The sequence below is a fragment of the Pezoporus flaviventris genome, unplaced genomic scaffold, assembly GCF_033815535.1.
Source record: "Pezoporus flaviventris isolate CSIRO_AGI_PZ_B2104156 unplaced genomic scaffold, CSIRO_AGI_Pfla_v1 ptg000107l, whole genome shotgun sequence".
NCBI classification, from domain to species: domain Eukaryota; kingdom Metazoa; phylum Chordata; class Aves; order Psittaciformes; family Psittacidae; genus Pezoporus; species Pezoporus flaviventris.
In genome coordinates this window covers 607,668-729,563 of record NW_026892655.1, presented here as the reverse complement: position 1 = coordinate 729,563, position 121,896 = coordinate 607,668, and the positions used below count along the sequence as shown (strand labels likewise).

Genomic DNA, 121,896 nt, shown 5'->3' with positions numbered 1-121,896 from the left:
GTTCCCTCTGAGCCCCGCAGCCAGGCTCCCCTGTAACCCACAGCAGCGGTGCTGGGAGCTGCTGGCTCTGGCTTAAGGGGCCCAATGGGCAGGACCATGCATATCCTGCACTGCCTGCACTCAGGGCAAGGCCGGTGCTGGCTGGAAGTTGCATGTCAAGGGGGCGGATGCAGTGTGGGAGGGGACGTGTGCCGTGAGGAGGTTTCCACACCCAAGGGGCCAGAATCAGAGAATCAGCCATTTCCCTCCTCCCAGCCTGACCCTCTTTATTTGCCTTTGGGGCTGCCAGTCCCTGCACAGATCAGTCCACAGCCAGCCTCTGGAGTCGCCCAGAGCCTCCCATGTCCCTTCAGCTGCTGCTGGGCCTGATGAATCCTAGGAAGTGTCCTGAGAGCGGGGGAGAAGGGAGCTGCTCCCCCCCACAGGGGTGCTGCAGAGGCTCCACATCACTTTCTCCATAGAGAGAAACCCGCAGCCATAACTGAGGTATTGTGCGTCCCACACCACGCGTGCTCCGACTGCAGTCCTGCCAGCGGAAGACTTGTCAGTTGAATGCCTCCTTGCTTTAATCCCTGAGATAGCTGAAGGATGCTGTTTTCATCTGATAGCATTTATGGGCTCTTATAATGAGTTTTGGCTTGCTGAGATAAATTAATGTGCTCAACCAGAGGTGTAAACTTCATTAATGGCAGCAGTGAGATCAGCGTTATTCTAGTATAGGATGTAAACAGGCTGGACACATGAAAGGGGATTTGGCTGTTGGGTTGGTTTTTTTCTCTCTCTTCCTTTTAACATTCCTAATTGCTGTTGATTTGTATCTTTTCTGCTGTGTGTGTGTGTTCAAACTCCACTGCTTTGCCACCTCTTCATCTTGCAGTGGAAACCATCAAATAACACACCATCGGGACTGAATGATGTAACTGCTGAGTGTGAACAGCAACACGCTGCAGTTCTGCCTGGCACGTTTCTAGCTCTTTCACATATTTGACAAGTCAGACAAAAAGACACAAGATCTGATGAGAAATTAGTGTGTCCCTTATTCCTGTCCCAGGTTTTTGGCTTACCAGTGGAAATAGGATGTTGCAGTGGTTGTCAAGGACCAGACTTTGAGACTCTGTGCAAGCATGAGAACAAGATGTCACAGGCTCCAGGTTTCAGGCTGTGGGTCCTTCAGTAAAGGTTGTCTTCCCCTAGTCCATTTCCCTATTACAGCTCCTGAGGATGTTTTCTAGTTCCTTTGTATAGGAAATCACACAAACATAACACAATAAAGCCAATTCCTAATGGCCATTAGGATCCCGGAGAGCACGGCTCAGCGAGGGAGGGTCTAGCCCCTGGAGAAGCGTTTTCAGGAGCAGACATGCGAGAGCCATCTGTCGCCTCACCAGCCGCGGTGACAGCCACAGCACGTCTCCCTCTGCATCCCACTCGGAACGTTCACACCGTGACTGAAGGCTGCCGGGATGCAGCAAGAGGAGCCTGCCAAAAGGTGCATTGCGCCAAACGGAGCGCAGGGCTCGGCACTCACAGTGCCCCAAGTGGCTCCAAGCAAAAGGCGCTCGCAGCTGCTTTCCCTCCGCGAGGAAAGCCCCATGTGGCTGGCAGATTTACAGAGGTCTGCAGTGTTATGTATTGTATAGATCAGGGTGATAGATGTTAATAGAACTGAATGCATATGTATTGAGAGCAGCCCTGAGGAGGAGTTGGGGGTGATGGGTGATGAGACGCTCCCTGGCTCCAGCGTGTGCTTGAGCCCAGAACCCCCCCGTGTGCTGGACTGGACCCCCAGAGTGTGAGCAGCAGCTCGGGGAGGGGATCCTGCCCCTCTGCTGCGTTCTGGGGAGCCCCCCCTGCAGTCCTGATGCAGCTCTGGGGCAACAGCACAAAGGGGACGTGGAGGGGCTGGAGCGAGTCCAGAGGCCACAGAGCTGCTGCGAGGGTTGGAGCAGCTCTGCTCTGGAGCCAGGCTGAGAGAGGCTGGGAACGGCTTTAAGGTAGAAGAGGGGAGACTGAGATGAGCTCTCAGGCAGAAGCTCTTCCCTGTGAGGGTGCTGAGGCGCTGGCACAGGGTGCCCAGAGAAGCTGTGGCTGCCCCATCCCTGGCAGTGTTCAAGGCCAGGTTGGACACAGGGGCTTGGAGCAAGCTGCTCCAGTGGAAGGGGTCCCTGCCCGTGGCAGGGGTTGGAGCTGGGTGAGCTTTGAGCTCCCTTTCAACACAAACCAGTCTGGGTTTCTATGATTCACTACAGAGAGTTTCCTGCTTCCTCTGAAGCAGGGTCACAATAATCTGTTGGTTGGAAGCAAAACACCAATTCCTTTTGAGAAGCACAGTGAAAAGCTTTCCCAAGAAAGGGTGTTGTCCAGGGGAGCAGCTTGTTCCAGGTGACAGTGATGGCCACCAGGCACTCCTTTACCCACAGTCGCAAGCACAATGAACTTTTCTTGCTGTTTCTCGGCAGAAGAGCTGGGTGACACACACACACACAGACAAGAAGGCGAAAAACCCTACAGGGCTTTACAAAACATGACACAGTGCAGCACAAGCTTCTTTCCCTGGGGAGGGTGGAAGGAAACAAGCATGTGACAGTTACTCATCGCATTGCTTAAGGCAAGGCTGGGAGGCACAGAGATGCGGCAGCAACACGCACGGAAGGCGGAATCGACTGACAATAGTTTCCTGGCCCATATAATGCAGGAGTCAGACTGGGTGAGCTACACTACCATGATCCCAGGGCAGCCTTAGCCCTCTGTCATGTCTGGTCTTGTCTTAGGTCTTGTCTGGTATGTGATGATAGGATGGATGTGGGGGGCCTGAGTTCTCGTTTGACCAGCTGGATGTGCTCAGGACACACCTCCAGCCCCGCCTGCACTTGGCCCCAAGACACGGGGCAGTTCCACCAAGTGCACACTGGCCCATGTTGATGTGTCCCAGCAGAAAGCAAAGCAGTGCTGGAAGACACAGGGTGCCTCCATGGCCCAGTGCCCTGCCCCGTGTCCGCGGGCGCTCCTCATCCCGGCTCCAGGCGCAGCACCAGTATTTATACATGAAAAGAGACTGTGATTTCCACAGAAACAAACTGCCCCCTCAGTCCATTAATAGACCCAGTTTTCACTGCCAAAACATTTCAGTTTCCGTTCCGTAAGACTTGCTTGGTTTTCTTTGTTTTCGCTGCATTTTGTGACAGCTTGTTTCTGGCAAATGAAAGTTTGCTATTATGGTAAATCTTCCTGCAGCGTGGCCAGCAAAGCAGCAGCAGTAACTACAGGAGCCTTTGCTTTCTCAATGATTCGACTTCCAATGGCTGGCTCTGATTTCCAGCCGCACTGCCGGGACCTGGGGGGATGGAAGGCACAAGGTGCTGCTCCCCGTGCACAGAGCCGTGAGGGGGGCCCCGGCTGGTGCAGCCTCCACACGGACCCTGCCAGCATCAGGGGAGAGCGGGACAAAATGCCGGCAGTTCCCGTTCCGCCGAGCCCCCTTCCTTGCGCAGTGCCACGGGGGGACGGGGCGGCTCCCGCGCAGGAACCGGAGCGATCGCGGCCCCTCGGTGTCCGCTGTGCCCGCGCCGGACCCTCCCGCAGCCGTCGGCAGCGCGGGGCCGGGGGGGGGGGGGGGGGAGCCGGGGCCGGTGCGCGAAGCTCGGGGCCTCCGCGGTGCTGCGGGAGGTGCCGGACGCGGGGAGCCCCCTCGGGGCAGTGCCCGACCCCCGGCTCTGGCCCCTGCTCCGAGCCTGGGAGGGGGGGGCTTGGAGGGCGGAGAGCGGGGGGGGGGGGGGGGGGGGGAGGCGGCGCATCCCTGCCCAGCGCCGGCTCCGCTCCGCGCCTGGTTGGTGCTGCCGGGTCCGGGGGCGCGGCCAGGCCGGGGCCGTCCCGGTAAAGCGGCGGCGCGGGCGGCGCGGTCCCGCACCATGGAGGGGCACCTGGCGCGCTGCAAGATCGTGGTGGTGGGGGACACGCAGTGCGGCAAGACCGCGCTGCTGCACGTCTTCGCCAAGGACTGCTACCCCGAGGTGTGCGCGGCCGGGCGGGCGCGGCGGGGCCGGGCTCGGGCTCGGTTTGCCTCGGCTCGGCTGGGCTCACCTCTGCTCTCCCTCCGTCCCCCCAGAGCTACGTGCCCACCGTCTTCGAGAACTACACGGCCAGCTTCGAGATCGACAAGCAGCGCACCGAGCTCAACATGTGGGACACCTCAGGTGGGCCGGGGGATGCGCGGGGTGGTGGTGGTGGTGGTGGTGATGCGGTGGGACCGGGACGGGGTCTTCCCCCTTCTTGAGCTCCAGCAGCCTGCGAGCCCCCGCCCGGGGCCCGGGCAGCCCCCGCCGCAGCGCTGGGGAGGCTCCGGTGCCGCATCCGCGGCGGAGCGGCTCCATCCGTGTCCGCGCAAGGATGCACCGGGTGGGGGGCGAGGCGCAACCCGAGGAGAGCCCTCGCCGTGGGGAGGAATGCGCTGCCCTTCACTGCCCTCTGCCGCGGAGCCCCTGGGGTTCCTCGCCGGGTTTTGGTCCGGTTTGGTTGTGCCTCTTCGCGTCCTGTTGTGATTCTGCATGAAGCCTTCGTCGCAGCAGCCTCAGCCCATCGGGACCCTTCCCAAAAACTTCGTGCTGCTTTGTATGGAGGGGCAAATTTAATCGAATCGCACAACGGTTTGGTTTGGAACGGACCTTAAAGCTCATCGAGTTCCAACCCCGTGCCACAGGCAGGGACCCATTCCACTAGACCAGCTTGCTCCAAACCCCATCCAGGGATGGGGCAAGGGAGTTGCAAACAAAGTGCTTGATGCAAAGCTAATAAAGATGCTGGCATCCAGCAAAGTTCACGTGCGCTTTTTGATTTGCCCCTGACAAGCTTTTTAGGCTGTTCTATACACATGGTGCAGCTGAATGCTGTGCTATGTTAATGTATGTGCATCAGAGACTTGCTGATGATCTTTCCCTGTAATTTCTGGAGTCCTTATGTCCTCTCAATGTCCAACAGCAATAGCAAATTAAAACGTGACCTAGGACTTTCTTGGCTCTTGTACTCAAATTCCTTGCTGTGATCTTACATCCATCAAATTACAGCTGTAGTATGCACACAGCTTTACCTGGAGTAGCGGCTTTACTGAGGCTTGGACCAGCTCTAACATCTAAAATGTGTTTGAGTCTGCTCTGGGCCCTCCTGACCCATGAGATCTTGCTTTTTGCTGCTTTTTATTCCCTGAAACGAAAAGGGGTCTTTTGCTTTGCCCACACGATGTGTGCTGGGATGCGAGCCACAAAGATGCTGGCTCTTAGGGCAGCTTTGGGTGCTGGGGCTGTGGATGAAGCGTTGGCTCCCAGCATTTGACTGGGAGCTGTGCCTGAAGTGCAGAGCACTGGCTGCGACTTGAGAGTCGTTATGTGGTGGATGGTGCTGGGCTGGTGTCTGTGTGAAGTCCCACGGGAACAGCAAAGCCACCCTGGTCCCCCAGGGCCTGCCTACAGAAGCTGGAGCTGCCCCAGTGGGGTGAGTGCTATCGGGGTGCATGGGATTGAGGGTGACCCCATTGGGGCCATGCCCCATGGCTGTGGGGGCTTCTGCAGCCTGCCAAAGGGGCTGCGAGGGGCATCTTTGTTAGGGTGGCTTTGCTCCAGGTGTCTACTTGGCATGATAAACTTCCCCGAGTGAGCGTGCCGAAGCGCGTGTGATGACTTGTCTGCTTTTCAGGAATTCTCCAGAATGCTTGGCTTTGATCTTACAAATGTCAAAGAAAAGGCTATGATAGAAAGTCTTGAAAGCTGTGTAGGAGTATCTGATACCTGCATCCGATGCTGTCACAAAAGTCAACAGAAGACGTAAGTTTGTCTAATATTTGTCCCTACAGCCAATATAAAATGGACTTTGATTTTCTCCCTTCTCCTCATGGAAAAGTGTAAGACCTTTTTAATAGCTTTGATGTAGTTTTCCGGATAAGTTCCCTTCTGTTGTAGCTTTGATTTGAGGTACGTAGGGGCCAGTTCTTCACTTAATGGTCACGCAAAGCAATGCACCCTCATAATCAACCTGGTGTTTTCAGCTGTAGTCTGGCAAGCTGCCGTTGATACCCTTTGGAGACACTTGTGAACAGGAGCTTTGGTAAAAGAACTTTGGCACAACAGCGAACCAGCTGAGCTGAGGAGCTCGTTGCCCTCCTCACGCAGGATGGCAGGCGCTGGGGAGAGCTTTCCCTTGTCCCTGTGCTACCTCCTGTCTGTTTTAAGCAGCTTTGCACCCAGGGGCTTCTTGTTCATGATAAATTCCATCCCAGCAAGAGCAGGAAGGGAGGTGCTGGGAAACTGCTCCCCCCTCCTGTCAGGATCACCCTGGTTTCATTGTTTAAACACTTGCCACCTCTTAGCTGGGTGACTGGAGCTGAGGGGCTCCTCCAGCAACCAGGCCAGGGCAGAGGAGCTGGCTATGAGTTTTTTAGTTCCTCCTGCCCCATAGTTGTGGAGGCAGTTGGAGGCTCTGGAAGCTGTGCAGGGTGAGCTGAGCATCGGCCAGCAGCAGTGCTGGGGCAAGGACAGGCTGCCTGGAAAACTCCCTTCCTTGGGACCAAGCGTGGCCGTGGCCTGCCTGGAGTCCTGCTGCTGATCCCTGTGCAAACAGGAATGTTGTCTGCTCCCTGGGGCTGATAGAGGTGCGTTGGAAAATGCACCTTTCAGGCTGAATGTGCCCCTCCTAAGTGGCAAATGACATTAGCAGCAGTAAATCTGGTTAGAGAAATGCTGCCATAGGGTGGACAGAAGCGATGGAGAACTGAAAGGCTCCCAAATGGCTCTGTTTTCCTTGAAAAGCCATACAGGATGGATAGGGTTTTTGCTCCAAGCCTTACAGGGGACGCGGTGCTTTGCTGCTCCTCCTGCTCTGGTAAATTCTTTCTTTGTTGCCTGTTGGCCAAATGCGCTCAGTGCAGAAGCTGCACGGTGCCGGGATCTTGTGGCAGGGTGAAACTCCTGTTTGACAGGATGCCTGGTGGCTTGGGAGTGCTGCTCCCAAAGGGCTGGGTGCCTCCCAGACCCGCAGTGCTGGTCCCAGCCCTGTCAGGAAGGGCTTTCATCCTGGCGGCCAGGTGGAGGGAGGATGGATGGGTTTGATCACCAGCGATGCTTTACAAGGAGTAGGCGAGTTTCATTTCTCTGCTTCAGAGGTGTAAAAGGGAGAGCAGTTACCAGCAGGTGTGCACTGGACGGGTAGGTTTTCACCATGCAGTGCCTGCGTTCCCTGTGGGATCGGGGAGTGCCTGCGGGTCTGTCCTGCTGTGGTCGCAGCAGAGCTGCTGCGGTGCTCAGCCAGCGTCCAGTGCTCCTGAGCTCTCTCCTTCCCAGGGACCAGCTCTTCCCAGGGGGACTCAGGCATTGCCCATGGATGCGCTGCCACAGCTCCAGGCCTTGCTGGGGAGGGATGGGCACGGCCAGGGTGCTCCAGCACCAGAGCTGGCAGGTCTGGGGCTTTGCCCTCTACCTGGGTGGGGGTTTGGTTTGTTTCCAGTAATGATGGGGAGGAAGCTGCTCTCTGCATGGCAGCCTGGGCTCAGTTCTGTGCTTTTGGTTCATGGCCCTTTGCGCCCAGAGGCTCTTGTCCACCTCCTGTGTCCTCAAAGTGCGGGCAGGCAGGGCAGTGATGGGACCTGAGGCCATGTAGCTGCTTCGCTGATGCAGATCCCGATGCAGGGTAGAGCTGCCCGGTTCTGGTAGGGGCATCTGTGCCAGTGGCTCAGGGGGGAAAGGACACCAGGCCTGGCGTTGTGCCTTGCACACTATCACCGTTGCCTTGGAAAGCTGCTGGAGAGGCCGTTCCTGTCCTTTTGTGGACCAGCAGGATGCACTGCTGCCAAGAGCCACAGCGTCTACCCCAGCCTGTGCCGCTGCAGACAGCAGTGCCCATGGGTTCAGCAGTGCTGCAGCTCACAGCAGGGGACTTGCACGGCTGCCAGGCCTTTGCCAGAGCTTCTGTCTCTCGAGCAGATGTGCTTTCAAGTCAAGAATAACACAGCGAGTCGCAAATCCCCCTCCACCTCCCTCTTTGCCTGTACTCAGCAAACAATCTGCCTTCGTAGGGCCCGTGTGGGAACCTCCAGACTGTGATAACAGATCCTTCTTTAGGGGAACTACCCAGGAATGTTGATTAGATTAGAGCTGAAAGGGGCTGAGTTTAGCAACGGCATCTCCATGGATGCTGGGGCTGTGCCTGGATTCCCAGCGCGGGGCTGGGGGATTGCCATGGCTGCCTCTTCCAGTGTGCAAGAGCGAGTTCTCTCTTGGGGAAGAGTTCAATGGCACTTGCACTCTGAGGCAGAGAAAACATGCGGAGCTGCCCTTTCCGTACCAAAATAGCTCCTCCCATGCTCCGGGTTGAGGCTGGGAGCCCGAAACCGGCGGCGTTGTGTTCTGCCTCAGCACGAGTACGTAGTTAAACCTAAAAATACGTGCAGCCGGGTCACGTTCTCAGGCGGGTCGGTAACCAGGCTCAAAGAGCTGCAGCAGAGGCAATGCTCGTGCTGGAGTGGGTGGAGGACGCGCCTGAGAATCCAGGACAGGACAGTCCCTGGGCAGGGAGTGGGGCTCAGGTGGAGGCTGCTGCTCCTGCGCTGCCTTGCGCAAGGGCAGCATCCTCCTTCCTCCCTTACGGATGCGGGAGGCTCGGCCTCCGTGGGGTGTCGTGGGAGAGGCTGAGGAGCGGGGCCATAGTGCCAACTTGGAGGCAGGAATGGGCTGACTTGGGTTGGGGTTGGCCCCCGGCTCTGATGCAGCCCCTTTCCCGCAGCACAGAGCTGATCCGTGCTCTCCCATGCGCAAGGGCAGCACTGCTGTGCTCTCCCTATTCCTTCTGTCAGCCTGGCTGCCCTGTGGCTCCTGGGGCTGCTTTAACGCTGATTTACTGCACGTTTAGGGTAAGTGGAAGCTTCTTATCGAGGCGGTCGCGCACACACAGAGACCTGCAGAAACTCCCTGGAGCAGCGCAGTCACACCCTGGCTTCTGCTTGTGCTGACTTGCCTTTCCAATCGCCTTCACCCTGCGTGGTGCCAGGGATGCTGCTCCTGCCCCACCAAGCTGTGCCAGTGTGCTTTGGGATGGGAGGAGGCTTTGTGGACGGGAGAGCTGTGAAGGACCGGGCAGCATCCCCCCGGTGCCATGGGCGCTGAGGACAGGGGCGCAGCTTTCATCTTGCCCCACATCCTGCAGATTGCATCTCCTCCGGATTAAACTTCAGGAGCGCACAGGCCCAGCCTTTGCTGCGGGGAGAAGCCTTATCTGGTAGCTGAGCAGGCAGGGAGGGGTCTGCTGCTTACGCACGGCAGACCTGGAACATGCAACCTTGCATAAAGATAATTGTGTTTGTGCAGCCCTCGGATGCGTTCCCCAGAGCCAAAGCTGTGCTGTGGGAATCGGTTGCCACTCCTCGGGCTTGCTGTACCCAGAGAAAGGGTGACAGGCAGGTTGTGGCAATGGTAAGAGGGCCAGGAAGGGGCTTCTGGCTCCCGTTAGTCTCCCTTGCCCGCTGCCGCAGGCATGGCTTCCAGCATGCGTGTGGGAAGCCTGGGTGAGCTGCTCAGGCTGCCAGTGCAGCCCCAGAGATGGCAGCGGGGACTTCCTCAAGGAGCTTCCAGAGCTTCCTCCCGTTGCCAGAGTGAGGTTTGCATCTGAGCAAGCTCCTCTGAACCTGAAGGTAGAAGAGGGGAGACTGAGCTGAGCTCTTAGGCAGAAGCTCTTCCCTGTGAGGGTGCTGAGGCGCTGGCACAGGGTGCCCAGAGAAGCTGTGGCTGCCCCATCCCTGGCAGTGTTCAAGGCCAGGTTGGACACAGGGGCTTGGAGCAAGCTGCTCCAGTGGAAGGGGTCCCTGCCCATGGCAGGGGTTGGAGCTGGGTGAGCTTTAAGCTCCCTTCCAGCCCAAACCGGTCTGGGATTCTATGAACCTGTGAGATAGGGCACAGGATCCGGATGAGGCAGAAGGACCCTGTGCCTGCCTGGGCTGGGGATTCCTCTGCCAGTGAATCCAGCAGAACAGCCTCCTCCTGAGTGACAGGTTTCCAGTAATAAGCTCTGGAGAGGGGCCTGGGAATGCAGTGCTAATACCGTTCCCTTCATCCTGGTCATGTCCATCCTGCATCCGTGCCAGCTGGGCTGTTTGGGAGCGTACTCATTTTCATATGCGCACTGTAGGAACTGGGAGCCGAGGTTGCTTGTCCAAGGTGAGGAGCAGTTGTTTCAGTCATGCATTTCCTAGGCAATTGCCTGCTCCATGGCGTGGAGCAACGTCCTCCTTCCCTACACTTGAGGGGTTTGCAGGGATGCTGGGCAAGAGAAATGCCATGGTCCAGCCATGAGAGACGCTTCTACACATCCCAGGGTCAATGGCTGTGCCGTGCTTGGTGTCCCATGGAGCCTGGACCAGGGGTAGCTGCAGTTCCCTCTGCTGCTCCCTTCCTCCCTCCAGCTTTGCTGGATGCCTTGGTTTTGGACTCGGTACAACCAGAGCCTGTCACTGCCAGTGTCTCTGTCACCAGTGCTTTGGTGTTTTAATTCCTGTCTCTGCCACTTGTCCCTCTTCCAAGCTGGCCTCTAATGAGCACTGTATCCGTGTCACGAATGTGTTTTATACCAGTGGGATCTGCATTATCCTCCCCTTCTGGCCAATAATCAGCCGGGGGGATTGGGGATCTTTAATCTGCCTCTGAGCCCCGGCTGAGCTGGGACCTGCAGGGTGCTCAGCAGTATTGCAGCAGTTCATCAATCTTTAGACAAAGAAACCTTCTGGTTTGCTTTCCCAAGAGAGGGTCTGGTTTCACACCGAGGGTAAAGCCGGTCTCTGGACACGGGGTGCTTCAGATCTTTGTCTCCCTGATGTGCATCTATTGCAGTCTGGAAGGCTGCAGTGGCTTGTGGCTTGGCCTCCTGTTTGTAGGGCCCATCAGCACTGATGACACAAGGAATGAGGAGGGCATTTGCATACCCTGCTCTGCCATGTGCCAGGCATGCAGAGCCATTCTCTTTCAAGTCTTGCCTTCTGCCTTTCTAAAGGCAACTAAAGCATTCAGGCAGGGCCCTGTATCCGCAGCGCTGCCCGTGCCTGTGGGCCGTGGGGAGCTGCTTGTCCACTGGGGTGAAAGGATCACAGAAGAAAAATGCCTTTCATAGTCTGTCCCAGGAGGATAAAGGGACCGGGCATGACCTTTGGGGCTGTTTAACTCTGATCTCCAGTGTTCCCTGGGGCTGAATTCCTCCTCTCCCTCTGCTGTAGACTCTGCCATTGTTTCCCTGCACCCATTTCCCCTGTTCTAGCAGTGGGAAGTGTTTTCGGATGACTCTGTGCCCTCTGGTTGCAGCCGCAGAGGAAGCGGGAGCTCTGGAGCATCCTGGATGGCCCGGATGGCAGCTGAGATTCCTGCGGGCTCTCCATGGGGACCGGCCCCACTGTGCTGCGCTGCCTGCACTGGGGAGCCCTGGAGCTCAGCTCCTCACTGGGGCCGGGTGAAGGATGGGGGCACCCACCAGAAGCTGCAGCCCCATCCCGGAGCAGCTGCGTGGGCTGTTCCTGCCCTGGGAATTGCACAGAGGTCTCCTTTTCCATCTTAATGGTGTGGTATAAATGAAATATGTTATTAACATCTTCATCATCATCTGCCGTGGCAGAGGAATGAGTAACGGTGTTCATTGCCACCTCATGTAATATTACCCGGGTCTGGAGCACTCAGGTGTGGAAAGAGTGCAGTGATTGAATGTGAGCATCCTCCTCACACATCGGAGCTCTGCTGCAGCTGCCCAGCGTGGGGAGGTGGGAAGGGGGCTCCGAGCTGTGCCTCTGCATGCAGGGCCTTTGCTTCTAGTAAGCAGTTGCTCAGATGAATTTCTCTTACGACTGAAAAGCTGTGAATTGAGCTCCAGAAAGCCCTGCGTCACCTCAGGAGACCCTGAGCATGTGTGCTGGTGCTGAGCAGCTCCCAAGGACCTGAGCCCTGCCTGGGAAGCACTGGAGGGCCATATGGCTGGTGAAGCTCAGTGAAGGGTGATTTGGCCCCACGGCAGTGGAGGCAGTGGAGTCTTGTGTCTGATGCTGGCTGAGAGGTGGTGCAGGCTTCTTGCCATGCACGGGGAGAGGATACCAAGGGAGCTGCACCTTGGCAGAGGACAAAGGCCTGGCTGAGCTGGCAATGGGATTTGCCTAGCAAAGAAGACATCCCATGTAGCCTCTGAAGCCACTGCTCCCGGCATTGCTGCACAGGGAGGTAACCTGGAGCAATCTGGGCTTGTTGATGCAGCACCCCATAAAGCTGGGATGTATTTCTGCTTCGTTCTGTGAAGGATGCTCTTGGCTGTCCTCAGAAAGCAGCATGTGCCCCAGCATCGCTGGCTCTATGGGGAGCGCTCACAGCGAGCCCTGCAAGGCAAGTGCAATGCTGAAAAACGTAGGGCTTGGCAGTGCTCGTCTCTGTTCCAAGCCAGAGCTGGCTGGGGCTGCAGGAGCCCCTCACGGAGCAGAGCATGGCTCTGCATGCGTATTTGCTTTCCTGGTTTGCAATATGCTATTGTTGGAAGGAGGGTGCCCATGGGAGGAGGCTCATTATCTCTGAGGACAGCTAATAGGGAACAAATGCAGATTAATGCTGTGCTGGTAGAGATGAAACAGCTCCTTTCAGTCCCCTGCCCGTGAGTGGCATCTCTGAGTGGCAGTGCCAGGCATTGAGGAGCTGCCAGCTGACGGGAAAGAGGAGCTGCTCCTGCTGCACCCGCCCTGGCTTTCAGACTACAACTGCGTGGGTTTGTGTTTAAGCTGGGGTTTGGTTGCTCCAATCTGATCACAAACAGATGCTCCTAGGGTCTGCTTCTCGCAAACCCGGGTGCCAAGTGGGAGGGTGACTCATGCAGGGGAGGAAGGTTGGCTCTCGGCTTCCTGTGTGTTCGGAAGTGCCTCTGCGGGGTCTTGCTTGGAGGATCTGAGAGGTGTCAAGTGCTCAGAAGCAACAGAACTGCAGACCTGGAGCTGAGGGCACTGGGGCTTTCGGAGGCTTCTGTGTTTTGGGGTGGCTCTGTTTTTAGCTGTTGTTCCCAATGGAAAAGTAACAGATGCAAAACCTGCAGGAATAATCTCCCCAAAGGAATTTCCCGATTCAGTAAAGACCCAGAAGCATCGGATGCTGGCACCATTGCTGGCACCGGGGTGGGGATGGCAGGGTGGCTCTGCAGGGCGGCAGAGGGGCTGTGGGCTCTGTGCCGAGGAGCTGGCTGGCTGCTGAGGGAGCAGCAGGTTGCTATGATACAGTTTGCTGTGGCAATGTCTGCGCTGAGCGGAGCCAGCACCACCTCTACAAAAGGAGCATTCCTGGGCTGGGAGGGGGCAGATTTATCTGCAGTGTTTATGTAAAGCCGAGGAGCTGCAGGGAGAGGATGTGTGTGGGAATGCTTTCCTGCAGCGTGCGCTGGGGCCCCTGTCTGCCGGCAGATCCCCTTATGTGCGCCGGGGAGAGATAAAGGGCTCGGCAAATCCAAGCGCATCAGATCAGCGCTGGATCTCGCATCCCGTCCGGTAAAGGCGCCCCAGGCAGGAGGCTGACAGCTCGGTTCAGAGCCCTGCCAAGCTGGGTGCTGCCTGCAGGGCAGCTTGGGTCACCTTGCTCTGCTGCAGCAGGGTGCGAGGCAGCAGCTCCCCGGTGCCAGCTCTGCTCGTCACGCTCGGGAGCAGCTTGAGCCTGAAGCGGGGTCAGAGATCGCTGGGCCTGGGGATGCGGGGGTCACCTCGCTGGGTACCAGCCTGCATCCCCTGTCCTCGGAGCCAGGCAGGGCGCCGCAGGGCCTGGCTGCTTTCCATGCAGGGAACGTGACTTTCCCTCTAGGAAGACGGCTGCGCGCTGCAGAGGTCAGGGTCTGCTCCTTCTGTGCTGCATCCCAGCTGCTGCTCTTCCCGGTGCCTTTGCAGGGGCAGAGACCCACGCTGTGGCTTCTCATAAGGGAGCAAGGATGTGCCGGGTGCCTTTGCTCCTGAGCGCTGGCGGCAGTGTGGTGTCTGGAGATACCGGTAGCTGGTTTTGCTGTGGATCCAAACGCTCTGGAGCTGGGCAGGGCTTGGGAAGACACAAAGCAGCCCTCAGCCTGCCCTGTGTGGCTCTGCTCCCCTCTGCAGAGGTATCTGGGGTGTTTGCAGGGCACGTGGCATGCTTTGCTGTGCTGGATGCAGTTGTGAGCCCCTGCGCAGACAAGAGCCAGGGTGGGAGCTCCCGCCGAGGACCAGCCTGTTCTGCTCCCACGCTTATCCCAGGCAGATTCCTGGGGTACATCAGCCACCATCATCCATATTTCCTCAAGGAGCCCCCTGACACCTGGCCTGGGTGCTCCACCTCTTCCCAGGGTGGGAAAGGGCATCCCAAGGGGCCGTGGCAGGAAGCGCGTCCGGTTTCCTTGGCCTTGGGGTGGGCGATCCTTCGGGAGGAGCAGATCCAACAAGGACTCTGGTGTCTCTGCTTCCCCTCGGCAGAAACAAACATCTGCTTCTCATCCCTCCAGGAAGCTGAAGCCCATTGTAAAGCCCAATACAAACCCGAAGCAATGAGCCGATTGCCCCGTTGCTGTCGACGGAGGCATTTGCAGTTGCACACTTCAAACAGCATCACCGTGGGGCAATGACCTGAATGCCTGGAATGGTCATTGAAGGTGTGCGTGGGGCAGAAGCTGGGCAGGATTCAGGCTGGGCTTTCTGCCTGCTCGTGGAGAAATCCTGCAGAATACAGTCATCCCCTCCCATTTACAGCTTGCTCACCCAAACCTGACACATCTTTTATGGACCAGAAAGAATCTGACTGTTCCCAGCACAAATCCAGAGTACAAGGCAGTTCTTTTTATACTTGCCTTCAATTCTCACCGTCCATGTGAGCAAGCTCTCGTGTATAAAGATAGCTAGAGAGGATAAAAAATAGCACAGCGTTCCCTGTCTTCTCTCAGCTGCACTTTTCCACCATCAGTAGTGCAGTAACTGCATGACAATAGGATCTTTATGTACAATAGCAGTGGTGGAGAGGCGCGTGCTGCTCTCCAGCCTTGCAGCCCTTCCAAGCTCTGGCATCTCAGCATGCTCTGGCATCACAACTCCATCGCTTCTTCCTTGCCAGATGTTTGTTAGGGTGGGAGAGAGATGCAAACCTTGCCTTTATTTCCACTCTGCAAAGGGATAAATGCGAGAGCCCAAACCCTCTGGCTTCCACACCTAAACGAAGGGACCACGTCCTCTGCAGAACCAAACAGCGCCTAACGAAGGGTCAACATCCTCTGGCTCTTGGCAGAGCAGTTTGCACCCTGTGGCAGTGTCTGCAGTGCCTGGCAGAGGGCTGGGGGTCCCAGCCTGCCCCTTCAGGCAGCAGCATCAGTGGGGGGGGATGTTCTGCTCACCGGCTGCTCCTCTCCTCAGGCTCGGCGTACTATGATAACGTCCGTCCCTTGGCCTACCCGGACTCGGATGCTGTGCTCATCTGCTTTGACATCAGCCGCCCGGAGACCCTCGACAGCGTGCTCAAGAAGGTGAGTGCCCGGCGTGCTTCTGCCTGGTGAGATGGGTCCTCTGCAGCAGCACCAGTCCTGCTTCCTGGGACCGCCACCAGGGCTAAAAGCCTTGGCTGGGGTTAAGGTCCTCAGATGAGGGTGGTTGTGCTGGGGTGAGGGTGGTTGTGCTCAGATGAGGATGACTGTGGTCAGATGAGGGTGGTTGTGCTCAGATGAGGGTGGTTGTGCTCGGATGAGGATGACTGTGCTCAGATGAGGGTGGTTGTGCTCAGGTGAGGGTGGTTGTGCTCAGATGAGGGTGGTTGTGCTCGGATGAGGATGACTGTGCTCAGATGAGGGTGGTTGTGCTCGGGTGAGGGTGGTTGTGCTGGGGTGAGGGTGGTTGTGCTCAGATGAGGATGACTGTGCTCAGATGAGGGTGGTTGTGCTCAGGTGAGGGTGGTTGTGCTCGGATGAGGATGCTGCTGCTGATCCCTCCATGGTCTGTGCAGGAAGCCGATATTTCCATATGAAAGGAGCCCAGTGAATGGGAGCTTGCAGCATGGAGAGGGGGAGATCTGTGTGTACGCATACATACAAATGTGTGGACAGAGAAGTGTAGGGCATTTGTTCTGCTTTTCATGAAGACCTTGGAAGCTGTTGTGCATCTCTTTTTAGCGTAACCACCAATGGGTATGCTCTGGGTTGCTTGCAGCAGTTGAGAAGTGGCCTCTGGTGCCATTTCCATGCAAGCAGAGAGCTCAGCTTTTCGGCTGTCCCCTCAGCTCAGCGTCTGCGCAGTAAGGAAGGCATCAGTCACTTCCCTATAGCTTGACAACAGGAAGGGTTCAGAGCTGTGGCACTGAATCTCAGCTGTGAATGAATAAAACGAGGTGGCACAGTGCCACTGGGCTGGGTGGCCCATGGGGCCCTGAGCATCGTCTGCCCTCTCAGAGCTCAGTGGCCACGCTCTGCGGTGGCATGAAGGTTAGCCCCTTCCAGGGCAGCAGATACCTCCAGGCAGCAGGTCCCAGAGAGCCCCACTGCGCCCCGGCCCCTCGCATCCCTTGGTCTGTCTGTACCCTGCTTCCTCCCATGGAACGCAGGGAGCCGCGGTTTCGGTGAGCTCCCGGCAGAGCTGCAGAGCGCTCACTGGCGCTGTCTCCTTTGCCAGGGGGGAGTTTTGTCTGGCATCTCGTTTGTGAGGCTCTCTGAGACACCGAGGCGTGACAAGCACCACAGAGCAGGGATGCTGAGGCTGTTCGGGCTGCTGGGCTGGGTGGCCGCTGTCCGAACCAGTCCCATTGTGCCCACTGCCCCCTTCGGCCTCTCCACGTCTTGCCAGACGTTGTGCTGGAGCAAGTGCCTCTTATTCAGTCACTGGGAAGTGGGTCTGTGTCTCCCAAGTGTCCTGGGGAGGGGACAAAGACCCCTCAGATAACTCTGTCAATGGCTCAGTGTTCGTTCCTGGGCTGGGGTGCTGAGCGTGCTGGGTGGAAGGAGGCGTTTCGTGTGGACTGAAAGAATTCACAGCTCAGCTTGGCAGTCAGCAGAATAATAATGCAAGCAAATCCCTTGTACCTTAATGAGATGCGAACCCATCAAGAATTAGCCGGGGTTGGGGTTTATTTAGGTCTCTCTTCACGCTCTTCATTGGAGTCCGCGTTGCTCAGTGCGTGGTCTTCCCCGTGCAGCCTCGCGGATGCTTTGGGTGCTGTTAGGCAATGTCTTTTTGATACGGTGACTTAAAGTAAAACCTAACTGACAGGGGATTTCTTCAGTGCCTCTGAGTTGTTTCCTTTGGTGCAGTCTATGAAGGCGAGGAGAATTCCTAAGACACCATGAAGTTGGAATGGGTTTTAGCTTTTGGTATCAGGCGAAGAAGGAAAATAACGCTCCCTATGCAAGCCTTAGGCAGAAACACTAATTCAGCGGAGGAAATCTTTATTCTTCTTGCTGCCCTTGTGATGCCCGGCCTGCCTGTGCGGCGTGCACACTTGGAGGGAAGGAGAAGGCAAACAAGCAGCTCTTCACTGCACACAAAGCAAGTTTCTGTGGGGTGGTGCCCTCCTTCTCACAGGGCTCCATAGCGCAGCAAATCTTTGGCTCCCTCAAGAGTCAATCATGCGAGCGGAGGGTGGCACCTCTCCCCATAGACAGGGAGCCTGGATCATCACAGAGAGCCCTGACCTCTGCCTGCTGAGACCAGACCCCGTAGCTCAGTCCCTTTGGGAGTTTCCATCCTTCAGGGACATGAGGGTGCTTGAGTTCCTGCTCCGAAAGAACCGCATCCTCCTCTTCTTGCGGCCGTCTTGGCTCTTGACGCCCGAAGCTGTGCTGCCCATGTGCTGGGGGGGTGTGTGAGTCCCGGTGGATGGAGCGGGGGATTTGGGTTCATGGTGAAGACACTTGAGCCCATCTCCGGGTGTTTTGCAGTTGCTTTGGTCTGATACTGGTTGGGTGAAACTTGGGTCCTTCTTGGCACTGCCTCTCCCCACCAGCTCAGGGACATTGGGCTGTGGGCTTGGTTTTCTTTCCCCTTCTAATTGCCTAGGGCATGTGCTTAACCATCAGTCAGTGCAGCAGGGAACTGCTGTTTCCAAGTGACATCTTTAGCCAGGGCTAACCTCCATTTATCATCTGCCTCCTCCTTTAGAAACACTACATAAGGAAGCAGGGTGTTGACAGGCTCATGGGGTCTGCCCTGGGGGAGGTCATAGGTGATGGCTTGATTTACTGCTGCGGCCACTTAGCTGCAAATTGGGCATTAACTTTTGGAGCTCTGAAAGGAGCCATTGGTGCGAAGGAAGTGAACGTTTGATGTGGCCTTCTCCTGCCATTGCTTCAATTCTCCATCTCCCTGGCTGTAGTTATGCCCCGAATATTGTAATGTCTTTAACATGTGGCTCCCCATAACAAGCAGATGGTGGGTGTGCTGAGCAAAGAGCTCCCCGTGACCGTGGGCTTTTCAAGCATCTCACCCCTGAGCGCCTTCTCCCCCTTGTCCCCCCTGCAGTGGCAAGGGGAGACTCAGGAGTTCTGCCCCAATGCAAAGATCGTGCTGGTGGGCTGCAAGCTGGACATGCGGACGGACCTGAACACGCTGCGGGAGCTCTCCAAGCAGCGCCTCATCCCTGTCACACACGAGCAGGTACGTTCAGCGCCCGCCCCGCTGGCACTGGGCTGCAGGACCTACTGGATAGGGAAGCTCAACAGCAGATGACCCCCGTGCCCGGGTCTTGGTCTGAAGCTGGTTTATGGTGCTGAGCTGCTCACGCTTACAGCACTTGTCCCCAGCTCTGGCAGCTGTTGACCTATTCCTGGTGCTCTGCACAACAGCCTCCTTGTTAGGAGCTGCATCCCTTGGATGCGGTGGAGATGCCTGATTTGACAAGTTGGACTGGCTAAAGGGGAGCGTTGTGCTCCTGCAGCTCCTTCAGCTCCGAGTGACTGCTGGTGGGGAGCCCTGCTGGGGATGGGGGAACCAGAACCGGGTGGGCTGGGATGTGCTGTGGCTCTCAGTGGACCCAGCAGTGCCTATGGGCTGGCTGCAGCCCCAGTACTGGGTGCACCTTGGGTTGCTCTGTGCCTGGCTCCACACTGAGCACAGCAGCTCCCAGGTACCTGCCGCAGTAAGCAGGGTTCTCCAGGACCCTGCTGCAGGGCTGGCCCTGCCTTGGTGACAGGCACTTGGGGACACTGCTGGGGAGCCCACCCTCGCATCTGGTGCTCTCACAGCCCTTTAGCGAGGCGACGAGGGCGCTCTGACGGGGCTGCCCCTGCCGTGAAAGGATGCTCTTGCGGAGCGCTGCCCTCCTAACCCGTTCCCTCTTCCCTCCGGAGCGCAGGGCAGCGCGCTGGCGCGGCAGATCGGGGCCGTGGCTTATGCGGAGTGCTCCTCCAAGGTGTCCGAGAACAGCGTGCGGGATGTGTTCCACGTGACCACGCTGGCCTCCGTCAACAGGGTGCACAAGAACTTGAAGCGCAGCAACTCGAAGCGGGGACTGAAGCGGGCGTCACAGATGCCCGGCAGGACGGACTTACTGAGCGACACGGAGATGAGGAAAGAGCGCGCCAAGAGCTGCTCCATCATGTGAACCCCGGCTGTAAATAGCGTCTGTGTGCTGTCCGTTTTGTACAGGAACTGCCGGAGGCGAGGCTGCGTGGCCAGCCTGCCTTTCCAAAGCCTTTCTCTCAAGTCCCTAGGGCTGAGCAAAGGTCCCAGCTGCAAACAGGGGGGGGGCACAGGTTGCCCCTCACCATGGAGACTTGTGGGTTGGCTGCTGCTGCGTGGATTGCTTGGGGTGAAGGAGCCACTTGGCAGAGGAGTATTCAGGTGCTGGGTGAAAGGGAGTGATCCTGTGTGTGTGTGTGTGCCACCCCTCCTGTTCCCATGGCCCAGCCTCTGTGCCTGTGTGCAGCGTGGGGCTGTGCGGGACCTGGGCTGGAGGGTGGGAGATGGGTGGTGGTGCCGGCAGCAGCGTGCAATCAGAAGGTGTTCTTCCAACCTTCCTTCAGAAGAGAAATGATGTTTGAGGTGGTGCTGCCTTGAGCTAGGCTGGACAGCAAATCCCCATGGAAGCTGCAGGTCTGGGCCGGAGCTGGGAGGGACGGGATGTCCTGGGAAGGAACCTTAACCCAACAAGAGACCGCAGTAGCCCACCTCCTGCTGTAGGTAGGTGGCTCTTTTCATGCTATTTTAGGTACTTGAGCTCCATCTGAAATGCAGCGGAGTGGATCTGGCTCCAGGGGAGAGGTCTATCCCAGTAGCTGCATCCCGTGAACTGTGGTTCCCTTTCAGCAAGCAAATGCCGCTCGGGAGCTGGTGTCCCTGCTGCTGACAGCCTGCTCACTCATCAGCCTGCTCCTGCCCCGCTTCTGAGGCAGCAGACTGCCGTAACCATCCATATCCTGCTCTCCACCCATTCCCAGCTGCAGCTTGTGTTGCATGGTGCTGTGTTTGTCTGGTCCAGGTAACCAAAAGGATTACACGCGTATCTGCACCCTGTCCCCACTGTGGCTGTGGGAGGGAAGGTGCTCGTTCCCCTCCTGCCTGCTGGAAGCCTCCTCCCACACCTCCCATCGCTTCTGCTGCTGTCCTCTCTAAATGCCTTTGACTACAGTGTTCGCCTTGACTTCACGTCACGTAGACACCTTAAGGAATAAAGAATCTGCTCCATTGCCAGGTCCAGCTGTGTCAGTGGGTTCAGAAAGCAAATAAACCTGGTTGGAAAATGCACAGCTCTTGACTCTGTTCATTTGTCATAGCCAGAACCAGGCATCCTCACGATCAGGCATCCTCTCACGATGTCTTGCTGCCCAACTGCTACTTGTGTCCCAATGTATCTCTCTAGCTCTAGAAATACACTCACACACCTGAAAGAAGAGCAGAGGACTTGCTGTATGTATTAATTCGGAGGCTGAAGCACCTGCCTTGAATAACCTTCCTCCATCCTGAATCCTCAGATGCTGCGGAGCCTTTGCAGGTTGTCTGTGCCTGCCTTAGGGGGATGATTGCAGCTTTCACACTGCAGCTTGTCTTTTCACAGCCACTGAGAAATGCAGAGAACGAAGGATGCTGATGGTCCTTCAAACCTAGCAGCAAGCAGTCAAGTTCTCTGCTGCTTCCATCTATGGTGCACCTGGTGCCTAATATGCCTCTAGGTTGGAGGTATCAGGCAGGAGGAACGTGGAGCTGTGCAGGAGGGCCTCAAGCATCCCCATCTTCAGTTCAGGGAGCTGTTTGTGCCATGCTGGATGCTGTGCTGCTGCGGGCACACACAGCACACTGGCACACTGTGCTGTCGAGGCCAGAGGAAACACAGTGTGTGTGGATCAAGCCCCACAGCTCAGAGGCAGTGGGCTGCATGAACACTGTTCATTACAGTGGGCTGGTGGGGCTGGGTGTTAGCTTAGGGGAAGGGGTACCCTCGACTCCTGCATCGCCAATGGAGGGAATCAGGTCCCCCCGAGTGAATGACTCCAATCACTACCAGTAGCTTCTGGTCTAAATCACAGCCTTGAGAGCTCTTGCTTAACCGAGAGTGCTAGATCTGGCTTACATGGTGGGAACTCTCAGCTCTCTCTGTGCTGCTGAATGGCAGCTCAACACGGTGCCCGTCCTGGTGCAGTGCCCATCTCCAGCTCACAGGCATGGGACACGAGGAGGCTCCACACACATGGGCTGCCTGTGGCAGATGAGTCAGCGCAGAGAGGAGAGGAACAAAACCGTGCAGATGGAAGAAGTGGAACTGGCACATAAAAGACAAGTGGGGAGGGCTCGAGGCCTCTAATTACTGCCTACAGAAAAATCTATGAGCAATACTTGCCAGTGCAGGTGTCCTGCCTAGGAAAACATTCTGTCTCCATGGGGCCGGGTGAGCAGCTAGCTGGGTGGGACAGAGCCCCTTCAGTCTGCATCATGGCAGGAAACAGTCTGCTCCTGAGTGTGGTACCCTGGTAACCCTCTTAAAGGTCACATCTCCCCCAGGAGAGCTCTGCACCAGCTGCTCCTGCAGGGATGGTGCCCCATCAGCATACCCTGAAGCCCTCAGCTTCTGAGGAAGGATGCAAGCAGCAGGACCGGTAGCGATGCTCTGCTGCAGGAGGAGGGGTTTGGGGAGGGTGAGGTCTGACACCAGGGCTGGACTCATGAGGGGTCACTCAAGCAACAGAAGCAAAACAAAGGTGCAAGAACTGGGCCTCCCAGGTCCTGTGTGGTTCTGTGCCCTCCCTGAGTGGGGTTTACCCACCTCACTCATGTCTCCTGTGGCCCCAGCATCACTTGGCATTTGCCAGCTCTTTGCAGCAATCTCGCTGCTCTGGCCAAAAGCAGCCTGGAGCAGTCCCCACCTTTCAGCACACCGGAGCATAGATTTCCAGGAGGAATCTGGACACGAGTCCAAGCTGTGTTGATGAGGACACAGACACGCATTACTGAAAGGTTAGGCCCTCAGACAACCCTACCAGGCTGCTCATGCCCTTTAGATGAGCCTATCCCTACCTCGGCAACATTCTCCAGCTACCACTGAAGTGGATACTAAGCCTGGGACTGGTTTCAGCTACTTTGTGCCCAGAGGATTAGAAAGAGCACCAGGAGGTGCCGCAGGGAGGAAGGCAGACGCATGAGGACACAGCCTGGTGTGACACTGCAGCAGAGCCATCAGAACACCGGAGCAGTGTCAGTGCTGCGGTTTGTGCCTGTGCATGGATGGGAAGAGATGAACACAGGAACTGTGCTCAGCCCTAACCAGCACCATTAACCCCTCACAGTCATGGCAAATGGATAATGTGGAAAAGAGATGCCAGGCTCAGAGCATGGATCAGAGGCCGGGAGAAGCACAGAGGAGACACTGGCGTTCCTGGCTCTGCTTTGGTTTTCAGTGCTAAACCCCCCTGTATCTAAGAAGTGACCGAGAACCCCTGATCCAAGGTGAAACTGGAATTGTAAGCGAACCACTTGCCTTTGCCATGTGTTTCCTCTGACCCCGGCTGATTTCTACAACTGTCAATTAATCATCTGATTGCATTTCATCAATCAGCCCATTGTAATTCATTGAAATGTATGCATGCAAACTGGCAAATGCTTCTCCCAGGAAGGGCCTCGAGGGAATGTGCTGTCAGCAGCAGCAGTGCTCTGGGAAGCTTGTTCCATTTCTATAAAGGAATAAAGACAAATGCTGATGACTTCATGGCCTGAATATTAACACAGGCGATGAAACAGACTTTTCCTGCAGGTACCAGTGGGCCAGGCCTTGGCTGGGGAGGCTCATAAACAGAACCTCCTCCCTGAGCCTCTTGCTATGGCCTGTGCTGCACAAATGTATTCTTGGCTCTTGCTTTATCGCCACAGAAAGGCGGAAGGGGAGGCACAAAGGCAGATAGGAAAGATAAGGATGTGCAAGACACAGCTGAAGTTTCCTCCTCCTCTTTGAGTCAGCTTGTTGACATCCAGGTAGTGGAACAAGCCTGGCCTGTTGCTTTGACATTGGAACTGAGATTGAAGCGTGGCTCCTGCATGGATACTTCATGACTGACTGCTAGCAGCCCTCTTTGTGGTACATGGGCTCTGTCTGCTGCAGGCTGTTGAACCAGGCTGTGTTGCTGCAGTTGCCTTTTCCTTCAGGCCCACGTAGGCACCTCTACACCATGCTGTGGTCTGCAGCAGAGACAGCTCCAGCACCTCATCAGGCACTTCTGTCTCTGTCTCCTTTGTGCCCGGTGCTCCCAGTGGTTAGCTCTAGGTGCGGCTGCTCTGCACACAGTTCATTTAGAGTTATCAGCTTCATGGTAAGTTCTGGGTATTTCAGAGAAAGGAAAACCCTTTTAAACAGTTGGCAACCTCTTTGCCTTAGGAAAACCATCTCGCAGGAGCACATTTCTGTCCCATCACAAGAACTGAAGAGTTTCTACTTGAATTCAAGACCAAGAAGTATGTCCAGGACATGTTGTTGCAAGAAAAAGCTGACCTGTATCGCATAGAGCTGACATAATTGCAGTCAATGGCTGTCCTTTCCCAGCCTTCTGCCTCCATTTTCAGGATCAGTTAGAGACATCTCATGTAAAGATGTTGGTTTCCAGATTTTACCAGCTGGAAGCATGAGAAAGTGAACTGTGCCTCCCTGCACGGTGCCCCCCAGCACTGCGGCTCTGCCTTGCCTTTTACAGCTGTTTTTGTTACAATCCTCTATAATTGTGGGGATCTGAAGAACCGCTCTGCAGCTCAGGTGTAAGCCCACATCTTTACCTGTTCACCCGTGGAGGGCTTTCCCCACACCCAGCCCCATTCCCAGCTCCTGCTTTTCATGTACAGCAGCAGGAAACCTTGTACTTGCTCTGGTACCATGCAGGGAAACAGCAACCCCGGAGCCTGGTTGCCAGAGCGAGCTGAAGATCAAGAAAGGGTCAGTGGTCTCTAGAGAGCTGCTGCTGGTGAGCAGCAAAACAAGGAGCTGGCGCTGTACAGCGGAGCAGCTGCATTAGCATTGCCAGCACACACTTGCACAGATGCATGTCTGGTTGCTTGGCGAGGGTAGAATCAGCTCAGCCTTCTCTCGCCTCCCCTGCAGCTCTAAGGGGGGTATTATCTGCAGGACACACCACACAAAACTGCCACCAGTTCAGTGACCCTAGCAAAAATAAGATTAGGAATTAAAAGATGAATAACCCTGTGCTCAGCAGCTCTCAAGAACTGATGCTTTTCAAGCCTAAGTTGGTGGTAGGCACATAACAAATAGCACATCCTTTCAAAGAGAGGTGAACCTGCATAGAGAAGAATGAGTCTAATGTGTGTTTGACTTGAGAGCAACTGGACCAGCCTCCTCTAGTTCTGTAACCTCCTGGTAATACATTTAATACACAGCAAAGAAAGGCACATAGTGCAACTTGCACTAAAGCATCCCTGCACAAACCCTGCAGGGTCTGAACAGTGCTTTTGCAGTGTTGGGATCACAGCTGAGGTTCTAAAGGAGAGACAGCAAATACCCAGGACAACACAGGGAGAGGATGAAGCCCTTCAGTGCTTAGCCCCAGCTCGCATCATCTGGCCTGTGAAGCAGGTGAGCTCATGGGCATTTTCTACCATGATGGCTCACTAGACTGTGCACAAGGTTTTTATTCATAATATCAGCAACATAAAACCAGACCCAAGATGAGACATTCCAGCAGATCCCCCAGAATAATTATAGGTACAGACTGAATATTTCTTTGATTTACCATTAGCTCTAGTAATGAGTCAGACAAGTGCTCTAATTGCATCCCTGAATAAGCTGCTTTCTTATAAATGGCTTCAGATCTGCAAGGAAATAACTCTCTGTCTATGGATCCAAATGTAGAGGGAGGATTTTAAAGAGTAAACTACTTCAGCAAAAAGCTATGCAGTAGTCACTCACCAGTGGTAGGCCAGGTACCAAAACATGCCCAACCTTACAGAATTCAAAGGAGCACTATTTCAATGTTAAGGCACCCACAGAGAAGCCACAGAATGAAGTTGTTGCAAGATACCCTTGCTGAGCAAATCCCTACCATCCCAAGCCACAGGCAAGCTCTTGCCAGCCTCCTTTTGCAGGACAGCAGCAGTTGGTCTGGCAAACAGACACTGCTAGGGCTGGGATGCCTCCAGCAGCAGAGGGGTATGCACACTGAGCAGCAACAGAGCTCAGGTTCCTTGGAAGCTGACCCTGCTCCAGAAAAGCTCCTGTTAATTTACAAAAGCAGAGCAGTTCTAATTACAAATACAGCACTTGCCTGCTGGCAGCGCCTCAGGCAAACCTCCAACCAGCACCAGCCTATACTTCGTTTCTTCCCTCACTTTAGGGAATAGTATAAAAGGCACATGCTGCTGACTAGGATAGCTGTATGCAGCTGCTTTAACTACCTGCCTAGTCCTTTCATGGTGATTGATTCTGCTACTTGTTACCCTGAGGTAACTACTGTAAAAGGCACAGCAGGCACGTCTCAGAACTGCATTCCCAGGGTCGGAAGCCTCGGAGGTGAGGTGCCATGAAGCTGCACATGAGCAAACAGGGAGGAACTGCAGCTTGACCCTCATGTATAAAATGGCATTTCCAGTCCACAGAGTGGCTGTGAAGCTCCAAGTGCTGGGATTTCTTACTGAAGCTGAAAGGCAGATTAGAGAAGTCAATATGGATTTGATCAGGGCCACATCAGCTCCCATTAAACCACCTACTTCTCTGGAAACATGGCCCTCAAACCCTTCCCCTTCATTCACATCTTTATGAGACACAGATTACTCCAGGAATTCACAGATGATAGCTGCTTTATCAGAAACAGGGTTTCCACAGCTCCAGTCACCTCTAAGGAGGAAGGGCAATGTCCCAGGCATCATTCCAGCAACAACATAACAACCCCTCAAGCAATGTGGGCTCTAGAGATAAGAGAAGCATCACTCTGAAGGGGAAGCTGGTACAACAGCCTCAATAGTTAAGAAATATTGTCACACAGAAGCAAACAGTGAGGTATGGCAACTGAACAAATGCTTCCAGCACTTACACTACCAGGAGCAATGCCTCATTAAGAGAACATTTGCTTCCACTTGGCAACTGCAGGACACTTGATAACACATTGGCTTCTCAGGTCAATGGAAAATACGGCTCTGATTCCAGCCCCCAAATTGTAATTTACATTTCTGGCCTCCTCCAGTCAATCCCCGCTTGCAGGAGGCTGACTCCAGATACGTTTTGTATTCACCTCATTTACACCACAAACTGAATAAATAAGGAAATCACTTTCCAAACTCATTTTGTTTCCTTTGAGCATTCAGTATTTCTCAACAGGCTTTCTCTACTTCCCAAGACAACCCAGCAGCATTCCAGCACTGAACAATTCTCTGAACTTAGCTACATTTTTCTTTAAACAACAACTTTCTGAAAACAGGTTCTCTTTCTGCTTTGAAGTCCAAGATCATCTGTGAGGGGAACTGCTTAGCAACAGAATCAAGCAATGTATTTTCAGCCATAAGAAAGCAATTTATTTTCTTTGCAGCCTCATTTTGCAGGCAGGGGCTATTAAGAAGTAGCTTCTTAAAGGGCTTATTATAGGTCACTGGGATACTAAAGTGCATCTGTTTGTTACCTCTCCATTGGTGCCTCATACACTTCTCAGAAATAAGACTGACACAACACTGGTAAAGGCTGGTGGTTTTAGGGCTTGGTTTATGTTGAGAATCAAGTGCTGTTTTCCTGTACTTGGTGATAATTTCCCTGGTTAGGGCAAGTTGTCACTTCTCTATACAAGAGAAGCTGTTTGTATAGTTTTCAACACAACTATAATCCCTGGCCTGAGATTAACCCAGCTGACACATTAGTAATCACAAAACAGCATTCCATCATATCAGTATACACCCTTATTCAGGGCGTTCATGCAAAATGAAAAGGTGGTTACTTGGGAGTGGAAATATGTTTTCATTCAAGCCCTGAGATCAATATTACTCTTTTAAATGACTGTCTCCAAGATGTCCTCAGGTAAGAAACCGGAACTTACTGCAATGGTAAATAATACTCGACCATTTCTCTGAGGAGGCCACATTCTACAGTTTCTAACTTTTCAAATCTGTTTTCCATTAATTTAAACGACTATTTTAAAATTGGAAATGTTAATCTTCAAAGAACAGTGGGTAATTCCATCTTTATATGGTAATGTTGTTCAAGTAACTTTATTGTTAATACAAATGTAGTTATCTTACTCTTAACAAGACCATTACATACACATAATCTCTGCGTAAGTGACTTCAAATTTCCAGTCCTTAAATAATTACCAAGCCATCAGCACTGATGAGGATTTCTGAGCTGGAAGAAATGCAGCTCAGCCTTAGGACACAAGGTAAGCATCAAACTCCTGGCACTCATAGCAAGCAACACTGTCTAGTACCCACTCACGAGTCACCATGGCAACCTTGTCCTTTTGCTGGATTGCTGTAAGACAAAGACACAAACCATAAATCTGTTATCAGTGAGTCAAAGCAAGCTGAAGGTAAACTTATTGATGTCTTTCAGATTAAGCTATTTGCTTTATCATGGACATTTTAAAGGCCTTGATAAAAATACCCCAAGTCTCAAACCAGTGATGTGGCACTACTACTCCTGTAAACAATGCAGGTAATAGTGCTGCTCCAAAGAGCAGCTGCTGGGCAAATGGTGAGGCAGGAAGATGTGAACACCACAGAATAAATACCAACAGCAAAGAGTGCAGCCCTTGCTATCTTTTCATTGAGGATTGGTGACAGAGCCTCAGGTCCTGTCTACTCAAGCATACTGAGTATGTGACGAGCAACAAGTCTCATGGAGAGAAGCAACAGAAAATCACTGAAGTGCTCCCTGCCTGAGCTTCATCAGTTCAGGATCTTTTTATTTTCTCATTTTTCCCCAGTGCCATGGAAATAGTGATGGAAATACATCATCTTCCTGCTTCTCTTTTTTGTTGAGCTTCACTGTAGCCTAACTAGCTCCCATTCATCCCATAACTCCCCCTCTCTCACACAGAAGTCACTCTGGAACACTTGCACCGGCAAAGTCTGATGGTTTCTCTGGAGCATTTTGATTAAAAGAATAGGAAAAATAATAACAAAAATAAAAAGGCAAAGCTACATCCTGCTCTGCAGTTTCATATTCTTTCCAGACCAAGAGAATCTTGTCCTGTCTGAGGCTCCAAGGGCACGCTTCCACCTTTTAGAAGCTATCTCCAATGAGAAAAGTTTCTGTAAGACTGCTGCTGAGCCAAGAACAGGATTTGCCTGCCAGGCTACCTTAAGACCTATCTAGTGCTGATTCTTGAGATAATATACCTTGTTCTTCCAGAGCTTTCCGGGACATACCTCCATCTCCAGATACAGCAGGATTTTATTTCGATTCCTCCACAAACCTCTCTGATGCTTAACTATTAAAAGGGCTGAGACCAGGAAGACACTCAATGTGTACCATAAAACAGTCCACGACAGTTGTTTTACCTCTATAATCTGTGTTTTCCATCCAAGCATCTGGCTGCACAACCACGACAGCAGTAGAATTCTAGGATTGCAAGACAGGAAAATACAAACGCTGCTGTTATCTGTGTGTCATTAAATGACTCTCACACCCGTCTGCAGAGAGTGATAACTGTGCTAACTCTGCTTCAGCACATCACTTCAGAGAGGACTTGCAGAACTGGTAGTCAAGGGAGAAAGATGCAAGTTCTTAAGAATTGTCTGTGATTTCTGTGATTTTCTGTGACTAAGCACTGAAGGGTTTTTGTGCTGGAAAGTGAGGCTCAGTGCTGGTTTCAGAGAGTGCTCTGATCAGTTTTCCTCTCCAAGTTTGCCTGTCTTCCAATACAGTGACCAGAGCCTAGAATATAAGAACTGTTGCTGTGCAGTTCGGCATCACTGTGCAGCCACTTCGCTACCATACCTGTATATATTAGCCTTTGACAAGCCCACAAAGGCCATGTAATCTTTCAACATGTTGTGTATTACACAGCTATAGACTCTTCACAATGTCAAGTGTAACATTCAGTAACACTTACTGGAGGGCGTGTGAACAGATGAAGCTGCTTCACGACAGAGGCACCACAAAGCTCCACCATCCATTCGAGATGTTCTGAAGAAAATCAGACAAACAGCCTATTACTTCAATGTTTTCTATCACATTGAAACTGATACTATTCCCTAAGCCCTCATGTCTTTGTTCCAAGATATAAACAACCATAATTTGAAAGAAATTTAAGCCTTAGTAGAGAATAAGTCCCTTCAGATTCTAGCCTGCTGAGGAATAACAACTCACTCTCTTCCCTAAGTCAGGACTAAACAAAACCAAACCCCTGATGCAGCACAACAGCACATGCACAAACCAAAGAGAAAGTCACTCACAATTTATTTCCTTTTATAAGGATGTAAACCACGAAATTCAAATTCAAACCCAGAAGTCAGAACTGCAATTCTCTCTCATTAACAGAAGTAGTTAAAGTGTTTAATTTCACCAATCTGTTGAAGTGATAGTGAAGAAGAGAAATAACACTCTCAAGTCTAAGAGCCAGAACTGATGATCACTGCAGCAGGTGAAAGCACTGCATCCTCTGCAGTAATTACTGTAAATGTCAAGAGATGTGAGGATATTCTACCCAGTCAAAAATGAAGTTAAATGGGACAAACCAGAAAGGAACTGCTGAATAAGCTACAAAAATGGGAAGAGAGGTACAAATATTTTTAGGTAACAAAATTCGAGCTGAAATTTTCAGGTTTAAGAAAAAGCAGCTTTTGCTTTGCATAAAAGCTTGTGCTTTGTTGTGTGTTTCAGTTTTAACATCTGCTTCTAGAGAAGATTACACTGAGGATGTGTCAACTGCTACAAAAATGATACTTAGGTAGGTTTTGCTAGAAAAATGTTAACTGAGAAGGAAAAAAATGCTTAAATACAAGTTCAATAGCATGTAATGCAACTGCCAGACAGCATGATATTCATGCTGTTCCTTCACCGCTAGAAACTAGATAAAAGGCCTGCTTTGAAATAGAGTGAAATTGCCAGAGCAGTTCTCTGAGGACAGCCAAATAGAAGAGAACACCACTTTGTTCTACCTGGAGATAGAACTGGGTAAAGTTCTTTACCTCTGCCTCATGGAGGCGTTTTGAAAATGTCAGAGTAAGAAGGACAAAAGCATCCAAGAAGAGGTCAAATATAAACCTCTGGTGAATGGCCACAACCCCCTTCCAAATATTTCTTATACTAAGAGTTTAATTCCACTCAACTGACACACCTGTAGTCATATCAGTGAAAGGGCCATAGCAACAGATCTCAAAGTCTTCAAAGATCTGAAAAACAAGGAACATGTTAACAGAGTACATATGGTGTCTTTAAAGGACAACACTTCACATGCTTGTTTCACTGCACTTCTCGGACAGGTTATCAAGCTATCACTGTTCCACATCTGAAGCTCTTTGTAACCTACAAAACTTCATGAGTCCCCCTGTTTCAACTCCCAAAACCTGTGCTATCCTAAACCAGTTATAAAAAGGGTAGCATTCACTCTAAGCAGAGTGAGCCAGGACCTTATCTCCTCTGCTGCTGATAGAGCTCACTTTCATCTCTAGAAATGATGAACATGTACAACTCTCTGTATAGAGAACAGCAGAGAAATGGGAAAAGGTTCTAGATGTTCAGCTGGCATAGCCACATACCTGTAACAGTCACAGCAGGATAGGGTTTTCATCCCCAACATGCTCATACCTTTTTAGTCAGAGACTGCCTAGCCCTCTTAGGACCTTGGTGGTTTCTCCCATTGATTACATCTCCTCTAACTTCAAAGTTCTCCTGCAACATAACAAACAAAAAGTTTGAGTCTTCATTATAATTATATCTATGATCTATCATAACTGAAGGCGCTTCTCCTTGCTTCTGTGAGAGTGTGTCCCATGTTCTAACACTTCCAGTCAATGCTGTAGCAACAACTTTCCCTTTTCACCCAAGCACAGGAGGGCTTTTAATATCCCTTCCTAGGGCCTTATTGGGGCCAAGGCTTTTCTTCTTGGCTTGCCAAAAGGGCATATGGATTTTCTACCTGAAAGTGGCATGCCTGCTCATTAGACACATGAAATCCATCCTGTGTCACTATCACATTCTCCAAAAACATGTACTAGAGAATGAAAATCCAAATACCACCCAAGAATACAAAAATCCACCTAAGTCAGGGTCATAGCAAATAAACCATTGCTACCAGGAGAGGCAGTAAATGCTGGAATGAATTTTCAGTTGGGTATTTTAAAGTTTAAAAATAAACCAAAACTATGTGTGTAGCTCTGTCCCGACAGTATTTCCTTTAACAAACAATAGATCTTTTCCTCTAGGCTGTCATCCATCACTTAGAAAAAAATATGCCTAACTTGTTCCAAAAAACTGTTAAGGACCCAATATACCTTCAGTAACAATGAAGACCCATAGCCCAAGTGTGGCTTTTGGTCTTAGCATATGCTAAGGTTTACAAAGCCAGATTTCCATATATTAAATATATAGACAATATCTGAGGTTACTCTAATAGATCTCTCAATGTGATAGCATTAGGCATTCAAGATTTCACTCTTAAGCTAAAAGACCTACCTCATTCAATATCCTTCCTTCTTCAAAGGACTGAATTACCCCTGAAGAAAAAGATCAGAACAGAACAAGTCATTTTATTATTCTTCCACTGCTAACAGTTTGATTTTAAAGTACTTAAAAGAAATGCTGCAACATGAACAGACATGAAGAGATCCTTTTATGGAAAAAGTGAAGAGTACATTTCTGGCAGAAGGGCAGAGACCACTCAGCTCCAAACCAAGTTATACTTACACTGATAACTAACCACCCATTTTCTTCCTGCAATACCCAGGAAGTATTTCAGTGTCCGTTCACACACCAGCTCCTTATCTGCAGAGCAAAAAGGAGAAAGAGTTCTTTCAGCTTGTCAATAGTGAAAAAAACCTCAAAACAGCTCAGGTTATTTGTACCTAAAAGCAAAAGCTTTTTGCTAAGTGCAGCAGCAGAATATCAAAACCATCTATAGAAACATTCCCAGATTCTTGTGCCCTGATTCTACTAAACAGAAGGAGATGAATGGAAGCAAATCACATGCACAACTTCTGAACTCTATTTTTGTCATTCAGCAAAGACAAAAGGCAAAACAAACAAATATTAGCTGAGAGAGAACAGCAACAGTAGGATTCAGTGCTAATGTTGGCAGGAACGTTTAGATGACTAGCCACGTAAGATCATCTTTTACTCTACCAGGACAAGTACAACTTCAAGAGGCAGTTTATCCTATTTGAATTTGTATGAAGACAAACCCATATACCTCTCCAAAAGCATATGGTCATGATGTTTATCATACTCTTCCTGAAGAAAAGGGCAAAAATTGAGTTCATATATTTGGAGTAACTGTAATTTCTGGCTCCTTTCCTCTGTTGGTTTTCAAAAGCAAGAAAGGCTTATGTGACAGATTGTATCCAAATATGAGCCAGTTACAAGTGCTTCTACAAAGCAAAATGCAAGCATAGCATAGAACATCCCCACATCCAGATTTGGCTCAAAATAGCTTGCTTTTTAAAACATTGGTTAAAAGCTATGCCTAGATGCAGCAATAAAGTAACTTAATTTTCCCGACTGATGTTTAGCTTTGCTCAGGTCAACATAATGCTGTTTCAGAATACATTTGTCAAATGTACAACTGTAGTATTGTACCAAATTCCTTCCAACTTCTAATAATAGGATTCTGGAGCTCTACCAAAGAGCAAAACCCAACTTAAGTACCTTAACTAAGCACACAAATAATAGTTAGGATGAAACAGTGCTGCTTTGTTCCTATGGAAGCACAACTTCACTATCAACTACCAGCAGTTATACACACAGCAAAGTTCCACTTCCAGTTTTCTACTTCTATTGAAACAATACCTTCTCCTCAAGCTTACTCAGATGTACTGCTGAGCTGTCTTTCTTGTTGGTTAGCTTAGAGTTAACATTCTACATAGTGTATATATCCAGGATTAGTTCACATAGCTCCCAACAAACCTGTTTTCATTATGACGTGGGTGGTTCCTTCAGTAACATGATTAGATAAAGTGCTCTGAGTTTTTCTCACAAACTTCTGGACCACCAACTGAAAAGTAGTTAAGAAAATAAATAGTTAGCAAAACAGATTAAAACCCCCAACTACTCCAGTTTATTGGAGTACAACATAGTAAGAGAGTTACTTTAAAGTCCTAGATTTATTTGTGTTGGCACACAGAACATACATTTCTCCACAAGTCAATAACTTTGGCACCATTCAAAGGGCTAAAGCAAAGAGCTCTGGGTCAGTAGTTTCTAAACCAAGAGCCATATCCTCCTGGACATGGAGGTTTATTAATGAAAGAGGTTTATTAGCAACTCAGAATTGATTAATTACAGAAAATCTCACTTTGGTTCAGAATTTGGGTAATTAAGCAGCATCTGAGAACGTTCAGGGAACCAACCACAAGCCCCCTCCCTTCCAAGCCACAAGGCTTTCTAGAAGTGAAATCCTCTTCATTTGGAATAACTGGATTTTCCCACAGGCATTCATTTAAAAAGTTCAAATTTCACTAAGCTGAACTGTGCCATTTACAGGAAGCATTCTCAGATTTTTAGGAGAGAAAAGGTTTGACCCGAGTTTCTGTATTTCTAATCTGCAGGTCCTGTAAGATTAGTTTCCATTATACTTCCCATTTTCTCTTTATGTTGAGGACTATAACAATCAGGAATGCTTAACAAGTGATCTCAAACTTCTTAAATATACTTACATGTTCACTTTGACTCAGGCCTGATGCCACAATTGACATTGCTTTCCTGTTAGTCACAACTGGACTTGTAAGATTTTCCTTCCCAGCTGCATTGTGCAGAGCAGATAGAGGAAAACACACGCTTCTTTTTGACTTGCTTTCTTGAGCACAGCTTTTATTAGTTTTCTGAGTCACTACAGAACTATTTGTTGCTTCTGCAGTTCGAGGGTTAAGAAGTCTTACAGAGGAGGAAGAGTTATTTGAACTCTTGGTCACATTTCCAGAGAGATTTGCTAAGACAGATGCACTCCTTGACCTGGTCCCACATTTCTGCTCATCTGCATTTTCTAAAGGAAAAGAAAAATTACTTCTTGAAACAATTTTGTCTTCCTTTTAGTCATGGGGGAAGGCTGTTGCTCAGTCTTGAAGTTTAAATGCTGCAGTCACTTCCTCTCCTTATTTGTGTATTACTTCACCTTTGCCTCCATCATTACTTTTGCCCGATCTACAGCTGAGACACAAGACCTGTGGAACTTTTAGTAGTCAAGAAGTACTAATTTAAATGTGGGAATCACTCCCATTACTGTACAAATGTTGTCCAACCCCACCCTGATGTGCAGCTACAGTTGGGCTACAAAACAAACCCAACTAAACAAAACTAGCATCTTTTTAAATTGGCCAGGAATATATAAATTATAATCCTTGATTTATAACAAAAAGTTGCATCTTGCTGGTATAGAAAAACTGTTACAAAGCAGGAAAAAGCAGAAATCAAAATGCATTGGATCCATCTTCAATGTTACCTGATGTAAGCTGATGCTGACTATGCTCCTGCACAGGTTTAGTCTTTTCCAAAGCAGCTTTGTTCTGTAGAGCACTGTCACACTGAAGAACTTGCTCCAAATCTGGTTTCTTTAACAAATGGCATTTAGAAGATGGAAGGAACAATTCTGGAGACCTTCAGAGAGGGAAATTGGTTTTAATAGGGTTTTCTTTGTTGTTACTCTTTTAAGCATCACAGCTGAGTTATGGCAAGGGCTCAAAAATTTCAAGGTTTTTCCTCACCCCCCAATTTTGTTAAACTACAAGAGTAGAAATAACACCTCTCCCCTCTACCAACACAAAGGAAACCCAACCAAACCACCTACCTTTCTTTCCCTTGCTCTTTGATTTCGCTGTTGAGAGAATCACTTGGCAAGACATGGAAATCATTGGCTGAAAATCCCTTTGAATTGCTGCCTCTGTCATTTTCAAAACTGACTTCTGAGGTTGACTCTGCCCCTGGAAGAAAAATAATTCTTAAATAAGCAAAATAAAAGCAACGATTCTTAGCTGTTCAGATAAGAAGCCAAACACCCTCTAAAAATCTCTGTCCAGATTCACTTCAGAGAGGGAAGAGTCCAGAAACAGAAAGCTACACAAAGTACAAATCCATCTGAAACAGGCTAACAACTAAACCATATTTTATTTATTAAAGCATCTCAGAAACTAAGATGCTCAGCTTCATATCATGTGGAAAATGTAGCATATAAAAAAGGCCAAAGGCAAATCTACACTATTTAGTGCAGTTTATGAATCCCTCAACACATTCCTGTATCTCTCCTCACAAGCAGTACAGGCATTTATTTGCTAGCTAAAGATGCCTGTAATTTGTATCAAACCATCAAGAACTCTAATCCCAACTGTTTGTGAGAAAGCTAGGAAAGGTTTTCACTGCTATTTACCTCCTTGTCTCATCTGTTCCATTCCAGGCGTTCCTTCACTGCTGGAATGTGACAGTTCCCCATGGACAGGTAAAAATTCACAGTCCTGACTTCCATGCTGCTTCAGCACTGCCTCAAGTACAGCCATTTCTTGCTGAAGTTTCTTTAGGTTATTTTGCATTATATTCTTCTGCTGCAAAGGATACACAATGTGGCATCATTCCTGAAAGCCCCAAAGACCGTTTAAAAGGAATAAAGTATTTAATTCTTATTTCATTACTTTCTCTCTCAAAAATTCCAATACCCTCTATCAAAAACATGCCATGTACACCTTCCCATGAAAGCAGCTCAGGGCTTCGGGGATCCTTTTGAAAACCTAAAACTTTCACCCTATAGGACAAAGTAGTTGCACAGCACTGGATACATTCCTAGCTCCAGCACTGACACCATGTGGAACTTCTTTTTACTGAATCAGTAAAATAACCTCAACCAGACAGAAAACCCCATCACACAACAAACCTAAAAGCTCCCCATCAAACCACACAGCCACCATTCCATCCAGCCCAGGCATAGCATAGAATCCCTGTCAGTGGAGCTACATCAGGGAGCAATGTAGCTCCAAGACAAAACAGTTCTCCAATTTAGTGCAAAACCTCACTTACCTGTGTAGTGAGGATTTCACCCTGAGAAAATGGTTCACACAAATCCTCTACATTACTTGTTTCACTGTCGTATGCAGATGCTTCACCTTGAAGAACATAGAAGAAAAATCTTAGTTATAAAATCCACATCAAACCAACCCAACAATCATGGCTCTTACCACACAGCCCCTGTAGCCAACTCTTTAACTATCATGACAAAGTGACAAGTTTTGAAAACACTGGAGTTAGAATCACAGACCTACTTTAACTGAACATTTCAAAGAACATCATGGCACACATATGGCAAAGTAAATAGAACTCCAAGTGTTTCAATAGCAATGGGAGAGTCACAGCTACTTATGGAAGCTGTAAGGTAAAAATAAGCACTACAGAATTCTAGAGTCAAGTTCAACAAACATTTCAGGAGGGGAAACAACTTTGTGGGCTTTATGGCTATCACATTACAGGAAGAAATGGGCATTTCACACAAACATCAGTTCCAGCCAGGCTCAGCCTGGTCTCCAGTGCCCACTCTACTCATTTTTGCTCTGAACAAAGAATATTGGAAGAACTTAATTTTCAGGAAATAACCCCCTGAGGGTTTTTTGGTCGATTGCTCAGGGCTGATACACTCAAGAACCACATAACCACAGAACTAAGCTCCTGTCAAACACCTAGGTGCAATGACATGACACACACAGCTGCAGAGATAGAAACCTTGGTTTGTACCTAGGTTTGCTGCCATGCTTGCATCTTCTTGGCGCTCATCTTTGGAGCTAGTTTTGCTTCTCTTCAGCCCTCCATTACCACTTTGGAAAGTTTCTTTACTCTCTGTCACTTGTTTAGATGTATGAGCTTGTCCTGAAGGAATCTTGAGCTCTTGTGCTGCTTCAACTAATTCTTCAGACATGTTGGATTGGGAAGAAAATAAGTTGACAGAGCATTCGGACTCCTGGCTTGGGGAAACGCATTCATTGCTTACGGCAGCTTCAGGCATCTTCTGCACGTTATAGTCCTTGTGACTTCCAGGGTGAGGCAACGTGATGGGACTCACTGAAACCGCTACCACAGACGTTGCTGGTTTACGGCTTTGCAAAGGTGTGCTCACTGATTTGCCAGATATTAGTGCCTGAAAACATGGTAAATCTTCATCCTCACTAGATTCTTCATCTGAAGATTGCAGTTTCTGTGCTCTTCTTCGAGGTCTTTGAATACGTTGAGATCCTGACTTAGAACTACCACTTCTATTGTGTAGTTCTTGCTCCAGAGCATTGTCACCTCCTTTTGCAAACACAGCAGATCTCTCTCTCCCATGAGCTGCAGAAAAGCTGATGTTCTCTCCAATCTCATCATCAGAGCACAGTAAGCCATCAGGCGTTTCAGACAAACATGTAAAATCACTATTCCTTTTACAAGATTCTTCTGAAGCTTCTGTAAGTGAAAACTTTGGCATCCCTGTGCTAGCAGCCTGGCTTGCTCCTTCTTCATTCTCCTTTACTGGTTTGCTTTCTCTTTTGCTACTTTTTTCCCCAGTGACTTCACAGCTGAATTCAGCAGCCCTTTGCTGACAAGGTGCAGGACAAATCATTGAGCCAGAGTGAAAAGGTTCTATTGGTCCTTTGTCATCAGCAACTTTGGCCTTTCCTGCTTGACTGTTCTCTGAATTGAAGCATGTTTCACCATCTGTGTTTGCATCAGTTCTCGTATCAGCCTGATCACTTTGCCTTACATTACTTTTAATTGGATTCTGTCTCAGCTTCCTTTTTATTCCTGTGCCAGTTGACAATGTCTCTTCCTTCCCTTGCCCTCCTTGCAATCTGCTTTTGACTTCAGTGCCAGCAGTGCCCATCCTTATCGGTGTCAGAGTCCCTTGATTTGCAATCTGTGAAACATCTTTCTCTTCCTCACAAACCCGACTCAAGCTTCCAGCAGTTGTTTTCTCTCCTTTTAGGTTTCCTGGTTTTAAATAGCTGCTCTGCTTATTTTCTACCTGCTCAGTGCATGGTGTCTTAGAAGTTTCAGAAGCAGTATCTTCTACTGCACACACCTTCTTGGGGATGGAATGAAGGCTGAATGACAGGCGTTTTGAATGCCTGAATATATTTTGCACAAATGATACGTCCAACTCGCTCCCTTCAGCATCCTTGGTCAATTCCAAACCATTTTCAGCCATTGGCAACTTTTCAGCTCTCAAGTCCCCTGGAACATTTGGCGTATCACGTCCAGCACATGATTCAGTCATCTCTTCAGTCGGGTGGGAAGCAGTTTGCACAACAGCTGTTGAAGGAAACTGTAGAAGAGGGCTACCTTGGACTTCACCTTCTTGAGAACCTGTATCAGGCACAAAGGAACTACAAGTTGAATGCTGACAGGAAGATGCAGGACTGAAGACAGCTTTAGCACTTTCTGCAGTATTAGATGAATTCTTTAGACTAATCTGTATTTCATTTGCTTCCAGATCACCACCCTTCAGATTAGTAAGTGATTTGGAACTCGACGTACCCCAGGGCTCATCCAGGTCTTTGCAAGCAGAAGTGTGAACTAATGCATTTGCTTGGACTCTAAAGTTAGCCCCTTCATGATCACTGTCATACTTTCTTGCTTCCTTCATTTCAACTCCTTTTCCTGTCTCTTTTGTCATTTCTTCAGAAAGTAACTGCAGCCTCCTGCTGCGCCTGACTTGTCTTTGCTCAGAATCAGCTTTCCTGGGTTCTTCACTGCTTGGGTAGCTATCGATCTGTGGCTCAGCCGGGCCAGCAGAATCAGAGCTTCTATCCACTACTAACTGTAGGGCACACACAGATCTAGTAGAATGCCTGCATCTTTTTGCTGCAGAACTTTTCTTGGTGCTTTTCTGATCACAGTCACTCAGTTTTAGCTCCCCAGCACTGTGCTTGAAAGGCACCTTTTCAGTAGCTGTTTTCCATACAGATCCCCCTGGTTCCTCAAGTTCTGCCAGTGTATTATCCTCCTGATTCTCAGAGAGCTGACCCGCATGAACAGCAGAACTTCCATCACATCTTTTCTTTTCAGCATCTCCAAGGCACCAGTTAACACTTTGAGGGGACCCATTTGCCTCTTCATCTTTTTTCCTGATGAAATCCTCAGGCTGCAGGACACGGGGAATCCTCCTTTTTCGCTTTAGTCTGTCTTTCCCTGAATGATCCAATAATTTATCAGCAGCCACATCTTCCTTTTTTGCAGGAGGTAAAATGTCTCTGAAGATAACAGAGGGATTTGATTTCCTCTCTCTCTTGTATGTTTTCCCAAATATTTTATCTTTGATGCTATCTGCTGTTTGTTTTGATGATCTCTCATTTCCTTCCACCACTGCAATTTCCACACAATCCACCATAGGGTCAGTCTTCTCTGAAATACAGGAATCTTTATCTGAGAAACATGCATCTCTGTCCCCTGAAATGTCAGCTGCTCCAGTAGAATCACCCTGGGAAGAACTGGAAGACAGAATCTCGTTGCTTTTTGAAAACCATTCATTGACTTTCTGAATGCTTCTCTTCAGTCTCTTCTTGGAAACTGGATTCAGGGCAGCACAGTGAGGCGGCTCTGGCTGAAGCAGTTTCTCCAGAGGAAGCTCTTTCTCATGGGAAGACTCATTCTCAGGTTCATCCATTTCCACAGCTTCCACACTTTGTGCAACATCTATTTCCTTGCTTTTATCCAACCTGCTCGCTGAGCTATCTTTTAAGACAAACTCTTTGCTTTTACTGTCGCACTGAATTTGCTCTGCATCCATTTCTTCTGTGTTCTTAAAGAAAGATGTGTCCCCACTCCTTAAGGGACTGGCATTACCTATTGTGTCACACTGCTCCGTGAGGAAGTCTCCAGGAAGAACACTGAAAGGAGAACTCTGGTATTCGGTCATAGTCACTTGGCCAGCTTGGGCGCATTCAGTGATGTTCTGAGTGCTTTTCTTGCTCAAGACTTCCTTTGAGGAATTACTTTCACCTGAAGATTTAGAGGTATTAGAAATTATTAAACCCTATTTTACAAGCAGAGGCACAAGAACACACTTAATGGTTACTTTGTTTTAAAAGAACTCTTTTTATTTCCCCCAAACCAGAATATTATGCTGCACTCATCTCCCTCTAGAGAAAAGATGTTCATCCAACTTCTTACATGAATTAGCAGCCAGTATTAAAAGGCATAATATGGCTGATGGAGAATAGAGTAAGTTTTGCAATTTGATTAAGGTGCTTTCTCCCCCTCTTCTGTTCCTGTGTATATACTTAAAATATTCACATTTTAAGTATTTAGTCTACAGGTACAGTCTTGTATTATGGTGTCACTAGCTGCAGGCATCAAAACTGCAACAGACAAGACTGCAAGTACACATTTAATAACGTGAACTCAAAATGTTAATTTGTGGTCTTTTCTTTCAAGCTTTCAATCATTTTTGTCACCAAAATAATGAACGCACCTATGACATTTGGTAGAATTACTTCTTCAGCAGCCAGCTTGTCACGCTGTGTATTGGGAGAATATTCATTCTCCATCTCAGCACTCTGAAGTTCTTCTAACTTCTCTTGAGCTGAAATCTGAAGTGCTTCTTTGTCTTTTAACCTGTTGGGAAGGGAAATCTACTTTTATGACAGAGAAAGAAACAATAGACATAATAAAAGATGATACTTAATCTTCCCTTTTTGCTCTCTGAAGCAGTTTTTGGAGAAGCCAGACTGCATGATTGACACTTGCCACAACTAGATCCCTTCAGAGTTTTGGGCCGTTTCTTTGAAAGATCCTCTCTCCTTCATGAACCTATGCTTTTGAGTGTCAATATTGACAATCAAAAGCATAGGAGACATGCTCTTCTCTTGAAGATTTAATGTCTGGGTGAGCAATAGAACATTTATAAACCAGCTTTAACGCATATTATATGACAAACTGCTGGGAGTCAGCCACCCATTCTGCCCTGGTGCCCCTGAAAGTTGAAAATCACTTATCAGGTTAAGAATGCTCTTAGTCCTGTGCTAAGAAATGAAAACACAGAAATGAGACTACATCTTTATAAAATATGAATTCCTGAATCACTGTTACTTACCCAGTATTGCTTGACTCTTTAAAAACTTCTTCAGATGAATCGGAGCCTAAAACCAAATCAGCTGTTATCTGGTTGAAATGATTTGGAGAAAGATGACTTGCCACAAACAATGTTTAGCTTAGTTCCTTCTAGAGGTAGATGCTTGCAACTTTGATAAGACAAATCAAGTTAAATTCTGTAGTATTTTAACCTCATTATAATAATTTCTACATATAAATATCCACATGGCTCCAGCATAAAATTGTTTAGAGTGACTGGTAACAGAGAGCTAGTAAGGGTTAGTTAGCTAAGAGTTAAGTTTCCAATTTCTGCATTTCTACATGAAATAGCCACTAGTATTTAGAATTTTGAACTGGAAGACAGAGCAATATATTTGAGTATCTGCTTTGGGTCCTCTGACTGATGGTGACAGAAGCGGTAAGGAAGAGAGAAGCGATGAACACCGGCTGTTAGAAGGAGGAATTCCTTCCCTGAAGGAACAGGGAGAGAATGAACTATGCACAGCAGTTTCTCACAGCAGTCAGCACCAGCTAGGAGAGAGAGAAAGGAAATATTCTTTCCTTAATTAGATTTCAGGTTTACTTCTGGTTATTGACTACAGCCTCAAGCACTGGTGACAAAACTTAATATTCTTTAGACAACAATAGTTACCATTAGTTATAACAACTTTCTTCACATCTGTAAGCATCTTCTTTGGATCTTGTACACTGAGCCTTAAAGGTTTACTACAGCAGCATTATTTCCTACAACAGAATAAATTACGGAAAAAGCCCTTTGATGTACCAATTTGGATTTGTCACAATTTGTCCCTTCATCCTTATTTTGGGTGTTAAGGAGAAATACGTGTTTATAAAGACTTGGAACCTCACTGCCTTTCATTACTTTGCAGGCACTATACGTAAGCCCAACTACTGTAAATCAACAACAGCTCTTACCAAACTCTATGTAAATCCCTTTTTGAGAGCCACACTTCTGGGGTTTGTTTCTTAGGGACCTCCTTTTGACCCTACTATCTGTAAGCTGTGTATCCACATTAGCTTCCTGCTGACAGGAGAACAGAAAGGAACAGTTAGTTATAACAGTAGGTTGTTTTCATAAAATAAGTGGAGGTTACTTAAGCTACAGCGGGTGGGGGGCTTATATATATGTGTATATATATATATACACATACATGAACTAAGTATTTAAACTGGCAGTTTCTATACAAAAATCCAATACATATAACTTACTGGATTAACATTCTATTCAGTAGTAAGCAGCTGAGACTAGAAACCAATGTACCATGAAAAAACTCCTACCTGCAGCAATCACACTGGGTTGGTAATGGCTTAAGAAGTCTTAAGACATAGTTGTGGTCCTACCACTGAAAAGCCTACTAATATTTAGAGCTCGTTAAATAGGAGTATGAAAAAGCTTTGGGTAACAGAGTATTTTCTGGCAGTATTTTCTTTAAGTTCAGGTCATTTCATGCAAAAAACTTTTGAAAGTAGGTTAGGAAGACAAAAATATTTAGATGTCCTTGCCTGAAATAATATTCAAGTCAAAGAGTGATTTGAAAACAAAGCAAATTCTCCTATTCCATTCATTTATATACACGCACACATACACATTCCAAATAAAACACCGTGAAATCCACAAGAAAATGAGTGAAAAAAAAATACCAAGGTGCAGTTTTCTTGTCCATTTTCTTTAGTACTTTTCCTGTTCCTGAAGCCCTTACTTTGGATGACAGAACCCTCTTTGCACGGGAACTCAGCAGCAGTGGCTTCTGTGGATGGTTTGGGAAAGTGACGACTGTTTAAAACTGAAAAACGGCAATAAGAAATAAAAAGCAAAAATATTTCCTTACACTGAGCATGACAACAGGTATTATATATTAATTGAACAATCTTAAACAGAGCAGATACAACCAGCATACATACAGCTAAAATATAGCTATCAGAGAAAGAAATCCAATTGAATTGGTGGTCTGACTGTTGTTTAGGAGTTCTCTTCAAGTATTAAGTAAAATCTTGATCTCACCAAAGATCTTTGCCAAGCAGTTTTGCTACTATGGGTAATCCAGCAAAACCAGGATCTACCACTGGTCATTTTAGAACGACTGAACAAGTTGAAAAGAATTTGGAAAGTCTCTTTTTTACAGCGCAATATATTGCTAAGGAAGAAACAAACCAAACCCCACAACCCACCACTTGCCCCAACAGCATCTTGAAAACAAGAAACCTGAAGAGGGGCTTTGGACAAGGGCCTGTAGGGACAGGACAAGGGGGAATGGTGTTAACCTGCCAGAGTAGAGACCGAGATGAGCTCTTAGGCAGACGCTCTCCCCGTGAGAGTGCTGAGGTACTGGCACAGGGTGCCCAGAGAAGCTGTGGCTGTCCCATCCCTGTTAGTGTTCAAGGGCAGGTTGGATGGGACTTGGAGCAAGCTGTTCAAGTGGAAGGTGTCCCTGCCTGTGGCAGAAGGTTGGAACTGGATGAGACTTAAGGTCCCTTCAATCCAAACCATTCTAGGATTTGATGATTGTATGATAATCACGAACAGGATTTTGCCATTTCTAAAGATTATTTGATACACATTCAACCATATTTCAGGAACTGAAAATAAGATTGGTCAGAGTCATCAAATGCACAGTAAAACCCCTTTACACTGTGCAAGAGGTTGTTGTAGAAAAAATGATGGAAAATTAATGGAACATATGCTTCTACATCCAAGAAAAAAAAAACAAACTTTTGCTAGTTCTTCCCATATTGAAAACTGCACAGGAAATGAGATACCCTGCAAATAATGATGATACAACTTACATTTTACTCCAGTGTCAAGCTCAAACGCATGGATAGTTTCCAACAATCCTTCAATTAGCTGCTTAAATCTGGAATTTTCTCTCAGACTTCTGAAATAACATTACCATAGAAATTGTTTTAAGACAAATATATGGTAACAGTTCTCCTAGAATTCTGGCTGAACAAAAAAGGAGTAAAACTCCAAAGTGGAAAATGGGACAATGAGAAATTGATACCAAAGAATAACAACACGATTCCCCAAACCAACTCTTACTGTAGGAATTAAAACTATCACAAAATGAAGATGTCATAGTTTTCCTTGTGTAGGTTTAGCACACAGAAACCAGTTGTAATGACTGAACAGTAACACAGCCTACCCTTGACAGTGCAAACATTTGCTAAGAACAGTGTCTTCACCTGCATATAAACCTGAAATGGGTTTATACTGGGGGAAGGCAGAAAGAGTTACTCCTTTAGAAGGTAACAGCTACCTTAAGAAAAAACATCTTTTCTTGATTATTTCAGGCATTTTTAGGACAATGATTAACTTTTAGTTTGAGTTCAAACTTCTTATCCTCAAGCCCAATTGAAAAGATGAAGTTACCTTTTGGTAACTTCAGTCTTACACAGTGGACACTCTGTCACACCTTTCTTCTTTCTGCTGAGGAGTTTGAACATGCAGAACCTGGTGGAAAAGAGAATAATCATGATGGTAACAAAAGGGAAGAATTTCATTTGTTTTACACCTGATCCTATCCATACAGCACTTAGTAGAAACCCTTCATTATCAAGTTGAATGCCCGAGTTTTTGATCTGGTGTTCTGACGAATTAATCAGTTGTGTTTGACACATATAAAACTGCAGTTGTTTCTCATTCAGAATGGATTTTCCCCCTCAAACAGCTACACACTACATTATCAAAACACAGACCACATTAGCACTAAACAAATCTATTTGGAGATTTAAGAACAGATGGGCCAAGCATTGCCATCGCAAGCTTTCAATCCTACCTGCAGAATATGTGATCGCATTTTGTTGAGACCGGCTCTTTCATCACCTCCAAGCTACAAAGAGAAAAATGAAGGAGAACAAGAGCACAAAGTTACATGTAAACCAGGAACAACAAAAGAAGATTCAGAAATAGTCACTTGCCTGATCTTAAGAAGAAAAAAATCATGGTGGGGAAGAGAATTAGGAAACATTTGACAGTTTTTCACTTGAAAACCAGGTATGGTAACAAATACTGTTATTATGAGATACACATGGATCTACCAGCTCTTCCCAGTCTTTGTCTGCCACTGGCAGAAAGACTGCATTTTCATAAACTGCCAGTTCAGCAGGGCAGGAAATTTCGTGTTAGAACACCAACACCTTTTTCAACACTGACCTCCTGCGGCAAGAGCGAAGGACAGTGCAGTTCTGGTGGGTTCAGGAGCCCACAGGACTCTTAAAATTCAATTCTCTTTTATTTTCTGATAACCCATTAATCTTCCAAAGCATTTGAAAAGAAAGAAAGAGAAAAACAAAAGCCTCAAACCGTAGCAACACAGATTCACGTTATTCTCCTGACGTACCATATCGGGCACTCCAAGTTCTTCTGCATAGCAGAAAGCACATTTTGCACATCTCCAACAGCAATCGCTGAGAAGTCCATCTTTCATAGCCGGAAATATTCTACAGAAAAGAAGTAAACAGCTTTGTTTCTGATTTGTTGCATCCCATGAACGATGTTTTGTACCTTGACTCTTCTATAACACGCTAATCAGTACTGAACACTTGGATGCTATTTCTTGAGCGAGGCTTTACAGCATCTGTGTAGTTCTTGCTCAGTTAAAACCTGTCAAGTCTCTTGCAGTCAAAGCAACAAACAGGACGACTTCACAGACGCACAGACACAGCAAACACACGTAAGCAGAACAGCAAAACCCCAAAGCTTTCTCTGTGGAAAAGGATGCAAAGGAGGAAGCAGCCGTCCTCATGAAAGAACCCTGGGAGCTCCCGACCCCGACCAGTACAAGTGAGGCCGTACCGCGAGTACCACGAGCCCTGAACACAAACAAAACCCGCTTGACCTTTACGCTGCGGCGGGAGCAGGGCCGGGTCCCTCGCAGAGGGCTCTCAGCAGGCCCAAGCGAAGCGGCCCAGCACTTTGCTCGCCTCGCTCCGGTCTCCCGGCCCGCACCGTCCCTCGGCCGCAGGGAGAGGCGGGCCCCGCCGGTGCGGCCCAGGGGGCCCCTGCCGAGCCACGAGCAAAGCCCCGCCGCTCCCCGGAGCCGCTCCGCCACCCGCCTCAGGAGCCGCCCCACAGCGGCGCATTTCGCGCCCTTTCCGCCACTCCGTGACGCCACAGCACCTCAACAGCCAATCCCATGCCAGAGTCCACAGCGCGTGGGAGCAAAACATTCTCTTATTAGCTCCTTCCCGGCCCCGGGGCGGGGCGGAGCGGCGCAGCGCAAAGCTGATTGGCTCAGCTGCTCTCCCCTCTACCCCGCCTCAGGTGCTTCGTCCTAGCGCGCTGCATTATGGGAGCTGCGGCGCCGCCTCGGAAGTGCGTGTCCTCCCCCCCCGAGTCTGTTTGTTGTTGTGGTCCCGCAGCGCATGGCCCCGCCCTCTCTCCGCTACCAGCCAATCAGAGTGCCGAGGAGGATGAGTGGCAGGAGAAACAGCCATTAGCGTGGCGCGGAGGGCGGGAGGCTGGCCGCGCTCGGGTCGCCATGTTAGGGTCGTCGGGCCGGCGGACGGCGTGCGGCTCGGTGCCCGGGGAACGCGGCATGGAGCCGCCGGTGGAGCTCCGCGTCACCTGCCGCGGCGACACCCGCAGCTTCCTCGTGTCGGATCCGGCGCTCACGACGTGGGCCGACGTGGAGGCCATGGTGAGCGCCCCGGGGCCGCGGCCGTGCGAGCTGCGGGTGTTCGCGCCGCTTCGGGGTCCCAGCGCCTTCGCTCTCGGCTGCCGGGGCCATGTTCCCCGTTCCACAGGCTGGTGCTTTTTGTGCTGCGGCCTCAGTTTTGCTCTTGGCGTTCACGTTAACTTTTGTATTTATTGCGTACTTGGGAGTGTTTTGAAGCCTTTTTTTTTGCGTGAAGCTCTTTACGGGTCACTTGTTTTTTCCCTGCGAGCTCTGTGCTCTTCTCCACAGTTACGGATTCTTGGCATTGTACCCCTGTATTTGGTCTTCTTACTCCCGTTCTTTTCCTCATGGAAGTAGATCTGGTGAAATAACACCCTTCTGGTACTTACAGAACAGTTTCCGGAGGGTTATCTTTGCTCTCTGGGTACCGAGACACTGCCAGGTTTTTGGTTTCTTGCTTCCTGGTGCCTTGTGTGTGCTAATCTGGAAATAACTGTTACTGGGTCATGTGTGTGTAGACAGTTGCTTATGGAGGTCTGTGTGTCATGTATTTGGTATCTTGAAGAGGTCCTGTTTGGTTTCCTTTGTAGTGTTAGTGAAAAGGCCTGTATTGGCTGAGGTTGTGATTCCTTTATAATAAGGATGTAATAAGGATTCCTTTGGTTATAATGAAGCTGCAGAGTTTGAAAAGTTACATCTTAAGAGATCTTGGCAGTGTTTTGTTTTCTTTCTTTCAGTTCTTGGCATGTAGCTAATATGTTCCAGTGTACCTTGCAGGTGGTTCTTGCATTGTGAATTACTCATTCAAACCTTGAGCCCCATCGTCTTCACTCGCTGTATTTCACTCGTCTGGAAGAGGTGGTAGGTCAGGCTTAAACACTGAAGTGCTGGCAAACAGACCCTGCAGGAATGGCTGAGCTGGTCAGAACCCTGCTTGCAGATTGCTCTGTAAGCAAAGCGTTGCTCTTAAGATTGAGGGTGTGTTTGTGCAAGGTGTGGTGTTCCCTGACAGTAATGTTTGTCGTGGAGCCAAGGTGGTACCAGGGGGTGTCTGCACTTTGCTGTGTGAATTACTGTTTCAAGATAGAATCTGCTAAACTGTTGCCTGTGTTTTAGTACATTAGTGAATGCCTGTTGTTCCTAAGGGATAACCCAATCTCTGGTTTTACTTTAAGTTTCAAGGGAACAGTCTATGGTACTAGCCAGTGTAGATGCAGACCATGATTTCTTCTTGACAACTTGAGTTGTTTCTCTTGCTGCACTCCCAAATTAATTTGGGCTGTACCACTGGAAGAACCCGTGTGTAGCACGTTCATTGCAGAATGTACATAGCTATGGCCTTGAAGTGCTATGTAGGTCTCAACTATCTGCTGCCTACTAAGGCTGATGGTGTTCTTATGTGAGGCCCAGGCTAGCAGAGCATGTCTCAAATATATCAGGCTTTCAGAGAGAGTTTCCATGGAGAAAAGCCCAACTTGGTAGGTAAATGATACCCAAATGTACGTGAGCCACCAAGGCTGTTATTCGACATGGGGTGGGGGGTGAAAAGTGCCTTTGTTTATGGCTCATTTGAGACTGATCGCCTCTATGAGCTGCCCTCTTGGTGCTTTGGAATGTCAGAGTTGGGATGTGGTGATTGCTGGCTTTAGGTGCCTTTGGCATGCTTGAGCTCCTAACCCTGAGCGTGTCCCGGGGGTAAACATTAACTGGCAAGGGGGAAGCATGGAAGAAATAGAGCTTTTTCTTTTCATTATAGGAGTTAGTCAAGGTTGGAGGCCTTGGGAGGAGTTGTTCAGCTCCAGAATGGGTTTTGTAGGACAGTGTTTATTTTGATGGAGAAACTGAAGGGAGGTCTGGAGGGTTAAAGCCTTAATCATGGTTAACTGAAAACACCTGTAGTCGTATCTCTTTGTGTCTCACTGTGGTTTTGTCCTCCTTTTTCCTTACAGGTTAAAGTTTCATTTGACCTGGACAACATTCAGATCAAATACATTGATGAGGATAATGATGAGGTAAAATACCTTCCACTCCACCATCCCAGCAGTGGCATGAACCTTCCTGCCTCTTGATAATTTGTAGTGGGTTCTTCAGGAATGTATCTTATGCATCAGAGGTGGGGGTTTTTTTGCCCCTTTGATAAGAAAATAGCTGTTAGCTTTGTGGCTTCACTCATAATGTAGCATACTTATTTAAAATGCTTTTTTAGAAGCTGCTGCCTTTCTTTTTTCCATCCCATCCATCCATAGAAACAGCCAGTGATTCTGGGTGCTCTGAGGAGAAATGCTTCTGTTGGGGAATTGTTCTTTGTCATTTGACGTGAATAAAGTGGTGGTAACGATGCTTACAGCCATGAGAAAGCCCTGTCTTTTCAGTCTGTTCTTGCCTCTGAAAAATGTAGGTCCCCCGTCATGAGCATATGTTCAGCTCGGTGATCTGGTGTACTCAAATCCTCTGCTTGTTTTATGCAAATACTGTAATCTCCAAGCAGATTACTGACTCAGAAAACAAATTGGTTACTTCTGGTTGTCTCTGTTGAGTAACTTCCTGCTTGGCATAACCTCACCCTTTCATATTCTTTCTGGTTATCTAAAGAAGAATGTAGCTCTGGAACAGAATGTAACTGTTGTAAACTCTGTGTTCCATTGCTTGGTTTGCAGCTCTGCTAAATTGCAGAGATGGGATCTGTGTTTTTATTTCTTTTTCCCCAAAGGGGAAATGTTAAGATGCTTCCAGAAACACTTCAGGGAAAGGTGGTCCCCTTGTTTTCCAGCCTGTATCTCTATAAGGATATAGATGCATCTGTTAAAAGTGTTTTTAAAATACCAATAGGGTGAATCATACAATGCTGTAGTGATTAAATAGCTTCTTGTATTAGTAACTTCTGTGTGCAGAATGGATAAATGAGCACCTGTAGATGATGGGTTGGGCTTGTATCTAAATCATGAAACACTTTACAGCTGGGCATTAAAAGTAACTGGGTCCCCCCTCTCTGTTACTTGTATAGCAGTACCAGTGCCAGCTTACTGCCAGTAGGTGAGATCATGCTTATTCTGGCTGCTAGTAGGTGCAGAACCCTTTCTTAGTGCACAGATCTAATGAAGAACATGCTCTGCTCCAGAGCACCACAACGTTGAGGAATGGTTAAAGGTGGCAGCAGTAACAAATACCTGAAGGAGTGGGTACATTTGTTCAGAAAGCATGTTAATGTTCAGAGAATTGTAGAAATACATTCATGTCTATTACTGTTATTTCTCTTTGCAGGTCTCTGTGAACAGCAAAGGTGAGCTGCTACTTTACTGGAGTGAAATTGGTACCCAGACCCCAGCTGTTGTTGATGTTTCTGGAGAAGCAGTTGAGAAGGCTTCCTCTTTGATTTCTAGGTTATGTGTATGCTTGGGCATCAAATCCTTCCTGAGGGAAGGAGGTTTCAATCCGTAGGACCAAATTGGAAATGACTGAATTAATGGAATGTAAAATCTCTTGGCTGTTAGAATATGTTTGCTTGTTGCTGTATGTACAGCTTCCAGTAGCACTAGTAGAAGGGTTTACGCAAGGTATGGGAGGTGCTCCTTAATGTAGGGGTCCCAAAATACTGTGTGCTAAGCTTCTATGCTGCTTGAGACAGGGAAAATTCACATTTCTTTCCTTTTTTTTTTTTTTTTTTTAGAGGAATATGAGGAAGCTCTGAAGGTAAATGCTTTCTTTGACTCTTTGGATTTTGGTTTCCAACATATTCATCCTTCTGCAATTGGAATTGGTTAATTTTACAGAGACGAATCACTTTCCTTTACATGTCAGCTGTGCTGTGTTAATGCTTTCAGCTCTTTCCTCAAATCTGCTAATAATTTCAAAATAAGCATAAATTACAGCTTGCTGTAAGCTCCAGGGTAGAATGTCTGTTGTTTATTTCTCATCTGAGCAGCTTTATTGTAGAGTGAAAAATTCCTGCAGTAATATCTGCATTTTCCTCCTTTTGCTTATAATCAACTTTTTAATAAGCATATTGGTAGCCTTTAAGAAAAGCAGAACAGAATATCAAACATAGCTGACTGGGCCTTGGCATTTCACTGGATTTTCCTTTGGTTTGGGTGTCAGTCTTTCACCAACCTCTTCAGTGTAGTGTGGTGCTGTATTTTACAGGATTTTCTGTGTTGGTTGTAAGTGCAGTAAATATGGTGATTTTTCTATACTGTTTATTTAGATTGCAGTTAAACAAGGAAATCAGCTTCAGATGAATGTGTATGAAGAAAACTCTTCTCTGAGAGGAGCTTCATATTCTTGTTCTCTGCAACCACATGGGAAAACTGGAACAGAAAAGTTGGCACCCCTTAAAGATGAGAAGAACCTTCCTTTGCACTATTCTGTGCTGGGTCAGGGGTTAGAGGAAGACTTAAAAAATGAAGAGCTGGCAGCTCAGGTAGGAGGCAGAGCTGAATTATGTATGCATTACAACAAAGAACTCATAAGTGTAAGTCACTTTATAGGCTGATTGTCATCTTTACCCATGCATGAAATCTGAGATTGGAAGCTGGTCTTCATTTTCAGCTAGCTGCACCCATTGTAGCTTGGGAAAGTGAGTGTCTTCAAGATATTTTGATGCTGCATTTAGAAATACAGCTGCTTTCATGTTGACCATTCGTAAGTGTTTTGATAAACAAAGCAATTGGTCTCCTGAAGCCTGATTGCCATCTGGTAACTTCTGCTTGACTTGGTTTCTTTGGCATTGATGCAGAATTACACTTAAATGCTAACAATGCAGAAATCTCTCAGGAGAATGTCAGGGGGTTGTTGTGTTGCTTTCCCACTGTTTTCCAAATAACTTGAGATCTCTTTTTTTTTCTAAAGCCACGTAAGAGCTGTTCCCAAGTGTTCAACTTGCTGGGGTGAGGGGTTTTGCAGCTTTGTATGCTTGAGGTTGGTGAATTATTTTTGTGGGTTTTCTTTCCCCAGCGAAATTTAAATCACAGTAGAACAGGAAGAACAAATGAAAAACCTCCAGAATGGTTTACTAGCTACCTGGAAACAGTAAGTGTATTTTCTCATGAATTTAGTATTCTTAAAGGAATACATAAGAGGCTGTGGGTAGAAAAGATCCCTGTGATGGCAGACTCTATTCATCTGATCACACTTGCTCTCAGCACTTGTGACTAGGAATCTTAAAGGGCATTTAGGCATTTAATCCTTTTGCTTTTGTGATAAATGGAAGGGAAATGTCTATATGGCTGTACAGTGTAGCTGTTACCTTAAAAAGAGTTTATGTGCCACTTCTTGTGCAGAGTGGATTGTTTGGTTTATGCACTTGATGGGTTTGAGTGCAGGTTTAAAAGTAGCTCCCATGATAGAATCCTTGTTGTGCTCCTGGTAGCTATAGGAGCCTCACTTGTGATGAGAGAGCGTGAAATACAGTGTTGCTGTTGGATGCTCTGGTTTGACCAGTTTCAGGAGGATGATACTTAGTTCCTAAACTTGGAGTAGAGCTTTTGATGACCTTGCTTTTCTTGATTGTTCAGTTTAAGAAAATACTTTGAGGAGACCATTGAATATACCCTATAGGTTAATAAATTGTGGGTGTTAACTTGTTTTGAACGGCCAATAATCATAACTGAGAGACAGTTAGGTGTGAATGCTTAGAATAAATTAGCCAGTGAGTTCTTGAAACTAAAAGGTGCAGTATACAATAGTATGTGCATTTTTATTTAAGCTTTTTTCTCAGTCTCCCTTCCTTTGCCACCTTTTCATACAAACAAAAGATGGGGGACTTAGTGGCTGTATTTAAAACATCCCTGGTGGACCAGGCCTAATGCTAGTGACTCCAGAGGGGTTTGTTGGGGTTAATGCCTCAGCAGTTGGTTTCTTTCCCTTTGTGTGAAGCTATGGAAGAACCTGAATGTTGTCAGCAGCAGTATAGGATTTCTGAATTTTTCTTGTTAAAAGCCCTGAGCTGGTATTTTCTAAAACCCAGATCCCCTTTGAGGAATGTGATGCTTGTTTAATTTCATCTGGAATGTGCTGGGGGGATGGGAAGTGGATTATGAGCTGCTTTATGGTTTATGTATTGGAAGACTTGGGACAGTGTAATCTAACTTTTGAAGCTGCGTAGGTGGGTTTTATTCCTGACTACTTGGTTTCCAGTTTAGGGAACAAGTCGTTAAGGAAACTGTTGAGAAGCTGGAGCAGAAGCTGTATGAGAAGCTTGCTCAGCAGAATCAGCTTCCAGACTTTCCAGAGAGCACTATTACAGCAGAACCCCCAGTGTCAGAGAGCCAGTCAGAGGATGGCAACCAGTGTGACTGGCTCATCTCCTGCTGCAACTGCCAGGCCCGGATCGTCGGAGTTCGTTACCAGTGCAGGTAGAATATGATGAGAGATGGGAGTGTGGGAAACCTGACATGGGAGTGAGACCGAGAAGCTGCCTTGCTGTTGTAGATCTCTAGCTTTCTAAGCTGCAGCATGCTGTACATCTCATATTGTGTAATATGTGTCTCAAAGAGCTTATGTGCTCTGTTGTGACTAGACCTTATCTGCATAAGAACAAGATTAATACTGTTTTGAGAAAATGTGATCTTTAAAACAATGAGAGAACTTTAATAACACGTGCTATATTCTCAAACACTCATTACCTTTTTTGCATATAACATGCAGTGATGGTAAGGAAAATGTTCTGTTCAGTTAACTAAACAGAAAAGCAAACAAAAAAGGGCAAAACTTGGATCCACCACTGTACAATAGTCTGCTAGTTCCGTCACTCAGTGAAGCTAAGGCAGGTCATGTCTCTCGTTAATGATCTCACTGTTGTCAGTTTAATACCATGAAATAGATTCTGACAAGTGTCTTAAGTGAGGTGTCAGAAGTGAGGGTTTTATTTGAATGAGGCAGTTGCTGTAGAGGTCAGCACTTTAGGACTAGGCAGCAGCAGTGAATGGAATGCCAGTAGGAGGTTTTCTTTGGATGTTTGTTTTCCTTGGTGGCAGGAAATGCCAGTCTGTTTTTTACCAGTCCTGCAGGACCAATCTGCTTTGCATCCCTGAATGCTTCGGTTGACTTATTCTCTCTTTTCAGAAATATGATGCTGTTTCTGACATTGAATTTCAGTAGAATGTTTTATCCTTCATAGCAACAATTGTTAATCACTTGTGCTAAAGGAAACATTGATTTCTATTTTTTTTTTCAATGTGTATTGAAGAAGGAAGTGGGAGCTATGTTGCAGTTTTGCCAGGAAGAGAGATCTATGTATTCCAGATGGCTCCAAATATTGATGTATAAGTGAGAAAACCAGCTTCTGTTTCCCTCAGGCACTGCTTCCAATGGTAGCATGTTACAGAATTGTTGCTCTGCAGAAATTTAAGGCTTAATTATCCTTCAGTGTCTTTTTCTGTGCATTAATTCTTTGCTTCTTGGTAACCTTCTGCATCTTCTGCTTTGCAGCCTTTGCCCAGCCTACAATATCTGTGAACAGTGTGAAGCAGGAACATATGCACATGATCCTAATCATGTCTTGCTGAAGCTGCGAAGACCTGTGCTATGTGTTGCTGAGAATTACAGCCTTGCAGAGTTCTCCCCTCGCCTGCCTACTACTCTGGAGCAAGTTAGGTAAATGGTGGCTCCTCTCAATACCTGACAGGTTTATCTTGATATCAAAGTGCGGTTGATGTTCAGCTTTTAGTGTAGATTTAGTGATAATGAGAAATGGAAATTGTACTTGGACTTCATTGTGAGTAGCAGAAAATAGCTGTAGACTTACAAGTGGCCTAAGTCATGAATCTTACAGCATTTTTAATAACGAAGTAGAAAAGACAGAGTGTTGTCATAGGTGGGCAGCAAACTCTGAGAGCTTGCTTTTTCTTTGAGCATACTCTAATCTGCCTTCAAATTTGTTCTTTCACTGAAGCCATTCAAAATATCTTCACAAGCAACTATGAAGATGTTCTTTTAAAATCATCTGGTATCCAGTCTAGAAGTATGAGGCATTTCCTGAAGTGTTCCCTTGGAGACTAAAGCTGTGTTGGCTAGAGCTGAATTCTAATCAGCTTAATGTATTGTAACAACGTGGCTTATTCTCTCTGCAGGCTCCAGAAACAGATGGACAAAAGATTTCTGAAGGCAGAAAAGCAAAGATTACGAGCAGAGAAGAAACAGCGAAAAGCAGAGGTCCGAGAGCTGAAAAAGCAGCTCAAATTGCATAGGAAGATTCATCTGTGGAACTCTGTCCATGTACTGGAAACGAGTGGCTCACCTACTCTGAAATCTGAGAGTCTCCAACCCAACACCTTCCTGTAAGAGATGTTGTTAGCTGAGCATTTCTTAGTTGTGCTGCCTGAGCTTTTGTGATGAGACCAATTTAAAGTAACAGCAGGAGCTTATGTGAAAGTGTTATTTGTCAGTGGACCCTGTGAGAATTTTGTCTCGGTGGAATTGGCAAGGTGAAGTGTTCTTACTGGTTTTACCTGGGAGGAGAGTAGGAGAATTAAAAGCCCAACTGGTGGTTATTCCCAGAAACATACATATTGATACAGACCAAGGAGCAAAGGGAGTGCCTGGGAATACATATATCCCAGGCATGTGCATATGGTGTAAAGGAATGTTACTGTCAGTCTATCTTCCTGCTGTATCGTCTTTGGATTAAAGTACATGGTGTGTGCTCATGTGCAGTACTCTTAGTTTCTTGTTCTGTGGTCTTAGGCTGGGGCTCATGAGCAGCTTTTACGTTTCCTATCCCCGTTAGTTTTAGGAATGTACAGCTGTAAAACTGTGTTTAGACTTCAGCTGAAAACAGTAGCTGCAATGTCAGAATTGACAACACTTCTAGAGATAGCAGGAGGAGTTGAGCTAAATGGCCTCCTCTGTTCTTAGCCAGTGAATAGCTGAATGGCTTTCTCAATTTGGGTGGGTTTTTGGTGTATTTTCTGTTTGTTTCTTCCCCCAATCCCAGGAGTCCTATTCAACCCTTCCAAGCAGTTGTCCCAACACTAAGTGCAGTATTTGTGGATGAGAATTTGCCAGATGGGACTCGCTTGAAACCAGGAACAAAGTTTATCAAACACTGGCGAATGAAGAATACTGGCAGTGTGGAATGGAGCTCAGACACAAAGGTATCCTGCTTTTGCTATTACTTCTACACACTAAAATAGTTCTTGAAGGTAGTATTTGCATGCATTAGGAATTTGAATTCTCTGTCAGAGCCTGTTTAGGATTTCATTAGGCTTCTTAACTCACAAGGTAGAAATTGTGAGATGAAAAGCTGTCTGGGTACTCTTTACAACTGCAGACTACAGGAGGAAAGCAATTAACATCCCTGAACATGCCTTCCAGTGCTGTTATGTTACACTTCAGCCTTGTTTACAACATGCGTTGCTTTTCTGACTTCAAAAAGCCTTTCTTCTGTGAGTGAGGGCATTCATGTTGAAAAATAGGGCTATAATCTTACTTTGTGGTGATAGTGACTAATGTGAGAATGTTTACTAGCAGCCTCTCTTCTCCATGCTGGTATCTGCAAGGTCTTTCAGAAGAGAAACTTTGAGTGCTCCTTCCTGCTCAGTATGTAGAGAAGTTTGTGAAGTTAACTTTTGCTTTTCCTATTGTATGTTTCAGTTGAAGCTGATGTGGGGAAACCTGACTTTGGCATCTTCTGAAAAGAAAGACGTGTTGGTGCCATCCCTTCCCTCAGGACAAGTAGGAACTGTTTCAGTTGAGTTCGTAGCTCCTAATATAGAAGGAACTTACACTTCTCACTGGAGATTGTCACACAGAGGAGAACAGTTTGGGCCCAGGATCTGGTGCAGTATTGTTGTGGATCCTTCCCCAGCTGCTGAATTTCTAGAAAGCAATGGAAAGGATCCTGACTCCTGCCAGAAAGCTAAAGCTACCAGCACCAAAAAGGCAAGTAGCTCATCAGGTGTTTGGGGTGGTTCTGGATTGTGGTTCCTTCTCTAGGAGAAGGAGCAACATGTCTTGTTTAGTGCAGTGGCATAGTGTTCCTAGCTATATTGATTTCCATGGAATTCTTTTAGCTGTTTGCTTCTAACTTGTATCTTTAATAGAAAAGAAGCAGAACTTCTGTGTAAAGTTCTTTTTGACAGGCATGTGATTAGTTATCAGTCTGTTGCAGATACTTGTCCAGTCCTTTGACTGAACTGAAACACTGCAGAATTCTCTTTATGTTAGATGTTGTTCTCTTGGCTCTAAAATGTTGATTAAAATATCTTTCAAGTTACTTGTGTTCTTACACACAAAATTCAGGCTTTATGTTTCATGTAACTTGCTTTATCTGCTGCATGAGGTGCTTCTGGGACATCACTGTTTTTTCCTTTTGCAGGATGTTTCCTTTAAGACAGAAGCAGGTGCTCAAGTAATGGGTGATATCATGGAGCAGGTTGAAATACCTCTGCCAACTATTCCTTTAAAGGTCAAAAATCTCCCAAGTGAGAGAGAATTTTATATCCCATCTGTTGACCTCCTCACTGCGCAGGTAAAGTGCTTAAATACGCATAGAGATAAAGCAAAGCACCTTTGGCTTAATCTCTAGGTATATAAATGTCTGTAAGAACAAAAGCCTTCTGAAATCTGAAAGAGCCACTGTATTTTCAGGAAGTGTATATTGCGTTTGCTATTGCAGAGCTACTTTCTTAGCTTGGTATTTGGGACTGTCACTGTGTGGAAGGGACAGACTTAAGTGTCAGTGGGGTCTTTCTCTGGCCCCTGACAAGGGAGGGGCCTCTTGCTCCCTTCGGTTGCTTGCCACATTCTGTGATGTGGATGTTGTGGGAAAACTGCCTCTGTCTGGAGATCATGCTGAGTAACAAAGTGAGTTCTTTGTAAGTTAATGGGATTTGGTGCTGGGAAGTACAGTGTAGGATTTCATTCGGGGTTTGCTGATGAGAACTCTGGTGTTTCTTTTCATAGGACTTGTTATCCTTTGAGCTGTTGGACATTAACATTGTGCAGGAGTTGGAGCGAGTGCCACACAATACTCCTGTTGGTAAGGTTCTCATAGTCTGTGTGCTATCTAGCACAGACAGTTTATGCTTTGTAGTTTTCAGTCTTGGCTTATTTTCAGCTTCACAGTCCCAAGACCGTAAGAGTCCAGAACTTGAAGGCTGTTTTCTTTGCTCACCTAGTGCTGGTGTACTGCAAAGTTAGTGATTAACTTCACTAACTGATCTTGTGTAAGATAACTGAGTTTCTTCTGTCTTGGAAGAAGATCGCTTCTTGTAAGGTTGCCACCTGGAGGAAGGAAGGTTCCTACTCTCTTTGCTACTTTTGTTTTTCAGACATGACTCCCTGCATGTCCCCTTTGCCACATGATAGCCCCTTGGTGGAGAAGCCTGGTTTAGGTCAGATAGAGGAGGAGAACGAGGGGAGTGGATTTAAACCAGTGCCTGGTAAGCAGGAGTCACGGGGAGCTTGGGCGTGAGGGGAGGAGGATATTGTCACTTGTGTGCAGTCAGCAGACAGTGTCTAAAGGGAGCTCCAACTCCTGTCTTCTGTGGAAAACCAAAGCAGTTGTTTGCCTTATAAACATGTGGTTTGATGCTGTTCTCTGATTGTAGAAGTTGGAGCATAATACATGCAGAATTCAGAAATACAAATGTTTCCCTTCACTTGTTTAACCACTAGAATTGTTGGGAGAATGAGTAGTTTGCCCTGTATAGAGTAGGTTATACTCAAACATGCTGGGTGTAGCCCCCATGCTTCCCAATCACTGTCACATTCAACTCGAACTGAATTCCAAAATCTTTCAGTTTCTGAAAAGCACTAACACAGGGTCAGTGTTAGCCTTGCTGAGCCTAAAAAATCCTCCTTGCACTTAACATTTCCTTGAAGTGGTATTAGAATAACTTCTTGTTTCCCTGTGGAAGGAGTGAGGGAAGCCTGCTTTCCTGCAGGTACTTGTCTGGTGAAAGCAAAAGCTGAACATCCATTGAATCAGGAGGAAGGGGAGGAAGACATGAGTGGGACTCAGTTTGTGTGTGAAACTGTCATTCGTTCCCTAACCCTGGATGCTGCACCTGACCATAAGCCCCCCCAAAAGAAGAAAGTTCTCCAGAGTAAGTTCTGTCTCTGCTGCCTTCTGTGGCTTTACTGTTGTGCAGTCAGCTATTGGCTGCAAATGGCTCTGCTCTGCAGGTGGTGATACTGCTTTGCTTTTCTTGCTTGTTTTATTAGACTCTTCACAAACTCTGCAAGACACCTTCAGTTGTAGTACAATAAATGAAGAATCTTCTGGGATCAAAGCTAATTCCACTTTCAAAAAGGAAGCAAAGATTCATCAGTCGGAGGCAATAACGGAAAATGACTGTGGTAAGTAAAACAGGTTTGATTTTCAAGATAAAGCTGTAAAAAGGGCTAAACAAAAGAGAATGAGATCTAAAACCATCTGATGCTGTTCTAGGACATCAGGAAATGGGTGTCAGTACTTGGTACAAGCAGCTGGTTTAACTGCTGCTTAAAAAAATCAGTGAAATTTCCAAGACAATACTGACCTTGTGCTAGCCATACAAAACAGACACTTGTTAATATTCTACTTTCCTTCTTTATCTTTTTTTTTTCCTCTGTTAGGGGACCTACCACTACCTGATGAGAGAGCAGGTCCCTGTAGTGATACTGGCAATTCCAATGATGTTGAAGATAAGGATGATGTTCAAAGTCAGGGCTCCTCTGCTTCATCAGAGGATTATATCATTATTCTCCCTGAGTGCTTTGACACCAGCCGTCCTTTAGGGGAGTCTATGTACAGTTCAGCTCTTTCCCAGCCCAGTTTGGAGAAGACAGGAGAACCTGAAACAGGAGCAGAGAACCCAGAAGGGGGAAGCCAGACAAAGGTCCACAGTGTCACTGATATGTTGACAACCTCACAAACACTGGCCGCCGAACCGTTAACCCCAGAGGCTGCAGACACCTCAACCCAGACACAAAGGTATGCTTCTCAGACAGGAACAAAATGGTTACATTAATGTTGCTGTAGAGTCTGCAGGTGTTGTGCTTGAGTGTCCAAACAGAAATAGTTGTAACAAACATTTTTATCTCGCACTGGAGATAAATCCTGCATCTTTTTACATAGCCTGTACTCACTGCTGAGGGGGGTGCAAGAGGCATGGGAAACTTCTTTCGTCTGTTGATCTTGACTTATCTGCCTGTCTACATGTAGAATGAAAGTAGTAAAAGCAGGGTGTTTTTTTTGCCTTATGTTCTCAGGAATCTTGCATCTCCTCAGGATCATATCTTCCAAGAACTAAACCTACCAGCTTCAGAGAATCTCTCCTCCACTCATAATCAAATAAGAGAAGGTACTGACAGTGCTTTTATGAAGGATGCATCCTATTGTTATCACCTATTCCTTATGCCAAGTATTGCATTGGGTACCTTGTTATTTTTGAGAGCAAAATCTACCAAGTAATGATTGAGGTTTGTTTTTTTCCTCTGGCTGCTGAAAATTTACTATGTAGAAGATTTGAATAAAGAAAGAATTGGGTTTGTGGCTCAGTGAAGAAATGGAAAGAAATGGTAGGATGGGACTTGGAAGTGTTTTGTAGATACCTGGAAAATTAGCTTGCTCTGGAACTAATGAGCTGTATATTTAAGCTGCTGTTACAGTCACTGAGAGCTCAGGTTTGTCTCATGTTGAAGTAAACACCCACGACTTAACAGCCAAGTGACTTCTGAAACTTTTGCTTGTTTTGACTGCAGTGAGAATTCAGTTAGAATCTGGAAAACTAAATGTAGAAAGTGTTAATTTTGGATTGAATACCACTCCTTTCCATTTATCTGCATATTGTGTCTCTTCGGCTTCACACTTACTGGACATGTTGATAATGATACTTGCTTCTTCCTCTTCCAGAACCCAGTGGTGAAGACAGTCATGGACCAGGATCTTCTGGATTTCTAGCTAGTAAACGGAAGTGCTCTGAATACCCAAGGTAATGAAGCTGTGACTTCACACATACTGTTCTAAACTAAGAACTGTTAAATTTGCTAAATTAGGCACCTAGTTAAAAATACTGGTTTCACTTAGTGTTTTCCAGAAAGGCCTCACTTCTTTAAGGAAGCTTATGCTGAATTGCAGAATACTGTATTGGCGTAAGATCTTGGTGTCTACTTAGACACGAGGGTAAAGGATGTAGAGGTGGCAGGTAGAAGCGTATGAAGAGGTCAGACTGAACTGTTCTAGAAGTCTGGATTTTTTGTTGACTATCTTGGGATTCTTAAAATGGAGATTTTTATAAGTCACCTCCGTTAGGCGCCTGAAGATACTGACACTGGAAGAGTAAGAGAAAACACTGAGCGGCATATTAAGTAACTTGAAGCTACTCTGACCTGAACGGATGTGTCATATAGGTTAGTCCCCAGACAGCAGTAATTCCTCTGGATCATAGGTTTTTTCTCTCCCCAAGAACTAAGTCTCCATTGGCACATCAACGGGGAAGAGCCTTGCATTTCACATGAAACACATACTTTATTGACCCTGAAGTAATGGCTGATTTCTTTCTCTGCAGATACCCTCAAGGAAGCAGCATTGCAGGAGAACTTGTTAAAGGTGCTTTGTCGGTTGCTGCTTCTGCCTACAAAGCATTGTTTGCTGGACCACCCACTATAGAACAGGTAAATATCTTTCCTGTATGCTAGGGGAGTTTCATAGAATGCCAACCTTAAACTTATAGGTGTATGTTTCATACATGTATTGAGATTGTATATAGGACTTCATGCAACAGTAGAATGTTCAGCTCAGTGGCATCCTTTTGAAATATGCTGCTTCATGAGGAGGCAGGGAAATCCATACTATGGGGACATGTCTCTTGCAGCCTCATGGAAGAGTAGTAATTCACGTTTTTGCAAGTAAACAGTGAATATCAACAGCTTAATTGTGGACAAAAGGATCTCTGTGCTTTAATTATATTCCAGAATAATGCTTCAAATGGGAAAAACTCTTTGTATAGCTTATCTGCCTTTTGTTTCCAGCACTCTGCAGCTACAGAAGAGCAAACTGCCACTCTTCTTTCCAGTCTGTGTGAGATGGGGTTCTGTGACAGGCAGTTAAACCTCCGACTGCTGAAGAAACATAACAATAACATGGTTCAAGTGGTAACTGAATTGCTTCAGCTTGGAAACAGTGACTGGTACAGTGGTAGGTGCTGAACCTTCCTGGTGGAGGGAAGAGTCTTCTTCATTGGATAAACTCTCCCAGAACACCCCAGCAGTAGCAGGCTGTGCCTCAGCTGTGTTCTCTTTGGAGCTGTGACTACAACTTTGGCTTTTCTTTGAGCTTTTGACTTTTTGTTTTTCTCATGGAAATGTCAAACAGTGCTTGTCACAGCATCTTAAGAATTGGAGACCAGAATTTCACCTTTGATTTGGACCTCACAGTTAGACCTCATGAGTAGCTTTGTAAGTCTCTAATTTCATACCAAATCCTTCTATCAGGGAACCCTGTAGAATTCCTTAAACTTCCACCTGGATGAGAACTTCCCCTCTTACCACATGTAAGATGTTTTTCGTTTAGGCAGCTGGAAACTTGTTTTGTTGACTTTTAACAAGCTTTGGACTAGCAACCAATGTAAAACGCTGCTGTACAAAGTAGTCTTGCCTAATTTACAAGAGATGCCCACAACTAGCAAGTTGTTCCTTCTGATATGATGTAGTAATTGATTTGTCCAGTGCATGATAGTAATGTGACAGACTTAAACCTTACAAATGATTTCTAGAGAACAAGGTTGCTCAGACACAAAAGCCATCTTAAAGCATCAAACAACTTCTGAAAAGTCTGAAAGTGGAATCACTCTTAAACTAAGAATACCAGAATGTAGCAGCATGAAGCAGGAGAGTGAATTTACCAGCAGCAATAGAACCAGCTCTAGTACTGATAGCACAAAGCATATCTCTTAGGGGAAAATATAGCTTACATAAAATGTTTTGTTAAAGTAGAATGTGAGGGAAGGAAAGGCCTTTGGAAGAATCTTTTACAGGCTTGTTGTAGAAATGTTAAGTCTTTCTTTCAGGGTAATGCAAACCTCTCATGTTTAATACCGCATAGAAGAATTGAGGAAAGTGTAGAAACCCAGAGCTGAACTGGAGTACAAATTCTGGTGACGTTTAGGAACGGGAAGAGTGCTTGAGGCAGGGACTGCGTGACTTGTGTTTCAGTTGGAACAAGGCATTAACCGAAGCAGTTTTATGGGTGTGGTATCCTGTGGTGGTTCTAGGTGCTCCTGTGTTTCCACAGATGTGTCTGTAGGATCCGTTGTGCTCACAAGATTTTGGTTTAAATGCCCGTATTTAATTTGGACCTCTTCTAAATGTGTTGAGAGGTTTGATTCTGAAGCAGCACAGGAGACCAGCAGTATACACTGCTGTGCAGTGGTGTACCTGGAGGTAACTCCTCAGTCTGGTCCCTCTGGAGGTGACAGCAGTGCTGGCTACGTTCTTGCTTTCAAGCAGACTTTTCCTTGCTGCAGAAAAAAAATATTGATCCTAAACTACTTTATATTACTGCTACTTCCAATCAAGATGTTCTTGTTGTGTCACACTGTAGCTGAAGCACGATCAGGATTGTGGCTGGCCAGGTGATCAGTAGTAGTAAGTTTTTAAAAGACATAATACCCTTAGACATAAGAGATGATTAAAATAAGTGAAGAAAATAAAATGTATCATACCATTTTTGTTTTAAACCTATTTTTATAGATTGTGGGGGAGATACTCTTAAATGTTTATTTTGAAATACAGTAGAACTATTTTGCAGTGTTTCCCATCTCTGTACACCAGTACAACTGTCTGCTGGGACCAGGTAAAGATCATTCTGTAACTTGGAACTACTGGTGTTTTTCTCACCTGCACTTATGCATACTGTTTGCTGCCTACTCAAGAATGAGGAGGAGGAAGGATGTGGAGGAAGAGCAGTAGCTGATGATGTTTTGGAGCATGGAGTGATTATCTGCTTTGATCTGGAGTGCCCAGCAGGACGTGTGCTCTTTATGTGTGTACCTTCATACTTGGCCTGTTGAAGTGTTCTGTAAATGAATGAAGCACTACAGCATTTGGGGAGGAGCATTTCATGGCAGAGTGAAGTGTGAAATATGAAGTGTGAAATGCTGTTTTTCCATATGTTAATTTTTAGTAGGGTTTAGACAATGAATGCTCAGGCTTAAGATAGAGATCTCTCTGTTGGCTTTGTATATTTTGTTAATGGATGCATGGTATAATTTATAATATATTCTATAGTGCAGATGTGACCTCTGTATCTTATTTGGGGTGAGCGCCTTCAATGTCAACCATGGTGAGGGGGAGCCGGGACAGAGCCCCTTCTCCTCTGCCCTTACACCAGACCTCTTGGCCTGTGGGTAGGGATGCTGGCCAGAGTGCTCAGAAGCCTGTGCCCTGGCTGGCTCAGTGATGGAGCAGCTTCTTAATCAGCAGGCATATGGGCACGGAGGGGAAATAGGAGGCTTGGTGGGAGAAGACGGTAAGGGAAGACACAGCTGTGACCGGAAGGAATGAACCACATCAAGTTCAGCAGGGTCCTGCCCCTGGCTTGGGACAAACACAAGCACAGCTATGGGGCGAGTGGATGGGGCAGCCCTGAGGCGAAGGACTTGGGGGTGCTGGTGAGGGGAAGCTCCCCATGACCCGGCTTCACTGTACTCCTGAGCCGAGAACCCCTCCATGTGCTGGGCTGGGAACCTCCCCGTCTGCTGCGCTATGGGGACCCCCCCCCCCCCCCCCCCCCCCAGCAGACCTGATCCAGCTCGGGGGCAGGAGCACAAGGGGGACGTGGGGCTGTTGGGGGGCACGGGGATGCCCCGGGGGCCTCCCCCCACCTCAACCCCCGTCACACAGACGCGCCCCATAGCACCGAGAGGCCCCGCCCCATAGCACCGAGAGGCCCCGCCCACTCCGTCTCCATGACGCTTCCGCCGCGGCCCGGATGCGGAAGTGCGGCGCGGCCATGGCGGAGCTGGCGGTGGAGGAGCTCGCTCAGCTCGAGTACCTGTCGCTTGTGTCCAAGGTGTGCACGGAGCTGGACAATCACCTGGGCATCAACGACAAGGACCTGGGTGAGGCGGCCGGGGCTGTTGGAGCCGCTCCTGGCGGCCGCGCGAGCGCTTTGCGGAGGGGCTTCCGAATTGGGGAAGAAAAGGGGGGTTTTACCTCACAAAACGGCGGGCGTGAGGGCGAGGAAATGCTTCTGGCGGGGCTGCTGCCGCAGGGAGGGAGCCGCTGCTGGGGGGGGGAAGCAGCGCTGCGGCTGCCCCGGGTGGAGGTAGAGCCGCGGAGCAGCTTCTTACCCCAGCGTGAGGCGCTTCCACGGCCTCGCAGTTATTGCTCCTCATTTCCTCCCTGTGTTTTCCTCGCAGCCGAGTTTGTGATAAACCTCGCTGAGAAAAATACCACGTTTGAGACGTTTAAAGCAGTTCTGCTGAAGAATGGTGCCGAGTTCACTGTGAGTGAGAGCCGAGCATTACTTACGGGTTCTCCTTGGCCTGCTTTATCTCATAAAGCTTCTTTTAAAGAGAAGGGGGTGGGATTAATGTCTGTAGTTGTTGTTTTCAGTTGGAAAACTCCTGGTTAGCAGCTGGGGATTCCTGCCTCGGCCAGGCCCCCCTCTCCCTCCTGTTTAAAAGCTTGTGTAGTCTTTGCAAAGGGTTCTGCTTGTCTCCTTGAGTATATAAAATATGGAAAAGCAGCTTTCCATGAAGGTAAATGTTGCTGTAAGTGTTTTTATACTTACATGGAATGAGTGTGGTTGGATTAAGTAGGTGGTCACAAAGGTGATTGAAAGTAGAAAAGTCACTTAAAGGGAATGATCAGAATAGTTCTCAGATTCAGCTTATTACATGTTTTTAGGATGGGTCCAGTGATACGTTTTAAAAATGAACCTGAATCTTCAGAATTGCCCTTTGTCTGTGGTGCCGATAAGCCCTCACTGGTGCTTTCTCAGAATGGAAGCCAGGGTTGCAGTCGTGCTTTAGACTAAAGTATTTTATTCCATTTTTCAGGATTCCCTTATTAGTAACTTGCTCCGTCTCATACAGACCATGCGGCCCCCACCAAAATCCTCTACGAGCAAAGGTATGGAAAACCAAAACTCTTGCTTGGTGGTCTTCTAGATTCTGGCCATGCTTGGGGCAACTGGTGTAGTTACTGCTCTAGGCTTGCAAGGCTTTGTATCTTACTGTGGAGTGGGAGGCTCTCTGTTGTTAGCAGTAGATTAGCAAATCTGTTTAGGCTCTAAAACCACCCTGAGTGTGCTGTTGGAAGTATTCATGTCTTTCACAGATTCACTGTGAAACAGAAGGCTCAAGCTCCTCTATTTTGATTTTGGTTTTTCTCAGACGCAGTTGTCAAACCCAAGTCAGAGAAGGAAAAGCTGAAGGAATTGTTTCCAGCTCTTTGCAGGCCAGACAATCCCAATATCAGGGTAAGGTCATGCTTATAGATTTCCTTTGTCTATGAAAACATTATTTATGATTATGTTTCTCTTAGTTTTAAGTTGTCTCAGGGTTTTTTTTTATGTTAGTGTGTTTCTTGCTGATGCATGGAGAGAAGCGGATTGTGAGAAATGAAATGTAGAAGCAGCAGAAGGTTAATACTGTTGCTTATAGTTTCCAAGAATGGTTGTTCCAGCAGTTGCCACATGGAAGCTGTTTTGCAGGATATCTGGAAGATGGGGCTCTTGTGACATGGAAGTTATAGTTGAATCCTTTCTTACATAGTGCTCAAACTCATGATGGATTGCAAACTAGATGCACATTTTGGCCATTCAAATGCTCCAAGGGATTTGCATATTATATTTCTGTAATAATTTGATGTATTGAGTCAAAAGCTTTTTGTATAAAAGCAGAATTGTAGCTTTACTACTCTTACTCCCCTAGAACATGTATCCTGTCTGATCTTTTTTCCTCTTACATGGCTTCTAAATAGCCATGTGAGTTGTTATTCCTTCTGTAGACTATCAGCCTTCTTACAGACCAATTCTCTGTTCTCACAGACTATGCTAGATGAAGATGACGTAAAAGTGGCAGCTGATGCACTTAAAGAACTTGAAGCTCTGATGCCCAGTGCGGACAGGCAAGGCAAGCAGAGGAGCAGTGACCACCGGTAGGTTTCTAGCATGTGTCTGGGGAGTGGGTATTGGCAGTTGGTGTTTCCTGTTCTTATGTGGGATTTCACTGCAAATATATTCTGTTTGCTTCTCAGGGCAAAGAAGAGGAGGAGGAGCCGGAGTCGTAGCAGGGACAGGAGGCGAAGGCACAGATCTCGCTCTAGGTCTCGTTCTAGAACTCGGGACAGGAACAGGGGAAAATCCAGATACAGGTCAAGGAGCAGAACTCGGAGTCCAAGTAGGGACCGTAAAGATCGAGACAGATACATTGAGAGGAGCAATGAGAGATGGAGAGACAAACACATTGACCGTCCCCCACCTGAGGAGCCTGCCATCGGGGACATCTACAATGGCAAAGTCACAAGTATAATGCAATTTGGATGTTTTGTGCAACTGGAAGGACTAAGGTACTTTCTGCTCTTCATAATAAATCTGGTACTGTTCCATGGGAATTCCTTTTCCTTTCAGCATCTTAGAGGTTCTAAGGCTGCAGTAAGGAATGCTGGGGTTGATGCCAGGATGAAGGTTTATTTCTCTCAGTGGAGAATGTTCTTACAAAAGCTAGTTTATGAACATGCACAGTCAGGTGACAACAAAATAATGCGGGCTCTGAATGTTCTTTAGGACTGTCAGAGTAATAATTTATGACATCTCGGGCTCCTCTGCTTCACCTGCAGGAAGCGTTGGGAGGGCTTGGTCCACATCTCAGAACTTCGAAGAGAAGGACGTGTTGCCAATGTTGCTGATGTGGTGAGCAAAGGACAAAGAGTAAAAGTTAAAGTCTTATCCTTTACTGGATCGAAAACCAGCCTGAGCATGAAGGTATGGAAGACATTCTGTAGTGCTTATAATAAGTTTGTGGTGCCAGGATCCCTCTTTTTGCCATTTTTAGCTCTTTTTGATGAAAACTAATGCACAACCCCTCAAGGAGGAGTTAAAAAACATTGAGCTACTCTTCCATATTTGTGGCCTATTACTTCTTACTCATTTCCTATAGAGTCTTGTGATGTCATGTTCCTAACAAATTTTTGACTTGCTGTGGTAGCTAAGTGGCAGCAAACCTCAAGTTGTTGCTGTTTGTCTTCCTTTTGTAGTATGAGAAACTAACATTTTCTGTGTCTGGGCTGGTGTTGGCAGTACTCTGAGAAATGTACTCGCCTTTTTCTCTTGTGTTAGAGGAAGCACTAATGTTAAAAGATAAGAAGTGCAGTATAAATAGACTGATCAATCAATCTGATGTAGGATGTTGATCAAGACACTGGGGAAGACTTGAATCCAAACCGGAGGAGAAACCTGGTTGGAGAAACCAATGAAGAAACGTCTATGAGAAACCCAGACAGACCCAGTCACCTGTCCCTGGTGAATGCCCCGGAGGTGGAGGATGACAGCCTTGAACGGAAGCGCCTCACCCGGATTTCAGACCCAGAGAAATGGGAAATAAAACAGGTGTGTTCTTGTATTCATAGGATCTCAGAATGGTTTGGGTTGGGAAGCACCTTAAAGCTCATCCAGCTCCAACCCCCTGCTGTGGGCAGGGACACCTTCCACTAGAGCAGGTTTCTCCAAGCCCCGTCCAGCCTGGCCTTGAACACTGCCAGGGATGGGGCAGCCACAGCTTCTCTGGGCACCCTGTGCCAGCGCCTCAGCATCCTCACAGGGAAGAGCTTCTGCCTTAAGAGCTCATCTCAGTCTCCCCTCGGGCAGGTTAAAGCCATTCCCCATGGCCTGTCCCTACAGGCTCTTGTCAGAAGCCCCTCTCCAGGTTTCCTGTTATTCCCTTTAGGCACTGGGAGTTGCTCTAAGTTCTCCCTGGAGCCTTCTCTTCTTTAGGCTGAACAAGCCCAGCTCTCTCAGCCTGTTTCCAGAGGTGCTTCAGCCCTTGGACCATTCCTTTGTTCTGCAATCACAACATTCTCTTGTTCCTGCTTTACAAATCTTCTAATTGCATTAGAACTGAGACCTCATAGACATGAGTTGTGTTTGTTCATGGGGGCAAATTCATGTTGTGCTTATTCTGTTCCCAGATGATTGCAGCTAATGTGCTTTCCAAGGAAGAATTTCCTGACTTTGATGAGGAGACTGGGATTCTCCCTAAAGTTGATGATGAAGAAGGTACCATTTCCAAGTAGTCTTACTGTTGTAAATTCCTTGTGTTTCTGGATGTGTTTTGATTCCGAAAGAGCTAATGATATAAGTGAATGTGAAAGATCTCACAGTTTGTTGTGATCTTAAACATCTGGAACTAGGATTGCTCTAGTCTTATTATTAGTGCCATTTTTATGTGTCTTGTCTGTGCATTCTTATTTGTGCTGTTTCCACAAACCTTTTAAGTACATCATAACCCAGAATACCCTTAAAGCATGGTTTGAGGAGGTGCTTTTATGTACCTGAAAGATGTTAAACAAATGTCACTTGGATTTCAGATGAGGACCTGGAGATTGAGTTAGTTGAGGAAGAGCCACCGTTCCTTCGAGGTCATACTAAACAGAGCATGGATATGAGTCCGATCAAGATAGTGAAGGTAAGAGATATCCAGGGCTAAATCCAGCGTACTTGATTCAATTAAATATTTGGGAGTTTAACAACCAGTTTTCCAGCTGGACATTACTGAGAGCCCAGAAAAACATGGTCACTGAACTGAAGATACTTTCTTTACTTACAAAGCTGGATTCTTATTTAACTGGTGACAGTGAAGTGAAATAATAGAACCAAAATGCTTATTAGACTGCAGCAGCAACCATTTCACATAAGTATGTTAGAACATTCTTTCTCTGCTGTGCTTTTTCTTACCCTCTGGAAGTAGAAGATGGTCTAGATATACTCATTTTTCTTTGGCTGTCCCATAATCCTTCTGACTCAACAGTGTAGGAATGCTGCATATTAGTCATAACCATGGAAGTTCATGAAACCTAATGGAGATATTCTGGAAGTTAAATAGATAAAAAGTTTAACATGTTTTAAAGCTTCTAAAGGCCAGTGGTGACAGAGAATTGAAGAAGTGGGAGTGCTTGAAATCTTAACTTCTTTCTTGCTCTCCAGAATCCGGATGGTTCCTTGTCCCAGGCCGCAATGATGCAGAGCGCTTTAGCTAAAGAAAGACGAGAACTTAAACAGGCCCAGAGAGAAGCAGAGATGGATTCCATCCCGATGGGGCTCAACACACACTGGGTGGATCCTCTCCCTGATGGTATGCCTGAATATGTGGAAGTGTGAACTGTGCTGTGTTTGTGACAGTTGAGCAACCCAGGAGCAGTGTCTTGATGCTGTTTGTCTGCTTCGCTTGTCAAGTGAGGCAAAGGAGAAACTCTTTTCCACTAAAGTGGCAACGGGAATGTCAATGGAAATGTACAGGTGTATCGTGCTGTCCATGAAAGGTGTGCTGGGTGGTGAAGCATGTTTTTTTATATGGGGATTAATGTAATAGTGGGGGTATGCATGTAGGAACTTAAATACTTAAATCCACAAGTATAGAAGGCATGGGTGACGGATAACAGGAGGAGGATCATGAGGGTCTTTGCTGTGTGAAGCTAGATGTAATGGTGAGATTATTTCTTTCCTAGTGGATGGAAGACAAATAGCTGCAAACATGCGAGGTATTGGAATGATGCCCAATGATATCCCAGAGTGGAAGAAACATGCATTTGGTGGTAACAAAGCTTCTTATGGTAAGAAGACCCAGCTTTCCATCATTGAGCAGAGAGAGAGTCTCCCAATCTTCAGACTGAAGGAGCAGCTGATACAAGTAAGGCTCTTGGGACAGCGTTCGTGTTTGAGCAAGCAGTAACATCAAATCTTGGTTTGGCTTGTTGTCATGTGAATAGCCAGTTGATCAATTTAAGTGCAGAGCTGTAGCTTGGAATAATTGTTGTAAAGGATTATGTAGCTGCATATTTTAACAAACATCCATGAATCTATTGACTGTAAGTCAAAAGTGAAACTAGCATCATGTTGGCAGGGGATGAATGGTTAAGCAGTTTGCTGACTTGATCAGTAAGAGCATGTGTGTGATTTTTGTCTGGTTCAGCAGCAGGTCTCAGTCTAGTCCTACATACACTGTATTGGGTTGGTTTGGTTTGTGTTTTGTTCATGAATTTTGACAAGTGTGTCTCTTACGACCTTTTCTAGGCTGTGCATGACAACCAGATCCTGATTGTTATTGGAGAGACAGGATCTGGGAAAACAACCCAGATCACCCAGTACCTGGCAGAGGCAGGGTATACATCGAGAGGAAAGATTGGATGTACTCAGCCTCGCAGAGTGGCTGCAATGTCTGTTGCGAAGAGGGTGTCAGAGGAATTTGGTTGCTGCTTGGGACAAGAGGTGAGTTTCCATGCTGAAGATCATGTCAAACTAAGCATGAGGAAAAGGAGAAAAAATCAGTCCTAGAGCTAGTTTGCTTGTGTGCCCATGTGTGTCTGCCTGTGTAGGTAGTACAATGAGCTTTAAGAATAATCAAACTGGGAATTAATGGTCCTAAGAGCTTAATTCTGAAGCTTCAGTTTCTGTGCAACTCCTCTTTCTAGGTTGGCTACACCATTCGATTTGAAGACTGCACTAGCCCTGAAACTGTTATCAAATACATGACAGATGGTATGTTACTGAGGGAGTGTTTGATAGATCCTGATCTGACCCAGTATGCCATTATCATGCTGGATGAAGCCCATGAGAGGACCATACACACAGATGTGCTCTTTGGACTCCTGAAGAAGGTAATGCAGCATTTGATATTTATTGCTTCAGCGTCCTCTTTATGCAATGTAGGAGCTCACAGAAAAAGGCACACAAGTCGTTCCTGTGCTCTAAGAGTCTCTTCTGAAGCAAAACAAATGCTCAAAAGGGTTTGTAGTCCAAACTTTCATAAGATGAGCCTCTGTGTGAAGACACAGTAAGCGAAACTCAGCAGAAACAATAAGAATTGGCAGTCCAGGATGTTTGTAATGATGGATGAGCAGAGGAGTGTTCTTGCTGTCATTTTTCCTTGTCTGACAAAGGCTTTCTGCAGTAGGTTTGAAATGTCACTTTAGAGGATGGTTTGTTTTGAAATTCTGGATACTGCAATGACCTGTCCCTCTACTCAGACCTTAAACCTGCTTTTACTGGTCATATTTCTCGGCTTAAGTGCCATAGGTTGATAGTCCCAAAGGCATTAAATAACTTGAGAATGTTCTGTGCCACTGCAGACAGTGCAGAAGCGGCAGGATATGAAGCTGATCGTGACATCAGCAACATTGGATGCTGTGAAGTTCTCTCAGTATTTCTATGAAGCACCAATCTTCACCATTCCTGGCAGAACGTACCCAGTGGAAATCTTGTACACAAAAGAGCCAGAGACAGATTATTTGGATGCCAGTTTGATTACAGTAATGCAGATCCATTTGACAGAGCCCCCAGGTGAGTAGAGAATGGTCTAGGGTTATTGGTGTTTCAGAGTCACTAATCTATAAGCAAGGTCTTTGTTTAAGTCATGGATCATGTATTAGTAACATGAGAAAAATGCTCTCAGCACTATCCTGTTATTTGAAAATACAGTAAATGCTGAGAAAATTGGGTGAAAGACTGAAGTAAGTTGCTTCTGGCTAAGTTGTTGCACAAGGGCTAGCCAAGAGTTGAGCATATTCTGCTTTGAATCGAAAAGGTGAGGGATGGAAATGTGGTCATGCAGGAGTTGTACTGCACAGTATTGATTCTGTGGATGTTGTACTTTACTTCCTGTGTAGGTGACATTTTGGTGTTTCTGACTGGTCAGGAAGAGATTGACACTGCCTGTGAAATCCTCTATGAGAGGATGAAATCTCTAGGACCTGATGTTCCGGAGTTAATTATCCTACCGGTCTATTCAGCTTTACCCAGTGAAATGCAAACCAGGATCTTTGACCCTGCCCCACCGGGAAGCAGAAAGGTAAGTTCAGCTCAGTGTGGCTTCAGTTTCTGCTGATATATTTTAATACTGGGGTGTATTCCACTGCTGATCTTCTGATTGTTAGTTATGGCTTCAGACAAAGTAATGTAGTTTTGAAGAAGAGGTGGCTTATACGTAGCTTAGAGCATGTTTTTGCATGTGTATAGGCATGTGTACATACCTATACGTGTTCTCTAAGCCTTTGAAAATGTGTATAGAAACCTCTGGTGCAACAAACCTCTGGAATGTTCTCAGTCTGCTTTTTAATGCTGCATTTAAGAGATATGAACTTCAGTGAAATCTATATGCAATTCCCATTGGATAGTTGTAAATTTCCTACCAAACAGTGAATAACTAGAGAAATACTCTCTGGAAGATTCTTCTCTAAATACGGACTGTGAGTGATAGGCAGGAATTCTCTCTGTAGTCAGTGCAGTGTCTTTGCAAACTTAAAATGATCTTTCACTTGGTTTTAATTATGGATTATATCATGCTTTTTCCCATATTACACAAATGCAAACCAAATGTAGATACACTTGAAACTTGTCCTTTGATTATAGGTAATGTTCCTTTCTGTTCTTCCATGAACACCTTTCTCCTTTAGATGGTAAATGACAGTAGCTGCACTTACAACAAACTGTATCACATAGAATGGGTTGTTTAAGTTGAGCAGCAAGGTTGGCTTGGCAACCAGACACAGAACTGCTGCTGAATCACACTGTTGTTTGCAGGTTGTCATCGCCACTAATATCGCTGAGACATCTTTGACTATTGATGGAATATATTACGTTGTTGATCCTGGCTTTGTGAAGCAGAAGGTTTATAACTCCAAGACTGGAATTGACCAGCTGGTTGTTACACCAATCTCGCAGGTAGGCATTCTGTGTTTGATTTCTTCATCCTTTTTTAACCCTGCTGGTTATGTGTATCATGATGATGTGGCACACGAAGACATGAAAGCAAAGTGAGGCAATAACAAAGCCATGTTTTTGATAACTCTCTGAGATTCCGTTAGGCTGTGCCTAAGGAATACATACTTTCCTGGCTTGTATTGGAAATCTCTTCCTATTAATACAAGTAAAACTGAGTAGTTGATCATTTTATTTGACTTGTGTTCACCTGTGCCTGTTTTTGATCACTGAGATGCCTTGTTCCCTTTAGGCTCAAGCAAAGCAGCGAGCAGGAAGGGCTGGGAGAACAGGACCAGGAAAATGCTATAGGCTATATACAGAGCGTGCTTATCGTGACGAAATGCTAACCACTAATGTGCCTGAAATCCAGAGAACAAATTTGGCCAGTACAGTACTTTCCCTGAAGGTTGGTATTTCACCAGCTTGGAGCAAGCCAATGTGATCATAAGCATTTCAAGAAACAATTGTCTGCCTCGCTGTTCAGCGGTGTTGTGGCTGTGGCTGGAGTTTGGTGTCTTCCTTCTCAGTGTTTTAACTTGGGTTTTCTTCACTCCCTCTGCTCAGGCCATGGGAATCAATGATTTGCTCTCCTTTGACTTTATGGATGCTCCCCCAATGGAAACTCTCATAACTGCCATGGAGCAGCTGTACACTCTGGGAGCCCTGGACGATGAGGGACTGCTCACTCGACTTGGGCGCAGGGTAAGCAAAAGAGAATACTCCTTAGCACTGTTAGGGCTATAAATATTCAGGGGGTGACATGAGAGTAGTTGTCTAAGGACTTGCCTAGCACTATTGATTTCCTTTTGCTATTATTCTCATGTGTTTTATGGGTAGCTTTTCACTTACCATAGTTAATGTACCATTTGCTGTTTAAGGAGCAGCTATTATTTCTCCTTATTCATAGGATTACTTTTATTAATATCTAAAAATTCCCTGTAAGTATTGGGATAGTGAATATAGAGAAATAATTTGGTTTGTGTTGAGTAAAGTTGTTCTGAGTAAAGCACACTGCTTTGGAAAGGAAGCATGGAAGAAAGGGCCAGTGCTCTCTGTTGCACTGGGGGAACTCAGGGTTTTTCTGAGATATTGCAGGGTATCTTGAAACGGGTTTCTTGCAGATGGCGGAATTCCCCTTGGAGCCTATGCTGTGTAAGATGTTGATCATGTCTGTACATCTGGGATGCAGCGAAGAGATGTTGACAATAGTCTCCATGCTGTCTGTACAGAACGTGTTCTACAGGCCAAAGGTAAGGAACCAGCAGTGTTACTGTTTACGTGGGTTTTCTGTGCCTGCCTCAGAGTGAGCATATTTGACACAATAAATCTGTAGCTTTGTCAGACTATTTGCTCATTCATTACGTTTCCAGTGTGCCTTTTGGTTAAACATCCTGTAGCTGTGGATGCCGGTTGTTTCTTTACAGATGGGAAGATGGAAGTTAGAAGTCTCACATTCTCTTTTGTGTTTCCCGCTAAACACGTACAGCCTTAAACCAGCCTTACACCTTAAATCAACCTTAAACCAGCTCCAGCTCTGGAGTTCAGAATGCTCTGGTAATTTTCAGATTTCAGAGTACACTTTTATCATGGCTGTCCTACCCTATGCTGATTTCTTCTAAGTCAGCAAGTAGCAGCCTGTGCTGTGGTAGGATTTCTCAGGAGCAGACTCTTCTTGAATGCATTATTTCTTCATTATGATGAACTGCTGCAGTTGAGTCTAACTTCTATTTTGATCTGGGTAGCCACAGTGTTTGAATGTTTTATCTGCACATTGGAGAAGTGGGGAGAGGTGGGTAGGCGAGCAGGGTCAGAGCTGCTGCTTCAGCTCCTTTGATGATGAATAATTGAGGTTGCTTTTAGAGTGGTGAAAAAATAGCTAGTTCAGTGCATGCAAAGACTTCCTGCTGTATGCATGAGCCACTTAGGCCCTTCATCTTTTCTGATGCTCCCTTGTCACCCATGGGAAAGACTTTGGGAAAGTCTACTGGGGTCTCTCTTTGGCCAGAACAGTTCTGGGCTTTCCTTTCATACAGGCATGGTTTTGGCCTAGTGAGAGCCAGTGACCTTCAGATTCTCATCTCTTTGGTGCTTAGCCACTCACCACTCCAGATGTTGTTTTCTCAGTCTTACATCACCTGTTTCTTGGTAGACTTAAAATGTCAGGGTAGGAGTGACAAGGAGCCCATGACCTTCAGTGTTGCATGGGGATTGTCTCGATGCTGATTCATAACTATTTTATATATTAGGATAAACAAGCACTTGCTGATCAGAAGAAAGCCAAGTTCCATCAGACAGAAGGGGACCACCTCACTCTACTGGCTGTCTACAATTCCTGGAAGAACAATAAGTTTTCAAATCCCTGGTGCTATGAAAACTTTATCCAGGCCCGATCCTTACGCAGAGCCCAGGACATCCGCAAGCAGATGCTGGGCATTATGGACAGGTGAGCATGGCACGAAGCACAAGTGGTGACTTTGCTTTCTTGATGGTTAGACTTGACCAACTCTAATTTTCTTTCTAACTCTTGCCTGGCAGGCACAAGCTGGATGTGGTATCCTGTGGCAAGGCAACAGTTCGGGTCCAGAAAGCCATCTGTAGTGGCTTCTTCCGAAATGCAGCAAAGAAGGATCCCCAGGAAGGCTATCGGACACTAATTGATCAACAAGTAGTCTATATCCACCCATCCAGTGCTCTCTTCAACAGGCAGCCAGAATGGTAAGGCAATGTCATGTCATTTTCTGTTTCAGTTCAGACTTTGTAAGTTAAAAGCTTGTGGTGTGCACTACTTGTAGGGTACAGATCAGAGTATAGGCTGCTGCTTTCTAGCTCTTTCTGCAGTTAAAATTAGTGCCTGTGCAGAGGCGAGATGGACTTTTTGAGCCAAGGACAGGCCTGAAGCCTGCAGTTCTGTGTTTTTGTATTGTGGAAGTGAGTTTAAAACACTGAGTGTTAGGGAGGCGGTAGAGAGGAAACTCATTTTAAGTGGAATGAAGCAGCTCTGTACTGAAGAGTAGTTGTGAACTAGGAGGGGAAAAAGAAGATAGTTCTTCTGGAGTGTTCTTCTGAAGCATAAGGAGCCTTATGCTGAAGGAGGGTGAAAGGGAGATAAAGGGGCAAGCTTAGATACTCCAGCCTTTGCCTTTTGTCTCTTGTTTGGAAAAACCGAGTTCCAAAGTTGCTGTCCCTATTTACAGGGTGGTGTATCATGAACTGGTGCTGACCACCAAGGAGTATATGCGTGAAGTGACAACTATTGATCCTCGCTGGCTGGTGGAATTTGCGCCAGCTTTCTTCAAGGTTTCTGATCCAACCAAGCTGAGCAAGCAGAAAAAGCAGCAGCGACTGGAACCCCTCTACAACCGCTACGAGGAGCCCAATGCCTGGAGGATATCACGTGCATTCAGGCGGCGATGAGCCTGCTTCCCTCAGGAACTTTCACTGTGACTGTTGCAAAGAGTCCTTTCAGGACTCAACCTTTGGTTGAGGTTGAATTCCACCATGAACAGGAAATAAGTCTTTTCAGAGCAAAAACACAAGGGGGCGATGTGTGTTAATGTCAGCTGCCCTTCGGGTTCCATAGCTGCATGGCTATGTCCTGGGTCTTCTCAGTGTTCTGAAATGCTTCTTGAACCATTGTTCCTTAATCCTTCTCCTTTTAAGAGAGAAAACCCCAAGACTCTGCAGTCTGGGCACTGAGCTGAGCAACAGCAAAAGGGTAGTGAGTAGAAAACTGTTTTTCTCCAGCCTGTGTTCTGAATGAGCAGAAAAATGTGGGCTGGAATCGTTTATTTCTTTACCCTGCACAAAGGGATTTATTTCTGCTCACACTCCTGTACAGTGGCTGGTTTGGAGGAGCTGCTTGGTCTCCATTTTTCCTATTTTATGCATTTTCCTGTTCACTGTAACTGTCTCTTATGCAAGCCATCTGTGGTGAGATATTTAGTATCTGTGCCTTTGGGATAAGGCAGAAATGATCCCTTGAAACACAGCTAGGATGTTAGTCCTACTTGGCCAATGGCACAGGTCAGACTGCAGGTCTTATCCTTCATCACCATGTTCTGTGTGCTGAAGGCTGATGTATTGAGCAGTAATTAACCACATCCACTCTGCAGCACGGCTCTGTCTGTGAGCATAAGTGCTTACAGATGTTTCGCCTTTCCCTACAATGCGTCATGTGTTTTATTTCCACTTGCAGTGCTTGGTGACTTCACAGCTGTTGGGTTTTGGCTTGAATGGGCTCTTACAGCTCACATGTCTATGAAACATTGCATAACAGTTCCTTGGTTAAACAGGAGTTGACTGTCCAGAGTGTGCTGCGGCTGCTGAAGCATCTGTGAATTACTGTTCCTGTTGCAAGCAGATGAAACTTAACTTGACTTCAGAGCTGCAGATTTGACCCCATCTTTCTTTTTCTCCTTTTCTTTCTAAAGCTGGGACATTTGCTAAAATCATTGGTGAGTAGATTCTACACTCTGTGGACTGGAGAATGTTTCACATTGACAAATAGTTCCATTGGAAGCCTGTGTACAGAGGTGGGCAGGGATGTTGTATATACTGGTTTATTACGTTGTATAAATGCCCTGAGCTTTTTCATGCTTTTAGATCTTCATAAAGTGAAACAGAACTAGAAGGTCATTCTGCTTGGGGAGGTGTGGATCTGAATGGCTCAGTCTCTGTGGCCGGTGTCCACACATCAGCTGGTTGTCACAAGCACCACAGTCACAGCAGAATACCTCACATGTTCCCATGTATATGAGCACATCAAAACCCAACTGTTTGCTCTTAATACAAGAAAGAGAAGGACTTGTGGTGGTACTGCCCTTGCTCCTGGCTCCGGGGATGTTCCCCTGCCACCAGGTACAGCAGGAAGTGCCAATGTTCCGTTGTGATCATTCAGTCCTGGCTGTAGGACTGCTTGTGTTTGTTTCTTGAACTCCACCACGGTTCAGAAGTAACCAGGCACCCCTGAGCTCTCTGCCTGGGCTACCCAAAGCTGCTGAGGAGCCAGGCAAAGCAAGCTCAGAAGGCAAGGGAGGACCCGGCAGGGGCTGAATGAAGTTGCACTTGGCCAAAGCCATAAACCAATTTATTAATTACAGCATTTTTTACACTCATAAATAGTAAAGGCAGCTTATACCAATGGCAGGGTTCCCCTTCACCCTCGCTTCTGGGACACCAGAGGAAGTGCTCAGCAGGGCAGGCGGGATGGCAGGTGCCAGAACACCAAGTCTCTGGATTGCAGGGGGCAAGCAAAGGCGTTGGTGTAGAAGGCTGCTCTGAGTCCCTGGCCTGAGAGAGGGAGGGAGCTGCCTTTCCTGGCCCTTACACCCAGGGACAAGGCTAAGAGGGTTGGCATCAGCCATGCAGGGGGAGAGGCTGAGAGGGAAATGAGGCTTTCAATCAATATAGAGGATTTCTGCTACAAGCTGCCACAGGGGCAGGATTGGTAACGCAGTCCTGGCCGGTGCCTCCAGCTGCCCTGCTCAGACAGCCCGGGCATTAAGCGTTGTGAGCAAGGAGGTGACAAGGCAGGACTATGCATGTACAGGGCAAGTGCTCCCCATCCCCACAAAGCAGGTCCCAGGGAAGGTGTATGATCTGTGAGTGCTGCGTTGCAGCCATCCTGGGAAGAAGACAGGCCTGGCCTTGCAGAGGTGAGTCCACATGGGTCAGAGACAGCCGAGGACAGCTTATACAGAGGTGCAGTACATGTAGGGGAGGAATGGAGGCAGCAGCAGCACTGTAGCATCCTTGTACCTGTAAGAGAGCCCTGGGGGATGGCAGCTCTGCTGCTCGGACGTCTGCTTCACTAAGACTGAGCCCGAGCCCCATCCTGATCAATATGAGGGGCTTGCCACAAGCACACAAGAGCCCTGTCAGGTGCTTACCCACGTGTACCTGAACGCTTTTCCTGACCAAAGCAGGTATCCATAGTTCAGTGCCACCCCAGGCTGGCCTGGAAAACTGCTTATACTGATTGAACACTATCCAGACTTTTACTACACACAAGCAAAGGCGGCAGAGTGTGTTCCCGGCGGTGCTAGTACATGTAGCCCTTGCTGTAAAGCTGTGCAGGGAGGCTCCCAAGGTCTGGCAGGTAAGCAGCATTCTCATCCAGGTGGGACAGAGGCACCGTGTCCTCCTCACTGACCTGCCTGTCCAGCTCTGCCTTCAGAGCTGGCCGCTGGTTATCGGGGAAGGCCAAAGAGAACAAGGCTTCGGGTTCACACACGAACTTGTACACGTAGCGCTCCCCGGCCACCTGCAGGGGAGAAGGGATGGATGCTGCAAGCGCCCAGGCAGCACCACGCAGTGCTCCGAGGCAGCAGGGAGGTTTGCAAGCCCTCTGCCTGCTCCAGCACATCACCCTGGGACCTGTCGGAGTTTTAAACTACCCCTGGTGCTGTCTTCCTGCTGCTCTGGGCTCCCCTGACACAGCCCTTGGGCAATGGGATGCTGCCAGCTGACTCTGTCCAGGTAGCAACAGCATCCGCAGAGCCTGGCTGGACTCTACTGGACATGATTACACTCACAGCTATCCTCTCCAGTGCTCTGGATCTGGAAGACACCATCCCTGCCACAGAGCATCAACCCCAAGCAGCATTTTGCTCACCAGCTGGAAGTCTACACTGATTATCCATCCTTGCAGCTGCACAAATGCCAACTCTCCTGACTGCAGCCGGGTACAGAAGAAGAAAGGCTTCCTATCTCAAACATGAAAAGCATCATTAAAGGCATAAACCCCACATCTGTTTGCAAACTGACCTTCTGCATGATGCCCTTCTCATAGTAGTAGCGAAGGGATCGGCTCAGCTTGTCATAGTTCATGGCCGGACGGTTCTTTTGGATACCCCACAGCCTGGCTACCTGTAGAATAAAGCAACCACGTGCATGAATGTCCATGAACCCAACCCAAGGGCAAAAGAACATTATCCAGCAGATTCTCTTGTGAGGAATGGTACCACAACACATACAAGCACACAGTAATAGATTCAAACTAATTACTTAGCAGCTTTCCAACAAGAAGGGTAGGACTCGAACTGAAGAGCCCTGTGTGATGTAAATCTTTCTCCTTCCCACTACAGAGCCCATTTGCTGTCAGCACCTGACTGAAGGTACCACTGGTAGGCAGGAGCCTTCCCAGGGCAGAGGAACTTCCAGCCTCAGGAGCAGGGGCTGCTTCCCCCGAGCCTGTAGAGAAGCTAACTGCTTTGATGGTTTCACCTCTTCTGGCTCAATGAGCTTGAACTCCATCCCTCTACCAGTCCAGGCAATGAAGTGGGAATTGGTTGGATCATCTAACAAAGCCACAAGGAATTGCCAGAGCTGGAGAGATCCCCGTCGCTGGTATGGGGGCCCTTCCCGGTACCCTCCAGCTTCCTGCTTGATGTCTCCTGCGGAGAGAACGAAGCGGGTGTTGCTCAGGTAACGCTGCAAAGGCAGTTACCAAACACAAAGCACGTTTCACACCTGGAATATTCCAGTTCAAGCACAGCAGAGCAGCCGATTCACCAGCAGCTCTGCCCCGAGGAGCTCTGGAGAGCCTCACAATGAAGCTGCTTATGGTAAAAGGCCTCTTTGCTGTTCAAAGAGCTCAAGGAATGGAATCTCCCAGAGGCAGGTCTGAACCCCAGCTACCACCCCTGCAGGAACACAGTGTACCCAGCTATGCAGACAGTGGGTAAGCGGTTGGCAGAGATGCTGGATAACCCCATCTGTCACCCAAACTCCGAGCCATTCTTTTCCCAACCTTCAAATCTTTCTGGAACAACGCAGACATCATCAGTGAAGGACCTCATCCGCTTGTCATAGCTGCAGCCTGAAAGAGGAAGCAACAGAGGCAGTCGTAGAGGTAGTACAGAGGGCAATGCAATGCAGGGGAAAGACAACAGTCACTGAGGTTCTTACCTAATGTATCTTCTGTGTTTGGATGGCTCGGGTAACTCTCCACATTTATGTACATGGAAGGACAGCCAGGAACATCTACAGAGCAAGTAATAAACTTGTTTCATTAAGAAGCACAGGAGCAGAAGGAGCTTGATCTCCAGAGGCGGGCAGGTAAACGCTGCTTTCTAACCAACGTCCTCCTAAGGCCCTCCTGAAAGGGTAGTGGCAGACTGAGAACGTTTCATGTCTCAGCCATCCCACCACAACCTCGTCTTCATCCCGCTTCCAAGCATGAATCCTAGTCGTACGTTTCCGTAGTACTATCCCATGACGTCCTTCAGAGGAGCCAGGATCAGTCACCCATGCACGCTCCATCCAAAACCTTGGATGATGGGCTAAGTTTCTATGACACCTCTCCCTTATCCGAGTTTAAGATAACCACGCTCTGCTGCTGTTTCCACAGGTGAGAAGGCAGTACCTTTCCCCAGGAGTACTACCATCATGTTAATGGAGAGTAGCAGCATCACTTTGCTTTCTTGGTGGTCTTACGTTGTAGTAGACCTCACTTGTAGCAGCATCTGAATATTTCCTTCAGCCACAACTGTGACTGCAGATGTCTTCAGTCTCCCTGTCTCTTTTCACATCATATGCTCAGAAACAGCTCAGAAAACATAAAGGAAAGTATAGGCTGAGTTTGAGAACAAGCAGCAAGTCTTCTCATGGTCTCTGCGCGCGAGCGCTGCAGGGCCTGTCTTCTGTATCTTGTGTATTCTGAATCTTGGCTTTCTGTTTCAAACCTGGTTTTCATTCCCACCTGAGCCATGAGCTGTAACTGGGGGCTTTGGAAAGATTTACCTTCCATTTCCCTCGGACTCCTGTGTACAGCTAGTGCTTGCAGCAGACGTTTTGCTGATGCTAAGGGCAAAGGCTACTCTGGGCTGAGACTGGGTGTTATTACAGTCATAAACTACCCTCACAAACAGCATGCTTCTGGGTTTGCACATTTGCTTGCCCTGTCTGGACAGAAAGACCCGGTGAACGTGTAGTATCAGCATAGCCACAGTGGTGGATTCTGTACCCTCATAGGAGCTTTTGACTTATCTATCCAGTTCTGCTAAGGAAAACACTTCACAATGGAGAAGGAGACCACAAGTAACGTTCCCTCTGGAAGAGGGTGCTGTGATGTCAGGGTCTGGTGGACAGGTCTGCTGAAATAAGACTTCTCCCTTGTGGGAAGATAAGAGGATCACCCGATCCTCTTAGAGGTGTCTTAGAGAGAGGTTTCCAGAATTGCAACCCTTTTCTCTTGCGCTCAGCCTGTCTCCCAGACCACACACGTGCCTGAGGATGCTGGAGTAGCGTTCCAAAGCCATCAGCCATGTGTGTTCACCCAGGAGCTTGTTCACCCCCATTGATGCCAGCTTTACGCAGTCAGAAAGAGCCAGTTCATCCTACCTGAGTCGTACACGTAGTCCGCCTGCTCCTGCTTGATCACCAGAGCTGCTGGGTACTGGCTGCCGCTGCCCACCTGGCTGCCTTGCTCGTACCGCAGGTCCTGGTACTCCCGTTTGAGGCCCTGATGAGGGTATGGGAGGCAGGGCTCAGACATCTGGCGCTGGTAGGCAATAGGGTCTTCCTGGGCTGTGCCCTGGGAGGAGGGGAAGGAGCAGAACGTCTCCACAGGTGGCTGGTACACAGAGCTAGAAGAGGGGAGAGGACACGGGCTGGCTGCTTGCTTGGCCCCTCTGATCTTGGCCCCGGGGCAGGGCTGGTTGAGGAACAGAAACTCAGCCTCAGCCTGTTACAAGGGCTCCAGGAGCTGCACGTGTGGCTGGGGCAAGGAAGGGACCCTCGTGAAAGAGGTTTGCCATGGCAGCTACAGAGCCCATGGCCTGCAGAACCTGACAGGCTTAGGCTTACAGACCCTAGGCAGCAGTGGTGGGTCCCAGGTACTTTGGATGGGGGGGATGCCGTGATGGCTGGAAGCTGAGCGCCTGAACCTGGATGCTGCAGCCCCTCCCTCCCTCAGGCACGGAGGTGGAAACCCTTCTTCCCAGTGCCTGCCTCCTCCTGGCAGTAACTCACCTGTTCTCGTTGGAGTATCCACAGCTGGATGTGGGATGCTGTGGCCCCGCAGGGGTGAGGAAGCTTCTGTCCTGTCTAGGGAACGGTTGAAATGGTGACTGCAGCGGGGTTCCTGGGTTGGGGGACTTGATTCCAACTTGTCTGGGTTGATCATAGGCACTGGGGACAAACAGATGTTGGAGCATTACAGTTCTCACACAGACACTGCCCCTCTGTGCTGCCTCCCGGGCCAAAACCCCCCGGCATAAACTCCTTCCTTTCTGGTTGCCCCATGCAATAACCGATAGCAATAACCCTTCAAAGAGAACACTGGATGTGTCTGTGCTGAAGAACCCGTATTAAAACTCAGGCAAGCAGCTGGGACTGTGGGCAACGGTGTCAGGGAGCTCCTTGTGGGACAGAGTCTGGAAGGCAGTGGGGAGAGAAAGGCACATGAGAGATGCTCTCAGCATCAGAGGAGCTGAGGAACGGCACCAGGGAAGAGAAAAAAGAGGTGAGCCCAGATCTACCCTAAAGAGGTCTGCCCTATGCAGTGCAATACATGGAAGCATGAGCAGGCTGCCATGAGCTGACCCACTGCAGCACGTGTGCGCTGCCCTTACCCAGCAGACAGACCAGGCTGTTGTCATAACACCTCTTTATTAGCTGATGCAGTAGTGCTTGAGTTCAGAGCAGCTCCTGCCACCTCCCCTGTGTAAGCTGTGTTACCTGGTGTAAAGGCACTGCTCGCCCTTGGGGTACTGGAATGGCTGCTTATGGGTGCAGGACAGCGTGGGGTCCGAGGAGGGACTCTGTGGCTCCTGTTTAATCTTAGCAGGAGGACTGTGAAAAGCTACTGTAGGAGAGAAATGAGAGACCAGGTTGAGACTTTGCTTGGGTATAGAGAGAGCAATACGCTTACATTTACATCTATCAGCCAGGAAAAGTCAGTTGAGATTCCACCACCCTGTGCTTGTTCAGGTGGCTCAGAGGAACAGCAATAGGCACAAGTGATTGCTGGATGCACCTGAGCTCTGCCCTCAGTTCAGGAGGATTTGTGTGATACACCAACCTTACAAGAGCAAATCGAAGGTAAGTGCTAACGTGCTCTGCGATCATTCCAGAAGGGATTTGAAGTGGGTATTTCCTGAGCTGCACAGGCTGGGACAGTTTGCACATACTCTGTTTTAACCACATAAAAGCCAAGTTTTGCTTTGCATCAAGCCCAGTGCATCCCTGGTGAGCATGTCTTGGGAGTAGCATCACCACGTAGCCTTCAATGATAATGCACTAGTATGATACCCTGATAGTTTTGCTTGTCCAGTAGACAATAAATGTCAGGGGTTTGTAGACACAGCTGAAAACCTGAAGGTTTTCTGAGCGAAAATAAATACTATTGCTTGTATTGCATCCTATTGCAATACAATACAAGTGAAACCCGGAAGTCTGACTTCCATGTCCTTGCTTTCACTGTGATATCCCTCAGAGGTGGAAGAGCAGCTTCCAGGCCTCTCAATACCTAATGTCATCAGTTGTACCAGGTTAATACCGGTGCTTCCCGGGCAGGAGGCTGCCAATGGGTACTTTGCAGCTCCCCGTATCATTTCCTAATACAGGTTTCCTTGTGTTAAACCTCTTCTATGCTGACAGTCCAATAACCCTCAGTGTGGGACTGGGGGAATCCCTGAACTGCTCTGCTCAGCCGAAACATCAGGGACAACCCAGGCACAAAGGAAAAGGGTTTCTTTGCCTTGCCAGCCCGGCGGTTCATGCTCGTGGCCTAATGCAAACAAGAAGGGATCTTCGGGCTGGTTAGGGTTTCACGAATAACAAATGCGGGTTGCAGTTTACAGCACCAGGAAGTAGGATGTGGGTATTGTTCCTTTTCATGCTTGATTAAATCCAGCAGGGAGCAAAACTGCCTTCACGAGTTCCTCAGAGAAGCTGATCCCAGTGGAAGGACATGGTCAAGCATCTTCTGCCTTTGCCCCTGGGCTCTGCTGATGCTCTTAGGAGCTCGCTGACACTTAGTAAGGGAAGAAAAGTGACCGCAGGAAGGTACCTGGGTCTAGGCTGGTTCTTCAAACAGGGGAAAGATCTCCCTGCCCATCAAAACTGTGAACTTCCCATAAGCTGCAGTCCTTCCCCAGGAGATCCCTCCCACCTCTTCGAGCCGACGCGATGCCGCCGACAGAGCCTGGGATGTTCAGAGCTGTGAGGATTGTTTTCAGGATGGCAAGAAGCAGCCCGACCTCATCCTTTCACTGCGTTAGCTTCAGGACTGACCCGAGCTCGGTGTGCACCAGCCAGCCTCAAGCCAGCTCTCCCTCACACAAGGACACATCGTCCCTTCTGAAGTGCTGCAGCAAGTGGCTATCGGGACGGCTGGAGGGATGGCTGCTGTCTCTAGGCACACGGGATTAAGGCCACTTTCTATCGCAGACACCCCTCTCCAGAATTAACTTCCTCAGCAAGAGGGGAAAACCAACCCCAACCTGACTCCTTTTGCCTGCTTTGGTTTCAGCTGGTGTTGGAATAGCCCATCCTTACACCCTGCCAGCATCCGAAGGGATCCAGCCAGCTTGACAGGAGCAAGAGGAACAAGTGAACTCATAAGATACCGGAGCCTCGGATTGTTTGCGGCAGCTTCTGAGGGAGAAGTGGCTCCCATGGCTGCTCCCAGGGCTGCCATCGAACATCAGTTTTGGCTCAAACAGCTCTTGGCACTGCCCAAGCTGCTGCAGGTGAGTGCTGGATTCTGTACCCCAGATGTGACCCCCCTGCATTGGTGCAAACACCCCAGGCCCACGCAAGGGTCCAAAGACAAAAGGGTCTTGCTATGCCTGCGGCATCCATTCCCTTCCTGTCTGCAGCAGCTCTCTCCAGTGGATGGCTTAAGCAAATACATAGAACCCATCTAAAAGTGATGATGTGTCAGCTGAGCCTGATGGGGGGGGAAGGAGGGCTGGACAAAACCAAACTGCTTTGCCCAGTACACTGCACTCCATTGAAGTGTCAAGAAGCTGGCTGTGCTAGGAGCAGCCAATTCTTTCCGGCCCCTATTAGCTGGAACAGGCTATTGCATTACAACTGGCTCATTCATTCATTCATTCATTCAATGTGCTACATGGACCAACCCTCTCCTCAGTTCTGGGTCAAAAAGAGGAAGAAGCAAGATACATGACTCAGAGAGCAAACCCGGCTGTGCTGCAGGGCCAGCGGGAGGAAAGCAGAAAGAGCTGCACGGCCTTTGGGTGCAAGGTTCAGCTCCGTTGTAACCTGAATGCTTTGCCCAGCTCTCAGAGCACACATTTGTGCACTCCTGTGTGAGCACATGCAATCTGTTCGTAAGAACAGAGAGCAAGCAAGCCAGCAAGCACATCTCCAGGGATGCTGTGTCCTCCCGCAGCAGACAGGACCGCTGTCTCACAGAGGCCACGCTGGCAGCGGATGCTCAGGCAGGGGCCCCGCAGGTGAGCAGAGCCCCCCAAAAGCACCTGCAGGGGTCACAGCACCACAATTCCGTGCTGATTTATTTTGCTTTGGGAGGAGGAATAGCACAAATCTAACATCCGATTGTCACGGCGACACATTTCCACAGCTGCTCAGGGAGGCCTAATTCTTCACACCTACCCCAACTAAAACACATTATCCGTTGAAACCACTGTGCATAAGGGACTGTGCAGCTACCACCACACAAAGATACTTTTGCACTGTGCAGATGTGGACAGTTAGCATGGGGGTTGTTTTTGTCACCATCACAACAACCTGTTCCACGACAACACAGAAATCAGATGAGTACTTCAGCCTCAATGCCCGTGCCTTGCATTTATGGGTTTGGTTGCAGTGTAGCCTGCCCTGAGGTGTGTGATCACCCCCGTGCTACTTACAGTTTTCTGAATGAAAGTCAGGCACAAATTGCTCATCGCTGTCTGGAACCTGAGCTGCCAGGGGAGGGAGAGAGGGAGAGGAGAATTAGATTTGGCACTTTGTATGGTGTAATTAACAGTAAGGCAGAAATAAGCCTATGCAGGAAAGATCCGTCCGAGCTTTCTGCTGGGATGCACTTTAGTGACTAAGGCGAGTTTCCCTTGGGGATTAATGAGTACCGTTCTTTTGCCTGCAGATTTGCCCCTTAAATCTGCCAGCTTCTTTCTCCCTTGCCTTGGAAATAAGGACAACAGCAAGTTTATCAGCTCAGGCTTCCCAGTTTGCATTAGAAACAAACCACACAGGGATTTTTAAAGCATTTAGCATAGGAAAAGCAACTACCAACTAATACATTTGCAGGAGAACATTTCAGAAGAACAAAAAGAATATCTGGTAGCAGGAAGGGGAGATGGTGAATAGTGTGTATAATGTTAATAGCGTGTGTGGTTTGCAATGGGAAATGCTGGTGTAGTCAAAGAGGACCTGACAGCAACCAGTTGTTCTTTCCCCACGTATCAGCACAGTAAAGCTTATTCTGAGGCATCTGCCCCATGGACAGCATTGTTAGAACAAGTCCAAGAATAACAGCAAGGTCTGAGACGTTTGAATGTGTCAAAGACTGTCTAACAAAGACATCTGAAAATCTGCAGAGGCCTCATTGCCCTTAGAGCAGCCGATCCCTTTGGAACGAGATGCTACTGGATGCGGTGAGCAGGGAAACAGTTAACAACATTAGCATAGAATGGTTTGTGTTGGAAGGGACCTTAAAGCTCACCCAGTTCCAACCCCATGCCATGTGCAGGGACACCTTCCAGTAGAGCAGGTGGCCTCAGTCCACCTCCTGAGCTGTGCTCCCTTATCCAGAGGCAGCAACTAATGTGGTAAAGACCTAAGCTTTGGGGTGTGCCTTGGGAGAACCTGTGGGGAGAACCTTAACCACAGCACGCGTTGTGTTAGAGTATTTCATTACTTCTAACAATTACTTTTCCATCCCTTTTACTGCAGGGGACAGCCTGGAGCAGTTGATATTTCACAAAACCTCTCACAAAGCACCGCTGAAAGAAATGCTGGTACAGAACAGAGCAACCGAGAGTTTGGGATGTTGCAGCGTGCACTCCCTCAGCTCTAAAGCAAAGGTGATGTAGTCAAAGTAAAGGGACATGGACAATGGAAACCCACTAATCTCAGTCACTTGAAGCTAAGACAAGACATGCCAAAAATAAACCTTAGGGAATAACACCGCATTAACAACGGGCAGTGGATTTGAATGGCTGGAGTGAGAGCACACAGCCCCACTGCTGCACAGTGCTACTTGCAGTGCTGGAGTAGAAGGCTACAAGGCCAAGTTGCAGGAGAAAATATGTGTTTTTATACTATCATAGAATGATTTTGGTTGAAAGGGACCTTAAAGATGGTCTAGTTCCAACCCACAATATTCATTATCTACTTCATATAGTTGCAATACAGATAGACATTTTCTTGCTTTCCCCAAACCTGCATTTATACTTACATATATATATCTGTTCTTATATTCTAGGCACACTCATGCAATAGGGTTTCATGAACATTTAGTGATCATGTATAGCAGCAGATTCCCTCTTTCTGTGCAGTGCTATGAGACCATGTGTGACCTTCCCTTCACCCCAGGATACTTGTGAATTCCTTCTCCAAACACCCTGCTACTGACAATCGTATTGTAAGCGATTCTATGCGAATTATTTAGATTAGTGAGCTAAAAATATTACCAACCATTAGAAATCAGTTCTGAAGCAAACGTCTCTTCTCAGCAGCTCCAGATTGTTGAGCAGTTAAGAGAAATCAGTCTCAAGCCTGTGTGCACATTCAAGAGATCTAGGACATGAGCAGCAACTCATTTTTCAGCCCTGATGCAAGTTAGGTGAGTGTTTCAATCCTGAACAGCCTCCAGGTAATTCCTCTTGCATCCTTCCAACCCTCCCAGTCCTGACCGCTGCCTGATCAGCGTCATTTCAGCTTGAAATGAACATAAACCATCTGATTTTAGTTTTTTTTTTCCCCCCCTTAATCGACAAAAACCTTTTTGGAGACTTAAAACCCCCTTTTTCACCAGTATGTGTATTTTTATAGTATCATTGTGAAATATTTGTAAAGCTCCTACATCGTAATAAGCACTTTTGTGTTAAGCAAGAGTTTGTGCTTGAGGATCTGGTTTAAATGTGATTAATCAAATCAAAACCGATCATTTGTAGCACTGGAATTAAGCAAATTCAGTGCACGGTGTAAAAACGATTTCGCTTTGCATTAATGGGACTTCCTGGGATTTGAAGTTTGCTCTTTCTTGAAGTCAAACGGCAGAACAATTCAGACGCCAAACTGAGCAGTGGGTCAGTTCCAGGAACGTCCCTTTCAAAGAGGTCCCTTCCAACCCAAACCAGACTCTGATTTTATGAAATTAGCACGAAATAGAACCAGTTACAAGTAGCCTGAAGCGAAAACCGTAACCAGGGAAATAAGTGGCCAGCTGCCAAGTTCCATTCACGAACAAACACCCTGCACCATAGCGCGATTCACGCCTCCTGGTTCTCACAAGCCAGAGGCTGGCAAGCCTCGATAAAGCGCTTACAGCATGAAGCCGGGCAAACAGAGCACAGGAGCGGCAAGAGACAGACAGAAGGGAGCGAGGGAAGCACCTACCTTCTGTGAGCCAGGTCTCCTGGAGCCTGCCCAGGTCCTGGAAGAGCTCTGCGCGGAAAGCGAGAGGTTTCCTCAGCGGAGCGCTGGGGAGGGCCGGCGGAACCAAGGCGCAGGGAACCCGCTCCTCGCCCACTCGGCTTCCCCTTCACTGTCACCATCCCCTCCCGCTCCCCCTTACCTTCCGAATCCTGCGGCGGCAGCAAGCCCGGATCCGCGGCTCTCTTCCCAACGCCCATGAGAGCTCCGCCGGGAGCCGCCTGGCCCGGAGGCTGCTGCGGGAGGAGCGGATCAGACCCGGCCAGAGGGGTCCCGCGCCTCTACCCCCGACCTCTCCCCGCTCACCTGCGGGAGCGTGAACGGCACCCGCTGGTCCAGGTACGCCTTCATCCCGCCGCCCGTGCGCCGGGCTGGTCCCTGCCTGCCTCCCGGCACGGCTCCCCCAGGCTCCCGGCGTCCGCGGCTGCCGAAACTTGGGCTCCGAGGAGGGACCGAGCTCGTCAGCTCCAGCCGGGTCCCGGTCCCGGTCCCGGTGCCGGTGCCGGTGCCGGTGCCCGTCCCTCACCGGCGGCTGCTCGCAGCCCACGCGGAGCCCGGCATGGCCCCGCCCCTCTGGGCCGTGAGACCGCTGCGGGGCCCGGGGGCGGCCTCCCATTGGCCCATCGCAGCCGCGGCTCGCCCACTCCTTTGTTCCAGCGAATTTATGAATGAAGCTCAAGGCTGGGGCACGCCCGCCAATCCCCGCTCCCGCTGGCCCTCGTCCCCCCCGGAAACAGTGGGCGGAGTTTAGCCTTCGGGGCCAATCGGAGCGCAGCGCCCTGGTGTTCATTCAATGGCGGAGCTCCCATTCATAAAAAAACCCTCTCGAAGTTCATTGATGAGAGGCTGCGAAGGCGCTCCAGCTGGGCCTGTGGTGAGCGGCAGAGCTGTGCTCAGCCTGCCCTTCCAGACGCCCACCCAGCGCGGCACACGATCAGGTTCGCTGTTTCTCACGCACATTGCAGTCATTTCAAAGCTTCAGGTACATTCGGTTCTGTTCTGGGGAAGTTATTGAACTTTCAACAAGATTTAGAGGAAAAAACCTCGCTCATTCCTCTGGACTGAAAATAACGAAGGCCCTGGCTGTCAAAATCAGGTTTATTCTCTTGAGGGACAAAAATACAAAATCAAAACCTACTCCTGGAATTCGCACAGCAGAAAAGTGGGTTTGCTTTTGCGCATACCAGTGTGTCCTGCCATTCTTTCAAATCCCTCCTTTAAGTTCCATGGTCCCATTTAACATTTATTGAGCCTACTTATCCTACAAAAAATATCAGAAATAGCTGGGACCCGGTGATGAGAAGACAATAGTTCATGGAATGCCATCTCCGGGAAGAGAGCTAGACACTCGAGAGAAAAAGAAGGAAAAGGGAAAGTTATCCTCAAGACTAAAAGGAGCTGTACATTTTGGACATTTTCTCTATAGCTGGCATCACCAGTGTGACAGACTGATGTGCTCGCTAGGAAAGGGATGTCTGTTATGCAGAATAACATCTGTAATGACCTAGTCCGTATATATTTTGATCTTTCTGCCAGCCCCAGCATTCCCAGGACTCCCACTCCATCAGGAAACCCAATTGAAACACAGTCCTGACCTGTCTGTGGTGGCAGAATGAGAACGTGCTCTCAGGATGTTTACACCCAGATGCACATTCAAGAGATCAATCGCAGCTGGTATTGATGATGAGTTACATATCCAAGGTGAAACTGATGCTGCTGATCACGAGTAAGGCCTGTCTCTGATTTATCCCTTGATGACAGCAATGGCCCTGGGGAATAAATCATGTTTTAAATTAGTTTGCCTGCCTACCTGCTCCTTTCTGTGTCCTGTGCTTTTCTCAGGGATCTATATGAATTCTCTCTTCTGGTTTCACAAGATCAGAATGATACAAATACTGTTGGTGAATGATTTGGAGGATGAAGAGTTTATAAACAGGGTATGAGAGAAGAGAGAAGGCTGAGCTTCCTGGGAAAGCTGCTGGCTTCCTACCAGGGAATATTCAGGATGGGTAAAAGGTTAGTAAAAAATTACAGGTGGCAAATTACGTCACTTGTTTGATAGTTTCTTCTCTGTTCCTCATGGGCTTGTTGTGTGAATGTGTCATGTTTGTTTTCAGAGGCTGATTAATCAGTTGTGGGACTATGATTCCCGAGTTTCTCTTTGCAGGCTCAGCAATTAACATGCACGGTGATTAATTGCCTTCTATTACCTTTTTTTCTTAAAGTATAGAGCTTGTGAAGAGTTCAGAAGTGATACACAAACCAGGGGGGAACTGGTTCTTTCTTATGGGGTATTAGCAATAGATTTATTCCACCACTGTAATCCACGCTGCCTAAAATGTTTCTTCCCTGGGTTTACAGCTTATTTTCCTTAGTTACCAATTGAGTTGTGTGTCTAATCTCTCTCCCCCTTCTTGTGTCCACCCCCAAGGTGTAGCTGCTTCATCTATTGTACTGGGTTGAGAAAGCCCAGTTTGCACCAGCGATGGTTAGTGCAATATAAAGCTGCTGGTGATAGATCCTGACAGAAACAGGAACAAATGTCTCAGAAAATGACAGTGTGAAAGCTAAACCCCCCCAAAGTTCTCTGTGCATGAATGAAGCATGAGCAGACCTATAGCCTTTAGAAAAGTAACAGTAAAGAAACAGCTGGATGAAGAACTCGGGTTTCTTAACATTAGACATGAAATCGGCCCGGCCACTCCGTTGCACAGAAACAGAAAACGTGAGTTCTCACTTGGCAACTTGCAGACTGCTCTGCAATCCCCTTCCTAATGTGTCCATCACGGAGCGTTTTGGGGTATTGTGGCTGTTCTTCATGGTATAGTTTAGTAATGTGAACGTAGCAAAGAAAGGTTGTGCCCAAAGAAGCTCAAACCCAGCTCTGGGGTAGTTAATCCATCTTCCTAGAAACAGGAGACTCGGGAATTGTGAATTGCAGGCAGGGGTTATTAATCAAGGTTTGAAATGCACGGAATGTCTTTCTGCTGGTACGCTCTTTTCCTCAAGCCTAAATAGCAAAGATTGCTTCTTTTCAGCCTCTTCCTGCAGTCTGCAAGAGGATCTGTGGTAGCAGGAATTACTTACTTGTAATTCCAATGTCATTGCTTCATTTCAAGCAGGGGGGTTGCAAATAGATGATCTTAAGGTCCTTTCCAGCCCTAACTGTTCTATGATTCTCTGACATGGCAGGAGAGCCCCACTAGCCCATAGAACTCTGCTTAGGAGCCTTGCCACGCTTCTAATCTCAAAGTGATTTTCTATGGGGAAGATGGTCCCAAAGTGCAAGGAAGTGTCTGGGTAGGTTTCTTTATGGCTGCCTAAGGCGTACCACAGACACTCTGGAGAAAGCAGTTCTCTCTAAGGTCTTGTGAATAAACTGCCCCTTTTAGGTATTCATGCCAGCTACTTTTTATAATGCTCTGAAATGAGAGAAAATGGCTCCGGCACTTTGTCTGCAGGAAGGAAGCAATTAGATTATTAGCACTTTGAGAAATTAAACTATGTAAGTTATGGCAGAATAAGTTTAGCAAAACGTTATAATGTAAGAAAACAATTAAAAAGAGTTATATAAGGATGGGTGGCTGCTTTATTGTGATAGAGTGAGCAGTTAATTGATTGTCATGCGGCTATAATGTACCAGGGCCGTTGTGGGAGCAAATAGAGAAATATCTGCTCAGGATGTATGGAGAGAAAGTGCCAAGAAAGGGACTTTTAGGGAAATGGGAGTGAGCAGCAGCCTGCTACCCCCGAGTCCCTTTCCCTGTGTCCTGTAAAGAGACAGGGAGTACAAAGAAATCCCCTGTCATTCTCTTCAGCTTCCAAGGCCTGATGCTGCAGTGTTATATTTAGCTTTCCTCGTGGCAGTTGGGGGGTATTTGTGTGACTGTAGGGATGATCAGAGATAAGCAGACACAACTGGAAGAAGGTGCCACATTCAACAAGTAGAGGATTTTGTCAGCAACACTTGGCCATGCAACTTACTTGCTGTACTGAAGTGAAGAAGGACAAAAGCAACTGAGGTAGTAAGGAGGTGCTAGTAGTTAGCAGGCCCTCAATCAAGGCAGGGGAGAGGAGCCCAGATTTCACTTGTAGAGGTACGGAGCCAGGGTACCAAAGCGAGGCACGTAGGTGTTAGCAGGTACTAGCAACTTATCCCATTATGGTTAAAGTAACCACCAATAAAACCCAATCAATGAAACCCCTTTTAAGTTGGCTGGATCAGTGACCCAGAAAATAGCTCCCCTGCAGGAAAGGAAATGATAGTCTATAAAGTGAGAAGTCAATGGGAAAAATCTATTAAAGCGAGCGAGCTATAAGGAGACCTTTGGTGTTAACTGAAACCTTTTGGAAAGAAGCCACAAAACTGAGAGCAGCCTTTTAACCCTGCGAATGCTGCCATGCCAAGCAGGGCCATCCGTGCTGCTGCAGCCCAGGAGAGGGCACTGCAGGCAGCCCAGCGCCCGCCTGCCTCGTCCCCCGATGGCAGGAGGTGGCTGCGGGCTGGGAAGGGAAGGGAAGGGCAGGGCTGGAGCAGGAATCCCGGGGCAGTCGATGGGGCTTTCACTTAGCTGCGAAGTTCCCGGCAGGGAATTGCGGGGTCCCCGGCAGTGTGGCGATAACGGAGAGCGCTGCTCTAGTGACAGGCTCATCTGGCAGGAGCTTGAAGCGCTTTCCCTCCCTGCCACGCTGTCGGTTCACAGCATACCTGCGGTCACAGCTCATCTTCTTTGTGCTGAAGGAGCCAGTCAGAGCCCTGGTAACCGGCGAGGCATCCTGAGCCTAGGATAGGACAGAAGAGGAATCTGACAGACCCAAGAAATCCATTTCTCATAGGATTCTCTGGTCCCTGAATCAGTTTCCGTTGCCCAGCTTTGCACAGTATTGATTGATTGTTAAGGCTAGAAGACAAAAACCAGAATCTGTGCCTTCCTACTGCCTCTTCTCAGGAAATTGCTCTGTTCTGTCAGAAACTAAACAGGGGTCTGACAGTCCTGGGAAACCACTGAGGAAACCAGAACAAAACTGAGCAAAGCATCTTGAAGATGCAGAGCTCCTGAAAACGGAATCATTTGGATTGTGCTGTGCGTGAAATTCCAGCTAAGACTAACTGGGCTCATTAAGGTGTAAAATACTTTCACCAGGTGCTACATGGTCTGCCATCCCTGCTCATTACATAAAGATGAAGAGAAACCCAGCGATGCAAAACGAGCCAGGTATGTAGGAAAATCAGTTACCCAGAGATAGCTCTCAATCAATCAATACAGACTTTATTCTTGCACATGAATCACTGTAAAGAAGCCAAGAACATCCTCGTGGAAGCAGGGGTATCAGCCAAAGCTGTTTCCACATTTTCCATTTTAAAAGTCTTGCAAATAATACAGCAAATCTGCCCCCGGGGACATGAAACCCTTTTTGCTTTCCTCTTGCCTTGCTGCCTCTGAGTTTTTTATTACATGTAAGCAGAAAGGGGAAGGAGTGGGGGGGGGGAGAAAGCTTGTAAACACCAGGAGATGGAGTGGAAACCATGTGTAACCTCTGCTCTTTCTAAAAGCAGTAAGGAAAATGCATAGAATTACAATCTGAGAGAACTTAACCTTCTGAAGATGCTGCCTTGGGACTGGGAGGTCACAGAGCTGAGGGAGCTGAGATTTGTCTTCCTGTAGTAGCCATTATGTTAAACCCCCCGGTTCTGAAAGGCTGAAAAGAGGACCCTGCTTTATCAGGTATTGAGCTTGTTGTCTTTATTGGCTGTTAGGCCTGGTGTTGGGCCAAGTAGGCTTCATAGAGAGGACTTGGTGCTTAGTGAGGGGAAGAAGCGAGTCATCCATTTACAGCACGTTTTCTGAATGGAACCTCGGATGGGATGGGGTTCATGCAGACACACTGGTGTATGGTATCCTCAAACCCTAAAGATATACAAATAGAATGTGTTTTATATGAAAACAACTTAAAATTAGCTCTTTATAAGCCATTTTAAGTCAGCATAAATGTGCCTGAAAGCTGCTGAAGTTATGGAGTAGAGGGCCTGGCAAAGCTGATGTCTAACATTAGCAACACGGCAGACCATTAGGTTGCTCTGGAGCATCACTCTGTACACACTTCCCCCTCATCCCTTGGTGTTTAATCCTTTTGCATACTTGGACAAAGGAAAAATACTTCTTTAGCTTTCAGCGTCTTCCAGCCACAGTGGGGTCAGGGCTGGTCATTCCTATCAAATGCTGAGTCAGCTTCTCTCATCTGCCTCTCTGAGCTGTAGTGGCCCCGACCAGTACAGTACCAATACATCCCAGTCATTGAACAGCAGCTGAGGCTCAAAGATGCCATGGTTCTCTCCTAACTTCTGGCACCTGTGGTGGTCTGAGAAGTGAAGCCATCGGGTGCCTGAAGAACAGGACTCCATACTGCCCTTGCCTGCAAAGAGGTCTTTGTGGAAAGGAGCACTGCACTGCGCCTTGTGAAGGAAGATAGGCAGTTCAGAGCAGGGAACAAACAAACCCACACCCAAACCTGTGAAGCCCAGAAGCTTTTGCAGCCTGGGAGTACATCCTTGCTCCTCTGCCACAGATCAGGCAGGAGCAGGGAGTAGCTGATGCATGCTCTTTCCAACGTCTGGAGGGTAACAAACACTTCCTACCTTGGGTGCAGCACAGGGTATTCCAGCCGAGATGGTGCTTGAGCTGTTGGGAGGGACAGAAAGGAATTGTTTGCACCACTGCTTAACCCTATTCCGCACTCCCTTTATCATCTGTAGTCACCGCAGACCATCTCCCCCTCCTTCCAGTGAAGGAACTTTGTGTTCTTTTAGAGAAGGTGCCTCTTTCAGCAAACCCCATGCATTGCAGAACCTCCCGAGCAAAGACAACCCCCTGTGGCTACTCTTATTTGCTCCAGCAAAGGGTGAAGTGATTAATGAGGCCAGAACATATCTTTTCTCCCCAGGATCCACAAGAGAGGCACAGCTGAATAAATACCCCGTGTTATTGCAGTCTGCTTGGTTGGGAGTTAAACTGCAGGTAGCAAAGAGCACTGCCAAATGTAGTTGCTGCCACACTCTGCATCCACTGACAGCTCTGCAGATGATAGCAAGTCAGAAAGATTTATAAGGATGAAGTTACATTCCTAGTTTTCCCTGTGCTGGAACTGGAGCACTCTGGGCTTCCAGTGGGACCAGAGTGTGACTCAATCTTAGGTTCTTTTTGCTCCTTTAGCATGTGCCTTTAGATGAAGCCACTGAGATATAGCATAGATGATTCAGTGTAGGCTGCTTATAAAGCATTTTGCATCACAACTCCACCCTCTCCACGGTGGTAATTCATTTTCTAAGGAGCTTTACATGTTTTGGGCTCCTATCCCTGTGGAGTAACATGCAAAGACCCTCTTAGGGCATAGGAAGGTGAAGGGTGAATGCACTTTCCATTTAGCCAGCAGGTGAAGGTATGTGTCAGCAAGATTGGGTTGAATAAGAAGCACAGCATCCTACAGAGGCTTCTTCCAACCACCGCTTAGCATAGAACCATAGAATAGTTAGGGTTGGAAAGGTTTTCTTTCTCCCCTTCCCTTCCTCTGCCATTGGTGTCATGCTCAGCATTTAAAGCTGGGGGCAGAAGGCAGGAGTGGGATGTACGGCAGCGATGCTGTTTGTCTTCCCAAGTAGGCATGATATGTGATGGAGCCCTGCTTTCCAGGAGATGGCAGAACACCAGCCTGCCAATGGCAAGTGGTGAAGGAGCTCCTTATTGTTCTTGGTTTGCATGTGCAGCTTTTGCTTTACTCATTAAACTGTCTTTATCTCACTTTGACCCTGCTGATCGTCTCCCACTGAAGGGGGAGCGAGTGAGTGGCTGCGTGGGGCTTTGTTGCCATTGGATTTAACCCACGACAAATGGAGATTAAAAAAACCTAATCCAAAACAATGAAAAAGGCAGGAACCAGCCCCTGGGTCTCAGCAATAACACAGTCAGGAGACAACTGCTTCCTTTCTGGGCTTTTAGAAGAGCAGTACACAGGCCAGCTTACAGACTCAATATACCACGTCTTTCGAGGCCTTCATAGAACACATTAAGGTTAAAACTTCACTAATGTCTGGAGGAACCTTGAGCACGAGATGGAGTAATTTGAATAGCATCCCATGGTGTTTACAAAACCTGGTCATCATCAGCCTTGCACGTACCTTTCCTCCTTGACGTGACAAGGCATAGCCATTTGTGGTTGCTTCAGCAGCAGTGCTGTGTGCTTGCTGAAATACGACGTTTCCAGGATTGATTGTAAGATTCAGGCTCCTTGCTGGGCTTTCCAAGCTTGTTAAAGTACCTTTTGGTACTGGAGGGCAAAAGGGTATGCCTGGAGTTGGTGTTCAGGCACAGATTTCACTGGGCTCACGAACGGCTGCATCTTGCGCAGTTAAGAGCCGTACGCAAAGGGAGCAAGAATGGAGCAGCAGAGCCATACCAAGGGAAATAAAGCCCAGTGAATTCTTTCCAGAGGAAATCAGTATTGAATGAACCTATTTTCATGTGGTATTTAACTTCTGAAGTGTGTTAAAGTCCCTTGGACTTGAAAATCGAGTAACTCTTCTGTAATCCTTTTAACCAACCCACAGAGAACAGAAGGATGTTGATTTAAGATATAGGCAAAAGGCAGGGGGGAACCTGCTGAAGGCTCCTGCTGTTTAGGGTCATGGTTACACTGCACAGCCTGCTGACTTGGGGTCAGCTCAAGGTTCTTGAGAGATGAAACCCCATTCGACACTGTTTTTCAGTGAGCCTGGCTGGCTGACAGGAGCCGTCTGAGTGAACACAGGGATGCTGGAGACTCTTTAACCAGGACAAATCCCACCTCCCTCTGAAATCTCCAGTTTTTCCTGTCAGATTCCAGACAGATGAAATTTTCTTGGCATAGACCTGTTCCTGGCAACATCTTTCCTCTGAATCATGATAAATCAGGACTTGAAGGTGAAGTGCTTGACGGTGCGCGGAGAGAAGGTGCCTGGCTTTATAGAGCAAATGCATCCTCCTCTGCTCACTACTCTGCATTCTTCCTGAGGTCTTACCTGGGCTAGTTCCCATTTGCTGGAAAATCCCGGGCTTAATTTGATTCCAAATGTTGCTGAGCCCGGTTGATGCTGTTGGTGGGATGATAGCGTCGGCAGTCAGTACATTCCTCAGATCATAAATCATCTCAACCTGACCCTGATTAACTGCATGCCCTGGATTTCATTTCTTTCGGTTTGTACCAGCCATAACAAATTAGGTCATTTTGTGTCAGTGAGACACTGAAGCAGACACCACTGGGGAAGTCACAGAGCACTGTGATGCGGTGATGCTGCGGGAGGAGATGGAATGGGTCCTATCGCTTTCCAAAGAGAGGCCATGGGATACTTGGCAGAGGAGCTTAAGGATTTTCATAAGGACGCAGGGAAATGATGTATCTTTAGGTTTTATTTCCATTTTGGTCACACAGAGAATGAGGCAATGACACCTGGTGTTACCTATCTTGCATGAAATGATGTCGTTGTACCTGCCCAAGCCCTGTGCAAAAGTCCAGCCAACAAGTCTGACATGCTGTGACCTGGGATGTCTCTTGTAGACATCTGAGCTGCCTTTCCCTGTTGAAGACTCCTGTATTTTTATGCAACACAGTGAAAAGACTGCATGGGGTTTATGCAAGAGTCTGTGCCCCGGTTTGCTTAGGGGATGCCTGGCTGGTGAGGTGATGGTTCATAGATCTCTCAGCTTTGAGAGGTTCCTCTGGACTAGTACAGCCTCACTGAGCAGGACTCATTGTTCTCTGGAATAAGAACTTCCTGAGCTCAATGCAACCTGGAATCCAGCAGGCGTGGAAAGGGTGCTGAATGCATCATTCCAGAGGCTGAGATTTATACCTGGGATTTGAACAGGAAAATCCAAATGACTCGTTGTTGTACTTCACTGTGTTGTATTCCCAATAATGTTTCTCTGTTCATTTAATGTGAGGTCATAAAATAGCAGAAACAATAAAATAATGGTGAATAATCAGAAATTCCACCCCTATGGAAGGGCAATCAGAGCAGTTCTCTGACCATGAGCAGGAGGAATTTCCTAGATCCCTTCTCCTTTAAAATGGTGTGGTAAGTCATTTAGTACTGCAAGAAATGCACTCTCTACATCAGCAGCCAGTTTTACACCTGCAGAATACAACATATTCTTTTCATTTCTAATCAAAATTGCCTGCCTTTAAAACCCTATTGCATACCATTGCCTGCTTCTGCATAGAGTAATGCAGTTTATATTTGTGAATCCTCATACCGTTAAATGCAATGAGCTCATCCTTTTTCTTGGCATCTTCTCATCTTGATTCTGGCAGAGACACAATGAACTTAGAGCAGGGAGAGGAGCTCATTTTTCTCCTAAAAATAATGCTGGTCAAGTTGGCCTTAGCAACTGGGAAGGAAAGTGAAAATTCCAGCCAAGTTTCATATTTGAAGTTAGGCACATCTTCCAACCCCAACACTATTACCCTTGTTTTCCAAATGGTGAGTTATATTCTTCACGTATGTAAAAGATGTCAAAGCGACTGCAACTAGAATAGAATCGTTCAGTTCAGGGCTGACTAGGAGTTAAAGTATATTATTAAGGGCATGGTCCTGATGTCTCTTAAGCACTGACAACATTGACCACCGTTCTAGGAAGCCTATTCCGGTGTTTGACCACACTCTTGGTAAAGAAATGTTTCCTACTGTCAAGTCTGAACCTCTCCTGCTGCAGCGTTGAACCATTCCTAGGCATCCTGTCCCTGCATCCCAGGGAGATCAGCACCTCTCTCTCAACATCCTCTCCTCAGGAAGCTATAGAGAGCCATGAGGTCACCCATCAGCCTCCTTATCTCCAAAGCAGACAAGACCAAAGCTGCTGCTCATAGGAGAAACCTTCCTGCCCTGTCACCAGCTTTGCTGTTGGCAGTTCTAGCACCCTAACATCCACAAACTGGGGCCCAGAACTGCACATAGTATTCAAGATGAGGCCTCACCAGTGCTGACTACAGTGGGATAACCACCCCTTTTGAGCAGCTGATTCTGCTGTGTTGGATGCACCCAGGATGCAGTTTGCCTCCTGGCTGCCAGGGCACATTGCTGGTAGCTCCCTCCTAAGTGTGGAATCCAGCAGTTAAGTTTTATACCGTTGATGGCTGCCCAGTTAACATGCAAAGGGTATGTTAAGACTTAGCCTGTCTTTCACTGAGTTTCTTTCCTTTATGGCTTTCCCGGAGCTTTATGAACAACTCTGCTAGAACTGGGGGGTTTGCTCTCTAAGAAATCTTGCAAAAGCACAAGAAGCATTTAGTTACTGCAGTAAAATGCCTTGGTTTTCCATGCATATTTATCTGATGCTTGAATGGTTGGAAATGTCTTCTCAGTATGTGCACTAAAGGCTTCCTGCCTGCACTGCGCAAAGGACCCTGAGCATTCACAGGATATTAAACAGATTCATAATGGAACCTAACAGTATAAACATGTCTTCAGTGCAGACAGGAACGCCCCAAACCCTTATGCTGTGTAATGTAAAACATACCCCAGTTGTGTCTGCGCTCTCTTCTGCAAATAAACAAGGCGGAGATGTGCCTGAAATGTTTCATTGGGACAGGGGATTTCTCCTCTCATCCGTTCGTTCTCTACCAGATTTATTTTAGAAGGTGATACTTTAAAGAACTTTGTTCTGCCTCAGCCCGGACACAAGCCCACGCTGCTCGTCCTCTTCAATAAGAAGCCTTACTTTGCACTTTGTCGTTTCCTTGGTGGAATGCATGGGGTATTGGGTGTGTTTGTATCCAGAATTTCCTTTTCAATTAGCTTCAGGCAGAAACAATTGTGAATTGTTGTCATGGAGAATTATACTTTTCCTTGGAAAAGAATTCCCTGGCCACATTTGTAAGTGATCACGGTACTGGCACCAGAGGTCTGCCCCCCCCCCAGCTGAGGAAAGTGGATGGAGCGATGAAATTAGATCTGATAGACTCTTCTTTTACTGAATGGGGGAAACTGTGCCCAGATCCTCATCAGTTACATCACTCGCTCATCTCTCCTGAGAGAAACATAGAATGGAAAGGGTGGATGCATAGAAAAGGGTTAAAATCCAGAAATACAGAATGAGCATGACTGAGGGAGCTCTGAGAGATGTTTTACTCTTTATAAAGGAAAGAGAGAAACATGACTCAAACCTCCACGGGGTGAAGTCACCATCCTCTCCGTTACTCACTCCTGTTATCTCTTTGCAAACTGTTCCCAGGGGAGCTTCCAGACAACCGGCTGCTTACCCTTGTGTAGAAGTTATTTAAAATATATATAGAGAGAGAGTATAGAGGGAGGGAATAGAGGTGGAAAAGTCTGGTCCTGTGTGAAAACCCTTCCTTGGTGTAGAAATTAAAACAAGGTGGCATTGGAGGGAGGGGGGGAAGAAGCCGCAGAGCTCCGCAGGCAGCTGCCCATCCGCAGGGCTGCAGTGGAAATCACCCCCCCGTAATTCACAAGTACAGCCTGAAAGGTGATAGCCTGATGCTGGGATTGTTTTACAGCCGCACCAGGCAAGTTCCAGTCAGACAGAAGCCCTTCTACTGTAATCACTGGGAGAAAATGGATTTCCTGTCCATCTGCCTGGAAGCGCTGCCCGGATCCAGCGTTCAGAGCCCAGTCACTAACACAGACATATAACATTTCTTGAAGGGGCTGTGCTCTTCCCTCGAGGGAAGGGAATTATCCAAAATATGAGATAGTGGCTGGTGAAACTCAATCTGAGCTCTGCAAGAGGTGGGGAGGGGGGGGAAAGTCTGGTAGCTGACAAACTGCGTGTCCGTTCTGTAAGCTGTCCTCATCCGCCCGGTGTGTGCTTGCCTCTGCGCCTAGGAAGTTCTCCTGGCAGGGGGATCTGTAAGCTTTGCTCGCGTAGAACACGACCCGTTCACAATCTCTGCCTGTGAGACGCTTGCTAAAAGGGCTCTTTTGTTTTCCAGACAGCGTGAAAGGCAGGTTCTGCTCCCTTAGTCACAGCATGCACCCCCATCGTTAGCACTGTGCATAGTGGGGGGGGTTCAGGATGCTCTTCGTTAGCTCGTGACAGAGTGGGAGCTCGGAGGAGAAACGAGCACCTTCGGTAGCTGCCGAGCACCCCACCTCTGTGCTGGGGGTGCGGCTGGGCTCCCTGCAGCACCCTGTGTCAGTGGGGATGTGTGCCAAGCAGGGAGCGGTATGGCATCTCTGTGCCCCCAGACCTCTTCCGTGCGTGAGTGGGAAGAGATGGGTTGTGTCCTGGTGGCTGGGGTATGAAAGGCCATTGGAAGGTGGAAGCATGGGAGCTCTTCCAAGAGGGGGAGGAAGTCTGTTTTGGGTGAGCTAACGGTGATCAGGTGAAGCTCTGGCCACCCTCAAGGCCATGGCTGTTGTGTTGGTAATAAGGGTTCACTCTGCCTAAAAACCTAATCACTGCTAACCGCAAGCTCCGAACTTCCACTGCTCTCTTTGTAAAGCTCCAGCGGCTGCGTGTGAGCTCAGCAGCAGGCACAGTGCCCTCCGTGAGGGCTTCGCGTGTCTCCCCGGTGTTCTACACGTGCAGACTCTCAAGCTGCCCACAGACCGGTGTGTCAGGTGAAACGTGATGCTCCGTGACACAGGCCAGCAGCTCTGCAGACCTTTAGGAGGCAGCAGGACTTTCAATGGGGTTTTTCCTTTGTGAAATGCTGGGAATTCTCTGCTCATTCTTCCCGAGATTTCCAGCTGAGCACTTCCCCAGCTTCCATGGAAGTCTGTTTCTCTGCCCTCTGGGGTGTGTTAGCCCTCGTGCTCCTTAGCAAAACATCAGGCTTTTCAGGCCATGTGGGAAGTGTATCCAGTGAAAGGAGGAAAATGGTAGGCTAGCTTTTGCTTCCGCATTACCTTGACAGTCTGCTCCTACAGCAGAGCAGCATCTCAGTGGAGAGTAATGTTTGGTGTTGCTTCCCTAGACCCTGGAGGATATTACTGTATTCGGTTTAAGGAGGTAGAAAGTGAGAGCTTTGAATTAGCATCATAGACTCGTAGAATAGTTTGGGTTGGAAAGGACCTTAAGATCATCCAGTTCCAACCCCCCTGCCATGGGCAGGGATGCATCACGCTGGGTCATGTCACCCAAGACTGTCCAACCTGGCACTGAAGGATGGAGCATTTACAACTTCTTCTGCAACCTGTGCCAGTGCCTCAGCACCCTCACGGGGGAAAACTTCCTTATATCTAACCTGAACTTCCCCTGTTTCAGTTTACACCCATCACCCCTTGTCCTATCACTACAGTCCCTGATGAAGAGCCCCTCTCCAGCATCCTTGTAACCCATCCTTCTAGGGGCTGTTGGATCTGACAGTAAAAGCTAGGGTATTCTAAACTATATGGGATATCTATCCATGCTACCTGGGGCACCCTTTCATCCAACACCAGCTTGATGACAAAGGGCATGCAGAAACCAAGTATGCAACAGCTGAAACAATAACTCTCTGCACTGAAACGTTGAGATTGTGTCTTGGCCGAGATGTACCCTGAAATAACGTCTGACAGAGCACGGCCATATCCTGTGGGACTCCTCTGCATCACGTGGCTGCCTTGTCAGGCCTCATCCAGACCCTTTCCTGCCACAGGAGTGTGGGCTAGCGTTGCTGGTGCACCTCCAAAGACCCACCTTACCACAGCAATAAATAGAGGCTGCCAGCACACAGAGTAACACTGACTAATGAGGAGAGGCCAGGCTGTGGGAAAGTTCCCACTGGTACCTACCCTCGATTTGGGTAACTGCTCCTGAAACAACCTCTTTACGCTCAGGGCAGTTGAAACAGGGTGCTGCAGTGTTCTGTAGCGGTTGTGGGTCACCAGAAGGGGTTGAACCACCACTTGAACTGCTTTTCTCTGAAGAACCCCCAGTGGTTTTTAGTGAGAAGGGGTTATTTTTTGTGAAATTCATCCTGCATTTCAGCAGTTTTGACAAAGTGCTCCTCCAGCTCATCAGATATAGAAAGAGAAGCAGCCAGGTCTTCCCACAGGTGCCCTTCATAATTGGCATTCTTTTACTTACATTTATTTTGTGGCTATCTGATAGCACAGCGTGGAGTTCTTGGGAACGTGTCTAAGTAGCCTGTATGTGCTACCCAACAGCCCTGGCTGACGTTATGTGGATGGTTGTGTGGTTGCGTGCTCCGATTATGCACTGAGAAGCAGGCATGGGAAGCGTTGCTGAGCATCCCCAGGTTCTCACTTCCCCTCTGTGAGGAGCGTTAAGCCTCCTGGGTGTTTCTGTAGCAAATAACTGCAGGTCAGAGATTTTGCCCCTAGACAAGAGGCTTGGCCTGGAAGATTCTTGGCACTGCAGGTTCAGGGGTCAAATGCTTTGATGCCAGGAGTGAAAGGTTTCATTGCAAAGCACAAGTCCTAGAATTAAGCAGATTGTTTCATGCAGAAACTGCCTAAGCCTGCAGTGGTCTCGCAGGTGACTCGTACCTTGTTCCTCGAAAGCCAGATCAAGAGCTCTTTAGGAGCTGTAGTTACAGGTATGGACTGAGATCCCACTGATCAGCTTTTAAGTGAATTAGGATGCGATATAGAATCATAGAATAGTTCGGGTTGGAAAGGACCTTAAGATCATCCAGTTCCAACCCCCTGCCATGGGCAGGGACAACTCACACTAAACCATGGCACCCAAGGCTTCATCCAACCTGGCCTTGAACACTGCCAGGGATGGAGCATTCACAACCTCCCTGGGCAACCCATTCCAGTGCCTCATCACCCTCACAGGAAAGAGCTGCTTCCTTATATCCAATCTAAACTTCCCTTAAGTTTTAACCCATCACCCCTTCTCCTGTCACTACAGTCCCTAATGAAGAGTCCCTCCCCAGCATCCCTATAGGCCCCCTTCAGATACTGGAAGGCTGCTCTGAGGTCTCCACACAGCTTCTCTTCTCCAGGCTGAACAGCCCCAACTTTCTCAGCCTGTCTTCATACAGGAGGTGCTCCAGCCCCTGATCATCCTCATGGCCCTTCTCTGGACTTGTTCCAACAGCTCCATGTCATTTTGATATTGAGGACCCCAGAACTGCACACAATGCTCCAGGTGAGGTCTCACAAGAGCAGAGTAGAGGGGCAGGATCACCTCCATGACCTGCTGGTCACGCTCTTTTTGATGCAGCCCAGGATAAGGTTGCTTTCTGGGCTGCAAGTGCACACTGAAGCCAGCTCATGTTCATTTTCTCATCACCCAGCATATGCTACCACTGACAGCTTCCTTGGCAGGGGAGGTTTATTCGCCTGCTTTCAGGGTGAGGAGCTGATTTTGATTTATATTGGTAGCCAGGAGCCCAAAAGTTTTCATTACAAAATAAGCTGCTTCTGCAGCTTGCAGGCTTTCTAACCACGGTCGGGAGGAGGCAGTGGGGTGATGAACAGATTTCAGTTAATTGGCTTAAGAGCTACGAAGGAAACGAGTAACAAATAACTCCTGCCCCACAGTGTTCTGTGCTCTTCGAGATGAGGGTAGGATGTCTGAGCTTGCAGCAGCGTTCTTCACAAAATCATCTCTCTTCAACGTCTGCCAAGACCTAAACTAGTGAATTTAGGCAGCAGCTTAATCAGAAGGCACCAAGGGTTAAGCAGAGCCATTTAGACCAAGTCATTTTCTGCTCTTAAAATTACAGTAAACTGTAGCTTGTTCTTATCTGTGCACAGGCAGTACTTTTAGCCAGCTCATTTTATGTAACCCGAACAGTGGGTTATTAACCTACTCTTAACATCAGCTTTGTAACCCAAGTAACAGTACTCTGCCATAGTATACCTCATCTTATTACTGCTGGAGTAACTGGGATCCGGCCATAACTCCCTGTCTGCAAGACCTCCCATTGAAGTATCACACCAGTCACACAGAGATGACCCGGGAGGAAATGGAGGGTAGTGTTTCCCTCATCTGAAGAGATGTGGGTAGCTCAGAGAGAGGCCATGCATACTTCTCATCATTTTAGCTGATTAGTAAGTGCAGCAGCCATTTAAGCTTATGGTGACAACGTGCATGGTTTTTTGCAGGGAGGCAGGTGGAACTTTCAGGGTTAACAGTGCTTGAATATCTGTGTGAGAAGCAATGGGAATACCCCTCTGTGAATGCACACACAGGATTTCCATGTTTGCATCCATGCTGTGCTCTCAGTGTAGGATGTGCAGAGGCCCTGTGAAACATCAGTGATGCCGTTTCCCCCACACACACACTTCTCAAGGGCTACACTGGTCCCATAACTGCATTTCATCAGTCTGGATACTGATCTAGTAGACAGTAAGTAATGAGTGTAAATCCACATAATACCCAGAGTAACAGATGGTTTAATACGTAACTTAACTATACCCATGTACGTGTTTATTTGGAGGCAAGTTTTGTCTCCCATGAAAAATGGAACAAGAATTTGTAGACAGTAAAGTCACTTAAATCACCACCGATAACATTTTTCTGCTTCTCCCGACAATCCTGAATTCACAAAGAAAACCGCGGATTTACAGAGAGATTCCATGAATCTGAAAGAAATGCAGCACTGAAAAGGAGTTTTCCTTTAGTTAAGTAGATGGAAATGTTGGAAACAAAACAGTGACAGGGCTTAATCTCTGCTGGGACAGCTGGTTACAGCTGTCAGGATTTGGTTTATTGGAAAAGATATTTGCAAGTCAGATTAGCAATTTAATTTCAGGGTTTCCAGTGAGAATGGAAGAAATGTCCCTCTCCAGGCTGCATCAGCAGGGCACTTCTCCTCTTGGAGCATCAATGTGAAAGCCACCTCTTCTGAAACTGGTAAGCAGAATTCTGCACAGATTTGGGTTCATTTTTATGTTGTAATCTCACTACCTACCTACAGGTGTTCAATTCGATTTGCATGATACCAAAGCGTCTATTTCTTTTAAAGTAAGGCATGAGGAAAAGATGCCTGATCGAGTCCAATTGCAGAATGGAGAGGTGTGACCATTCACTGACTGATAGCCTGTATCTTCTGAGTGCTTGAGAGCCTACACAACGCGATGCCTGGTTCATATTCAGTGTTTGTTAGCTTTTATTATGAAGACACATCATTGGTAGCAAGACAGTTCTACAGAGTTGAGTCAGTTCAGACAAGCTCAGAATCATGTCCTTCCTTTGGCTTTTTTCCATTGTGTTCTTTAACTGCCTTTGTAGCATCATGTACCTGTTAAAGGCTCACGGCCGCAGGTTTTGCAGGTGGGATCATCTCGTGTGGCTGAACCAAAGCAGTGTTGCATCCACTTTCTGATCACTGTCTTTCTCCATGCTTCCCTCTCGTCGCTGCAAGGACTAGTCAGAGCTGGGGGAGGCAGCAGAGTCCGCATCTTCCGTGTCATGTTCGTGTGGGGACACTTGTTGCCCACCTTTAACACGTTTCCACTTCATCCTTCTGTTTTGAAACCATACTTTGACCTGAGTGATAAAAAGGAAATGATTACTTATTGCCTCAATCTCAGCTGTATAAGCAGACCTATGCACACATGTATGTATTCATAGAGAGATCTTTTGTGGGATTCTGGAAGAAAAGGTGCAAGGAACCTCACAAGTTGAGGTAATCCATCTAACAAAGGCAGGAGCAATCCTTCCAGGCAGATGTTTCCCTGAGACCCACAGAGGTAGTATAAGTGCTTTGCCTAGAATCTGTCCTTATGTCAACTAGACGTGTCCATCCAATGGGCACAGTGCATCTCATGTCTTTTAACATCTAGCCTGTCCAATCTAATGCTTCAGGGACTGTGATGTGGATAGTATTGAGCAACTCCTAAATTGTTCCCTAAGCTTGGATGAGGAAACCCTGAGATCACAATGAGAGAACAGAAATATCTCTCCAGAACTCTGTAATTTTGTCTTCCTTTATCCCCTCAAAATACTTCTGCCCCAGGCAGAGTGCCTGTATCAGACATGTATCATTCTGATAACTTCCTTGTAACTGCAGTCTAAGGTGATATCCATACTCCATCTGTAAGCCTCGATATGTACCAAGGAGTGTTGGGAAACAACAGCTTGGTAGATATCGGTTATTCCCAAATGCGTCTTTAGTTAGATAAAGCAGAATTACATTTGTTATTATGGAAAATTGTGACAAATGTGTTTTAAAAGAATGTGGAAGCTTTGTATTAGAATTGCTCTGTGCCATTGCAAGAGTCCACTGTTGAGTAACAGATCTGCTTTAGCTTTAGGGAGAAACTGTGTGTGGGGGGGGGGGGAATGAAGAAGCTGGGGAGGCAGGGGTTCATCCATTACTTGTCTTTCGGTGAGATCCAGGTTCACAGCAATCTCGTATCTCCTGAGCCTTGTCAAGTAGTTATGGTGGGCAAATTCAGCTTCCAGCTCCCGGAGCTGCTCCTTTGTGAAAGCTGTCCTTTCCTTCCGGGATTTGCTGCTTGGTTCTGCCTTGCTGCTTGAATTCTGGGTGTCTAAGAGGCAAGCACATACACTGTGTCATTTAAAGCTGCACTGATCTGTGTGGACTTGTGTACTGCTGAGCTCTGAGCTAGTCAACTACTGATGCTAGTCAACTCTGAGCTAGTCAACTACTAATGGAGATGCTCAGTGGAGGTTCTAAGAAGCTTGTATGTGCCCTCCCAAGCTCCGCATGACTTATCGCTGTTGTCAGCCTTGGGACAGCACAGAATGAGGTGCTCTCAGAGCTTGCCTGGGTCTGTGAGCTCAGAAATGAGCAGCTATGGGAAAGAAGCTCTCATTCCTTGCTATCATTGCACCAAAATAGTTTCCTTCCCCATGTTTTAACTCTCATTCCTTACATCCATATTATCACTCTCCCTTGATCTCCCATGCCACAGACAGCAAAGCCAGCACTTTTTGTATTGTTTCCGTACTGTTTCATTCCCATAAAAGAAAGCTGCCAGAATTCTATGATGTGTTACAGTACTCTATTTGGAGAGCTGAGGACTTCAGGTACATGGTAACACAAGTATGAATGAGGACAAGTCCAACAAACTTGGCTGAAGTTCTGTTTGGAAACGTTAATGCCTGGGGATGGACAGCAGAGGCAGCTGTAAGGGCCAGCACAAGGTTAGCTTCTACCTTCAGGTCACTTGGTGAGCCTGTGAAGTCAAGACTGACTATGGCATCTAAACAGTAGAGGAGGGGAAGGTTGTGTGTGTGTTTACCCACAAGTACTTGTAGCAGATGCAACTGTTGTTATTGCCATGAGAAAGCCGTTCTTTGCATGGTTTTACTGTACCCGTGCTTCAAAGGAAGTTTTAAAGATTGACAAGCTTTTTCCTTGCTTTTATAACATCCTGCTTATTTGTCAGAGAAATGGGTTCGGTTTAGACTGTTCTCAGAACACTGCAGAGCCACGTTCCAAAGCCCTCACTGGGTTTTGCATGCGCTGGTACAGATCATGGTAATGCTGTGTCTATATTGTGGCTCAGGGAAACTTGTAGTGGATCAGGCACCAGCTAAAAGGGAATAGTTTATATTGTAGGGTTTGTCATGAAGTGATTTCGAGGCATTTTTCTTTACTAGCCTAGTCTCCGAGGAGAAGGTCCTGGGTATCTAGGAAGATTATCAGGAGGAGAGAAAAGACTTATCTTCTACTTAGAACAACCAGTCAGTACGTGCTATGTCCAGCTGCAGTTCTGGAACAGCTGTAAAAGTGAAAGAAACCACAATGAAATTGCTCAGACTTTCCCCTTCTATTCCGGCTGGGGACAGAAGGAAGGAAAAGCTTGCAGGAGGGATATCAAATAATTCTGTCTGCTGCTCAGTAAGCAAGGAAAGGAGTGAAATGAAAAGCCACGGAATCCCCTTTGGGATGTTTTCATTGTTCTGCGTTCGCTCAAGTAATAACGTGTACAGACAGCACCACTTGCTAGGAGGCAGGAAACACTGGATCTGTCAGTGATGTCATTGCTTACAGCTCCCCTATAATGAAAAGTATATGGGACAGCAGCAAGTATGACAAGAAACTCTGGGGGTGCTGGTAATAGAGAATAGAAGCAACATTTGTCTTCTACTTAAAACAGGGAGACGTGCTTTGAAATCAGTCTCTTTAAGAATAAGGCTATCCCTCTAATCTGAGCACACTGAAATCACCGTTTCCCTATGACTTGCAAATGCTTTAACAAAAGCATCACTCGCTTTGATTATTTATTTTCTAAACTTCTTTACGTTTACGTTGTGGAAAAAATGAACTTCAATTTGGCAAAGCTGGGTTTCTAAAGAGAACACCTGGAGAAATGAAAGGGGGGGGAAAGGTTGCTGGTCTGTAGCCAACCCATAAAACCTATAAAGAAATAAATAGATAAATACTTTTATCACCATGCTCTCTACCTGTAAAATGGGGATACTGGAAAATGTTCCCCACTTCATAGCAGTGCTGTGGGAAAAAGGATGCTGTAGCTTGTAAATGAATATTGTAGCAAATGGATGTATATAAGCCTATTAATTTTTAACAGCTTCCTTAGGAGAAAGCAATTTTGTGCATATTTCACATATCTTCATTTGAGAGAGCAGCAAATCAGGGGTTTCTTTAACTATGAAATGATTGCTTGTGACTCTGTAGAGTGCCTTTTGCTAGTTAGGATGACACAATGAAAATGGTCTACGTTTTCTGTCTCGCTGGGCATCGTCCTGATGGGGAAACCTTTTGTAGGTCTTTTGAGTTGAAAAGCATTGGGTATTTAGACCAAACCAGAATTTCTCTCTGAAGGGAGCCTTCACATCTTGTATTTCTTACTATCAAGTGAGATGTCAAAACCCTACTATAACATTTCCAGCCAGCACAGGCAGCTCAAGGTGAGAGATCTTTGCTCTTTGACTGCTGCTTCCTTACGCTTGGACAAATGGCAGGTATGCAATATATAGCTCCCCATCCTAGGACTTCCAGCTCAGTGTACACATGCCATGCGGTTCCTGTTTAGTTACAGCAAATGTGCCTTGTGCTGGGGGGGGTGAAATGCCTGGTTCACTACACAAGATCTGCAGGAGTGGAATACAAACACCAGAGGTCATCACAGAATAAGCCATTTAGTCTCAATGTTATTGTGTCAGCTTCCCCAGTCAAGACTTACCAAGGGTTTTCCTCATCAGCTTTATTTCTTAATGCCTGATCCTACAGATGCTCTCCTCTCCAGCTTGTGCTATCCCACAACCCTGATTTCGCATCACCTACCTGAGTTCTCCTTTTTCCTTTTCGATGCCTTGTTCTCAGTCTCATTTGTAGTATTTACTGGTACCTCATCATCTTCACTCATCCCCACCGCTGCACTCACTACATTTGGGCTGCTGCCTTCCGACTCCCCAGAAGCCAGTCCTGGCTTCAGTCGTCTTCTGGCTTCGGTTGCTGCAAAATGCCAGTCAGAGTGTTGGAAAGAGGGATGCTGCTCCACGAACGTCCGCTCCTCGTGCGGGAAGCTGTGGGGAGCAGTGACCAGGCAGGAGGTTGCGAAATCGGGGTAAGCAGCGAAATCTGACTTTTGATGGAAGGAGAAGGACGCTGGGGGGTAGTGGTTCAGCCCTGACGCCGGGGTCACATCCATGTGGGTGCTCCGCAGGCACCCCCAGAGCGGGGCAGGAGGCTGGGGAGCGCGCATGCAGCTGCTGCTGGTGGGATCCATGTGCTTCCAGTCCTGTTCCCACACCGGTGCTGGTGACCGCTTATAGCTCAGGCTTCAAAATCAGCAAAGGAGCAAAAGGGAAATCTTCCAAACCTTACAGAACAGATCTCATCCCTAAACAACAGGTTCGCTGGGGGCTTTAGGCTGCTGCAGAATGGGAACTCTTGAATGCCTTCATTGTCCTGACTGGAGAACAGTAACCAGGTGTGGGCAGTGATTGCTCTGAACCGCTTCCCGAGGCCTGGAGCTTCCTTCCTTGTGAGGCGCTGGACATGAGGGAAACACTTTTAAATACGGTGCTGGGGAGAGAGCGACAAGTTTGTGAAGTGAAATGTGAGAGAGGGGAGGGAGGGGTTAATGTACATGCACCCAGGTCCTCCAACCAAAGCCAAGCAGCAACTATTAATCATCCGAAACCTTATATGCACATCTAATGGGATTTGCAGATGGAGCCTTTTAAAGAAACAATGTCTGTGCTTTTTTTTCTTTTTTTTTAAAGAAAAGAGCAGCACACAAAAAAAAAAGGCTTTAAAGTTCCCCTCTGACACTGGGAAGTCATTTTTATTGCACTGTTAACAAAATCCCCCAAGTCTTGGCTTTGGAAAAAGCCCTAACACAGGATTCAACAGACACCAACTAAAGTGGGAAATGGAAGTCAGAAAGGACTTCATTGATTACAGACAATTTGAGGCCCAATCTTAAGCTGAAAATAGCATTAAAGCTGGCTTGTGCACACACACGAGGTCTTGAGTCAATTTGTTTTGTTAGCTTTGTAACACATGTATTTGCTGGGAGCCGGAGTTTGCTGCCAGTGGCAGTTATTCTTCCTGTATTCTGCTTTCCAGGGGGGTTTCAATATGCCACCCCTTCCTGCAAGGAAATCTGCTTTTATGCCAATGGAAGATATGTTTTTCATCATTTGTTGAAAGTTTTATGGGTTTTCCTAACAGAAAGCAGATTCCTCGACCCCAGAGCTATCCCAAAAACACATCAACAGGGAACGTGTTCTCAATCCCTTTCTCACAGCAACGAGGCAGCTGGCAGTGACCGAACCCTGCTAGGCCAGGGCTGCTGCAGGGCTGTTCTCCATGGTTTTAGTGACAACTCACGTGTGCAGGTCTTCCATTTCTCCATGATCTGCTTGCAGCCATTCCCAGTACTGTCTCCACTGGGCCCTGCTGTACGCTGTGTGCTCATCTTTCCCCTCTCCCACCATTTGTGCTGGGCTTTGTGGTCTCTCACAGGCACAGGTGTGCAGCAGATGGACCCAGAGCCTTCATTTGTCCCAGGGCCTTCAGTGACACCTCTCTACTTGGCTTCTGTGTAATTCCGAATTTCAAGGAACTGGTGGGGTTAGGGGGGATTTGTGCTTACCCTGATGTGGCTGTTGGTTCGTTGAGCTCAGCCTAAGAAATCAGGTGCGTTTAGTCCAGATCTTTCTGTTCTATCGCGTGAACCTTGACTTTACTGCAAAACCCTAAACCTCTGACACCTCATTAATCCTCTAGGGAAAAAGTCTCCTAAACACTTCAATCTGCTGCTGCGTTGTATTAGAGGATAGACACCCAAACCTATTTCCTACTCACTGGCAGGGGGAAAGCTCCCAGGCAGGCAGCTCTTCTTCTGGAAGAGCAGTTTATAATGAATTCAGGAATACTTCAAATGTGCCAGAATTGAAGTCAGAGTCCAGAACTTTCTGTCAATGCAAAGCATCTCATTCACAGCCTGCGTGTGGGTGTTGTCATGTGTGTAACACTCGTTTCAGTCACACAGGTTATTGGGGGTTTGTAGGAACCCAAGCCTAGCGCTGTCCTACATTCAGACTACAAAATAACCTAGGTAGTTATGCAAACCTTAATGTCCTTGCACATATACCTGGTGGGGGGGGGTAGAAGGGAAGGGAGGGTTGACCCTTAGGCTAGTGGTCGCTTCAGGCTCCCATCTGGGAATCTCCATGAGTTCTGAGCCAGAGGTCTGGCTGTAGGGCATGACTCGATTCTTGCCCATCACTTTGCTTTCCAAACTGCTTGGGCCCTGTTTTCCCAATGGAGCTCTCTCTGTTATTCCTCTGACTTCAGACGTGGGAAAAGGAGATGCCATTCCCCTCCCAAATGTGAGAACCCTCGGGTCTTGCATCACTCCAGCACCCTCCACAGCTGGTGCTGTCGCTCAGCGCTCAGCAGGGGCCTGTTTGACCTCTGCATCCTCCTGACACTTCATTCCTGAAAGAAGAAAGAACAACAACCCTTCCCTCTTGCTAAATCCCATTTGTTGGTTGAGGCAGCCACCTTTAACCTTTGTAAAGTCAACATCTCTTCAGTCAAGCCCTGTGCTGGGTAGGAAAGAATGGCATGGGTGGAGATCGGTTGTGGTGATGAATGCTCCCAGAGCAAGCTGAAGGCTGGAAAGCGGAGTTTTATCTCTGAGCTTTCCTATCAGCTCATTCCTTGGAAAGCATTTCTCAGCCATCTGAGGTCTGGCCCACCCTGAGACCTTGCAGTGTAATTTGCAGGACCTCATGAGGGCGAAAGGACGAAACTTGTGCCATGGCTTCCTCCCCCTTTTTCTGGCAAGGCAATGTTATTTCACAATAAAGACAGACCTGACCAACCTCAGCCCACTCGAACGGGGTCCTCTTCTCAATCACCTTCCTGCTCGTGCTGTTTCTTGGAACATGGGGGCTCTGTGGGGCAGGAGCCCTGGTCTCACTCTGCTGCACCTGCCCCTCTACAATTGTCTGGTGCGTTTGCACCTCAAATGCAAAATGATTTCTTAGACGCCAGATCTTACCCTGTTCGCAAGGCAAAGGAAGCCTTCGCTTCCCCACGCTGGCTGGATGCTTGCCTTGCTTAAGCAAAGCGTGCACACATCATGGAGAGGCTCCAGGCACCACGGTCTCCTTGAAGCTGTATGAGCTACTAAAGTGCAAAGGAACAACAGCCTTCGTTATAAAGGAACCGTCTGTTTTTAACAAATCCAAAGCAGTGCCACCCTCTGACCTGCCATGTGTGCAACTGAAGCAACTGGGGGAGTTTTCCTCCATGCGGGTACCGGGCCAAGCCTGGGGAATTCCTCGTACATGGCAGAACCTTCGTTGTTGACCGTACTGTCATGTTAGCACTGATGAAGGGAAGCTGGAGAGCAGCAAACAGCCACTACTAAATCCAGGCAGCTGCTGCTTAGTTGCAGAAGGTAGAAGTTAGTTAGAGGTTAGAGTCAGTTTATTGGGTTACTTGCTCTCCCTATAGGTAGGACTGTTTTATTTTTCTCTATTAGACATTTCCATAGAATCAGGGAATGATTTGGGTTGAAGCCCATCGAGTTCCAACCCCTGCCACAGCAGGGACACCTTCCACTGGAGCAGCTTGCTCCAAGCCCCTGTGTCCAACGTGGCCTTGAACACTGCCAGGGATGGGGCACCTTGTGCCAGTGTCCTTTTCTAGGGTACTGCCCAGCCCTGAGTACTTGCTGCAGTTTCAGTCTTCCACTTTCCCTTTGGGAAGCCAGTTCTTTGCTCTTTCCTCGTGTATAGACTCAGCTCTCGCTTTTACTGCCTTCATCTCATTATTCGAGCTGACACATTGGCACTGTGCAGGTGCAGAGTGATTATTCCAGCATGTTTTAAAAGTCTGTGTTATCTGTGCTAAGCCGTCTTAAACACAAGCCAGATGTATTTCAGACCCTTAATATTTCCTCTAAGTCAATCACTGCAGCCTCTTAACCATGTTTCTGGTGCTATGAATTCTCTCTCAGCTGCAGTGTTAGGAATTAATATTCACTGGCACCAAGCTGGGATTGTTGGTGGTTTTAGGGAAGAAGGGAGAATAATTCCTGAAGGGACCTGCAGATCATGAAACCCAGTTTCCAACAGATTCTGTGTGAGATGTGTTCCCCTATACCAAATGTTGTGTATCTGTTGAACAGCAGCATGGCCTTAAAGAATGAATGTGATGTGAGGCTAAAAGCCATTGCAACAAGACATTCAGAGACAGAGATGAGAAAACATTAATACTGCTGCCTGAAGCTGCTGTATCAGCAAAGCCCCTCTGGTAAGTGCACTGATAGCAGTATGAGATTACACTCATTGGCACAGCAGATGCTCCTGGAGACAGTTCAATATTCCATTAGGAAGTCATCTTCTGTCACACAAGTGATTGCAATGTGAGGAAATGTGTTGTTGCCTGTTCACTGAGCTACTCCTCCTGCACTGTTCTCATATGTAGGACTGCTCATATGGCAATGTCATATTTGTCCTGCTTTCATGATGCTGTGTAGCTAAAACAATGTGTTGGCACTGGCAGGAAAGAGGAAGGATGGGGAGTCTAAATAAAAGACTGGAGCTGGCCCTGGGTTTGCCTCATCTGCTGGGCAGCTTTTGCATGTTAAAGAATGGATCATAATACTCAGCATCTCTGAAGTTCATTTTCAGGGGCGTTTTGCAAACTTGCGTCATGAATAAGCTCTCTCTGAACCTTAGCAGGAAGATTCCCTATAAGACTGGAGGTGTTGGTATAACCTTTATTAGCTTGACAGAAGCTGTGCAGTCAAACCACTGAGCAGAACTATGAAAAGCTGTCTTCCTTCCACAGTCTCATCTGGTATTTTAGTGAGACCCAGGGTGTGACCAGCTCTGCCGATGGGGACCTGGCATCCCCACCACTAGGACTTGTAATGCAATGCTAACCTTTCTCTTAGCACTAAGTCAACATTTCCGGTATTCATTAAATTTGATGGGTTTGCAGGAGTGAAAAGAACCCGCTTCAGGTACAGGAAACATCAAGATGTGCGCAGAGACACATGGTAATTTATCTTAGGACAGAAAGCAGTAGAAGAGGAAGCAGACGAAAGGGGCAGCTAGCTTTAAGGTTGCAGGAATAGTAAAAGGAAGAAACATTAGCTGGCAACTGCTCAATCCCATCCCACAGTGCACGCAGAGTCTGTCATTTTTAACACTTCTTGTTTGAAAGGTCATTTAGTTTTGTTGGGGTTTTTTTTGTGTGAGTTTTTTCTTTGTGTCCTATTTTGGTTTTTAACCTGGTTTCATCACTGTGTTCACTACAACGAGGGGTTTGGGCTTTAAGTGAAAGCTGTGATAGGAGTTAATAGTGTATGATGGCGATCTTGGGTTAAGCGGATTGAGTGGTTTTGCTTGCAGAAAAACACAGTTCCATCTGCAATAATTCCATGGAATAAATGAGCTCTATCTCTGTCTTACTCAGTTTGGTTTTCCCTGGTCCAGGATAAAACTAGTATCCCTGTTCCTCCCACTGAAGTAGTCACTAATCCTACCTAATTCTAACCCTGTAAGTAGACGAGAAGAAACTGGAGTGTGCAGAAGACAAGCAAGCAATATTATCCGAGATGTGGAGAAAGAACCTCTGGCAGAGACACTGACAATGTCTCTTGCCTAAAAACTTGACAGGTAGCTCTCAATTGGTGGTGCTGCTGCCACTGAAACTGAGGAACTCAATGCAGTAAAACCTAGGGTAGGCAGATGTGTTCACCTTCTTCTCGTACCTTGGATCTGTTCCCACTTAACTGGGATTTTCTTGTGCCGTTTGCTTAAGACATTGTCTTTGGTTTCTATTTACTGTTAAGAAATGAATATAATGAAAAATAGGTAAGCATACATCCTTATCCTGAGGCTTGACAATTGCAGGAGGCGCAAAATATGTTCACTTGTTTCGGCAGCGGTGTCTTAAGATGTGCAAAGGGAGAAGAGATCTTTGCCTGCAAGTCTGGACCCCAACCTCTGTATTCCTTGCTTGTCTGTCTCCTCTTTCAGGTTCTTTTTCTGGATTTGAGGCCCAGCACCCTGTAAAGATGAGGAATATCCTTTCCTTGGCAGGTCATAAAAGCAAGCAGTGCCTCAACGACAACATTAATCCTTCAGACAGGAAAGATCATTTGCCAATAGCTTTGATAAATCGTCCTTTTATCATGAGTCCTGTCTTTCCATTGTGCATGCTGTTGTGGCTAGTTCGTGAAGGGCTGAATGTCCTGAACAAGGTCCAAAGCACCAGAAGCTTTCTATTAAATCCAGAATACTTTTGGGGATCAGCAAAGGAATGGTTAAAGAACTTGATGGGCAAACACTGTGAAAGATCCAGAATTAGCTCAGCTTTTGGCAGGCTGTGAAACTCATCTGTTGTTTTCATCAGACCACACGAAAGAAACAGGAACCGTGGCATCCCCAAGGAGCAGATAGGAACGGAACATTAAACCTTCCCAAACCCTTTCTGTGGGTCCAGATTAACAGATCTGCCCTCATACTTGAGTGTGTGCTTCATGTGTCTTGAGGTGGGACAGAGAGCAACGTTTTCACGTTGAGTTCTTGTTGTAGTAAGAATCCCATCTGTTTCTGGAGATCCCAATCGATCGAGTCACAGGGTTATCTGCCAAGTAATAAGCTCTTAAACTTCTTCAGTGCCAAGACTTCTGCACTGTTTTTCTTGAGACGATCCTTTGCTGCTGGTTTTATCCTGGCACTGTGATCTCTTTCACTGGGGCCAGCTGAACTAACTGCAGTTAAATGAGAACTCTGGAAAAGATTTCCAGGAGAGCCAGGATTCATTTCTATGCTGAAGGACTGTTATGGACATTGACATTATTTACTTACTTTTTTAATTTGCCTAAATTAAAAAAGTATTCAAATTTTTATTATTTTGAATATAGTCACAAGATGTTTCTAGTTTTGAAGAGGCCAGCATCAGGCTCTTCATGAGGGACTGCAGGGACAGGACAAGGGGTAACGGGTTCAAACTGAAACAGGGGAAGTTTAGATTGGATCTAAGGAGGAAATTCTTTCCTTTGAGGGTGCTGAGGCACTGGAATGGGTTGCCCAGGGAGGTTGTGAATGCTCCATCCCTGGTGGTGCTCAAGGCCAGGTTGGATGAAGCCTTGGGTGAGATGGTTTAGTGTGAGGTGTCCCTGCTCATGGCAGGGGGGTTGGAACCGGATGATCTTAAGGTCCTTTCCAACCCAAACTATTCTATGATTCTATGATTCTAATTCTGGTATTAAGAATCATAGACTCACAGACTGAACTGGGTTTGAAGGCAGCTTAAAGCTCATCCAGTTCCAACCCCCTGCCATAAGCAGGGACACTAGACCAGGTTGCTCCAAGCCTCGTCCAACCTGGCCTTGAATGTCTCATGGTATCTTACATGTTAATTAAAGTTCAGTCATTACCATTTGTCAGTGCGTTAGGGAATTCTGCTGAAACCATCGGACACATCGCAGCTATTGTATTATATCGCCTTACACTTTAGAGCTGGAGCGATGAGGATCTGTTGCGGTTCGATTTAAACTCTCTTCTCCCCGCTATTAGTGGGTGAGTATTCCCCTCTTGTGGCAGCCTTTGAAAAAGCAATGAACCTGCGGCTTCTATGGGGCCGAGCACCAATTCCCGATCTTCGGAAGTTCTGTGGCCCGTGTAAGGACATTTCCAGTGAGCAGAGCTGCAGCTGGAAATCAAGCCCCTGATGGATGCGGGTCGTGTCTGCTTGCGAGAGTAGAGGTTGGGTCCTGACCTTCCTCTTGGTGGTTTTTGTCTGTAGGCAAAGCTTGAACCATACTGCCTTTGTTCCGTTGCCTGACAACCTCTCCTCCAAGAGGTTCTTTCCAAATGAGTACTTTCGAAATGAAATTCAGAGGAAGTGCCTTAAGCAGAATGAAAAGACTGTTTGATTTTTCCTTTTTTTAGACTATCAGGTAGAAAACTGGGAGAAGGCTCCTCCTACAGCCTTTCCTCTCACATGGGGATGGTGTGTTTGAAAGAGACTGACTGAGAAAAATGGAGATTTGATAATTTTGTTGATAACTCCTTTTGAATCCTCTGTTTTCCAGTAGTATTTGCAAGCCGCTACCCCATCGGTGGAAGTGAAAACAAAATGCCGTGATTATAGACTTGGAGACTGGGTGTAGTCTAAAGCTTCCCACATCCCTTGCTCGATACCTACTTAGAAGTGTGTCAAACCACAAAGTCCTCATACCAGCTGCTAGACATTTTTGTTTCTAAAGATACAATGTGGTTCGTGAATCGACTCCTAAGACCTGTATTTTCATCTTGATTTGGGCACTGCTCTGCTGTGTTCAGACAAGAAACCTGGAGAGAGGCTTTGGACAAAGGCCTTAGGGACAGGCCAAGGGGAATGGCTTGAACCTGCCCAAGGGGAGACTGAGATGAGCTCTTAGGCAGAAGCTGTTCCCTGTGAGGGTGCTGAGGCGCTGGCACAGGGTGCCCAGAGAAGCTGTGGCTGCCCCATCCCTGGCAGTGTTCAAGGCCAGGTTGGACACAGGGGCTTGGAGCAAGCTGCTCCAGTGGAAGGGGTCCCTGGTCATGGCAGGGGTTGGAGCTGGAGGAGCTTTAAGCTCCCTTCTAATAGAAACGATTCTATACTTAAAGATTCTGGTTTTAATCAAAAGAAATACTTACAAGACAAGAACGCTTTAAACCTATGAGAAATCTCTTCATGATGTGCAAAGTATGAATCTTCGCATATAGAAAGGGCGTGTGCAGCACATTTA

The 121,896-nt window shown here is 47.3% G+C and overlaps 6 protein-coding genes across 17 annotated transcripts; 3 read left to right on the top strand and 3 right to left on the bottom strand.

Annotated features, from left to right (window-relative positions):
* The first annotated feature begins 3,813 nt into the window (after window positions 1-3,813).
* Window positions 3,814-19,582, top strand: RND2 (Rho family GTPase 2). Its single transcript, XM_061477668.1, has 5 exons — window positions 3,814-4,010; window positions 4,106-4,193; window positions 15,395-15,504; window positions 18,482-18,616; window positions 19,314-19,582. Exons 1-5 carry the CDS (start codon window positions 3,909-3,911, stop codon window positions 19,560-19,562), a joined length of 684 nt encoding a protein of 227 aa, XP_061333652.1. The 5' UTR covers window positions 3,814-3,908; the 3' UTR covers window positions 19,563-19,582.
* Window positions 19,583-23,693: 4,111 nt separating this feature from the next.
* Window positions 23,694-46,776, bottom strand: BRCA1 (BRCA1 DNA repair associated). 7 transcript variants are annotated; one of them, XR_009747582.1, is made up of 23 exons: window positions 45,980-46,227; window positions 45,416-45,469; window positions 45,010-45,090; window positions 44,427-44,515; window positions 43,284-43,426; window positions 42,558-42,666; window positions 41,623-41,668; window positions 41,002-41,144; window positions 37,293-40,529; window positions 36,585-36,670; window positions 35,944-36,115; window positions 35,368-35,500; window positions 35,023-35,177; window positions 34,241-34,566; window positions 33,492-33,579; window positions 32,277-32,354; window positions 32,046-32,086; window positions 31,179-31,262; window positions 30,709-30,763; window positions 29,482-29,555; window positions 28,928-28,988; window positions 27,740-27,896; window positions 23,694-25,646 (listed from the first exon to the last, which is right to left on the bottom strand). XR_009747582.1 is itself a non-coding variant. In XM_061477629.1 (23 exons), the coding sequence occupies exons 2-23, from the start codon at window positions 46,057-46,059 to the stop codon at window positions 27,793-27,795; spliced, it is 5,439 nt and encodes a 1,812-aa protein (XP_061333613.1). In that variant the 5' UTR covers window positions 46,060-46,079; window positions 46,759-46,776; the 3' UTR covers window positions 27,619-27,792. The 7 variants fall into 7 exon arrangements, 5 of the variants coding, with proteins under 5 accessions (XP_061333613.1, XP_061333612.1, XP_061333614.1 ...); XR_009747583.1 differs by having other exon boundaries at window positions 23,694-25,643; XM_061477629.1 differs by lacking the exon at window positions 23,694-25,646 and adding an exon at window positions 46,759-46,776 and having other exon boundaries at window positions 27,619-27,896; window positions 45,980-46,079.
* A 368-nt stretch (window positions 46,777-47,144) lies between these two features.
* Window positions 47,145-64,469, top strand: NBR1 (NBR1 autophagy cargo receptor). The gene is made up of 21 exons (XM_061477637.1): window positions 47,145-47,278; window positions 49,207-49,269; window positions 50,519-50,537; window positions 50,925-50,947; window positions 51,459-51,674; window positions 52,208-52,282; window positions 53,390-53,607; window positions 54,683-54,847; window positions 55,324-55,530; window positions 56,187-56,346; window positions 56,846-57,133; window positions 57,570-57,722; window positions 58,157-58,232; window positions 58,525-58,635; window positions 59,113-59,301; window positions 59,420-59,554; window positions 59,813-60,170; window positions 60,449-60,540; window positions 61,092-61,170; window positions 61,747-61,852; window positions 62,210-64,469. The coding sequence occupies exons 1-21, from the start codon at window positions 47,177-47,179 to the stop codon at window positions 62,384-62,386; spliced, it is 3,012 nt and encodes a 1,003-aa protein (XP_061333621.1). The 5' UTR covers window positions 47,145-47,176; the 3' UTR covers window positions 62,387-64,469.
* A 664-nt stretch (window positions 64,470-65,133) lies between these two features.
* DHX8 (DEAH-box helicase 8) lies at window positions 65,134-77,600 on the top strand. Its single transcript, XM_061477636.1, has 23 exons — window positions 65,134-65,298; window positions 65,599-65,684; window positions 66,241-66,313; window positions 66,577-66,662; window positions 67,233-67,342; window positions 67,442-67,753; window positions 68,024-68,168; window positions 68,589-68,792; window positions 69,371-69,458; window positions 69,770-69,867; window positions 70,386-70,533; window positions 70,907-71,088; window positions 71,472-71,666; window positions 71,870-72,055; window positions 72,527-72,737; window positions 73,064-73,245; window positions 73,977-74,117; window positions 74,407-74,562; window positions 74,721-74,858; window positions 75,278-75,406; window positions 76,403-76,599; window positions 76,692-76,871; window positions 77,351-77,600. The coding sequence occupies exons 1-23, from the start codon at window positions 65,169-65,171 to the stop codon at window positions 77,568-77,570; spliced, it is 3,597 nt and encodes a 1,198-aa protein (XP_061333620.1). The 5' UTR covers window positions 65,134-65,168; the 3' UTR covers window positions 77,571-77,600.
* A 2,440-nt stretch (window positions 77,601-80,040) lies between these two features.
* ETV4 (ETS variant transcription factor 4) lies at window positions 80,041-91,109 on the bottom strand. Of its 6 annotated transcripts, none has more exons than XM_061477651.1 (12): window positions 91,053-91,109; window positions 90,889-90,982; window positions 90,711-90,758; window positions 87,998-88,051; window positions 84,837-84,963; window positions 84,129-84,287; window positions 83,499-83,743; window positions 82,065-82,139; window positions 81,907-81,975; window positions 81,381-81,550; window positions 80,922-81,023; window positions 80,041-80,418 (listed from the first exon to the last, which is right to left on the bottom strand). In XM_061477651.1, the coding sequence occupies exons 1-12, from the start codon at window positions 91,095-91,097 to the stop codon at window positions 80,197-80,199; spliced, it is 1,410 nt and encodes a 469-aa protein (XP_061333635.1). In that variant the 5' UTR covers window positions 91,098-91,109; the 3' UTR covers window positions 80,041-80,196. The 6 variants fall into 6 exon arrangements, with proteins under 6 accessions (XP_061333635.1, XP_061333636.1, XP_061333639.1 ...); XM_061477652.1 differs by having other exon boundaries at window positions 90,889-90,979; XM_061477655.1 differs by lacking the exon at window positions 81,907-81,975.
* Window positions 91,110-108,995: 17,886 nt separating this feature from the next.
* On the bottom strand, window positions 108,996-113,524 carry MEOX1 (mesenchyme homeobox 1). Its single transcript, XM_061477667.1, has 3 exons — window positions 112,923-113,524; window positions 110,024-110,196; window positions 108,996-109,192 (listed from the first exon to the last, which is right to left on the bottom strand). The coding sequence occupies exons 1-3, from the start codon at window positions 113,365-113,367 to the stop codon at window positions 109,070-109,072; spliced, it is 741 nt and encodes a 246-aa protein (XP_061333651.1). The 5' UTR covers window positions 113,368-113,524; the 3' UTR covers window positions 108,996-109,069.
* Window positions 113,525-121,896: the final 8,372 nt, after the last annotated feature.

Coding starts and splice junctions, on each gene's coding strand:
- RND2 (XM_061477668.1), top strand. CDS start 3,909: ATGGAGGGGCACCTGGCGCGCTGCAAGATCGTGGTGGTGGGGGACACG. Junction 4,194..15,394: donor CAACATGTGGGACACCTCAG/GTGGGCCGGGGG, acceptor TCCTCTCCTCAG/GCTCGGCGTACTATGATAAC. Junction 15,505..18,481: donor TCGACAGCGTGCTCAAGAAG/GTGAGTGCCCGG, acceptor TCCCCCCTGCAG/TGGCAAGGGGAGACTCAGGA.
- BRCA1 (XM_061477629.1), bottom strand. CDS start 46,059: ATGGACTTCTCAGCGATTGCTGTTGGAGATGTGCAAAATGTGCTTTCT. Junction 44,516..45,009: donor AAGACTGAAGTTACCAAAAG/GTAACTTCATCT, acceptor ATGTTATTTCAG/AAGTCTGAGAGAAAATTCCA. Junction 40,530..41,001: donor AATTCTACCAAATGTCATAG/GTGCGTTCATTA, acceptor CTAAATCTTCAG/GTGAAAGTAATTCCTCAAAG.
- NBR1 (XM_061477637.1), top strand. CDS start 47,177: ATGGAGCCGCCGGTGGAGCTCCGCGTCACCTGCCGCGGCGACACCCGC. Junction 47,279..49,206: donor GGGCCGACGTGGAGGCCATG/GTGAGCGCCCCG, acceptor TTTTCCTTACAG/GTTAAAGTTTCATTTGACCT. Junction 53,608..54,682: donor GGAGTTCGTTACCAGTGCAG/GTAGAATATGAT, acceptor TCTGCTTTGCAG/CCTTTGCCCAGCCTACAATA.
- DHX8 (XM_061477636.1), top strand. CDS start 65,169: ATGCGGAAGTGCGGCGCGGCCATGGCGGAGCTGGCGGTGGAGGAGCTC. Junction 68,793..69,370: donor AGAAATGGGAAATAAAACAG/GTGTGTTCTTGT, acceptor TTCTGTTCCCAG/ATGATTGCAGCTAATGTGCT. Junction 70,534..70,906: donor GGTGGATCCTCTCCCTGATG/GTATGCCTGAAT, acceptor TTTCTTTCCTAG/TGGATGGAAGACAAATAGCT.
- ETV4 (XM_061477651.1), bottom strand. CDS start 91,097: ATGAAGGCGTACCTGGACCAGCGGGTGCCGTTCACGCTCCCGCAG. Junction 81,024..81,380: donor AGCTCATTGAGCCAGAAGAG/GTGAAACCATCA, acceptor TTTATTCTACAG/GTAGCCAGGCTGTGGGGTAT. Junction 80,419..80,921: donor AGAAGGGCATCATGCAGAAG/GTCAGTTTGCAA, acceptor TCTCCCCTGCAG/GTGGCCGGGGAGCGCTACGT.
- MEOX1 (XM_061477667.1), bottom strand. CDS start 113,367: ATGGATCCCACCAGCAGCAGCTGCATGCGCGCTCCCCAGCCTCCTGCC. Junction 110,197..112,922: donor AAGGAAAAAGGAGAACTCAG/GTAGGTGATGCG, acceptor CTTGCCTCTTAG/ACACCCAGAATTCAAGCAGC. Junction 109,193..110,023: donor TGGATCTCACCGAAAGACAA/GTAATGGATGAA, acceptor TTTATCACTCAG/GTCAAAGTATGGTTTCAAAA.